We start from the raw sequence: 113,506 nt of genomic DNA, 5'->3' as shown, positions 1-113,506 counted from the left end.
GATATGGCGCCGCTCGCAGCCACCAAAGGGCAATTTGTTGCATTTGGACTATAACTGTCAGGAAGAGATATACCCTCACTTAAATAGCCGCCCATAATCTGCCCCTCTCCCTGTATTATCCTAATTGAACCCATGGGCGGCCAACACCATCAATAGCTGAGCTCATCTGCAAATTAATAAAACATGGGCCTTCACCAACTCTATGTCTGTGATAGAGCTTGGAGCTACTTAGACACACTAAAGGAGAGAGTGTTTGTGATTTTTATTTGGAGAAGAAAAGGAAGTACAATAAAATGTTCTCATTTTGTTTTCCAGTGGTGATGAGCACAACTTCTTATGGCTCCCATGGTCAAACATGCATTTCCTAATGAGATCCTTTATCTTCTTCTCCTTCCAATAATGGAAATGCCTATGAAAACCATTATACACCACTTACCTAAACATAATCGTGGTAGTTACCCTGTCATATAGTGTTGCTAGATCACTGGTTGCAGGTTCCAGCTGATTCAACAGGTGATACGATGTTCTGTGTTTTTTCCTCACTGCTGATGTGAGAACACATATGCCTCAGTCAGGACTGAGACATGCTGGCACCATCAACAAGTGCCACATCAGCGCAAGTACGGGGCGGCGGGGCTTTTGACTAGTGTTTATTTTGACTGTCTGGACCGAAACCCAGCGTGATGTGGGAGACTACGAGAGAGGTGGTCATCATAATAAGACCTGCTTCTTAATAACAACAAATCCTCGAGGACACTAAGAAAACAGCCCGACGTTATTAAAGACATCTATCACATCTCGTGGGCCGTTAATCACTCAGTCACCATCTCTCCCTCCACCTCCTTTCGCCACTGATGATCACTCTTCTACCGAGTGTGCAACCAAGCCCACAGTGACCAAACTTTCCTCTTCTTGCTCTTTTTTCAATCCCATGCAGCTTTCTTCTATGTAGCACAAGGACCTTTGTTTTCACACACACAAAAAACCCACAGCAAAGACTTTCAAAGACTTTGACCTCCCACTGGTCCCCGAAAAGGAAGGCCAGGTCCAAAGTGGCATCACTCTCTGAGGGAAAACAGTGCTCCTCCAATATCAACACAGCGTACCTGGCCTTGAGTGCACCTCAAAGCTTTTGGTCTATTCATGGGTTTATTTTACAGAAGAGTTAGTGTGCACTAAAAAAAGAAGAAGAAAAAAGAAAAAGCCTCTTGGACATAAAGAAAGGAATGCTGTAAAAGCTGCAAGGCCATGACAACTTGATGAGCCATCAAGACCGACGCTGAGCAACCACAAACATGGATAAAAAAGGCTGACATCACAGGGCTTGCTTATATGGAGTCATGGATATATGGACAAAACAGAAAAACAAACTGACTCCCCAAAGAAAACAGAGCGAGTAATCCTTGGACAGAGCATTGTTTGGGCACATTCATGATTGTTGAAACACCTCAATGTTATTGTGAATGATGGGGCATGATTGTCTGTGCTGGACTGGTTACAAGGTGAGGGGGTGTAAAAACATGAGTAACCATTAAACAACGAAGGGTTCCCACAAAAAAATATACACATATATGAGAATGTTTAAAGCTTTTAATTACATGCATAAGAATGAAGAAAAGTATTTCAGAGTATAAGAATCATGTCATAACCTTTGAGTTAACTGAATCATACTAAAAAAGGATGGGTAGAGTTAGAATATAGTAAAGTGCATTTTTTTCTCAACTCTCTGACTTCACTTGCGCTATTCTTGGCGATTTCTGCAATGTTTGACTTTATTCCAGTGAAATTTAAGGGAAAATATAGTGCCTTTAAAAGAGTCTCTAAACCAGCGGTCCCCAACCCCTGGGCCTCGGTCCGGTACCGGTCCGTGAGTCGTTTGGTACCGGGCCGCGAGAGTTGAGGCTCAGGTGTGAAATGTATAGTTTTCAGGGTTTTTATCGGTTTTCAGCGTTATTTTGTTATCGTTTTTATCGTTTACTCGGTTTTCCTTGGTCTTTTCACGTGTGTTATGAATAAATTTTCTTTTTTTCGGGACCTGTACTAGTTTTATTTTGTTGTATTTATCCGCGACACCTTAAAGGCCGGTCCATGAAAATATTGTCGGGCATAAACCGGTCCGTGGCGCAAAAAAGGTTGGGGACCGCTGCTCTAAACCATCCACCGCCTCCTTTGGCTGTGAATCCAATGTGGGAAAAACATACTTGTGACTTTAAAAAAAATCAAAAATCAAATCTAGATTTGAAACAAAAAGCTTACATTACAAACTGGAGGTGAGACGTTTAAAGAAAGTGGATATTCAGAGATGGGAATCTTGGTTGTAAAGGATACTCACTTCAGGCAAATGAAGGTCGGATGTATGGGTGGATGTGGATGCTGGGAGTTATACAACACACTGAAACTCTATACCAAAGGCGAGTTGCTCTCGAGCAGCAACTGAAATGTGGTTAAGTTGTAACTCATTTTATAACTCAAATGCTTTGTTATGTCCATAAAGCGTTTGGACGTAACAAAGCATGTATGGTCAAGCTAGTATGGTCAATTCTGGCTGCAGGAACCCAATGTGCAAGTGGTTTTAAAATGTGGAATCCAAAACAAATGGGTTGCAGGATGGTGGCTGTGTCAGTCTTTTATACAGTCTCTGCTAGCATACAAAGTAATTCAGGAATGTAGTTTGAAATGCACCTTTTCCCCTCGCTGACTTGATTTCAGATTTCTAAATTTTGCTGTGATGTCAGGACTGAAAAGCCAAGCCAAGCCAAACTGCAGTTCCTCTAATGGCCACTTGACTTTCACTAGTTACTTTAACAGCATGAAGAAGTATAATATATGTTTTTAGCCTACATGAGTAGTTTCCTCCATCATAACAGCTGTTCGGTTGGAGAATGTTTTGATTTGTGGACTAAAGGGGACGGTCCCTTGATTGATAGCTTTTCTAACATACCTGCTCTAGCTAACGGCCTAAAATCCACTGAATTGTCCACTGTGTGTTTATGCTCTACCTGCCTTTTGGAGCATTTTTAATTGAATGATCTGATACATAATTTAGCTTTCTGTGTGTTTTTTCATCAAAGAAAACAGTGAGTAATCCTTGGACAAAGTATTTTTTTGGCACTGCACATGATTGCTGAAACGCCTAAATGTCACTGTGAATGATGGTGCATAATTGTCTACAACCTGTTCAATCTTCAGTTGTGGTGAGTGAAATTCTAGTGTTTTGTTAGCATGTAAGCATTCATTAACTGATCTGAATGTATTTGCCTTGCACCCATGCAGATTATGAGTACAGCTAGCTAACATTAGCCGATATCTTGGTGCTTCAAAAAACCCCTAAACAATGCTAAAGTTAAGGCTTTAAAAGGGAAGTCTAAAACCAGTGGGTGACATCACAGTGGCTGTGTTCATCTGTACAAAGTCTGTGATTAATCTCCACAGACTCCCATGTTAAAATGTTTTACAACAAACTCTGCTGTTTACATTGTATTAAGGCTTAAAGTTGTGCACTTTTAGAGGGATGGACAGTTATGTGACAAGTGGCACTGACTAGGCCCAGCTGTCTATGAAGTATTGCCTCAGCATGTTTGATTTTCTTAGCTGGACCTCTCAGACATTCACAATATTATTGTATTCTATGCTCAATATTCCATTCAGTTAAAAATATCATCAATTTTACTGTTTTTTTAACAGCAGGAGATCAAAACATATTGACATATTCACTTTGCTATAGATCAAACAAAAATAAGTTAATCCATAGTGCTAGTAAGTGTACTCTGTTCCTTTTAAACACAGCCAGGTTATCCATTTGACCCTGCTTTGAATCTTCATCCTGAGCAAAGTTGTTAGGTCTAGCTTCATATTTTTCACACAAATGTGACAATATAGATTTTTCACATTTAATACTACACCAAAAAAAAAAGAAAGAAAGAAAGAAAGAAAGAAAGAAAGAAAGAAAGAAAGAAAGAAAGAAAGAAAGAAAGAAAGAAGAAGCACATTTCACAAAATGTTGGGTTCTGTGTGAACAGCACCCCTTCTTTCTGACAATCCCACATTTCCTGAAATGATAATAGGTGTTCAGACTGTCTAACACTGTTTGAAATAGTTTGCACAACTACATTAAAATCCTCCCTACAGCTTTGTGCATTAATAATTTAGCGCTCTGGAAGGGGCCATTCTTCATAAAGATGACTATTACTTTTGATTCCTAAGTAGTAAATTTTACAGCTGATACTTAAGCGCAACTTCTTCTGTAAGGTTGCACGTGTATTGTCGCAGTAAATTAAATTCCTAGGACTCGAATAGGATCTACCAAGAATGCCAGAAAGAGACATAATACCTTTATTTCTTCAAGTGTGGTCTTTAAAACAGCGCAGTGTCATGCAATGAGCTGTCCGGTTTCTATTTAATGATTTACTCCCGCGAAACTTCAGTGGAAACATAATATTTTACATCCCTCTGAATGTCTTGTGTAGTGCAGCAGAACGTAATGTCGACTTTCATTACTGGAATTGGAGTTTTTCAGAGAGTACAAGCTGGAGTTTGTCCAGACAGGGCTGTTGAAATTTGCTGTGTTGATTAACATAAAAAAAAAAGAAGTCACTCACTGTCGCTGTCACTGCCCATAAAAAGTCGAGCCCAAAAGACATTAAGTAGAGGATTTATGGCCCCTATATATTTGAGTGGAGGGCTGCTAAACCTTGTGAAGTCTCTCTTGGCGCGGTAAGGTTTTGCTTTCTCTGTCTCGCTCTGTTGGTTTTTTCCCTGTTGCTTCAGAGTGCCTACAATTTCCCTTTCTTTATTTTCATTGGCATTTAAAGAGCACAGCGCTCTGTTGAATGTACTCATTCAATAGTGAGCTTTTCAACACAGACATACACACAGGAATACATTAGAACACAGACCCGTGTACACACACAAAGAACGAAGCCATGCGCATGCAGAGAGTAGACCCTGACTTTCCTGCTCAATGCCACATGACGTTGGAACCCAGCGAGCATCAAACATGCACCGGCTCTGAAAGCATTTCTACCTGTCTGTGTTCGTTATTGTTGGGGGGGCATTAATTGATTGGCTTGCTCTCTGTTCCCGTTTGTGAAGTGGATTTAGTCCTGGCCTTATGAAGGTTGCTGAAATCTATTCAGACCATTCTCTTTGCCTGGTGGAGCAGAGCACAGCGGTGGAGCAGCCGCTGTCTCCAACTTTATTGGTGGAAATTGCCCTTGCACTTTTTAATCTGCCATCTCCCGGGGTCTCATAACACTTTATGGCTTTATATGTCTCATCGGGTTTTATATTCTACGATCATACAAAAGATGACTTTCTGCTTTTTATGTCTTTGATCTCGTTTTTGGTTTTTCAGTCACATCAATTTCTTTTCTTCGATATTTCCAGCTAAACGAGTGGATGATGTTATGGGGCCCTAAGAGAAGTTGAAGTATTGTTTTTACACTTCAGTACAATAGTTTAAAAAAAAGAGATGTGCATGTACCATTGCGCTAAAATAGAAAGAAACATGCCTTTTATGAATGCTGTACGTGCGTCAGTATGACTGAACTGATGAATAGAAGCAGTCACATGGGGGAGATCAAACTGTGTTTGTACAGCTACAGTTTATGATCTGTTTTTTTATATACACACTTCAAACTATGTTCCAGTAATTAAACATTTAGCTGTTTTTCTCTCCCATAAAACAGCCCACGTGCACCTCGAGGCTATCTGGATCATCCATAATTCTTAGAGGGAATAATTGCAGAGAGAAATTGTCAGGATCAAATCATCAAAAATAGTGACATTACTCAGTTTGACTCATATAAGCTGCAACTTTCTGTGCATGCCTCCCCCCCCCCCCCCCCCTTCTTCTTCTTTTTTTAACACACACACACACATGGTAATAGCTCATGCAGATGGTTCTATAGTCACATCTGGCAACAGCTGGAGTTGTGGGCCCATCTGTTCCATCCTAGGTGGAGACAGAGTGGGATTCTGCTGCTTTCATACTGACCCTCCTTTACATATATTCACTTTTCAATCCACTGCAGCAACACAACAGCCAAAATCCTACACCAGCGGGGCTCTCGTACCTTCCCCCTATTCAGACAGAGCAGTCTATTACGTTGTTGTTTCCTTCTCTTTGTTTTCTTCCTCTTGTGACTTCGCTGATTTTTCTTCCTTTTGTTCTTTTATTTTTCTCATTTCTGTCCCCCTCAGTTTTTCCCCTTCCTTTTCATTTTCCTCCCCCACTTTAATAATATGTCCACATATTATCAAAGTGACTCGTAATTAACTGCGTGGAACACGTACAGCTAGATGTGTGTGGGAGACACAAGATCATTTCTAAAGCAGCGAGGGTTTGTGGTCATTTCGTCACCGCCGTTTGATGACATCTTGCCATCGGAGGCTAACTCTGCATCAAACCCCCAAACAAAATAAAAACACCTAAGTTCTGTGCGGTTTTCAAACTAGACTGAAAAGACGCAAATAATTAGATCTGAATAAAAATGTGGAAACTCAAATACAGTTCAAGACACATGGCCTGTCTCTTACTCGTTTAATTTCACTCCTTTTTTCTGGAGAGATCCATGAGACCCATTTCCTTTCTCTTCCATCACCTCCCACTACTCTACATCTTACTTTTTACTTGCCACATTCTGCAATCAATCTGGTGTTCATTTTATCTAATGAGCTCACTAGGTTGTCTTAAGCAATGGTGATTGATAATAATGGCTTAGAAATGTCTCATTGATTCACTCCTGTATCAGACTAGTGAAGTAAAGGCTCTCTCTTCATTAAAATCATAGGTCATCAACTGAACGGTCTCTCCCACAGTATGTTTTGCCTCTATCGGGTTGGCAGATCCTTTGTTTTTGACTGCCCCTCCCCCACTCCAATGCATGATAAGTGAAGCTGGTTTGTAGTTAACGCATCTGCATCTCTTGTAATATTCCTTTCTGTAAGGCTTCCCAATCTTATGTTATTGCTTCTTTTTTTTTTGAGAACATACCATCCGCCATGTTTTACAATATTTTGCACCTTTAAACAGACTGTTGAGTGTTAGCAAATGTGTGCAGTAGACATCATTTCATTGCAGCCAATCAAAAAAAGCAAACGTGTTACAGTTGGTCAGTTTGCTGGAAGTCTTTAATTTTTATGGCTGGGCTTCTTAACAGCCATGACTGATGGAGCCATTTGACTTTAAAGCTGTAAGAGCTCCTGTTTGTTATGCAGGCAAGATTGTGAGGCCACTGGCAATATGTCTCAAAACATATTACTGCTTTATGCATATACCCTTTGTGTGTTTGCACTCGCATGTGTGAGAGGTTGTGCATGAGAGAGGGGGAGTGACAGCGAGAGAAGGAAAAAGAACTTGAGGGGTGGGGGCTTCTTCTAATGATAATTTAGGAATGGGTGTATGTGACAGAATTTGCACCTACATGAACAGTGCACAGTCAGCATGCGAGCTCAAATCACTTCAGTAGTTTCACATCAACCAATTTAATAGCTCAATCCCGGCCAGTGAAGTTTTTATTCCAAATCCTGTCCATAATCTAATGGCCTTTGAAAGTCTGCCACTTCCCCCTGGCTGACAGGTTGTGCATTTGGATCTAATTGAATCCATTTACATCCTGCACAAATGGAAAGCACATGGAGGCCTTCCCACCTGGTTTTGATCAGCTACTGAGTTGGGAGAACCACACTCTTTGGAGTCCGCCGAGTGCCAGCAGGGGTACGCTGCGGAGTGAAAGATGGAGAGTGAAGGAAGAGAGGACACATTTTGATATTACCCTTGGCTCTAATTAAATTCAGTTTGAGTCCTGTTGCCTCTTTACAATTTTGAGTGTCCCTGCCTGTCTGCCAGACTGTAGTTGTTTACAGTTGTATTATTTTGCCACAAGGGGGAGTCTGGCAATACCCACTCATGTATCACTGCTTCTGTAGACCCAAGAATCTTTCATCCTTCTTTTCTGGTTTGATGTTGGATAGAATATAGATTCAATCTTAGATGTACAAGCCCTCAGGGGGTAGTTGAAATGTTACAGTAGTTTGAAGGATAATTAAAAACCTTTGCTGTAGCCTTTAAATCCACTTAACAATCAACAGGTTTGAGTTTTTAAAGCAACTTAAGGCATCTAAAGACAAACAGAACTCAAAAGAGGTCAAACCATTTGCAGCTGAGGTGCAGGAATCTACGAAATGCCTTTGTTAGGCTCCTCTTTTTTATTTTCGCTTCATTTTACAGTGTTTAAACTAGTATAAAAAAAAGATTTGGGGGCATGCTGGTGTTGTCACTGGGTGCACTTGGTTTTAGGGATGGGTCATAAAAATGTTTAATGTAGTTAGTCAAAAGTTCCATCCGTCTACTTTTTTCCACTAATCCAATTCATGGTTGTGGGGAGGGTGTGCTGGAGCTTATCCCAGCTGTCAGAAGTTAAAACGTTAAATTCATCTCAGGAAGAGTTAGAAGAGAAGCTAAACTTAAAGACCAGACATTAAAAAATATGCTTCATTTTACACATGTTAACCTGTGTACCGCTGTAGTCATCAAGGAGATTTAACAGTCATGCCTTGTTCCCATATAGAACTGCAGTCTTAAAAAATTATGCGTGAAACATATTTTCTCTCTCCCAGGCAGCTCGGTGGTGCAGTGGTTAGCACTGTTGCCTCACAGCATAAAGGTCTTGGGTTGAAATCCAGTCTGGTTCATTTGTGATTCTCACTGTATCAGGACATAGCCTATCTTGGTAGTTGGGATAGGCTCCAGCCTCCCCCATGACCCTGAACTGGATAGACAGATGAAGATGGACGAATATAACGGATGAACAACTGACCTCACAGCTCATTGTTCATTTAGTGGGCAAAGTTCAGTTATTGTGCAAATGTACTGTTTATAAGGTTGGGGAAACCTGCAGTCAGCTGAGACTGAAGAAGTCACTTAGATGAGTGACGAAATGTTTCTTCCACTGAAAGCGCTACATTCAGATGAACAGAATCAACCTTTTTGGGATGGATGACTATATTTTCTCCCAAACCTTCCTTTTTTCAGAGAGAGCATATATAGTTATATATAATTATATTATTTACAAGATAATTTTTTTTCACTTTCTTTCAGGAAATAAATCATACTGGTAACCATAACAAAAACAGTTTAGTCTCTAAAATGAGGCCAATGTTGTGAACCCAACATTGGCCTCATCTCCTGAGTGAAAGATCTGCATTTGACCACCCCACCCTCCTCAAAGTATAAACATCTCTAATACCAGGAGCAGGATTACAGCTATTATTACTGGGGGGGGAAAGTATATATATATTAGCTATCAAGAAGACAATCTATTCAAACACAGGCACACTGATGCTGTCTCTCATTCAAAGCATAATTAAGATTTTGTTTTACTTGTGTGGGAAAATAAGAGGTTGTTTGTGTATCACCAGTTGCCAGCAGTAGTTTTGTGTACTGCATGCAGCATGCAAACGTTAAGATTAGTGTCATTATTTCTATCAAGAGAATTTCCTAATGCTGTTCTTTTAATTTAATGACTATAACTTTTTTGTTTGTAATGCTGATGTATTGCGCACATCATGGCTAAAGTATCCCTGCATGCTGAAGGGAAGCATATGAGTGGAAATTGGCATTTGTGTGTCTTTTTCCACACACATCAGAATTCATAGCACGACTGCTGTGCATGGCCTACATCCATGTAGTTCTGCAAACAGATACGGTTATTGGAGCAATGGGTAACATCATGACCTTCATCGGGTCCTGCTCTGTCCATCCAGCCCCACCTCCTGCCGCATCTGGTTTGACCATCTCAACCCCAAACCCCTGCTAGCCACCCCCACCTGCACCTCATCAATCTTGGGTGTCATCATTGCCACACTTCTGGCTATTGCTAAAGTAAGCCACGACATGAAGACGTGAAAATGATGAATGGACTTTTCCGGACAGGAAGCGGCAATGTTTGAAGAGACACCCCACCCCTCCGTTGTCTTTCCGATCCATTTTTCACTTTCTTGCATCTGCCATGTCTCTCAGTTGTCCGTCATCCTTGCATCAATAGAAACCCAGTTCCACAAAAATAGGCCTCAAAAAGACGTTTTGCGTTTCTTTTTTTTTTTTTCATATTCTCTCTACAAAGTTGAATCCTCAAAAACACGTTTGTCTAAATTTAGTCTGTTGGTCATGAGCCACACTGAGAAAATGTATTTTCTGCAAACTGTGACTGCATAAAGGGAGCTTGAGAAAATCACTAAATACTTGTTATACATTCATCCTTTTTCAATACAGTCACTCAAACCCATGCAGTTCCCCACCATTTTAGCAGTTACTTCGCCATAAACAAGACTTAAAGTGAACTTTGACTGTCTGCATGTCATCCATTGTTGCATCTACATACCTATAGTACAGTCATTCATTGCTGTAAAATGCCATCCATTAACAGTTGTAGAAGTTTCTGTATTTTTATGGTTGTTGATGTGAAAAGAACCACTGTGTGTTCCAAAAGAGCCATTATCAATCCAAATCTTCATAACTCTTCTCCATAAAGCTTCTGTCGAACACTTGCATATTGTCGCTGAATGCCACAGAGGTTTTTATAACTGTTCATGACTGAGATATTCATCGTAAATGTTGGTCAGGCATGGTTATTACAATATGAATGACAGTAGTTTTCTCTGTCATGTGATTTTGAAGTTTATCTCAGGATGTATGTTAAGGCTTTAGGCGCATATTTTGTTGAAAAGAGCCAGCTCCTCAAATTCTTCTATAGTCTTTGCTTGCATTTTGCTCCCATGAACTCTAGCTTCCAATATCAGACCAAAGAAACACTCCCTTGTTCCTATGCTCCCTCAGGGCAAAGTGGCAGTGCTAGATATTTAAGAGATTTAAGCCTCCTTTGTCAAGCGGACTGAAGCCACTCCTTCTTTTTTTCCCCTAAAGCGCAGTATAGCAGCTGGGCTTTAATACAATATCGTCATCATCTGTAGATTAAGACAGGCAAGGTATGTTGTTCCCATCAAAATGAGCAGGGGAATAAAACGTCCACTGAAGTTTTCTTGAACTCATTTGTTTTCCAAGCCTTTCGGAAATGATTCTCTGTGGAATTGCGCAATTTGTCTCACATCAATTATTTCTTATAAGACAAAATGCTCCTGTTAAGTCTGCTATGCACAGCAGGACATATGTGAATATTCAATAAAAGATACAAAACTGCAGGTAAACACTCCAGTAAGGCTTTTTTTATTTGACACATATTCCATCACAGCATTTCATTGTGAATACATTGAGAGATACCCTTTCTTGTAATTTGATTAGTGGACCAGAATTACAGCCAGCCCTCTCTCATTTACTATTACTAAGAAGAAAACAATTAAGCTATACATGTTAGCTATCAAGGAGACAACACGCCTGTGCAGAGACACACTACTAGATAAAACATACACTCACACACACACACAAGTCTCATTTAATCCTTTATGATGCGCCTGGAATTTATAATGATTTTAATTAGAAAAGGTGCGGTAGGAGTCTACTCCATAGCAATGCTGACACTCCAGGGTGCCTCGAGCCAATTAAAAATATGTGCTGATCAAACAGTCTGCCCTCACCGTGTACAACTATCCCCGGAGCCTCTGCTGCAGCAGAGGGATGGACAAGCTCACGGCCTCTTGCTCTCACCGCGCAGGCTACAGAGAAGCCAGCAGCTCCACTCGACACTCTCCACCCTGAGATCTGGTTCAAGGCTCAGTTATTCCCATTAGCCGTATATGACGCAGGGTAACGGAGGCCTAAGCGCTGAGCAGAACCCCCATAAGAGAAATCCATCAGTTCACAATCAAACGTTTGTGAGAAAATGTCACACACCCATTTGATCCCAAAAGAGATCTCCCCCCCTCACAAGGGAACAGGCACAGCCCACTTTGCTCTCACACTCTGAGTGAGAATTATATGACAATTTCGAGTGACAATTAAGCCTGGTATTAATTACATCGTTCTTTTTGTTTCAAGAAATCCCTGTGATGTTGCCAGACCCAGGAGTGCTCAAAATAGATACATTTAAATGAATGTGAAATCTTCTTATATTTTCCAGATGTTAATATTCTTGAGGAATCCTCCATCTCTGTCACATCCTTTTCTCCCCTCTCTCTGTGAAGTCCCTCCTCCCTCTATCATTAGGCATCTCTGTCCCTAGTGATTAATGACACTAATGAGCATGTGCAGCCATTCACTCTGCCACACATTATTCTATTCTCTGGCCTAGGCCATGTGTCATGTCCTCTTGAGGATGAAGAACATAGCTTCCTGGTCATATTCAACTGAACAACAATATTAACCCCTATCTTTTGCAATAAATGCATATCAGGGTTACACTTGATGCACAATCGCACAAACAGAAACAAACAGAGAGACAAATGATCATGCTAAAAGGTTTACATTTAAACCCACCTGAGTATATAATGAAAAATGATTTAGATAGATAATGATTTTCTAGCTCGTGCTCAGGTCAGAAAAATGTGAAAGCACAAACTTTTAAAAAAAGAGGCCAAAGCTTGTAGTGAGATCATCAAAAAAATAAGATAATTTTTCTCTTTGTGTGTTGCTTTGTGTCACTCTGCTGGTTTGGCAGCTCATAAATCCACATTCAAACTTTCTCTTTCTTAAAAATGAAGGGTTATTGATGATATTAGAGGAGATGTTGCTTATTGAACTGACAGTGCCTGATGCCGTTTCTGCTTTTCTCTGCTCCAGCGTTGCTGTGGTGGATCTGGCGCTGTTAAACTTTTATCTTTGGCAGACGTTGCAGGCTTGTCAGGTGAGCAATAGGAAATCATAACTGCATATTTGAAGATCCATAAAGAAGGCCCCCATATCTTTCAAGACATGTATTAGCCAGGACCCTGAAATACAGCTGCTCACTTTTATGTTGGAACCCCAGTTGGCCATTGGGATTTGAAATTAATATGACAGAAGGGCCATCTGCTATAGGAGACCACAATAACATTCAGGAAAACTGGTTTAGGCCTTGCAGAGGACATTTTTAATTGGATGCGTCACACAAAAATATATACATGTCATATAAACTCATTTGTTGGAATGATGGCTGAGCTGGATTTATAGTAGCCTGCAAAGAGACACAGAGACTCAGGACAAGAAGGGGAGATGCTTAGAAGGAAAATAAATCAAAGGCAGACACCCGGCCACTATTATTATATTCTTGTTATTGCTTTACAATCAATGCACCGCATCAGATAGCTGTGAAGGAATGCTTAGTTTTACTCCAATTGTTCTGCTTGTTATCGGAAGTCATGGCATTTTAACATGTCCTGACATCAGTGCCTTTAACTAAAAGCCACATAGTTTCAGTCAGGCCCGCAGCTTGCTGTGCCGCGAGGCTTGAGTCACTGAATCCCTATTGATCATTCATCAGTAACTGGTGGCTCACTCTCAGCATCTTCTTGATTCGGCAGCGGTGTAGTGTTATGCCCTGGTTTCATTTTTTTGCTTTGCTCTGCAGTCTCTGCTACATGTGTTGCAGTAAAGTCACAATACAGCATTGCAGAAGCAGAGCTGTTTTACTATATTCATGAGCAATAAAATGTTTTTTTTTTTTTATAATTATTTATTTGAGGCTGGTTTGTACCTTGCATCTGCCGTTCAAACACATTTACAGCTTTTGCTAATTATTATCTGGTACCTTGATCATATTATGACATACTTTTTTTTTTCCTTTCCAAAGCTGGATTTATCATAAATGTTGCTCATAAATGTTTTGCTCTCCTTTCTTTATACTGAATTTTCAAGACAATCTGGGTTCTTGTCATTTTAAAACTCGTGCAAAGGATTTTAGCAATCATCTTAAAGCAGGATTTGCCACATAATTTCTCTCTGACATTACAAAGCAAGCAGTAAAAGAATTCTTTATTTGAACTATTTCACTGTCAGCAGAAATCCCGCAGTATTGAAACTGGCAATTGAAATCAAAAAATCCTAACAAACCAGTCCTAACAAGGATTCATGGTGTTGTGAGGGGGAGGGAATACACAGTGAGTTGTGTGTTTGAGTGTGTCTGTGTGTGCTCCTGAATGAAAAGCGGAAACCCAAATAGCTGAGCTGATTTGCCACAGACAGACCAGGGTCTGGGGAGACACCAGGCTCGTCTGGGACCCCCCGAACTGATTGTCGTGATCGTTGCCCAGTTTGGTCATGTGACGCTTATGCAATGTTGTCCAACCTGCAGCTGGGGTGGAAATTAGTCACCCAACACACAAACCCTCTTTTCTTTTCCCAGACAAGAGCTTTTTGGTAACAACAGCCATTTTGCTCACATGACCAAAAGAGCATCCTGTCAGTTGAATTCATTACTTGCAACAATTCAGTATGTTTATTTTTTTTTTCAGCACATACATGAGCACGAACACTCACTTAGCCTTTGAGTGCATTTCCTTCATGTTACCGCAGAAGCATGGAATTGTACTAACAACTGGTTATGCACTTTTCACATATTATCATTTCTATTGTGGGCCTGCAGGGCTACAGGCGAAACAATCGCTGCTCCACTATAATCCTCACTGAGGTAATGAGGGTTTTAAAATATGACATGAGGCTCAGTGAACCTAAAGGTAAAGAAGGGCAAACGCAACAGAGCGCTAACTTGGAGAGAAAAAGATTAGATCTTGCATTTAAACAAACAATTGACCTGCGTCATTTAAAACCTTGAGACTTTTAGCTCTGCGATAATTTGACTGAAAAGCTTCATTTTTAAATTTGTACTTATTATTTTTAAAGCAGTCAAAATATACTTCTTTGCCAAACACAGACATTTGATCTACAGCTGATGGATAAGTGTGTGTCTGCGTGGAGGTTTGTGGATGTACATTCTGTGCATTGGCTGTAGACACCTTCAGTAAGCTTTTGTTTACAATCATAGGTAATATGATGGAAATGAGCGTGTTCTTTTGTTTTTTTGCAAGAATAACATCTATATTTTTTATTAGTGTGGTAAAACCAGAGTTCTCTCCTTGAAGTGAAGACAGGACCACATAGAGGGCAGTTTTAAATAGAGTCCAGTCCTAGTAGGCTTCTGGTTTTGCCATATGCCACTACAATTCACAGTTATTAGCACTAGCACCTTACAAGCACACAAGTATGCAGATACACACACGGCCCCACACACACACTCATAGGTCATAGGTCATTTGTTGTCAACCATCTCTGTATTATTTCAGGCTACATGCTGTTTAAAGGCTTAACTTGGCCAAAGTAGAAACATGAAAGCGACCCCCAGTAATAAATTCATTCAGGGATGAATCTCATTGTTTTAGGTTAAACTCAATACACTACGATTTTGGAATATGTGTCTAAATTGTAAGAAAATTGGATTAAAATTGCCCAGATGACTTTTAATCTCTGATTCATGTAAAGTTTTCTTTCTTTCTTTTTTTCCCCTTCGCCAAATTTACCTGGTACAGATATTCTCTAAACGTGGAATCCATATAACGCTCAAAATACCCCGGATGTACGGCTGCTTGGAATATTGCTGGGTATTTTATTGTGGAACTAAAATCATATGGACATTTTTCCCCTTTCCCTAATATCCAAGGGCCCTTTATCCGTGTATAGATGTGGGTGGGAGGCTACAGACTGTCAATCATTAATGCTTCATTGATCAAGGACAATCCCCGTCGTAAAAACGGTCTCTCTCTCTCGCTCTCTTTTTTTTCTGCAGAAATCTCTCACTCCGCATTAATTATCACTATGTCTGTTGTGTGTGGGCGTGCGTGCACACGCGCGTATTAGCGTGTGTGCTCCTGTGTGCAACTAAGCACCCTTTTGAATATTTCGCATTGCACGCACTCACTTGAGAAGGGCTCATGATGAGATGAAATTCCAGCACCTTCTGCTAAAATACAAGTTAGTATTCAAGCAATGTGGCCGAGCGTTTGTGAAATCTCACACAGGGCAGTGCACACAAAACTCGAAAGAAGAAAGAAAGGGGGGGAAATGCATTAGCCAAGTCCATCTTAACGTAGGGCATATTTTGATTTTTAACAATTGAGGGCTGAGGTATACAGGCTCTCTGAAGTGAAGTGACACCAAACCAGCCTGAGATTTTCTTTTTGCTCAAAAATATATAAATTACTCGCTTTTTCTTTTCTTTTTCTTTTTTTGGCTATCCATTTAAAAATAAGATTCTTAGATGGATGTCTAACACACACACGCGCGCACACATAATTTACCATAAACCTTTATTTTTGCCTTGAATAGCTGTCCCTAAATTCCCTTAAGTCTACCTTTTTAAAACCGCACACACACATTAAAAAAAATTCCAATAAATAAAAGAATAATTACAGTTATTAGTCATCATCCATACATTGCCAAATAAGAAAAAAATAAACTAGGGCAGTTCGCTTTTTTATTATTCAAAATAAATACCACATTAAAAAATAAATAAATAAAATAAAACACGTCTTCAGTAATATTTCAACCCACATTTGCAGCGAGGCAGGCAGGATCAAGAGTATTTTCAGTAAATCCTTGAGTCAACAAGCTATTGCTGGAATAGTAACAAGGGACATGCAGGACCGTCGTTTAAAAAAAAAAAAGTCAAATATTTTGGCTGCACCACATTCACGATCGTCTCTCCAGCCTCTCCACATATCCATCCGCTATCTCGCCTCGCTCTCGTATTTTACACCCCGATCTGAATTTACCGAAAGCCAGACAAACAGCATGCGACGCGATCATCCGATTAACTCCAAGTAAATTTCCTGCAAACAAATCACGCTGGACTTCCCCCCATTTTTATATCAGCAGCAGCAGCAGGAGCACGTTGACCGGACTACGACAAACCTCATGCAGCCACACTTTAAAGCGCTGAAAGACTCCATGCAGGATTTCTTCTCCATTAAAGCGGACCTCGGCGGGGTGATCCACAACCGGAGCTTTTTTTCTGTTTGTTTGCTTTTTTTTTTTTTTGGGGGGGGGGGGGTCTTTTTTTTTTCTTTTAACCCCCTTTTCCAGCGCCCTCACGTGCAGCCTATAACCCGAATCGTTTCGTGGCTCGTTTCACTTGTTTTCATTACTTTTCATAAAGCCCCGGCATCGCTAGTCGGCATTTACACGAAAACTAACCTCCATTATTTTAAATATCCAACACATAATTTCCCCCTCTCTGCAGTATTCCCTTTGATTCACGCTTGACTCATATGGCTTCAGGGCCAATAGGGGTCCGCCTTTGGGGCGCCTTAAAACCGTTCCTTTTTATCCCCCCTTTCATCATCTAACCTGGGACGCCTTGAAACTGCAGGGCCAGTTATTGCCTTTTTTCCCCTCCCGGACAGCCCAATGCGGACTGGCCAACAGCCAATCAGAGTCTTGTTTACATTCTGTGACTGACAATGCTCTGTCCTCGTGCCAGCCAATCAGAAGCAAGCATACAATAGGGGATTCATTTGTAAACATTTAAAATAATGCAGTAACCAATCCATAGTAATAGCACTGCGTGGATAAAATTGGGGAATATATCTTATCTCCATGATTCCGCATGGAGATAAGATAAATTCGTCTTGCGAGCATTGGTCAGAAATGCTGTAATGGCTGTAAAGAAGGGGAAAAGTAGAAGTACACGTGTTTATATGTATCCCCATGGATGAACGCCTTGAATTGCTAACAACATTTTAAAAGATATGGGCTATTAATCTATAATCTATAAGTAGTCTGCTTGTACTTGGTGTTGCAATGTTTTGTTTTCAAAACTGCATTTGTGAATAAAAACGGTATTATTTTATTGATTATTTAAACACTATATATTCTAGCGATGAAAAGACTGCTCAGATGGTTTGTAGGCAAAGATCCCTTGTTTAGCTTTAAATAAGTAATTAAAAAAACAAAAACAATTTAATTTAACATCTTCAATAGGGGGTGTCAAACATAAGGCCTGAGGATCAGATTTAGCTCTGCAAAGACTCCAATCCGGCTCCCTGTACAGCTTTAGAAAGTTGTGCAAAAATTTGGAACGTTTAACTGTATTTTTATAGGTTTGATTATTGATTAAGACCCCCACCCCCCACTGCCATCCACACTAGACCAAAGTAAAAGGACGTTTTCTATGAATGAAAGAAAGCTTTGTGTTCTAAATGTACAATTACAAGACAGTCTGAGCAATGAACACGTATATCCTTCATTTTCACTGGCCCAGCCCAATTCACATCAAAGTTGGATGTATATGGCCCAAAAAGTAAAATGAGATTGACATCCATGCTCTACAGTGTACTCTTTTTTTTTTCTTCTTTCTCTCTCTCTCTCTCTTGTTTACACACACACACACACACACACACACACACACACACACACACACACACACACACACACACACACACACACACACACACACACACGTATATTAAGTGTTTATGCTTTTATGTGGATTATTGCTCATTTGTGGCTTTAGAATTTTGGTAAATGGTTAAAACGACTCTTTTTTTTTTATTAGTGTCTCTTCCTTAGAATACTTTGGTGCACTGCTATAAATAATTAAATGCACATGAATGTAATATGTGCCGTTTAATTCTTGATTTTATACTATCATCAAGCCGTTCTCTATCTTAGTTTTATCTGCGATAGATTAAAAGCTGTGCTCGTGGTGCACTGCGCTCTATTGTAGCGATTTGTGCATCCAGTGCTTTTAAATCTGGCGCTTTTCACTCCTTTTATCACTGCCAGTCACCACACTATTGGTCTCTGCTGCCAGCCAATCGGAAACCACCCTGTCCGCGGGCAGGCGGCACGAGCTCATTAACATGCAGGCATCCGACCAATGGAAGGATGTGTTTACCCTGCCCTCGAGACGCGAGGTACGCAGTTGCACCGGGAGAGAAACCGCTGCTCGGAGATCCGAGCCGCAATCCAGCCAGGCCGGAAGCCCCGGTCGCACTGCTTCCATAGAGTGAACCAGCAGGCTACTGCACAGCCTCAGATGGAAATAGTCTACTATAGGATTACACTCTAGCCACATGGTTTATTTCAGATTTTGATTTAAATGGGCGTCGCACTTGGCCTTGCACCTTTCCTCCTTGAATTTTGTGATTTTATAATTTATGGTTATGCAAGGATTTAACATACCAGTAAGTAGTAATTTTATATACCTGATTTTCTTTACTTTTAATAAAACATACCAGGGCCTGTTTCCTCGTTGTAAAATGACAGATGGTGTAGTAAAAATGCAGATTAAAAAAAATGCCAGGCTGTATGTGGCATGCTGTGCATTATAGAGTGCCTTGTTATAATTTCTAAAATAACAAAACAGGATGAGCTGTATCTTCCGAGGAATAAATTGTAATTTTATACCCTACATTTACATTTACATGACATAATCAAGGGCCTATTATTATTATTATTATTATTATTATTATTATGCAATGTAATATTATAAAATGACTACTAATTAACGACTTTACAGCTCTTTTTTATTATCAAGAAGCTTAGCTGTATTATATTTTATGTGTTTTTATATTTTAGTTTAATTATTTTTTGATTAATTTTAATTTCAGCTATTTAAATAATAATAATAAAATAAAAAATAATATCGTTTGATTAATAGTTTAGAATACTGTGCTTTACCTCTTGGTGTGTCTATATTATGGCTGCCAGACTTATAAATTCCTACCGGAAAATTTGCATACAAAGAGAACGGGAGGAATGTCTTCACACACCCCGGCCGATGTGCACTCCTTGCCGGCCAGCTCAGTCGCGGAGGGCCGCTTGTCTCGCAGCACTATCCGACCTATACCGCGTGATTTGATTAACTATCTGCTTTCCTGCCGTCGACTCGATCTTACAATTGTAATTGACATTGGCTTAATCAATTGTATTATGGTGGTCGATCCTTTGATTTTTTTCTCCCGTTATTCGAACGATTGTTTGATGCACGATTTCGCAAATTTTAGGCTAAAATAAAAAACAACAACAACAAATAACCACATGCGATTACACGGCAGCAATTACATGCCCGTGCGTATACTTTCGGAATATTTAGAAAGCTGGTAAATGCTCAGTAGTGTTATTCTTACAGGTCTGTTGGCATACAGGGAAGGCTGAACGTAACAGCATGGCGAGGGGAAGGTAATGGCCGACTGCAAAGCACTTTCTCAGTGTGGAAACAAAGGCAGTCCTCCTGACGGGCGGCCATTCACCTTGGATCGCTTTGCAGCCCAAGAACGCAATCTTCTGCTATCATGAATGCTATAGCAGGGCTTATTTCACGTTTTCGCGTTGAGGATTCACATGCAAGCTCACACATTACCTCAGGAAGGCTCGGTCAATACGATTTTTTTCTTCTTCCCAAGGACCTGCGAATGGAGCGATTTTATTGTTGTTGTGTGTGTGACATTGGATTGGAGGCTGTAACTGGCAACATGGGGAGATAATGGTGCTGAGAATGAAATAGCTTAAATGATAATATGCCTGCTCTCTATTGGACGTTGTAAAAAAAATAGTTTTAATTTAATTACATTTTATTTTAGTTATTACATTTATGAAACAGATATAGATTATTATCTTGGCAATCCATTTGTAAAAGCTATTGATGACCTCAGATGGAGAATCTATAATATAAAATGAATCTTTCACTTATATTTTGGAAATTACTAGAGTTGTTTTTGAATCCCCCCCACCAACAGCCAGTACTGAAGCACAATATAAGCTTTCCCCTTTTGGGAGACCTGTTAAAATTCGTAATATATATATATATTTTTCTCCTTTTTTTTTTTAACAGTAAAATACAGTTTATTTTCATTTTGAGAATGGGCCACTTTCCCATCCAGACTAAATATTTCTATTTTTGTGGCATGGCAGAGGATGTAGCCTGTAATGTATTTACTACTCCATTTGATTACCTGACCTGAAATAGGTCAAGGCAGACGAAGACAGTGAGAGTGCAGTTATTCACGTGCGCACACACATATACTCACGCGCAGACGCGCGCACGTGCACACACTCGCTCACACACACACTCAGGGAGAGAGGGAGAAAGAGAGGGGGGGGGGGGGGGGGGTGAGTCCATGCCTTTCAGGAGCTGATGCATCTCTGTTATAAGGCTGTATTCTAAGTATATTATTATTTATTATTATTACTATTAATATTTTCAATACAATTCTTACGATTTGTGTCGAAACTCTGCGAACTGACAGCTCAGACTTCCTCTTCAAATAGTTTCTTTTATTGTCATATTTATTAAGAACTGGGATTTTTGTAGCTTGAAAATGCTGCATGATATATTCGCGATTTATGCCACTTAATATCGTTATAGAGCAAAACGGTGCCATGCGTAATGAGAGGTGGATGGAGATTACAGAGGCACAAAAAACGCCATGCATCAACCCGAGACAATAGGACGAGCTAGAGAAGGCAGGCAGCGTTGTTCACCTTGAGATAGGCTGAGTAGGCTTCCATCATTTTTAACCCTCCGAAACAGGACGACACGTTTCCTCTCCCTATCAAAACTACAAAGCGGGGGTAGGGGGGATTGTCAGATTGCCGCAGAAATCACAGTTGATCTAAATCATTATATTGCATGTCATTGTGCTTTTAGAGATGGTGACATCTGGTGACTGCTGACATGGATGTTGAATAAAATGTTTAGGCTCGACGTAATCTGAGCATTGTAATGCTTTGCATACAAAAGTGAACATATAGAAACCTAAAATGTGTCACCCTGCTCGACGTGTCTGTGAAATCTGAAGTACTCCCCTCCATATTTAGGCCTGTATCCCAGGCTGATCAATAGAGCCGGAGCTGAACCCGGCTCAGTGGGCTTTCGGGCGCCTCGGTGGTCGTTTGTATCTGCCATGTCTTATTTTCTGTAGTCAGTTATAAGTCGTAAGGTTTATTTTTTTATTAGCAATATTTTAAATATATATCCTTAGTGTGACAGGAAGGATATTTGAGCAGAAATAAATGAAGCGGTACTAATGATGTGTTTTCTCCCATTTATTTTATAGTACTAGACTGCAGTAATGTTTTGCATCGTGTTAGGCTTATCTTAAATGAGCTTTCCATTTTTTCCATTTACTGAACATGTCTCTGAATTTCTCCACTGACAGAAAAGATGATCGGGGGCTACGTTTTTGGCTGGAGAAGCCTGCGATCGACTGAATGCAACACATAGATACGAGGGAAAGGATTATTATATGGGTTGCATTTGATTTTCCTGACCTGCCCTATCCGGATTTCGGATTACTAAACATTCTTCGGAATGGAAGGACGGGATTTCGCTGCTCCGGCGCACCTCCTTTCTGAGCGGGGCGCCTTGGTGCACCGAGCCGCCTCTCGGATCGCTCCCTCGGGCCACAGCTCTGTGCAGCATGCCGGCCACTTCCCGCCGGGGAAATACTACCCCTCACACATACCAATGGCTCCCCACTCAGGTTAGTCAAACGTATAATGTGTGTGTGTCTCCCACACAGCAATACTGTTTTTCTTTTTTCTTTTTTTTCTCATTTTGTTGTGCCATAAAGCCAGCTGTGCATTTATCAGCCCGAATACAAGACGGTGTCGGGCATGTATATGGAGTCGTACCAAGCTGATTATTTTTGCACAAAAGAGAATAATAGAGGGGGTTTTTCTGTTATAAATTATGGGCTGCTCAGGTGTGACTGTTTACAGGAATCCGCTATGCAAATATCAGCTAATAAATCAAGAGAGATTTGATTTACACAAGGCCTTAAACCAGGAATTGTGATTAAGCTGAATCAACATTTATCTTAAAGGTAATGACGACATCTTTGTTAAACAAATAGTCACTTGATAAGATGGGTAAATGCCATGTGTTTAAAAGCTGTTTTAGTTTGCACGTAGGAAGCTGGACAGAGCACAACGACACTGATTTCCTGCTGGCTCGCGAGCTGAATTTAAAATGAGATTTTGTCACTTCACGTTAAATTGTAAAGTGTCACAATGATGCCATCGCTTAACCAAAACCCTTGGCCATACCCAGAGCCATAAGCACGGAATGGATGGATGGATGGATGGATGGATGAGCAGGTCTGCATGGGTTATGGCGTATGAAGGTTATAGGAAGGAAAGCAATACTAATCCTCCTTCTATATTGGGCTTTGAAGTGTCGGGGTGCAAATGTGTTCACAGTGAATGCATCAGGTTTAGCAAGTGACTTGGGTTTCATGTGAACCCAAATGTGAATGTTTTACAAACGGAAGTATGCACATTTGTGTCTGCACAGAAGAGTCCAAAATTTACAACCCTGCAGAATTAACTCCAACAGCTCATATGTTTTTTTTTTTTTTTTTTTTTAAAGGACAATAAAAGAAAATGATGCACAGTCCCTCCACCCCACAAAACCTTGAAAGTGCTCCTCTTTACACATTTACTTGATTTGTGGTCACTTTTTGTGCCCACATTCAGTTTTTTTTAAAATTCTCTTCACACATTATTCTGGATTTAATTAAATATATAATGGCAAGAATTCAGTTCAGACAGGAAAAAAAGGATAATATAATTATATTGCACATCTGTTTTAATGGACTGGATCACAAAATGCGTGTTGGCCCTTTTTAGTTTGTCCACCCATGTAAAACAAAAGAGATTTAAATAAGATAAGTCAAAACAGAGGCGTATTGATTGCATCAAACAGCTCCACTTTTGAAAGAATCTTCTTTGAAAATATGTAAATGCAACCCCTAAAAACACATGTTTATGATGCAGCTGAGCAGTCTTGGGTTACTGGCAAGCAAAAAGGCATATTTAAATATTTAAACCCTTTAAAGTTATTTTATATGCCCAAGCCGCTAAAAGTGTAACAACCCGCTCAGTGTCGGTGGTGAAAATTCAGCATGCATGTCATCCCTGATGATAAAAAAAATCTGAATTGTTATTTTATATACTTGTTTGTTTATTTATGTTTGGGATTTTTTAAATAAAGTGTTCTGCTACAGCAGGGCAGGGTTGTAGTAAGTTAACCAGATCCTAACCAAATTCTGCATTCATTTGCAAAAATCCTACTAAACATGAGGCATAATTAGTCATTCAGGAGAATTCATGGGTGCCGTTCACAATTCATCTCTCATCATTCATGTGTGCTTTTGGCAGTAGTGACACACACACACACACACACACACACACACACACACACACACACACACACACACACACACACACACACACACACACACACAGTGCCTGCATCCATATGTCTTTCATTTTTATTGTTTTATTTTCTTACCATTCATTCTTACAGATGTTTTGCTTGAGAGCACGAAGGCTCAGTGCTGGCTACAGAGCACAGGTGCACCCCTCCACCGCCTGCCCCCCAACCATATTTGGTGTACCTTTCGTAGTATTGTGCTACACACACGAAGGCCTAACCTTCCAAATGTCATCACTGTTCAATGAGCAACACAGGTGGTTTATTGTTCTCCTCAGTCTTGTCAGTAGCGCATGGGCGTGACAGCGGCGCGATCTAATATCCTCGTGATCTGCAAAATGATTTTATTCTTTACATTTCAAGTGTTTGATTGAATTAACATAAAAATAATTTGACATAATTTCCAAATCTTCTCTAGCCTCCACTAGGATGACTTTGTTATTGTGCTCTGCTGACATCCAGCATTTGATTCATTGTTTCAATAATATTTGTAAATGTCAGGCATGCCATGATGCAGATATGTGGATGAGACATGAAGCATAATTTATATATATATATATATATATATATATATATATATATATATATATATATATATATATATATATATATATATATATATAATAGCAGCTTGTAAAAATATTGGATTATTTCTGTCAAGACCGCATGTTGCATTTTTTTAGACATTTAAAAAAAAAGAAATATTTGGTGGCAGAACTAGCTTTTAATACCAGCACCTGGATAGAAAGTTCATTAAAACACAATTTAAATGTAAACTCGTGTTGTAAAAGGAAAAAGAAAAAAAGATTTGTACTTATTCTGAATTCTTTTTTAGAAAGAACATTACTTTGCAATTTAATTGCTTTCATATAGATTTTTTTTCCAGTTTCCCCAAAACATTAAATCAAATCTTACTATGTAAGATTGGTTAAATGCTTGTAGGGTGTCGAACCAAACTGGTTCCAGTTTGTTCATCTTGACAGGGCAGGTCATTAGTGTCCCTTCAAGTGTCCTGTATGCTGGCAACATTAGCACAACTGAGCGTGTTGTTTGCGGAGTGTGTTCAGTTTCTCTTCACTTTACCCCTGGGGACTAACTTGCACACTGGTTCACATGAATACTTTACAAAGAGCATGAATATTTCAGGGTTGATGTAAAAAATGCATTCAAAGGCGGGTTTCTGATGTGGCTCCTTGAAAGGGTTCCTCTGACGTTGCGGAGGTATTTATTGCGAGCGCTCCCTTCACCCATTGCTGCTAAAAAAGAGCGATGGCAGTTGCAGCATTCTCCTCTGGCATTGTTCCTAACAGGCTTTTGGAATTTTGAATTTTTTTTCTGGGAAAAAATTCCTTTGTTTTTGGGGAGGTTTTCGGCATGCCACATTCACACTGCTACCCTCTTGTCCACTGAACCATGTTACTTAGAGCCAGTAGAGACTCTGTCAGTTTGCATTTGCCTCTGTCCATCTTCACCTACTACAAGCCAGTCATTTGTAATGCATGTCAGGTGGTCGATTTATAGTTTACACTTGCACTGTGTTCTGGGAATCTGACATTGGAGCAACTTCTCTCTGCCTGTACTTGCTGATACAGTTCGACACAGACCTGTAAACTCCTCTAATGCGATTTAATTTGGCCAGTTCATTTACAAGGACTTTGAAATAGTAATTTTATCTTCTTCTGGCTCCAATGCAGAGTTGGAGACGGTCCTCGCTTGGCTGTGAGGCCAAGATTCAGATGCTGGATAGTGTCAGAGCAGGAGACACAGTGGAGCTGTCTTTACTGCTGGCATTTATGGCTGTGGGCTCATCTTTCAGCCATATTGTTCTGATCAGTGTGCTCTGACTGAGGTGTGGCTGTGTGAAAGCAGCGGGGGGTTCACAGCCTGTCCATGGCTGAGCTCTGCTCTAAACATCCCATGTAATCAAAGGTCATATTTATGCCATCTCACTTAGTCTCCTCTTCCTTTGCATCTGCCCGGCCTCCCTTTCCATAGGCTGTCCTCTGTCTCTTTTTCCCTTCCATTTTTCAGTCTCCTTTCTTTCCAGCAGGAAGACTCTTGTGTCTGGGAAGTAGTGGTCTTCCTGCCACTTCTGTTTTAGCCACCCTCCCTTGCCCCTGGGCCATTGTTGTAGACCACAGATTTGTGTGTGTTTTACAGCTGCTGTTAAAGATAAAAAACAGCCCCTTCCACCCCCTTTATTGTTTTCTGGTAGGATGTCCCTGTCATTCCCTTGGTTTTTATGTCCTAGTTGGATATCTGAGCAGCGCCCCCCCCTTCAAAGGTTAGCCATGCTGTCTGGCTTCTCCCATTTTTTTTCCAAAGGAGAATAAATAACTTTACTGGGACTTTTATTGAACGTCTCATTGCTGGACTGTCCCATGGGTCTGTGGATGCTGGGAAGAGGCTTCAAACACAAACACAGGTGTTTGGTGGAGTTAGCAAGGGGCTGGTTACAACCAGGGTCTTTAAAACAATAAACTTCAGCGAGTGAGTGAAGGTTGTTTGTGGGAAAAGAGGTTTCTTCTTCTTGGCCTTGTAGTTCTAGTGTTTTGAACACTCACCGGGTTTGTACCCAGCTCCTGTTTGCCTTTGCCCACTCCCCTTCCTTGTTGACCCCAGACAAGAGCAGCGGCTGGAGTGTGTTTCATGGCCAGTGTAATTATTTAGCAGCACAGCTTCCAGCCTCACTCATCCTGCCACTAGTCTTTTCTCTGGAACTCTAAACCTTTTGGGCTATAGTGACATCTGAGCGAACATACATTTTGAATATAGTGAGCATTGTATTAAAAGGCTACTTGTACACAGGGGCAACTATAGTTGATGTGCAGTGACAGAGCATGGGTCTTAAGCCAAGTTCTATTTGGCTTTACGCTACGGCTCTGCAAAACAGAGTGAGAACCATGGCCTGTTGTTGGGCTCGTTTGTGGATTGTTGTGATATAACACAGTTCAGACATGCTGTCAGTGGAGTCCCCCTGAATAGTGGAGGCGTTGCTTGGCATCCTACACCTGGCTGAAATAGCACCTTGCCCTGTGCAGCTGCCATCTGTCACCTTCCCCTGACACTGCGGCCCCCCCTGGAAATCCAACTGACTGGCAAGGGCAGTCAACTGTCTGTGAAAGGGTAAGCCCCTTACATATTTGCAAATACCTTTGCTTGCAAGAGTAACAAGACTTTAGGTGTATCTGTATCATTAAAAAGAATTTTTTTTACTAATGATTTAAGTGATCATGAAAAAATATTAGCATCTAAATCAGCCACTGAGTGTAATAAATTTAAAGTTCTATTATTTAAATTTTGTTGCTTATCAGCAAAACTGTTCACACAAAGTGAACGCCTTGGGTAGAGAAAAAAAAGGATCTGACTTTGCAAGAGGATTTTGGTTAACTGGTGGCCATGTTACCTCAGATACAGGCTCTTGACTCAGTCCGCTACCCAAACCACACCATGTGGCATGATGCCACAGAACCCTTGCCTTGAGCTTGGGGCGTGTACACAGGACAAACACAAAGGAGTCCCATGGGTGACAGTGACTACCAGGGTAGTACCTTCCTGTATTGGATTTCAGGGCATTGGATTTCAAAACCCTCTCATGTATTTTTACACTCAATGTGAGGAAGTGAAAAGTTAATTGACGAATCCAACGAAGCCACGATGAACATGCACGCACATATGCATGCACGCAAAAAATAATGAAAATAAAAGTGTTGTTGCCTGCTTAAATAGACTGATAGGTTTGCCCAAAGCCAACCGCTGCTATTTTGTTTGTGATTCAGATCTCTCTCTGCCCCCTTCATGCTCCCTCCCTCTCTCTTCTAGTATCAGGCAGCCCCAGGCCCACCTCAGCGCATGGCCGTATTGCATGTGACAGCTGTTAGACATTATTAACGGCTCAAGCAGAAAATCCAGATTACTGTTTTTTTTATTTCAATTTTATTATTGTAATCGTTCAGTGAAAAGAACAAAAAAAAAAACAAAATAGGGGGGCCCTTTTGTTGTTAGCAGATTTGCGGTCAGTGACAATACTGCAAGCACACGAGTGTTATGAATGTGTGTGTGGTTATGTTTGGGTTGGTGGGTGGGTTTGCGTGTGTGTTTGTGTGTCTTGGGGTAGTGTTCTCCAGACAAACCACCCCACCCCACTAGAGCTGAGGCACCCCGTGGTTGGCTGTGAGGCCTAGACAGGTGCATTGTTAACCCTCTAACGTCTGAGCCTGTCTCTGCTGGATCTGATGTTAGTTCTCTGGCAGAATTGAATGCCACTTGGTGCGGCATGTGTAGCAGTCCCAGTTTGTGCTGCATTCACAGGAAACAGCATGCTGCTCTAATGGCGTGTTCTGTCTCCGCACAAATTAGGAGTTTTGAAAATGACAGTTTTTCGGGGTAGCTGTGCAGGCTTCACTTTCTGCTTCAGCACTAACATGTTGTAATGTCTGGATTTTTATTTTGAAACAACGATATAATTCAGCAACTGCTATGGTTTTTCTCTAGAGTTTGTCTTTATTTCCTTCACTTTCTATTTTCTGGATTCTGAGCTTCCCTTACTCAAATGACTGTAATCTATAAATGATAGTGTGCGGCAAACTGGTAGAAAAACTTTACCCACGTTTCGAAGTCTGCCAGTGAAGAGAAGCAGGTGTTTGTGATGTACAGTACCATTCAATAAGATGTTCCACTTAGTATATGCAAAAAAGAAAATTGCCATTAAATATACAAGCCGTATGCCTCTGAAGAGTGTGTCAGCCCTTTTGTGAGAAAACAAAGATTAGCATCAGGAATTCCATTTTAATAAGTCTCTTGGGAATATCCAACCAGATGCCAAGTCCTCAATCCAAAAGGGACTTGTTGCACTTTCTGTCTCTCTCGCTCTGTTTTTTCCACCCTCTGTCTTGGTCTCTCTCTCTTGCATGAATATCCTGAGCTCTGCCTGACACTGATCAGAACCCCCCCAAAAACTTCTTCCTCCCCTTCTGCTTTCTGTTCAAATCACTCGTTTTGCACCATAAATTCTCTCATGCCTACACGTTTGTTCTTTGATGATCCATGTCATACCCTTTCTGCTCCTCCCTGAAGCTTCCCCACATCCTCCATTTCCCCCACCCTTTTCATATTGACCCCCCCCACCACCACCACCACCACCAGTTCCTCAAAATGGATTTGTTTTGTTGCCCTCCACCTCTTTCTGCATATTTTCCCCCTGCCCCCTCTGCCTGATGTGACCACTAGGCTACACTGCCTCCTCTCTCTCTGATACAGTATGCATCCCGTGGATCCGGGGTAAATGACTGGCTTTGCAGCAACAGATGTGCGTACGTCTGCTGTCGCTGCTTTGCAGTAAGGTTTTTCCTCTTGCCATGCGTGCCCACTGACCTCCCCTCTGGTGTTAGCGAGTTAAGGTTACTTTGTTTCCTCGAGAAAGAAAGAAAAAACGGACAGAGAGAGGGATGTGACGGCAAGTCTGGATGCACACTTGTCAAATGCTGTCATACACTTGCTGGTGCATTACAAATACATACGCATAAAAAACAGCATGTACACACTTGCGTATGCACACACACACACACACACACACACACACACACACACACACACACACACACACACACACACACACACACACACATCATAAGCACGTCATGCAGACTCACACATCTTCCTTCCCAGGAGGCCATGGGGCCAGTGGGACAGAGCAAGCTTGAGAGTCTGGTTCATCTGTTTACATCTAATTATAGAAACAGGGCTATTTCTGCAACCACTACTCCAGCTTTTTTCATATTCCAGAGTGAGAGAGAGAAGGAGGGAGGGAGGGAGGGAGGGAGGGAGGGAGACAGTTGGGGAGTAGGAATAAAAGGAAGGTGTGAGAGAGAGACGAAGAGAGAGAGAGAAGAAAGAGGAAAAAAAACAAAGCCTTGACAGCCTTTTCTCACAATGGTGAGCGGTTATCTCATCCCCTCAGCACTGCTACAGTCTGCAGTGTCTCAGTACAGTACAACAGGACAGGGAGGGGGAGAGTGTCTTGTATTGTAAGCCCTCTCATCCTCATGTAACATGAATGTGCAAATTTATGAGAAACAAGCAACAGCAAAACAAAGCAATCGCTGTTTTCTGTTTTTTCTTTCTTTCCTTTCCCCCCTTATCCATTAGCCTTGACAGTCACCCCAATAAAAGAGAATAAATTCTGCACCCGTGCCCTGTAGGCTTTTAGTTTGACCCAGTGGAGAGCGCCGTCCATCCAAAACAGTCCAAACAAAACGAAGTAAGAGTTGATGTTTGGGATTAACGTTGTATAAAATGTATCTAGTATTAAAGAGACGGGGCCAGTGCTGTAGTTAATCCTCAAGCTTGGTGGCTGACACCCAGCTGAGTGGCTGCAGTTTGCCGGTGGGGCTGGAGCGGGGGAGGCACTGGGCTTCCTGCCTGGGGATGCCAGGTGAGAGCCAGATCAGGCCAGGGATGTGCCTCTTTTTGTTTTTTTGTTTTTTGTTTTTTTGGGGGGGGGCAGGCAGGCTGCAGCCTCTTGCAGGTGTTTTCATTACAAAAAAGAAAAAGAGGAAGAAGAGGAAAAAGAAAAGAGGCTGAATGCACAGCCTGTGGGATGCAACTTGAGACAGGTTCTTCCCATCCCCCCACCCTAATACATAAACTCCTACATAATGGAAATGCTTGCTTGCATACACCAAACTGCCACCACCCACTCCTTTTCCTTTATTCTCAGACGTGGCAGGTAAATTAATTGACTGCCAGTGTGTAACATATATGCCGAGATAAAGGTGCTCTGTCTGGCCGAGGTGTAGCGTAACGACCGTAATGATAGCTCCATTGTGCTTATGTTTAGGGGGGTAGTTAGCGGCACAGCTAGCAGGGTCGTTGCCGGAGGGCTGGATAGCCTCTGATTAATAGTGGGGAATGCTTTGAAGTGACACCCAAGTGCACCCGCTCACAGGCTAATGGCAATGCCATCGGTATAGGGAGTGCTCCCTCTTCCTCAGTCTTCATTAGCTAAGTTTCCCCAGTACTCTCTCGCCACCCACGCCTTACATGCTTGCCTCTTATATAGACAGCCTTTAGGAACACTTACGTGTTTTATTCTTGCAGTTGTTCCGTGGTTCCGCTGTCATTTCTCATTCACATTTGTGTAAGGAGTTTTTTTTTTAAGGCATCGAACGTCAGCAAAGAAGAGGCCTTTACTCACAGAGTTTCACCACGAAGGTGAACTGTGTCACAGCCTAAAGACTCATGGGATTCATGTGGCACAAGTGGGACATGGCAGGGGACTGTTCCCAGGATCCACTTTGATCTGGCATGCTGACGGACGAGCTACAGCTGTGGATGTGTGTGTGTTGTAGCAGGGAGGCAGGGTTGGGTCTGTCAGCTGTTGCAGTAAAGTAAACTATTAGTGGTGGGAGAAGGCAGCGATTCCAGTGAAGAATTAGAACCAGTTCTAATTGCAGTGAGGTTGGGCTATGATTACATGCTGGCTAATGCACTGACAGACCTCTTACTTGGCTGGCTCTCAGAAAGCTGCTGAAATGGCTCGATGCCTTTTGGTTATACAGCATAATGGGAGGGTGTGTGAACACACTTGTGTGTGTGTGTGTGTTTGGTATGTGTGGGTGGCTGCCTGTGTGTATCTCTGATTAAACTTGCTTTTAAGGAGTGGGGGTTTTTTGTGCTTTTTGCATGTTTTCCCGCAAGTTTTTGCATACTTGTGCGTTTTCTGTTTGATAGCTGTGCTCCGCTTGTTTCTTGAGTGCCTGTCATTATTTGTAGTAGAAGCAACTTTTCTTTCCAAATCAAAACTCAGCTGGCACAACTGTCTCTGAACAGTACAGAAGAAGTGTGTTTTAGTGTGTTTTGAGTTTTTGTGTGTATGCCTCTGTTGTATTTGTGTGTGTGTCTGTGTATGCCCATGGGAAACGGCAATCAAAGGAGCCGTGTGGTGTAGAGATTGTATGAAAGGAGTGAGAGAGGAAACAGAGTGGCAGGCAGCTGAGAGGGCAGCATGTGGGGGTGGACAGGGGGCTGATGCAGGTGCCTAATTCTACCTCATCTCTGGGCATTTTATATTCCATCCATCTCTCTCTTCTCCAGTTCTTTATGGGGCTGCTGGTTGATAAATCCACCTGCTTCAATTACATTGCTGATTAGCGGGTATGTCTGAATAATAGCACACAGATGGATTTATACATTGTAAGCCTGTTGCTGAAGTAATCAGGTAGGACTTTTAAGAAGCTGTGCTTATTTTTCACCTCATAATTTGAATTATAATTAGGATTTTGCGTGTGTGTGTGTGTGTGTGTGTGTGTTTATTCAGGTGTAAAGGCTTCTTTCCCTTCTACAAGAAGCTCAGCAGTAAAGTGCTTAAAATCACATGATATTCCTTGCATATGGCCTGACAGTTATGGGAAATATCTGCTGTTTCTTCTTCAGACCCTTAGGCCTGTGTTGTCTGTTTTTTTATCTAGGCAGAAAAAATACAGACATCATTGTGGTTTCTCTGAGCTCTGGAGGTCAGAGAAAACATTCAACAGAGTCACAGGAATTTTCTAGTGTGTATCTGTGCTGATTACTTACTGGTTTAGTCGTGGCTCTTACATAGACTGGTGTGTTTCAAGGATTACTCACGGGATCACATGAGAGATCTTCAGGAGGCATTTTCATACAGCAGGGACCCCAAATGCAACCCCAACAACAGTCCACTGATGACTACCAGTCATAAATGTGTCATGTGTATGTTTATTCGTGTGTGGTTGTTAGGAAACAAAATGGGATGAGTTTGAGTTTATTAATTCATGTACAAGATCAGTAACGTGTCGGCTAAGCAGTGAGGTATGAGGAGCGAATTGGTCATCCTTGGTAACAGGGTATTGCGAGACTAGAATAATCTGTACACATGGAAACTGGATGGATAAATACCACGTGTGTAGCGGTAAAGTAGGCAGCTGTGTGGGAAGCAGAGGATTGTTGGGAAGAGTGGAACATGTGAGGGTTGTGCAGATGTCTGTTATTTTAGAGAGCAAATTTTCTTTAAGCTATGAGGTCCACAGTGTATTAACTCTATTGTGTGTGTGTGTGTGTGTGTGTGTGTGTGTGTGTGTGTGTGTGTGTGTGTGTGTGTGTGTGTGTGTGTGTGTGTGTGTGTGTGTGTGTGTGTGACTAAATGCGTGTATCCCTGTTTGACAGATCTTATTTCAGAAAGTGGAGCTGCTTTGAGGATCAATACTGACATGCTGACTGCACTCGTGCACATGCACGACGCACATACACACACTTTTTTTGGGCTCAGTGTCTCATCTGTCAGTTGTCAGTTTTCTCCAGCTCCATGGGTTCTCTTTCGAGCTAGGCAGATGGCGAACACTCAGAATGAAAGCAGATCCTAAGTCCTTTTGGATCTCCATCAGTCTCTGGGACCATCCTGCACAGGGCTCAAGTTTCTCAAGCACCGGCTGAGCCTTCCCGGCGCTCCAAACCAGCCATTTCGTCACCTTGCTTTACCCAGCTCACGTATGTCGAGTGTAACGGCGGTTCTTTTAAGTCTCGCATCCAGCAGCAGTCCACATTAACTCACGCAAGCGCTGAAGCTAAAAAGGCTGCTGACAGTTGCTCCCATTGCTTACTCCACCTCCTCCCTACCAGTTCAACAGATACCTAATCCCAGTAGGGTATCTATGCCCCTCTGCTCTTCCAGCTTCTCACCAAGTGTGTAGCCCTACACTGCATGCATTAACCAAGTTCACCAAAGGGCATATTTCCCCACACTGGTCCATGTCTCTTACCTGAAGGAGCAGCTGCACTTCAGGGTCTACCAGCCTGTATGTTTTTATTTGAGAATGAGCAGGGTTCATTACAGCACGCTTGCTTGGACTTGCTTTTGTTTGAAGGCCGCCCTGCACCTAACTGCAAGAGATTTTTATGAGGCACGGTTCTGAGCCAGTCAGCCAGGCTGCTGTGCCACAACCAGATTGGTGGGGAGCAGTGCCATCCCACCACATACACCATCTGGGAGATTGTGCGGAGAGGAAGGGAGAAAGTTTGTGTTCTTTTGATTATGCACATATGTTTGTGTAGGTTTGTATTTGTGAACATGCAAAGGGAGAATGGTGGTTAGAGCTACTTGTGAAAGGATTTTTTTTTTTTTAAAAAGGGTGAAAAAAGTTAGTCTTTTTTTAAAAGAAATTTAAGGTGGACCTTATACTGCCCCTGCCCACATCTTGTGATGTATGGGCTTGTGAAGGAAATCTCTCATTTGCCACTTTTCGTCTTTTTTTCATGTCATTTTTTTCTCTCACTCCGTCTCAGTGGAATTCAGTTTTTCTCCAGATCTTTCACTGTTTCCACAAAGCAGCAATAGAATAAGACAGAATAAGGGAGAAAGGGAAGCGAAAAGGACGGCAGCCAGAAGGAAGCCGTAGTCCTTTTTTGCGATTGGTTTAAAACCATGTTGAATAAAAGCCTTGTCGTAGCGGATATGCTTCAAGTAAATATTCATAGGTGTTGACATGCCAGCGTAACGTATTGTGTTTGTGGCAAGCAGGCATGTCGGTATGCAGTGTATACTTTCTGCTTGTAAATAATTCAAAACACTTGTTATGGTGCTGTTCCCGCTGCATTGTGGTTTGAGCATCATTGTTGACACTAATAAATGAAAAAAAATGTGTTTGCATCTTTTGTGCAACTTTATATGGAGAACACTGCTGGCCACGGGGCTGAATGTAACTGGTTTTTGCTGCTAATATCTGCCGGTGAGCACATTACCACACTGAGGTCGCAGTCGGGTCAACTGAAGTCTGGAGCTTTTAGTGTTGGTGTGCATGTGAATGTACATTTATCATGTCTTTATGTGGACCTTACTCACTCAGGTGCTAGCTATAAATCTAGCTCACCCTTTCCTGGCCTGGTGAGGACACAGCAGGAGCCGATGGGGGTTCACCTTTTTTCTTTTCTTCTCTCTTCTTTTCTTCTCTCTTCTTTTCTTTTCTTTTCTTTTCTTTTACAAACATTGGAGGGGGGGGGGTATAGGAGGCCAAAGGGTTAGACGGGAAGAGAAGAAGAGAAGAGAGATAAATGAGGGAGGGGGCTTAATGAGAGCCCTGACTCACATGATTATGGGACTGGCTGATAGAAATCAGGATCTTTCTCAAAGAAGTCAATTAACCCCCTCCCCCTACTCTAATTATGCATGGATTGCTCCACTGGCTCTTTACTGATAGGGCTGCTCAGCACAGCTCAATATGCAGACTCATGCTGCCTGAGTCTGTGTTGTGAGAAGCATTTGTCAAGCTTTTTTTTTCAGTCTGCTAGCAGCCTGCTTTAAACTCAGGGTTTTTCAAAGCCATTTGTTACCCCCATTCTACTCCTCTTTACTCACCTGCTCACAGTCAGTACCAGGCAGTGCCAGTAGGGGGCTCCACCCTCAGGAGGATTCTGGTTATTAGCGTATTAGTAACTAGATGATGACTGAACTCTGTGGTCAGAGTAAATAAGCAATGTTGTAGAATGTCAACACGACCAGGCGGCTCCTTCACAGCACCCAGTGTTGACATAACTGCTCTCTTATCTGAGGAGAGCAAAGCCCATCGCCACAATAGAAAGCTATGCCAGATCAAATACAGTAAAGGCTAGAAACCACACTCTCCAAAACACAAATCCATACTCACACAGTGGCTGTGAGGGAATGCGGTGCATGTGGTAATACATACAGCACAAAACAATGGATAAAGCTGCGGTCCCAGCACAGGTTATTCGTTCTGCTAGACTGTCTGGTTTTCATGTTAACCCATTAAAATAATGGGGTGTTTAGGGTGCTGGCAGTCTGCGTAAAGAACCTGGACTCTGCTGTTATTGCTCAGCTTGGTAACGAATCAGTCTGACAGTCATAAAACACGCTTTGCCATTAAGCATCAGTGAATGAGCGGTTTAAGGTGAAGTGACAACTAATAGTTGTCTCAAAAAAAAAAGCAGAAGAAAACAAAGGACGCAGGGGAGAGGACGCAAAAAGAAAGATGTCCGTGTTTTGATTTTCAAAATCTGTGTTTAAGCACCTGTGTCACATTTGTGATCTCTGTGTCAAAACATTTCAGGAGACCTTCTTCCCCTCATTGCCTCACAGCACCCTAATAACTCTTCTTTAGTCTGCTTCCTCGCCGCTTCCCCTCCACACGCCCCTCCTCTCCATTATGGCCTCTGCCAGATCTAGACGGCGCTTGGCTCACACTGGCGTTATGATAACCTGCTGAAAGCTGTTGCTCTCCTGTGAGCATGCAGACTCCCAGCCGAGGTTTCCCTGCATCACTTTTCCCTCGTGTTCTCCGGTCAACCCCACCACAGCTATGACTTGCTTCATTTGTTTCATACATTCACCAAATCATTGCATGAGTTCAGACCTTTCATATAAATTTTGGCTTTCTGACCCAGCATAGGTGCTGATATATTTTATGGCCACCAATGTTAAGCATAAATTAAAGAAAAATAAGAATAGGTGCACTGTTCAAAGTAACTTTAATAGTTACTCAGGGATACTGAGTTTTTATTTGAAACCTAAAACACTGCTAGTATAGAACTATTAGACATGGCCAGTTGGAAAACATTTTTTTTAACTTGCAGGTTTATAACTTTTCAGTATTTAGTGGTGTTTTTGTGTGACTTGTCAGTAAGTGTGTGTGATTGGAAGGATCTGCTAAGGCAAACCAAACAAGCAGCTGCAACACATCTGTTGACTTCGATCAGATGCTGCAAGCCTGTTGTAAGCCCACAAGGTCTGTTCCCTTCTTCTCTGCTATTTCTTTTATATATATATGTGTGTGTGTGTGTGTCCCAGACAAATACAGAGGGGAGGATAACACATGATGGCCCATAATGCCCCTCCAACATACTAAATGCGATCACTGTAAAAGTAATGGAGGACTGCAGTGGTAGCTGTTCATCCACACAGACAGGAATGAGCAGCTGATCTAGAAAAAACAATCCCCCTTCCTCCTCCGTGGTTTGACCTTGTATTTTTGCCTCTTCCACAATGAGTCGTTAAAGCCGTCAAGATAACCAGCTGGAGAGCAGAGGAGGCTAAGGTAGGTCATGGCAGGTCAGGGAACAGGAGGGGAGACAAGAGGCATTTAAATTTGTGGGGGGTTTTGTCTTTGCTGCTGCCTTGCTCTGTGTTACACTTCATCTGCTGATGTTTGTGCAATGATGAGCTCCGTTCTTTTGTAATGATGACAGGAAATGCTCTTAATTTTACTCATTTCTGCCTTTGTGGCTGCAGATGTTGAGCAGCACCGGCAGCAGCATTCCATAGATGACCGGTGTCAAGAGTTATCGCAAGATATAACTCATCTTTAAAGGCCAGTTTGGCAGCGTGATTTGGCTAAACTGGTGCATTTGAAAGTGCAGATGGATAAAGTGGGAGAGGAAGTGGTTATCTCCATGAGTCGAGAAGAGTTTTGTCATTATGGCTAAGACGTTTGGTAACAAGAGAAGTCAAGGTTATGCATGTGAGATTATACACTGTGTTCTTTACAAGGTGATACTGTATAATGTTTGGCCTTGGCTACCCAGGTGCCTCGCTTCCCCTTGTCTGTAGGTTATCAGAACAAAACTGCTTGCATTTGTCTTAGCCGAACGCTACAAGAATTAAACATTTTTCCTTTGTTCCCCCTGTGAACCAACAGCAAATTACATTCAGGGCTGCAGAAAGACCTTGGACTGGCTGGTGCAGCGGTTCCCGGCTCTGTTATCTGCACTGTTCTGCTCTGTGCCTCTGACAGGCTACATCAAAAAGAGAGAAGCCAGAGCAGGGAGCTGCCTTCTGTTTCTCTCACAGACATCAGACTTTATCATATTACAGGACAATCCAAGAGAACTTGGAGGACAGCAGCAACGTAGTGACTCCAACCAGACCCCTGATGTCCGGGACTGCTCTGCATGACCTAAATGAGGTGCCAGGCTACAGACGGAGGGAGGGAGAAAAGATGGGAAGACTGGGGAGAACAGGACATTCCGACGAGTCCTCGTTGCCGTTTGAATGCTAGGATGTTGATTTATGGGTGACTCTGATATAGGGAGGGGCTAACCCCATAAAACAAGATGTTCATTACACTTTTGGACCTTGTGAACACTGATGGACAAACAAGAGCAGAGAAACGGAGCGCAAATGGGACAAGAGAGTGGGAGGAAAAGTGATTTTTAAAGAGAAAAAAAACTGAAAATGAAGAGAAAGTGTTTCCATTTTGAAGCATGTGGCTGACGCCAACTGAGGGAAGAGACCGAGGTGATGAGGGAGGACAGAAATATGGAACTGAGCAGCAGGGGGATGGAGGGAGAGTGATGTGGGATGATGGAGAGGGTGTGAGGACGGAAAAGGAAAACTGAGAAGGGGAATGAGTGATGGGGCTCGAAGGAGCAAATGGAGAAGAAGGGATGAAAGTGAAAAAGGGAAGACAGCAGGCAAAATTTGCTCCAATGAATTGAGCTGCTTGCAGATTTATGTGGTGTTGTGGTTATCATTGTGCATGAACCAAAGGAGATGGGGAGACTCGAGCAATGCGACGCCCAAGCGTGAGCGTGCGTTTATCTGTGTATGCATTGCAGCGCACTTTTATTCTCCCTCAGCACGTTGCCCATGTCTCCTCCAAAGCAAACTAACTTCTGAATTTGACAGAACCCTTGCCTGTGGTGAGGTAACATCCACCAACATCCACACTACACTTTTCCAAAGTCTATCTACCTAGCACTGCTGGTTGAGAGAAGAGAGGATTAGACCACCCAGGACTGGGTAGTCAAAGCACCGCTTTGATGTGGCACGAGCATATGTGCAGTGCATGGGTACAATCTCTGCTAAAACACACTCGCAAAACACAGTTTTACTGCCTCCTGTGCGGCATCATTACTCCTCGTCAGTGGAGCGGTGGGATGCTCAAAAAGAGAAGGAGAGCGAGAGCGAGAGAGACGCAGCCACCTCCTGTGCCAGGCACTGCCAGGCTGAAATGCTGGAGCCGTATGGTCACCCTGAGGGAGGGGAAACCTGCCCGGTCTAACCACATCTCAATTAACCAATTAAGTTCAAAAGTTAACAGGGTACTAATTAGAGAATAGTGCTGAATCCTTGTTTTAATCTCTCTTTTTTCCCCACTACGAGGCATGTCTGTGTCCGTGACCTGGCTGGCTGAGCTTTGCCTGCGTCGGCTGAAACATGGCACGCAAGCTGCCGTTAGTCACCCATCCATCCCCATGGCCAGAACATAAAACCAATGGATTTAGAAGGATCAGTTATCAGCTGTAAAACAAACCAGATTCAGAGCATTCCATCTGATCTTTCCAGTGAAACAGGAGGACCATGAAAATCCCATTTTTGGATCTAGAGTTTTCAGAGACCTGTGAGTGAATATTCACAAATGAAGGATAGTTTTTAGTCATAGCTAACGTGGCTGTTTCCTGCTCATCCGGCTTGTATTTGTTCCTGCAGATGGGCTTTAATGGATGCCAAATGGGAGGTTTAGTGCCTCACTATTGGCCTGTTGGAGTCTCTTTTTTAACACCATCATATTAAATGACTTGCGTTTAGGACTCAAGGCAACGGCGTGCTCCTGTCGTTGACAATATGCCTCGGGCAGAAAGTGTTTGTAACACACCGCTAAAAGTATAAATTTTATCCCCGCATTAAAGGAGGAGAAGAGGGGCTGCTATATTGGCTGCTACCACCAATAAAAAGATATGTGGGCTGTATGACACAATTGTAGTAAGGCGGCTTTGAGCCCCGGAGCCAAACATGGTGTGTTTAGAATCAGGCTGACAGCTCGATACAGAGAGAGGTGAGAAAGCCTTCTTTGACTCTGCTCTGCTTTCTAACGGGGAATTATTATTTTTTCTGTCTGTTTGTTTTTTGGGATTTGGGGAGTGTGGTGGTATTTAATGACCCATGCAATTCAAGCTCCTGAATGATTGGTAGGATGATTAGCTGTTTGTATTTCTGAGTGTGTGCGTGTGTGAATGAAGAAGAGGCTGAATAAGTCTTGGATGTCAGAAAGCAGTTTGAGGGGTGAAGGACTCCCTTGTCGTATGCGAGGCCCTGGAGGATTCCTCCCCTCTTCCTCTCTTCCTCCTCCTCCCTTGTTCGCCCCCTGAATCTCATCTCTTCCTCTGTGAGATCCACAATGCTGGGAAGAAATGTGTCATTAACAGGGGAGACCAAAATAATGTTTATGGGCTCAAGCAGCACTGAAATCATTTTCCATATCAGTGCAACTGCATGGGCCCTGTGGGGGAGTAAATCTGATTTTCTCCTCCCTGTGCCAATGGGAAACATCATGGGAAAGAAAACAGATTGGATTGTTAGAGAGATGGCCTGACGCAGCTGTGGGCGGCTCTTTTTGTGTTTGGGTGTGCTGCTGCTGTGTGCGTATATCATAAAGACAGGATCAACCAGAGAAGGGAAGAGAAGGCAAAATAAAAATGTGGATGTTAGCGTGAATCTGTGGATGAGAGAACGAGCCCCACTATGGGAATCGCAATTTCATGCCTCGGGAATAAAGAGCTGGGATGCAACAAATGACCCTCGTGGAACAATGGGTCAGTTAACAAGCACAACCACCAGTTTGGTCTGGACACATCAAATGTCCTGTAGAAGTTACAAGGAGTAAAGTAGTTCCAACTAAATCTGATGCCTTTTATGCCCGTTCCATAAGAAACATTTGCATTTTATCCACGTAGCCAAGAGGGAAAAAAAGGAATAGGTTTAGTAAAGCGTGGAGGGAAGTTTAATAAAGTAAAATGCTGACGGAAATAACTATGTGCTTTGAGAGAAAACACTTCGTAATGAGAAAACTGCTTGAGTAATTTGCACTTCCTGTTACATCATGAACACTTAAGTTCTCACAGAAAGGACAGAAACGAGCAAAAGCAGAATGCGGTGATTTCGTGTTGTGGTTTTCTTGTATGTTCTCTTAAATCTCTGTTGTGGGACTAGGTAAAGAGAGTGTGCATGTGTGGGTGAGTATAAAAGGAAGGTAATGGGCCTTGAGCTCATTTGGCCTGGCCTGGTGCTGTTGCTGTTTCGAATCTGTCCTCCCACCTTCCGAGTCCCGGACCTGGAATGTCTGCTTGTTCTCCACAGATGAGGCCAGTGACTCAGCAAACAACTGCACTTTCACATGGCTCACAGCAAGCGCGCTTAAACAAGGGTCTAAGTGATGAGCCCAAACCTTTGCCTGAGGCTATTAATATTTTAATAGCAATAAACAGTGAGTAGCATTAAACCTTAGCACTGCACTTTACCCTTCATCGCCCCACTCTTACCCCAGTTTTTTACTCCGCTCTAGCTCTCACCTGCAATCTTCACCGCTTAGCACAATCTCACTTTGACAGTCAGATGTCTGATTGTCTCTTAAACAACACTTCCTGGCCCGCTCCCCAGAAAATAGCCATGAAATTTCAGTCTGTCTTCTTTATTTACTTTGCCCATAACACACCTCTTCAGCAGGAACTCTATCAGACATTGATATCTCTTTCTGTTGGCCCCCTCCTGCCCCTCATACCAGTGTTGGCACAGCGGCTATGGAACTGAAGAGGAAGCTCCTTTTTGATAAAAATAAACCTTTCTGAAAAAGAGCTTCATGAATGATTAATTGTGATAAACATGACGTGCTGTACTCCTTGAAATGGCAGCCTGGCCAGGTACCTAGACACATGTGATGCTGGCTTTTGCAGTTTTGCAAACTGCTGTATAAACAGTGAAAAGGTTCGAGGAGTAGAATAGATAAAGAGAGACGCTGGTGGCATGTGTGCACATTTTCTCCCGTTTTCTCTTTAGCGTGGCATGTGTGGCTCCATTGTTATGTTCGGGCTCCCTGCCAAACTTGAGTGAGCCAGTTGGTCTAATTTGTTTAGGATTAGAATCTCTTATCCACATCATGTCGACTTCTATATTGTATAAACAGCTGGGTGAAGTGGCAGGGGTTCTTCAGCTGACCTCTCCAGGCCAATTTTATTTGCATTGTACTCATGCAAAGAATTCCCAGAATCCCTTTTACCCCGTCATCACTTCAGTAGTGAGAGAGTGGCTGACCACGAAGCCACTCAGCAAACACAGGCTGTCAACTTGAGCGAGACGACCACCATACGGATGCACAATCGCACACACAAAGGATCACATATGTTCATAAACGCACACACACATACTCCCACACGCTCTCTGCTGATTTCACTTTGAAAGTTTCTCACAGTTCCTCGGTCTCTTATCTACTCTAAACTCTCACCCCTTTCCCCTCCTCTGGATGTTGCATGTAGTAACGAGGCTTTCTCACTCTCTTTCGCCATCCATTCTTATAACTGGTTCTCTTTCTCCCACCCCCACACTGACCACATCCACTAAACTCACTCCACAGGCACGCAGTGTGGAGAGTGTTGGAGGCGTCCGCTGCTGGCACTTTCCCCCACCCCTGCACTGGGCCCAGGTCCAGGACTGGACTGCCTGCTCGCTCTCTCACTCTTTCTCTCCCTCACTTCAGTATACTTCTGATCCTCCTGCAGTAGCCCACTCCCCCAGTCCCACCATCAAGCCTGACATCGACACAGAAAGAAAAAAGTCAGGGAGGTGGGAGTTTGTAAAGCAGGGGGCAAGTTAAGAAGAGGAAGGGGAAAAAAACTTGCTACAGCCGTTCTGAAGTGAGGAGGAATTTGGCTACCAGTTGCACTAATGTTTTCAAGATGACTTTGACTGTTTGAAGGAAATCCCCCCACTTTAGTAGCCATTTGAAATTCCATCTGTGTTTTATTGTGAGGAAGTAGGTGCTGGGTTAGTCAGCGGCCCTCCAGGGTAGCAGTGCAGTCTGTCTGGGGCTGCTGATGTGTACAGTTGCCCAATCCAGTCTGTGTTACTGGAGGGTCAAAAACTAAGTCCTGTGTTTGAGTGAATGTGTATGTGTGGAAAGTCTGGCTGGCTTCTTCTTGGGCGTCTGAATTCCTGGGCAGAACATGGAACTACATTAGTAGGAAACTCTGATGAAAAAGACACTGAAGTGGGAGTGAAGTTCGCTTACCAACGAGCATCCTGCTCAGTATGTTTTTACTTGGTAAGTAACTCTTCAAATGTCTGTTTCTTCCTTGCTGTTTCCTACTTTCATAGTGGGTTCTTTCGTAAACAAGTGCTAAAGAAACAAGCTGCTACAATTTACAGCTAAACACAGAAATTCTTAAATGTCTGATATAATATAAAACCTAGCTTACCAGTATATGTTCTGTCGCGTTTCTTTCTGTGTTAAAGCAGTGCCAGTAACTAGCAGCTCCTGGAAGAAGTACATTTATATTTATTTTCCCTTGAATCACCAATCTGATGTTAATTTCATTCATTTAAGACAAGAAGGGGAGTGTGTATTTTCTGTCAGAGGACATGACTGAGAGAGTGAGAGAGAGTACAGCTGCCACATGGCACTGACCGTTCACTGAGCGACCTAAACTGCTCACAGACTCTCTGATACGAGCTCTTATAAACTGGTTGTGTGTCTGTGTGTTTTTATTCTCTGGCATTTCTTCTTCTGCTTCTTCCCTCCACTCTGTGGCACTTGGTGATCACTGAGCTGTGGAGAGCAGGTTGATGCAGTCACATCTGCAATTTTCTTTCCGTCTCTCTTCTCCTCGCGTCACCATCACTCTCACTTCTCATTGTGCGTCTGGCTTCTTTGTCTAGACGACACGTCCATCCGTCCCTTCGGGCTGCGGTCTGTGAATAAGACGGAGGGCTTTAGACTGCCTTGGCTTGTTTTTCAAGAGCAGACAGAGAAATATGATCCAAGGTGAAATAAATGTACTTCTTCTTCTTCTTCTTCTTCTTCTTAGAGGCGTAGTTGTAGATCCCCATGTGCTCCCTCACATGCTCATAAACACAAGCGCATGTGGATGGGCGTCTGCCTCTTCAGGAGAAATTTTTGATCTGATTCCCAGCGTTGAAAAGAACAAGATGTTGTGGGTGGGTGCTTGTTGTCTTCCTAGCTTTTTTTTTTCCTTTTACCCCATCACTTTGTGGTCCACATGCAGATGAGATTGTATTATGCTTCGTCAAGGCCCCAAATTACCCCGAGTTGTATGATGACATCACATCCTCCCCTCAACTTGACAATTGAAACCTGTTTAAATTCACTGGACGAGTGTGTGTTTGATTGCAACTGTGACCTAAGTGGGGTTTCAAGGTAGACTGGCTGTTCTTGCTGAGCAGCATGCTGACCAACTGCATCTGCCCACTGCTGTTGTAATGGCTCGTATTCAGCCTCCTTGCCTCGAGCGCTGTTTCTCTTTCGTTCCCATGACAACTGGGCCTTCGTTCTCCTAGCTACGCCTCCCTGCCTGCTGCTCACTCCGTGCCGCCCTCAGGGGCCCATGCCTGGGCCCACATTATTGTGTGTGCATGCATGTATATTTTTGTTGTTGCACGCAAACTGGTCTCCTTCACCCTTGCACACCAACGCCGGAGCAAAACAGTAGCACTAGTTAACACTTCCACCTCCGGAGGTTCTGCGGCATTTGTGTTTGTTTCTCTGGATCTATGTGAACACAACTGTGTGAGTTTGAGTGTTGGGATGTGGTGTTGAGATGTCAGGAAGGGAGGTGGGTTTCCCCTTATCCCGGTGTCCCCTTCTCCTTTAATTCCCTAATAGGATTAATCTTCATCTCTGTCAGGGATCGGTGCCGATTAGGATGCACATGACCCGATTTTCTTAAGAGCGCATACAACTGCACTGCTGGCTCCACTTAGGAACTGGAGAAATAAATAAACACAGTTTAGAGAAAACACACAGGCGAAGAAAACATAACTTTTACAAGGAGGCGGTGGAGCAACAGCTAAGTCACTATTTATTACACCACTAAAACTGTAATAGTAAGTCGAGCAGTGGTGCCGTCATGGCTCAGACTTTTATTCCACTTGTTCTGCACTGCTTTAGTTGGCATCCGAAGTGAAAGAAAGGTGAAAAACCAGCCCACTTTTATAACCTATGTGCTTTCTCACCGACACCTCTGATTCATTAGGATTTAAATGGGTTCAGGGAGGGCATTGTATTAACGCAGCGTGAGTGGAGTTTGTGTTTTCTAAACAAGAGTATGAAAATTTGAAGAAAAAAAAAAGAAGCAGGAATTTGTGTGGCGTCATGCACAGCATACTTTCAGTAGGAGGCAACTATAACACTAAGGGAGAGGTTATTTAGTGTGATTGACAGGTTGAGGAGTCTGCCAACCACTAACTCTCACCTGCTACAGTTTACATCAGTCCTTCACCAAGTGAAGATGCCATGGCCAAACTGGACCACTGGAAGGTCTGATTTGGTTGTGCTGTGGGAAGGGCTTGTGGTTTGATTTGATCCAAGACCCTTCTGAGGTTTTCATTCAATCCCTTTCTCCCTGAACACAGGCTTAAACTTCAAAGATCTCCTTGCCCGACATCTACACATCCCCTTTTTAATGTATTGTCCTTCTCCTTTCCTTGTCTTTCTGGCAGAGGCTCTCTCCTCACTGCGTTAAGAGGGGCTTTGCAGCCTCTCTCTGTCACTCTATGTCTCTCTCACCCTTTCTCCCTCTCTCACTCTGAGGCAAGGCTGTTAATAATGCAGGAGGATTAGCTGATTTATGTGAGCCGGAGGCACTGAGGAAAGCTGGGGTTCCTGGGGGCGACAGGCAGAAGAGGGGAGGGGGGCAATGAGTGTGCAGCATGGAGGGCGGTGACATACAGGAGCCCGACGTGTCTGGATGATGAAGGTTGGATGTGTGCCTGGTGAGCATGCTGGCCATAATCCACCCACCCACCCCCCACCTCCACTGGCCCCCGACACCCACTCTGAACTCCGCAGAACCATGCCAGGAGCCCTCCACAGGGACCAAGTGATAGGAGGTGGCAGCAGAGGGGAATGGGGACTGATACAGAGCAAAAGGAGAACAGCATGGATAGTGTAGCATGTGACCAGGCTACTTGACAGTGTCTCCCATCAACATGTGAAATGTTGCTATAGACAATTGAAATCTGATTAAATAGAAGATTTTTGCTACCATGTGATTTAGGAGATGTAGTCTCATTATTTTGTTCCAATGTTTTGTTATTAGAAGTGGATCTAAATAAAAACCTCCAGCCCAATTTTACAGGCTTAGACTAAGATAACCTGATAATCCAGATAATCTACAGCAAAAGAGAAATGAATCACAACACACTTTGGCTTCATTTCTTTCTGTGATCAAATTTCAGAGACCTCCAAGAGTGTCGCTGCATCCACATGCGCACAAACACACACACACACGCAGGATTGGTTGTAAGGTAGTTTTTCGAGGCAGGGCGCTGTAAGGTTGGGGATCGTGGGGGATTTCCACCTGTCTGGGGCGGTGGTACCAAGTGTGACAGAGGTGCTTTTGTACGTGTTGTGTGTTTGTGCGCGCACGCCTCTGCATGCTTCTGTGCTCTGGCCTATGAGCCATAGGCTATTCGGTGCAAAAGCGAGAAGCAGCCTGATGGGTTTATCCCTGCTGTCTGCCCAGAGGATGTGCTCACTCACTGGCTGGCTGATTAAGGCTCCCACACAATTGTTCTCACACTCCCAGAAAAAGAAAAAAAAAAGGATCGATGCATGTTTGGACTGATTCATGCTCCAAGAAAATCAAATCACTCAGCATTCCTTGGGAGATCAGCTTGTCATAAGAGGCTCATAATGAATTTCTACTGTGTCGCTCTCCCCGTGTTTTGGTGTGCGCGATATACGATACACTAATGTGTGTCTGAGCATGTATCTGCATGTGTGCTCTCATACAGGCAACTTCATACATATGCATGAGACTTCACGGTGGTGTGACTTGGGGGAAATGAATGCGCAAAGAGCTGGGCACCCGGGCCCCTCGCTCAAGTGCACTGGCGGGCGCGTAATGGGAATGCAATTTAAGCAGTGGTTAATCAGTGTGTTTTCTCCAGCTTGCCCAGCAATGCATAATAGACAATCAGCCCCCAGTCATACGGGCGTTGCTACAAATGGTCAATTACTCATCATAGTCTTGTTAAACACACAGTTCAGCCAGCCAGGGACAGATTGCTCTGCTGGTGCCATTATTATGGTAAAGAACAAAGCAAAGCAATGCTAGAAACAGGGAAAGAGGGAGGGAAGGAAGAGACAATGAGGATTTGGAAGAGGCATGGTGTATTTCTGCACATCAAAATGGGACAGAGGAGGGGACGAGAAGAGTGAAGACAGCTTTTGTAACAAAGCAGGAGGAAGGAGAAAGGAGTGAAACACCGAAATGGAACCAGAGAAGAAAGAAGAGCACGGGATTGTCAGCGTCACGCAGAGAAAAAGCAAGACTGAAAGAAAACCAGACAGAGAGGAGGTGAAATGGAGCAAAGCAATAAAAGAGATTGAGGGCATGAAAGTGAGAGATGGAGAGCACAAGATAATGGAGGGAGGGAGAGAAATTGAGAAAGGGACACTGGGGAGCAGGAGCAAAAGTGTGTGAGAGCGAGAGGGAGAGAGCCTGAGAAAGTGTGTACTCAGCTGTGAGATGAGACCTCTGTCTGCCCATGGGGAGAGGTGGTGTGAGGGGAGAGAAGACGAGGGAAGAGGACTCTGCTGACAGTGAGGGGGAGGAGAGTCTCACACTTTCTCTCTGTCACACACATACGCTCTCTCACTCATTCAGCCTCTCCCGAGAGCAGCGATCACATTTGCCTGGCTTAATGATTCTACCAAAAAAAGAGAAGAAAAATATGTATATATGAGTGGGCCTCACACTGAGATGCAAAGCTATTCTTGTTGTTTTTCCTTTTTAGTCACACTCACTGTCCCAGTGTACACACACTCCCAATTCTAACCATTCTTCTCTCTCCTTACCTTTTGTTCCTGTGGGAATGCAGGCAGTGGATTGATGGGCAATTCTTCTGCCTCCTTCATGGGGACCTTTCTGGCCAGTAGTCTGGGTTCCCCTCCTTCCCACCCGTCTCATCCCTCCCGGCCGCCCTCCTCGCCCTCTTCGCCCTCCTTCCGTGGCGGACCCCACTCGAGCGCCTCGCAAATCTGGTTTCCCCATTCGCATGAAGGTACCTCAAATCACACATGTACACAAACACACAGCCCCTCATCTGACCGCACCATCTGGATGAGGTGATATTTATGTCCTGGCATTATTGGAGGCAGCTTTGCACGGTGTATTGTTACTCTGATATTGTATATTTTTGTGTCGCGCTAGGTTTGCACCAAAGTATGGCTTATAATCGTCTGGGCTCCAACCCTTTTATTTATGCACTAAAATAGGCCCACACCCAGCATGTTTGGGATAGAGCACTGTGCCACGGTTTTCTGGATACAGACACAGGGTTAAAAGTTCAGCCACAGAATCTTGCGGTATTCGATTCATGTCAGCAGGAATGTCACTCAGGGCCCTCTGAAGCAGCACATGCGACTGTGTGCCAGTAAAAAAAAAAAAGTTGCAGTGATTGCAGAGCTTTCAGCCGGTGTCTCCATCACAGTCTTAAAAAGGTTCCCACCAATCAGAATTACTAAACCCTTACTCGACACACACGCACATACACTCACAAACCAACTTCAACACCTCATATTCTGTCTCCATACAGCCAGGAAGTCAGATAACGATAAAGCTGAGGGATTAATGAAGTTGGGTGTTTCAGGAATTAATTGGGGTGACAGATAAACACAAGACAAATCATCTTATTAATATATTAACGTAAGGTCAGCTTTTCTGTGTCTTCACCTTCAGATTTACATCTTGCTAATTACGCACTGTGATGGCCACCTAAAATTACCTGGTGAATCACAATCCTGGATGGACTCTTGTTATTTCAGCCCCCGGTTATAATATATTTATTATCTAAGAATAGCCCAGATGTTATTGGTGGGGAGACCAGTGGGAAGTGTTGCTTTTCTCTCTTTTTTTTTTTTGAAATTCGTGGTCACTCATCAGCGGCACCCCACCTGCATGTTATGTGTCCAGGGATGATTAAGTGGATTACAGCTGAGATGCTGTATTGTCATGAAGATTGTTAAGTCATATGATATCTCCCAGCAACTTCCTTGCTCTGATGCCCCGGGCACCAGGCCGCTGACTCAGTGGACAGATGCTACACCAGATTAAACTCTAGACTTCTCCAAAATATTAGCTCCGGCGTCAGCCCAATCTCAGACATTTCCCTCCAAACTCATTTTGTAAGCATCAGTGTTTCCTTTATCTTATACTTTCTAGATTTCATTGTCAAACACTTTCTTCTTGTGGAAAAGTAAAATAATATTAAGAGTGATGAAGATAATGCCAAGCCTAATAAAAGTAATGGAGGTGATTATGACTGGGATTATTACTCAGTTGGCAATGGAGGCCATTATCTCTATTGCAGTTTAATTGCATATAACGCACTAAGAGCATGATTGAATCCAGACTGTTCATCAACCACATTCAGCTGTTCCCTCCTCAAGATAATTGCATATTGTCTTTTTCCTGTTTTGCATAAAAAGCAAGTCATCAAAATGAGCGGCACAATTACCCAGACTCTCGCCTTCTCTCTCCGGGTGTCAGCAGAACCCCACCAGCATCAGAGCAGGCATTGACTTGTGCTTGTGTCGGTGCATTAGTGTTTCGCTTGTAACCTCAAAGAAGTGCTGTGTTTTTATTTTTTTTTCTTCTTCTTCTTTTTCTCTGTTTTTAAAGTGGCTGCTTGCATGCATATCTAAGCAAAGCAGTTCAAATTTGTATTCAAAAACGATTTTACGATTCGCACGTTTCTGGCATATACCTGTCATTGCGCGGAACGTCTTTGTTTCCGCTATTCCTCTGACACATTTTTCTGCAGATTAAAAGCCCGAAATCTAGCACGTAACAAGCAGATGAGAACAATTATCTCCTTTGCTTGCTAACTAGTCACTTAGTGGGGATAAACAATGGACTGTGGCTATATGGAGCAGGCTAATCACATTTATTTTTTATTACTCCTATTTGGTGAGTGAATTAAGAATTAATTCCTCTTTTCAATATAATAAGTTTTGCGGGCATTTGAAATGAGTTGGTGATAAAGAAAAGCCACATAAAATGTAAGATGGATATTATTTTTGCTCCATTAAGCCCGGAGAAAACAGCAAAAATGTTCAGAAATGCAGCATTCTTTCAAGGTTTCAGCACCCAGATGTACCAGCATTACACTTCTTTTACTGATTATGCGGGCTGTTACAAAAATTTGAATATTTTAACCTTATGCATTGACCCTAAACATATCCATGGAAACGCCCCTACTTTGGCTACTAAAGTAACAAAATATCCCATCGCAAACTTTCAACCTCAGTTTCTCAGGTTGGCTAAAATAAGAGGGAAAAAAAGGTCTCTCAACTTCAGCTGCCCTGGCATGGGCAGTAGTCTGGACGTGCTTTCCTGTCAGTTTAGGCTCCTTTAAATGACACTGGCGGTAAGGATAACTTTGGCAAAGGCATTTTTTTTTCTTTTTTAACACAACAGTCTTTTGTTGACTTTTGGTTAAAGATTTATTGTTTTGGGAAAAGGAAAGTGTACAGCCAGTCTAACAAATTCTAGGATATTTCTGTAAGGTCACAGCAACAAGACCCAAATCATTAGTGGCTTTCATGACGTCAGAGGAGTTAACAGAGATTAAAGGAAGTTTTTGTTTCAGAATCTCTTCTTGCCAGCTACAGCAGCAGCCATTGTATGTTACCACAAGGAATTGTCTGTTTTTTTTCCTTTGCTGAGCTGAGCAGTGCTGTGAGCTCACTGTCACAGAGACGGAGTCTTAGTATACGGCTACGGATGCAAGAAGAAGGGTGGGTCGGCGGTGGGGGGACACAAAAATAGGGGCAGATGCAGTGTAGTGAATGTTTCAGTAAATGTAAAATGTTTTCACAACACCTGTTAAAATAAATTAGGCCCACCGAGCTTTTGAAAGATTTATTTTCATATCTGGGACTGTTTGAATAAACCCCACTGAATCGACTGAGTGGAAAAATGAAAAAAATAAATAAATAAATAAAAATGACCAAAAGAGGAGAAAAAAGGGTGGGGAGTGGGTAAAGAATAAAAAGAAAACCTGCCGACTCCTCGCAGTCCCGAGGCCAGCTGGCCAGGGTCCAAATGACTTCTTAAGTTATGCCAAAAATAATCGCAGTCTCATATCTTTGTCCACACATATAAACACACGCGTGCACGCACACACAGAGTTGCCTGCACACACCTGTCTAATCCACTTCTGTTTGATACGCCTTTCCAAGCCTATCTTCAGTTGTCCATCTTTCCTTCTGTGAGCAGTTGCTTGCTTTTCCTTTTGTAGGATTTAAGCTGCACCCCCTGCCTCTCCTCTTCCTTACTCCTGCTTCTTTCATTCTCTCTCTCCCTCTCCCTCTCTCTCTCCTGTGCCAGTCTGCATCCCTTCCTTTCAATTAGTCAAACCTGAAGAGATCCACCACAGCACTGCCCCTCCTCCGCCAAACATCTCTCGTCTCCTCTCCTCTTCTCCTCCCTTTCTGTGTCTTGATGGTTCTGTCACTTTTTTCTCAATTAGCGGACCTGACAGGCAGCTCAGGCTGCTCCTCCTCTCCTCTCGGTCTTCCTGTGGCGTGCTCTCTCTCTCTCCGTCCTTCTATCTCCTCGTCTCTGATGCGTTACAGCCACCTCCCTGGAGAAAATAGAATTTTCATTTATGTTATTTTTTTCTTCTATCAAAAGTGGTGAAAGCCTTATCAGTAACTGAATGTCTTCAGAGAAGGTGTAAGAGGACTGGTATTGTGCTAGTGAGAAACCGCCTCTAAAGCAGCAGGAATAATTCTCCTCTGCCTCTAGGTGCTGTTCTATATCTAACCCCCTTCTTTGTCCTCCCTGTTGGCCTGCTTCTCTCAACCCACCATGTTGCGAGAAATACCTTCAGAACTTCTAGAAATCCCTCCTTGGGATGCAGCTCTGTTTGTTCTGCCTCTCACCCCTGCTCTGCTGGTGGAAAGGAGGGCATGCGCTGTGAACTCCCCTCTGCCATTCACTTGCTGATGCTGGCGTGTTTATGTGTGAGTGTGCGGAGGGAGCGAAGGAGAGCGAGGTTGCTGTGCAGTCAGCAGACTGCACTAAGACCCTGCTCACGTCGCCTGCAGCAGCATCGGCAGCGGCAGCAGAAGTAGCAGCTTCCCTTGTCCTGGCCAGATTAATGGCTGAATGAGCTCCGCCGTGCCCAGCAGTCCCCCTCTTGCTGCCCCAGTGGAGAGCATGCTGAAACTGAGAAGGCTGGCATTATCGGGCACAGCCAGACCACACTGTGAAAAGGGATTACGCCATCAATCGTCACGCTCACAAACAACATGCTGCCGCAGAAAAAAAAAAAAAAAAGACCCTCTCCCAGCTTGGATAAAGACTGGCAAACAGCTCTCTGCTTTTCCCTCTCCTGAAATCAAAGGAAAAAATGACTTGCTTAAACAAAGCTCCCCCCCCCCCCCAAGCTGTAAATGAATTGGCATAATTTTGCGTTCTTATTAATCATGACAGCAAAGGAGGAGACAGAGACAAAAGAGGGGGGATGGGAAGGGAAAAAAAACAAGGTAGAAACATAGGTGAAAAACGGGAAAAGGGAAAAGTGAGGGTATGTAATTATCACCCCTTTGCCCTCCTCAGAAAGCAGCACCTCCTGTGTTATTGCAGGGCTGTTTGCCTCCTCTGTGTATTTCATTAATTAAGATGGGAGGATGCAGAGGCCGCACTGAGAAGAGGTCATTAAGCCCACCACAACACTCCTCCCTCCCCAGAGCTGGGACCGGGCCCCATTGATCCACCGGCAGAAAGTGAGACATTCAACACTCATAGCTGCTGTAAAAACCATGTGTGTACAAAAACACATGGCCGAATAAAGTGCATCTGCGCTTTCTGGGATCAGGTCGCACGTTTTCCAAAAATTTTTTCCTCTCTTTCGGCCCGTATCCTTTTTACGCCATCCATGAGCTGCACTGGAAAGTAAAGCTACAGCGACAGATGGGTCTAATAGTTGAGCTGAAGAGAAATTAATCACTTAAATTTTACTTTATGACAGTGGGCTGATAGACCTGTCTGTCCTATGAATTAAAAAAGAAACAAAAAAGTGTGTCTCTGTCTTTTTTGGTTTTCCATTTCAACAAAAGTGGTTCACTCATGTGACGGTGTGTGTGTGTGTATATAAATATATATATAGTCTTTTTATTTTCCTTAGTTATTTCTTTAACTTGTATGTAGACTGATGACTTGGATTTAATCATGCTTTTTTAAAGTATTAAACTAAAATTACGCTATAGCGCTGCTGTCACTAAGCAACATCATCGCATTATTGGACATTTTTTGTGTGTCCTTTACAGTACCTCGATTTTATTCCGTTGGTTGGGTGAAATGATTAATTACACGGTAGCATAGATAGGCTAATTTAATTCACATTGATGTGTTTAGATGCTATAGTTACTCAAATGCAGTGAAAGTGGGTTGTCATAGAGATGCTTTTTTTTTTTTTTTTTGTATTGATATTGCGATGGGCTTTCATCTCAGTCCATCTTTTCTCTCCTCTACACTCAAAGTCCTTTGTGTTTTCCAGTGTCCCGTTGCAAAATGAGCTTTTTGTTTGGTTGTGGCGTAAACGTCCTCCAGATGGGCTTGGTGTAATAAGCCCAGGTGTACTAGCTTACAGGCCCAACATCCCGATGACCTCTTACCTCTGATGTAGGTCAGTAAAGGTTAGCCGCCCAGCTCTCTGTTCATTGCACACACAAGCTTCAAATCCATCCTTATCACCCCATTCAGATGGTTCAAGGTGCGGCTGCCACTTCTAAGAGTGAGTTAAAGAAAGCACCATATGTTTCAAAGACAAATTTCATATATTACAGAAATCCCCAGGCTTGTCTGTTATTGTTTTCATTCTAAACTCCAGCAGGAAAGGCAAACATGTGAGGCACAGCCAGCACTTATTTGCGTATGAACACCACCAGCTGCATTGGACCTGAAGGATTACACTGGATAACTGCATCTCTGTGGTTGTTATCCTTTCTTATCAACTCTCTCCCTCTCTGATATCTTAGCAGGTCCAGGGTATCCTCGATTCTCAGGGAGTCTGGCCCACACGTTCCTTCCTATGAGCCACTTGGATCACCATGCCAACAGTGGAGTTCTCTATGGGCAACACCGTTTCTATGACACACAAAAAGGTGGGACGTGAGACTATTAAAATTTTATCACACGGAAATAATATGAATTCAAATGGAAGCGGTATAGTCTGGTGCTGTTGTCTGTGCAATACTGAGAGCATGCTTTTTTTTTCTTTCCGTGACTAATTTGTCTTCTTTTTTCTATTTTATAGAGAACTTCTACCTTCGAGGTCTCCCATCCCAGCCACCTCTCATCTCAGCCAATCATAGTCTGCCACCAATGTCTCGGGCAGGTTCAGGACACACTCAGGGGTCCTGCAGCAGAGACAGAGATCAAGGGGTAGGCACAGGCATACATAAGGGTCTTAAAGAGGGGTCTGTGGAAAGAGGAGTGGTAAATGTCAAGGACAAGGACAGATCCAGTGGTAAACAAGAGGCTAAGGAAAGACAGCAGCAGCAGCAACAACAGCAGCAGCACCACGCTCACCAGCCACCCCAGCCAACACACCACCACCATTCTCACACTCATCAGCAGCACCCGCACTATCCTCAGCACCCGCTGCCCCTGGAGGAGGTAAACAGCCGGGCCCTGGAGAGGCATAAGGCGTCGCTCACGATGTACAGTAAAGAGCACCCTCAAAGTATGAGCAAGCCCCTCAGTGCCTGTTTGCACAATAGCAAGATGCAAAATGGAGATCCAGGAACTGGAGCAGGGGCTAAGGTGTCCATGTCCAGCTGTGGCGGTGAGGACACAACCCTTCGGGTTATGGGTGGTGGGGGGAGCAGCCAGAACAGACATTTGGGGACTAGTGGCAGTGGCCGCTGCACCAAAGAGGGGGTAAGTGGGGAAATGAGGATCAGTGAACAACCTTCAGACTGTTTGGAAAGGGGTCAGGCACCACTTCACCACTCTCTGCCCTACTCTGTACCCCCACCCTTACATATGAGTTCTGCTACTGGAGGGGCCCATCCACATCCTCATGCTCACCCCCATACACATCCCCATCCAGGGGGCTTCCACTGTCTTCAGCTCCACCCCAGCCACCCACATCATTCCCACCACACACACCACCATCCAGAGTTTTTCTGCCCACCGCCACCTGCTCCTCTAGCCAACCCTGCCTCGCACGAGAGGGGGCCAGTCAATGTGGGGCGAGAACCTAAAGTCACAGGGCCTACATTTGTGCCATCTGTGGCAGACGTAGGCGATAAATCTAATGGGCCATTCCAGCTTAATAACCCTGACTGCCAGGGTGTGGGTAGTGGAGGAGGAGGCAGCAATGCCAAGGACAAGACAATCGAAAAGAATGGTGGCGGTGGGCACCACAGTAATTGGCACAGAAAACAACAACAGCAACAACAGCAGCAGCAGCAGCACCCATACAGAAAGACAGAGAAGGCTCCAGACTGGATGCAATCCCACCATCAACACCTTCAGTCCTCACAGCTTCCTCCACCTCCCCAGCAACAACCACCACATTCTCAACAGCAGCATCAAGTAGTGCGATCGCGGAGTGCTGAGTGTATCAACAGTGGTGTGGAAATGGATGTGTTCAGACCCTCGCTGCCCCAGGGACCCAAGGCAGGGCACTCGGTCCCTCATTCTGTAAACACTTCTCCTTATCGAGACTGTTCCCATCCCGGACCCCCGCCAAACTCTTCCCCACTTGGAAGTAAAAACATGGGGCAGCACAGTGGAACACAACACAGTGGTCCCGGAGGTAGCTGCTCTTTACAGAGAGACGGCCAAAAGGTAGCCAGGATTCGCCACCAGCAGCATGGCCGACCTGGCCCAGAGACACCCACTGAGTTGAACCAGGGGAATAGTCAGGAGCTTAAAAGAAAGATGGACATGTCTCCTTATGGTTACAGCAACAGCAGTGGGCAGCAGCACCACCACCAGCAGCCCCCAGTGCCACCCTGGAATATGAGGCCTCCTCACCACATGTCGCAACCTGAGGAGGAGCAGAGGAAGTCATATATGGAGTTGGGGAGCACTGGTGGGCAACACTCTCAGCAGCAGCAGCAGCAACAACAGCAGCAGCAGCAGCAACAACAACAACAGCAGCAGCAGCAGCAACAACAACAACAGCAGCAGCAGCAGCAGCCGGGAATAAGCCTCCCTCCTCCACAGCCCCCCACCGCACCTCCCCTCAGCCAGCAACAGCAGCAACCACAGCAGCAACCTGATCCCCAGGGTCCAACTCAGGGAGAGAGCAGTGCAATGAAAAGCTTACTAAAGTACAGCAACCAGCAACAACCACTGCTCGTCTCCCAAAAGAATCCATTTGGGGGGTTAGGAAATCTCAAATCAGGTCCATCTGGGGGGAGCTGTGCCCTGCAGGGCAACAAACAGACTCTGCCTTCCAGGAAGGGTACGGCTAATGACAGTGAGCGTCCTGATTATAACGGGCGGAGCAGGGAAATGGGGGAGCCAGGTCATGGTGAAAGTGAGGTGCGGCAGCCGCCAGTAGGAATAGCGGTGGCGGTGGCCAGACAGAGGGAACCACCTTGTCGTTCAGCTGAAAATCATCCGAACAGCCGACAGGGCAGGGTCCATCCGTCTGTGAAAGGTAAGCAATCCAGGTCACTGGCTTGTGAGAAGGCCTTATATTTCTTTATCTGTAACTTGCCAACAATATCGCTGCAAACAGAGAAACAGCCATATAGAAAATAAACAAACAGGAAAAAGCACATTTTTAAGCGGATAAAAAGCCAGAAAAATATTGATTTTGTGGTGATACCCTTTGCTGAATGCAGTAAAAATCCAGAATGGTATAATTCTCACACTCATTGCCATCAGGTATACGCTCCAGTCCCCATGATCCATTACAGGATAATATAGGCATAGCTAATTCTATGAATGGAGTTTAATACTTATGGGTTTAAATATAAATTTCCTCTGCAGCAGTCCCAAACAATGCCTTGCTGATTTTAACTTGGTTTTCCCCTCTTTAACTTTCTAGTTGCCCTTAATCAAACATTAGTGAGTCAAACAGGCATCAACCATGATGTTTACAGATGTCAAGTCTGAGTCCATTTAGAGTTGCCAAGATAAAAAGTAATTAATATAAGATTTCTAAGCCTCGCTCTGAGAACAACAGTATATAAATGGAAATAAATAGATATACAAAAAAATACAATATTAAAAAAACAAAACAACTTTGGACAAAATTGACCTACATCAAGTTTCAATTTTATTTCATAAATATCTGAATGTGTTATTATATTATGAAGCAAGTTATTTTTCTTTCCAAATAAGACAGTAATATGTCAATACTGTGCACTATATGGTTTTAGCATGAATTCTGCCAATACAAAAGCATTTAATACTCAAAATGTATTCATTTGCAACTTGCGGCACGGTTCTGACAAGTGGCGAGAGACTTGGGATTTTGTTCTCACTGTGATCCACAATGGTGAAAGTTGATGTTTGCCTCACAGGGCAGCCCCGCTCCATGTATCTGTCAGATCCCACCACTGAGGAAGACAGGAAGAGGCTGAGTGAGGAACAAATAGGTCTCACTTGCTTGGACAGGGAGAGGGATGCATATATCAGGTATGTATTTTTAAAGGTGTTGTTCAATACTTAATAAATTAAAATCTTTACAGAAACATTCTAATTTGTATTTCTTTATCTTTATGTCATTCTGATGTCAGGGATAACAAAGAGAGGGTGGAATTTGCAAGGATCCACCCTTCCAGCAGCTGTCACGGAGACCTTGCCTCTCATCTCATGGTCCCGGGCGGGACGTCCCTCCAGTCTGGCCAGTTGGGAGATCCTGCTGCACATTCTGCTCACCATCATTGGATGCCAAGAACTGGAAGCCCATCTCTCTGGATGACGGGACATTCTTATGGTAAGACGCTTTCTGATGGCAGGATTTTATTGTTATGGTTATGTTTATGTTTATTCATGTGTTATAAAGACATATAGTCCAGCTTTTTTTTGTTTATTGAAAAAAAGGCCAAAACAAAGACGTTTAGAATTGATTTGATCAGCTGATACATATATTTAAAGTTCTTTTGTTTATATGGAATTCTGTAATTTAATTTCTTTATAAAGCAGGTATAGGTCATACAACCCTACACCAGAATCTGCCACCAGCTTTCTCTGCAGCCATGCCAGGCCCTCTGCAGCCAGTCCTGCCTCTGCCTCAAGACCCCTCTGCCCAACTGGTGGTCTTGCCCTCCGAGCCTCCCACCCATCCTGCGACCCATCACCTGGGTAAGCCATGGCATTTTATATGTTAATCTAATCGATCTACAAAGCACAGCAAACTCCACTGGTACAGTATCTGTATACAAAGAGTAAAAATAAGAAAAGCTTGTTTGTTATTATGCTTATGTTTTTGTGATTGTTAACTGTGTGTGTATGGATGAATGAGGACTGACAGGAAGAGAAGCTAAGGGCTAAGGCCGATGCTAATGGGAATCCAAATAAATACAACACAAGCAGCAGAAATGCACCAAATTTAGCTTATGTTCTGTGAAACTAAAACGAGTTATTTCACTGTTAATATTACTTTGGGCTAAGATAAGTTTGCAATCTTATGATAATTGCTACATGCCAACTGCTTGGCCTGGCAACAGTGGCACTCTCAGTAGTTCAGGATGCTCATACAAAGCTATTTTGCCCCTACAATACCACAGCAGAGGAAGAGGAAGTGAATGAGGTGAAAATCACTTCACCAGAGTCATTGTAGATGCGTATTCAGTGAACAGACTGTGAAATTTAATTGGCTCCCAGTCTTTGACGATATGTTTCCTTCTGCGCGCCACAGGAGTTTCAGCTGAGAAGGGAAGTGCATCCACAGAAACTTTCCCACAGGAAATATTTTCATATCCGATTTTATGTGGCGAAATTCTTAGTGTGTCTTGCAAAAGGAGCTGAAAGATCAAATTCATTTGGATAATAAAACCGCTAATGTGGAGTGTGTAGCACAGTGCTAATACAGATATTATGAAGACGCTCATTATGTAGTTCTATATAGTGTGGTCTTAGTACTTTCCAAAAGGCACCTCTGTCATTGTAGATCACCCATATGGAGTTGTGCGTGTCCTTAAATCCACATAATGAGACAGGTTGTACACCCACACATATGGGAACCAGGCTTACTGCTGGGCCCTTTTGCAGAACCCCTACTGTGGTTTGGCCGGGAAGGTGGGACTTTTTGGCATAAAGGCCAAGACGAATGCTCTGACGAGAAAAACATGCATTTCCAGCACAGCATTTTGACCTCTAATCAACCTATGACCATTATATTCTGTTCACATTTCATCATTTTCATAACGTCTTTTTCCAGCATTCCAAAATTCTCAAAGCAGTTCTTAAGAGACAGCTTTTTGTTCAGAGCGGAGGAGAGTGTGGGATTGTTTCTGCCTGGGGAGATGTTGTTCTGTGAAGTCAAAAATCTTTTTTTCCTTAAAGGATACATGTTGTTGCTATAAATGTGAATACAATGATTCTTTAAATGATCCATAATGGTTTCAGTGTTTTGAAATAGTTGTGTGGGAGGCACATAATGATAAATATGGAGAACACAACTGTTCTCTGTTTGCTAATGTATTCTAGTGAGTCGTGCCTACTGTCAATGCGTATGAGCCCAAAGAAAAGTGATGTAGAGTGTGTGTGTGTGTGTGTACGTGTATGCATGTGTTTTTGTTCTAAGGTAGCCCCCTCCATCACATTTCTCCTTTTTTTTTTTTTTCTCATTAGATGTGATGGAGCAGCCAGGGCTGTGGCCCCCTGTGTACGGCGCCCGGGGCCCACCCTCCCACATGCAACATCCTGCTGTGTACTCCCGATCCCAGTTTCTACGGCAACAGGAGCTGTACGCTCTCCAGCAGCATCAACAGCTTCAGCATCAGCATCAGAGTCACCAGTCGCAGCAATCACAACTGCAGTCTCAACCTCAGCAGCAGCAGCAGCCACAGCAGCACAGAGCTGCACATGCCATGAACATGCAGCACCAACCCGCTCACAATGCACAGGTGATTGCAGAGTCAAAATACGCAAGGGAGATTAATACATGCAAAAGTGCAGGCAATACAGCGAAGCGTAAGCGAGTCATGGATCCCGTGACTTTTGAGTCTATTTTCAATTTGCATAATATTCTTTGAAGGATATGCCAACTTTCCTACAGGGGAAAAAAAGTGTATTCCCGAATACAGAAAAGCAAGTAGCATTGGCTGTCAACCAGATTGCAATAAATGTACTATTTGGTTAATGCATAAAATCACTTGTTCACTAAATTTAGATATGCAATAATTTTGTATTAATGCCACAGATACAGAAGAGAGCAGACGAGCCCTCAGTTGAACTGGAAGAACTCATTTCAGAGCCAAGAACATCTAAACCTGCCAAAGCTTACTCTTACAACCCACCGCAGAGAAACACCTCACCCCCTGGGACCTGCACCACTCACCTGTCCCCTTGTTGTCAGTCCCCTTCGCTGCGACAACATCCCAAAAGCACTCCTTCAACACCCTGCCCCGCTCCTAGCCCTGTTGCAGCAGTACCTCATTCACCTGCCATTAGCCCTGCTCCACCTCAAATGTTAAAGGCTCCTGAATCCGAAGACAAGACGGGAGAGGGGCAGCCTCCACAGGAATACCCAGGGTCTCTGGAGCCTGGTAAGTGCAAAGAAGTGTCTAGAAAAAAAATGCAAAAACTGTGCGTAAAAGTTTTCAAACTGTCTTTGAAGCAGTGTGCACAGTGGTTTTTGTACAAACAATAATCATCAAATTAGCGCTTGTGAGATAACATACTCACACTAATCAGGTATAATAACAGAGTCATGTAGAAAACCAGAAAGAGAACAGAAAACTGTTCTAACATATAGTCAAATCTTGTGCATCATACCGATTTATAACTGGAGTTGTCACTGTTCAGTGACCCCATTTTTTTCTGCTGGTGTTGCGGTAATATGTGTGGGTAGCTCTTTTGGCAAAGCCTCTGATTGAATAAACGGTGAAGAAAATGGCTGCCGGCTGTGCTGGGACTTTCCAGAACTGTTACCTTGGTAATGATTGAGAAATATCTTAGTAGCGGCCTTTACATCTCCTCCACCCCCACACGCCTGAAACTATCTTCATCATTATTAATGTCTGGCTAACGGCTCCCGCAAGCCAGAGGAATTGTGTCAGTTTCTCTGATAAACTAAAGGTCTTGTCCACTTTAAATAACACGCACACACACAGTTACTTGTGGTAACTTCCTAAGGTTGGGGGATCAAGGGAAAGTGCTTTTTCATTTCCTTGCCCTGCTTTTTCACTCCATGGAACCTAGTTAGCAAGAGAGTTTCGTTTATCATGGGTATGATTGGTCATCTGTAACACATCCGCATCACAAAAACAGTGCTTTCTATTAAGGAATCATAATATGTGGGGTTTTTTGGGAGGATGGTTTATCAGAATTTTTGGAATAAATAGACAATTGTTAAATATTAAATTAATAAATATTCTTTTCATCTATAGACTTGCCTCCTGGATACACATACCCTGCTATTGCGATGGACTACAGGAGCGGACCGTCACCTCAGGGTGTTCAGCTGGCTGAGCCAGCTGACCTGGACGCAGTCCAAGTGGAGCCTGCTGAGCATGCTCCCCAGTCTCTGGCCAGCCTAGGGGATGAGTTAGACTGTCAAGTGGTAGTCAGACCCCTTCCAGAGCCACTCCCACTCAAGGAAGTGGCGCATGAAGAGGAAAACAGAGTGGTTGATGGAGTTCTGGAGCAGAGGGATGAGGTGGAAATAACAGCCGTGACAGAAGCTAACTATGTCCACAGAGAGGAGGAGCAACCAGAGGAGCAGGGACAAACTGCAGGAGAGGTGCTGGTTTGTCCACCTGTTGAGAGTACTGTGTGTGAGGCTCCTTCCTGCCCAGTCTCCATTTCAACAGAAGAACCTGACAGGCAAGACGCTGTCATTACCTTGGAAGAAGAGGAGGATGATGAGATGACGGGTGGGGAGATTCAGGTGGAGTATGCTCAAAAGGTCAGCATGCCTGGAGAGCAAGAGCCAGAGCTGCCCACCATCATCGAGCTTGATCCTGCTTCTCCTGAGTCACAGTCCCCGCCTAATGAGTGCGCAGAGGACAGTGAGCAGCAGCACGACAACAAGATAACCTCTAATGATGCCTCAGTGGATTCTGTGTGTCTTTCCCCGGCCTCAGCTTCTGCCCCTAGCCCAAGCGAGGAATCTTTTGCTGTGGCCCCAAAACCTGTTGTGCCCTGCTACTGGAGTCTGGAGCTGCTGATTGCTGCTGCGTTCTGTACAGATGTGCCTCCATTTCCCTTGTTCTCATATAGTACACCATCAGTTGCCCCATCGCAATGCAACCCACACCAGGGTATCGAGCTTCTGAGTGAACTAGCGGATCTGGAGCTGCAGCAGCAAAAGCGCACTTGTGGAAAAAGCCAGGGTGAGAAACAGTGGCTCCTCCATGACTCTAACACATTCACATTCACACAGCAACACTCACATCAACAGAATGCACTTCTCTCATAGTTTACTCTCCTTTTCCTCTATGTCCATTGAGACAAACTCCCACTCCCCCTCAGGCCTAGCCTCATCGCTCTGTGCTCCCTCCCAGATAGTCCTCTCTTCCTGCCGGTCTCATGAGCCTCTTGTGAATTCTAACACATCCCCAGAGAGGCTGTCTACATGCTTGCTTGCCGTTGCTCTTCTTTGGCATGTTAAAGCCACTTTTATTTCCTAAAAGGCTGTTCTAATGATGCAGGGCCTCAGGAGAGGGAGAAAAAGCAGGAGGACAGGGCTGAACTACTAGTGAAGGGTGTACACCTTCCTCTCTCACTCACGCTCCCTTCGAGCTCTCCTCAGGGAACCGTCTGTGTCTCTCCATCCTGCAGCTGTTTGATACACTCATGCGCGTGCACCCAAACACGCACAACTGCAAATACACAGAGTTAAACTTAAAGGAGAGACACCAGTTTGTTTCATTCTCTCACTAACATAACACTTCATACTGAAAGTTGGTGTGTAATCACAAAAGCAGTCATTGTTTTCAGCACCCTGGAGCATTGCCTGGCTAATTAGACCCCATTGTTTTAAAGTGGCTTTAAAAGCTTCCTTGTTTTTCAAAGTACCATGCGTTTTTGTTTTTTTTTATTCATGCAAAAGGATGTTTTGTGTTTACCACAGCATCCTAATGCATTTAACTGCTCCCAAAAGATGGTTCTTTAAAAAGGGTATCATCTGATTCCAGAGTCAGTGATGTCTTCGATATGCGATATTGTTGACAGCTCAGGCAAGTAGCAAATGTCGATTTAGAGTCACAACTATGGTTAGTAAGACGATTCAGTATATTTTTATTTATTCATGTTAAGATGTAAGACTGTGTTACTCTTACAAACAAAATGTCATTTTCCTTGTGACTAGGCTACAATCTGCTATTCAGCTTGTGGCTCAGACCATTAATGGCAGATAGACTACTCAGTGTCATAAGCAGATAGGCTACATAGGAAAAGCTCAGTCCAGATGGTCTGTGAGATATCAGCATATGGTGAGTCCAAAATAATGTGACCTCTGAAAAGATATGCTGCTGATTTCTCATACTGTCCTAATCTGCTCAAATTTCTGCAGAAAACAAAACAAAAACAAAAAGACCCATCTTTCTCTCTCACTTTGACATGAGTTTCCTTTCACAAATGTTAAGTAAATAAGCTCTGTCCACTGTGGCATCTGAATCGAAAATGTATAGATGCAATATGAACCCTTCCCCCCCCCCTTCTGTAAACAGAGGAGGAACTGCTCATGTTTGACCTCCAAAGCCTTGCTACCCTGGCCACGGCCCGTGCGCTGGAGCTGGGCTCCGAGGAAAGCAGCAGCGCGAGTTCTGAGCGACAATTTCCAGCCCGCAGGATCCTCAATTTACGAAGGAAATGCACCTGGACACCTCGCAATGAACCAGTAAGGCTATAAAAGTGTGCCCTTCTTGACGCTTCAAAATGTTCCCAGAATTCTAACGATGTTTCAAACAAATAGTAACTAATGAAGTTGTACTTAAAATGTTCCTTGATTGCTTTTGTTACATGTTACATAACCACTAATTATGCGTGTTGTTCAGGTGTGCCCAGCTAAAGTTAGCATGGAAACAATGGATGGTCCTGAGCTTGCAATGCGTGTGAAATTGGCTGAGTTACAACGTCGTTATAAAGAGAAGCAGAAGGAGCTTGCCAAACTTCAGAGGAAGCATGATCATCAGTGAGTATGGCGCGGTCCTCCTTTACCTGTGCCGATTCCCAATCGGTCCGTTCCAAAGTAGTAAAAACATAAACGTATTTCATTCACTTATAGTTTCAAAATGGATTTCTTTTAGTGCTTTAGAACCTTCAGAGTTTAGATATAGGTAGCGTCTTAAAGCTCGACCGGCTGCATGTGTGTTTACATCTGCATGTGCCAGCAGGAAGGAAGAAACACCTCGCAGCCCAGCACGGCGAGGACCGGGGCGGCCGAGGAAGCGGAAACCCACCCTCACCACAGGTCCAGTGTCCTCATCCGAGGGCCAAAGAAAAGTCAAGTGAGTATCAGTTAGCCCATCTCCGCTAGCTGGCTGTAGTCCAGTCATGCATGATAAGCCCCTCTGTATCACTGCCATACAGGCGCTGCCTCTCATTGGCATAAGCAGGAAACAGGAGAACCGCTGAACTATTCTAGGAAGTCGAATCAAACCTCTTCTACTCTAATCAACATTGGTGTTATTAATTGCGTAACGGGGCAGTCTGTGTCAGCTGTGTCCTACAGAATACTCATTCAGGGTTAATATATATATAAATAAAAACATTCAACTTTACCGGGCTGAATTGTGCACGTCTGATTCGCAAGGCAATAAGAGTTAAGCTGACTTTTTGAGTCCATGTATATGTTTGTCCGTGTATGTGTTTGAGGAATATGACGAAAGAGGAAAAATTAGCAGAAACGAGCAGGAGAATGTTTTTTTAAATCAACATTGTAAAAATAGGGATGCCTTTCCTGTTTGGAAGTTGTGTTGGAGGGGTTGGTAAAAGGTTTACTCTCAGGCTTCAGTTATCCCCGGCATCTAGGCTCAGAATGCCTTTGGGCACTAAATATTACCTCGCAGCATTCCCTCTCTGTCCATCTTAATCCTTCTTTTCTCACTTCAGTTTCTGGACAACTGTCCACAGCTGCCCCTTTGCAATGTCACTTGCCACTCTTCTTCCACCCGTATCCTCTTGCACCCCCCTCACTAGGGCCCGTGCTGATCAGATGCTAATGCTGAGTGACAATGACACCCAAATATAAGGCCTGGGCCCTCAAGTGAAGTGCAGTGGAGGGAAAGTGGGAGCAGATATGGGGTTACAGTCTCACAGAAGAGTAAACTGAAGTCTGTCTTTTTGTTGTACTTTAAATTGAATCACAGCCAAGACACTTTATTTTTCTTAAAAGCTCCCAGGGTGTACACCCTTTTGTTTGTGATGTGTGCACAACCCAAAAGAGAATGACGTGATACTTGTGAATGAGAAACAAGCAAGCAGACTGAGGACTGTTTAGCCCCATGTTGCGTTATGTGGCAGGGTTCTATAAAAGCGCTGTCCTGCACCTGCCAGTCATGCCGCTACAAAACGCTGATGCTTTTGTGCTGATGGGGGTTAGTGGGTCAGTGGGTCAGTGGATAGCCCACCCAGCCTTTCAGTATCTTTTTCCCTACTTTGCTTTAACCACCGGGGGTGCGTGTGTGTGGTAGTGTTTGAGTGGGAGATACATTCAGGCCTCGTGATCAAGCCTTCCAACTTGCAAATTTTATGCATCTGTTTAGTTAGAGATGGATGCAGCAGTGTGCTTATGAGCACTGAAGCAGGCATTGTTTGTTTCTGTGCACGCTTATGTTATTCCTGTGGGTAGAGCATTGGGGTCCTTTGTGGTGTCGCTTTGATTTGGGGTTGGACGGGGTTGTATGCTAGAGAGAACTCCTGCTTGCCAGCAAACCCTGATAATCAATTCTGTTTAATTAGTCACTGTACACTCAGCTCCACCAGCCCCCTCCACCATAAATGGGAGGGACTCTGTCACATTGTGTTTGTCAGCAGCGGAAAGCAAGCCGTGGTGGGATCTGCCTCACGGGGACAACTCACACTCCACTGGCACCTCTGTCACTCTCCTGTCAGTCAGTGGGCAGAGAGTCCCACTGCCTGACAATTGCTTTCATTCTTCTTGAGTCTTGCAGGTGCATGCTGGAATTATGAGATTTACACACAATCAGCACCTTCATGGGCACTGTGAATTCGCATGCTGCTGATAAATGACATCAAAACAAACATGCAAAAAAAAACAGCACATGGTTCTTTACTTTAAAAACAGTTTCTGCACCAATATGGAAGCAGAACAAATGCGCAGTATTTTACTTATCTACGTCAGATTTAGTCATTGGAATGGAATGGTTTCCGAGGTTGTATGCATGCTAGGAGAGAGGAAGTTAATCTTTTGTTTGAGCATGGTCTGGCTCATTTCGGTGTGGTCTACGGGCAGTCTTCCAGGGGGAAATTCAAGGGCATTTGGAGTGGTTGGCCTGTGATGCTGCTCAGCATAGGGGAAAGTGTGTGCCACAGTGATATGAAAAAGCAACCAGAGAGGCATGATACTCACTGAATACAATATGACCACATTCAAATTCCAGTGCCTTCTAACCATTCACGGTATCCTTCAAAGCTGTGCAGTAGTGCTTTACAGGGGACAAACATTCTCCCTAGAAGAAGCACCAAATTGCCCTCAAACAATCCCAGTTTTCTTGTTAGAGATTAATTTTCAAGTGGGTGTCTCAGACACTGGACTCTTCTTGTCCTTTTTGTCATTCGGCTCACTTGACAGAAAAGGGAAAGTTACCAGATCCCAGAGAGAGGTGACTCAACTCCCTTCTTTTTTTTCCCCTTGCAGATCGATGGGGGCAGGGCTTGGTTTGCCTGACGACCTGGGAGGGGGCGGAGAAAGCCAGCGAAGGAAGAAGAGGCTGTCCAGTCGAGGCTTTGAGCGACTCAGCAGCACACAGGTCAGGGTCCCCTTGTCCTACTCCCTTCTGTCCCACACATAGCCAGAAATAAAAGAAGCCGCTCTTTGTTTCGTTGCATTTGATATATCCCTTTGTTGCATCCCATTTCTAATTAGGCGCTACCCTCAGGAGTTCATCCTGATCCTCTGCTCTCCATATAAATGTCTGTCTTGTTAGAGCTTCTCCAATTGCTTTTTTAATTCTCTATTCTTGAGAAAACAAGGGCTCTCTTCACAATGTCAGAGGAGATGATGATGTCATGATGATGTCATTGTGATGCTTTTGTGGCTTCTGTAAGGAGTGTAACTGGTTTTCACCAGTCTCATCTGTCTTTCTGTTGCAGCAGGTAAAAGCACAGAGCTGCAGAAAAAGCAGTCTTCACAGCATGCTCAACTCCAAGCTGGCTGGAGATGTGGTTCAGCTCAAGCAAAAGGCCCAGGTTAAAAAGAATCTCTCAGGGACAGGCTCGAGGGACAAGGAAATTTCACTCTGCAGCTCCAACCTTAAGCATGGACACAGAAGCCAGGGCACAAGCAAAGCAGACTCCAGGCGAGAGTCTGGGGGACAAAGCGATACAGGTAGATAGTGGCAATCATTTCACTGATTGTGCTTGTTCCTCCTGTTTTTAGTTTTACTGTGCAGAGTATTGTTGTTTTTCCCCCCATCAGCAGTTACCCTTAGAGTTAAGCAGTGATTTATTTCTTAAACTTTTTCAGCAGCCAGTGGGGACAGTGTCCACCAAGAGAGCTGGACCGGACTGGTGCGTTGTGGACGTAAAAAGGGATCGACCACCCTGAGCCAGCACAGAACAAAGGTTCACCGTGGCCAAAGGCACGAAGCAATGGAGGAGGAAGAAAGCTCGCCTGCAGAGAGCGACTCCTCTGATCAAGGTGGGACAGTAAATACTGAGCCTGGAGACGTAGTTAAGTCAAGTTAATGATTAAGGAGACAAACACTCTACTTTTAAGATTAGGATTAAAACTTTCTGTTTTGATGAAGCTGATAGTTAGGGTTGAATCGGGTGACCCTGAAACATCCCTAAAACATAGGCTGCAGTAGACCCAGGTTGCTGGGCACACTGAGCATTTCTTCTTCACTCATCTCTTTTTGCTCTCTCTGTGTTTATACACCACTGCTATATTTAATCATTCATAATTATTCAACTCTGGCTCTTTCTCCCATAGTGTGTCTTTTGTCCTGTCTTTCTCTCACTGCTCGCTTCTCTTTGCCGTCACCCCCCAACCGGTTGCGGTGGATGGCTTCCCCTCCCTTAGGGTGGTTCTGCTAGAGAGTTCTTCCTGTTAAAAGGGAGCTTTTCCTTCCTACCGTCACCAAGTGCTTGCTCATGATTGTTGGGGTTTCTGTCTAATATCACAGGGTCTTTATCTACAATATAAAATGCCTTAAGGCACCGCCAATTGTGAATTTTTGCTATATAGATAAAATTGAATACCAAAATTGAAAGTTACCTTTAGATATCTAAATAGCTAGCTATGAAAATATGACAGGGATTTTTTGAAACATTTCTACAAATTTCTACAAATAAAATAAAAATGCATATCTGACAAGTACAGCTAATGTACTGAGTCAGTCTATGATCCAAAAGCTCCTTTAAATCTATATTGCCTTTTGCTAATTTCTAAAAAAAAAAAAAATTGAAAACCAATCCATTTTGATGGGCGAGTGAAGAAAGATTGGGATGTATGTCTTGGCAGAGATGTGCATTTACATTCAACAGCTCAGTGGTCAGCTCTGTTGGCTGGTCTGGGCTGGACACAGACACACAACTATAGACACCTGGCTGTGAGAGTTTTGCACACCCCTGGAGACCCGCATACCAGGTCAAAGAGCCGCTGCAAAGAAAAAAAACTGCAGTGACAAACATAAAAACTCCCTCATACTCTCCCTAGCACACACATTCTCAGTAGCATGTGGGTTCACACCAGGAAATACCACTGAAGCAAAGCAGTTCATATATCTTTCCTATAAACCGTTAAACTATTTACTTTAATGCTAATGAAGTGTCTGTGGATTGATTGGGAGTGAGTTAAAGAACTTTACTGGTTGGTAATGACGTGGGGAGATGGATTGGATAAGCTAAGTTTTTTTTTCATGCCTTTACTGAATATATGTTTTATTGTTTCCTAAATCTGCTAGAAGATGAAGAAGAGGAAGGCAGTTGTGATACTGATGAAGTTCAAGATTACAAAGTCCAACCCTCTAGAGATGTCACTTTAAGCTCCTCCATGATTGGGCCTAGTCCATCGTCTGTTGTAAAACTGGAAGCCAACCAGAAAGCCTGGAACAAAAAACAAAGGCAGGAGCTTTATGGTAAGACTGCCCTTTGAAAATAATTGATAATTCAAGAAGCATCTGTTTTACATTTGTCCTCCTTTGTATTGTTAGCTCAGTCTAAATGTCCTTCTGTAATCAAACCATACAGGATCCCAGAGTCTGTCTGGTGCAGAGGGGGAAGTCAAAATCAGGAAGAAGTCCAACTCTAGGATGGGCATGACCACAGCAGTTAAAAATCACCAAGACCACCAAGATCGGCAGCCTGAAGTAGCAAGAAAAACATGTGGGCCCAGGTCTAAGGAACCTCGGTGGGGCAGTCTTGGGACCAGAGGCAACCGCTACAGGAGGAGCATGGGACTAGCTACCTTTCCCACCACAAGTGAGAGGCTGAAGCGGGCAACCCGCAAGAGCACCATGTTGAGAGGAGCAATTAACAAGGTAAAAAAAAAAATTTCCAATCGAAATTTTGATCAACCAATTTTATTAAACCACATATACTGAAGATATGACACAACAAAACTGAAGTACAAACTTTGCATATGGTATATCTTCATGTGCCCTTGCTGTGGCAATAATTCCTCTTCTCTCACTTTACCAGAGGAGAAGTTGCTGGCCAATTGGGGGCTCATCTTTGCAGGGCGAAGATGGAAGCAGGGGACAAAGGAGCAAAGACCAACAGGTACCAGCAGGCGAACAGCAAACAAACACTAGCTTTCAATTCTGGTCATATCTTAGGCTACGTTCACACTGCAGGTTTTAATGCTCAATTCCGATTTTTTGATCAAATCCGATTTTTTTGTCTGCTTGTTCACACTACAAATAAAATGTGGAGCGGTGCTTCAAAGGATAGTTGCAGATTTCTGTCAGAATCTGCAGATATTTCAGTACAAATAAAATGTTCACGTTTCTCCAACATTGTCTTCCCAACAGTTTCACTGACATCTACACTGGATGGCCAGGAAGCGTTCGCGATGTCTTCTCCGGCGCTGATAATTGGCGTCTGTCTTGTGTCAGTGACGTAAAAGACGGATTTAATGCGACATGACCGTTCAAACAGCAGTCGCTTTCTAAAACATCGGATATGTATCGGATTCAGTACCACATACGAAAGTGACCCAGATCGGATTTGAAGATATCGAATTTGTGCCGTTCACACTGTCATACCATGATGGGTCACATAGGGTCAAAAAAATGGGATTAGATGCACTTTTGCCTGCAGTGTGAACGTAGCCTTACTTTCCAACACATTATTGTGGAACTACTATACGCATTCAGCATGTTTTGCATAGCTCAGCCTCCTGCTGATTAAACTCTGCGGAGAAGACTATGTGTTATGAGGGAGGGAAAAAACAAGTAAAATGAGTGCAGATAGGTAATGGTACAGGTTTTGTCCCCTGTGGTTAACTGCTAGTTTGAAAAGCATTATAAACAATATCTTATCACACTATCTCCACATTTATTATTTATTCATCTTCACAGTCATTTATGCTTCCTTTCATCCCTTCTGATATGTTCTGTATAGCCAAAGGGACGAGCAGTGAGTCGTTTGTTGGAGAGCTTCGCCGCTGATGAGGGTTTTCAGATGGATGGTAGCAGCTTCTCAGAGGAAGAGGAGCACAGCAGCCATTCGCGCAAAAACCCTGAAGGTCTGAGATAAAATTTTATATCTTTTTTTTAATAGTGTTTTAAGTAGCAGATAGAATGGTTACTTTCACCATTACAAATTTTAACCAGGATACATTGTTTGCTCTTTCTTATGCAGTTCCAAACTGTGTCCTGACCAAAGAGCTGTTAACCGATGGCCTGAAGGTGCTGATTTCCAAGGAGGATGAGCTTCTATATGCTGCCAGGGTCCACACTCTGGAGCTACCAGACATGTAAGTGAACTGTTTTTTTTTTAAATATACACAACACTTTTTTTAATGTTAGTCTTAATTTAACTCAAGGATGTTAGCTTTCAAATTATATCCTAAAAACTTTAGTCTGACCTTTTGGTCAATGTTAACCTGAAGTAAACTTTGTCGAAGTGGCATTTCTAAGCAGAAGCTGAGGTATGGCAAAAAAGGGCGTCTACAGAAGGTTATTATAGCTGTCAGAGCCATGTTGATAATAAAAAGGATTTTTGCATGCTCGTCATAGAAGTTATCAATAATTTCATGCTTCTTACTTAACAAACGTCACATTATTCCATACTAGGCTCTGAGTATCAATACAGCTCCTCTGGTGCAGGCAGCAAAGAGATGCTATAACAACAGTAGAGTGGGAGTAACACATGACATGGGAGCCAGGCAAGCATAATACAAGCATCTGAAAATAGCTTCATCTTATTTCTCTCTGCTGTGCCTCCCTCTAGCTTTAGTGTTGTTATTGACGGTGAAAGAGGAAACCGCCCAAGAATCTATTCATTGGAGCAACTGCTACAAGAAGCTGTAAGTTCACCTTGTTGCACCTAAACACTCTTTGTTAAAAGAAAGCCATGTCTCATCTTTGGCCACGACAATATATTCTTTCTTTGTACTTTTTTCCACATTGCCTTCCAGCTTTTCTTTAGCCTCTTTTAGTCATTTCGCTTTCTCTCTTTCAACTTCCCTTGTTTCCTCTCAGGGGTCATTGAGAGCATCTAAACTTAAGTGAATATGAACAGATGGGCAGGATCTTTAGGTTTATGTGTGTGAGTATCTTTGAATGTCTGTTAAACTAAGCTCTTTGTGTGGGCTGAATAATCCCACCAAAACCAGGATCCATTCACGGTTTGGAGATTAAATAGGACATGATGCGTACATTACGTCCCCTTTACTGCCAAAATAAGAGCTGTTTAAAGGCTGAAATTAACAAATACACTATATGTGTATGAAGACCTGTTGTGAAGCAAATGTTGGGTTACAGAGCTATTGTAATATTGCCATTTCATTTATTTAACCGCTTCAATACCTTGGCTGGTTCTTTACCTTCTCTGTATTCACAATAGCTTCATACTGTTTGCTATAGTGGGACAGATTTGTTCATGCAGGTCTCTTTGTACTAATAACAACTGGGTCACTCAAAGCAGAGCTGTCATACCCACATCTCCTGAAACTGACTTCATTATTGCCAAACAGGGCACAGGACATTATGCTTGCTCAAAAGGAATATTCCTAAGACGAGGAGAGCTGAAAAGTAGAGCAGAGTTTAACTGGCACGATTGTGGTTTGCAGCTGTTAAGAGGCCATTGTAACTTTGCAGTGACTTCATCCTAAATGCTGTTGTGCTCATAGCTCACTTAAAATTCTTTTAGAAATTAAACGATAAAGTTGTGGGTGTTTTTTTAAACTTTGCATGTAACCAAAACTTCCTCATGGTTATGGATACATGCAGCATGCAAACATTTTCAAACACATTCACATTTTAAATGACATAATGCTTTTTATAAAGCTGTTCTAGGTGAATGGATGCAAGAAAAGAGGGTAATTTTAACTCATTGCTATGTGGTTGCTAGGCAACGTGATGACATTATTGTATATAATGTATCATTCAGCTATTGCGGATATAAATGAGATGTTGCTGTTGTGAAATTAAAACGATAAAGATGCTTTCAAAAGGTCTTATAGGTCATTTTCACTTGCTGCTAGCTGGTTGCTAGGCAACATGATGTCATCATAATATCTAGTATAAATAAGAGTCTTCACTCGTGAGCCAAGTTTGGCTGGTGTAACTCTGATTGTGTAGAAGGAGTTGGAGGACAAAGAAACGAACGCAGAGAGATTGTGTGTATTATATTTGGTGTATTTCATGAATTTTTTCTGAAAAACTTTTTCATATTTAGTTATTACGTTTTTTTTAACGATAAACCACTTTTAAATGTTTCTAAATGTACTATAGAAATAAAATGTACTTACTAGCTTTAGTAAGATGACTTTATATATTTATTTACATTATTTATTCATTAATTTTTTTATCTTTTAAAGTTCAAACTTCACACCAAAATCACTGATTTTATACTTAGATTGTTTAGGGTGAGTGGTGTAGGTGACCAGTTTTTTTTATACATATATATGTATCTGCATTCTCTTTAATATAATGGAACTACAACATAAATTGCCTTGTGGCTCTTAATAAACAAAACTAAATACATAAATACATTCATTATAAAATGAAAAAAAAAACCCAAACAGTAGCTATATCTATCTAGAAATCATGACCTAAAATGCTCACAAACAGGTCTCTGATTTTTTTTTATGTCTATGTCAGCCAAACAAGGTGTCCAGCTAACCCACACTGCTGTTCCTTTCATTCATAATTATATATCACATGTTCATATGGTCTCAAAGACAATAATAAAAATAAATCTTACTTTTTAAGTATTCTTTGTATAGTGTAACGCCCTTGCTTTTTTATTCAGGTATAAATGCAGACATAGTCATACAAGAACACAATGTTATTTCAATTATCCTCAAGATGATCTTGCATGCCCATTAGTACACGTTAGCCTACTCTCTACCTTAACACTTACCTCCTCTCATCAATGTCAACTTGTTAATGTGATCAGTTTAGCTTTTTCGTTTCCTTCTTTAACTTTCTTCTCTATTTCCCGCTCGTAGTGTCATTTTCTAACTTTCCTGGCAGTTTTATACCAAGTAGTTCTGGCAAAACTGCTCTTATCTAAACACTCATCACATAGCAGCTGGTTCTAATTGTGCCATACTTCCACTTTGGTGTCTTTAGATTAGTCCAAGAGCCATTCATTTGACTCTGACAGCAGTACCCTGATACCCCCCCCCCCCCCCCCCCCCAACCCCTGACACGCATACACACACAAGCACAAGCACACACACGTTCACATCTACACCTCATCAGTCAAAGGGTCCCTTGCCATAGCAACAGTAAATGAAAGCAACCTGAAAGAGCCCCCAGTGAGTGGCGGATGCTGGGGCTGCCTGCATTGTTGGAGGGAGGATCTGGCAACCTGCAATCACAAGCCCTCTATTCAGGCCCTCTTTAGTATTACTCAGCAAGTCAGGATTTACTGCATCATGGCTTCCGTTCTTTTCAGCCCTGACTGGCACATTGGCATGAGATAAGTGCCGCTTGGAAACGTGGCACAGTGGCTGCCCAAGCACAATGCTCCATTGCTCTCACACTGTTTGTATGTGTGTGTCAGTGTGTGTATGCAAGCATGTCTGTGTGTGCATTGTGTGGAACCTGTAATGAATCTTAATTATGTTTTGGTCTGACTCCAGGTCCTGGATATACGTCCAGAGTCGGAGGCTATGCTCGCTGAAGGAACCAGAGTGTGCGCTTATTGGAGTGAGCGCTCCCGCTGCTTATACCCAGGCTATGTTCGCCGAGGTGAGGCATCAGTTACAAAGAAAACTGTATATGCATATCGTCCGCTTTTATCACAGCTGATAGAGTGAATTTTTACCACTTGCAGGTGGTTCATCTGATGAGAGGAAGCAAGGCGGGGTGATGGTAGAGTTTGATGATGGGGATCGAGGGAAGATTTCACTCCCCAACATCCGCCTCCTGCCTCCAGGATACCAAATTCACTGTGGGTGCCTCCTCTTGGAGTAACATGGAATTAGACCCTTTTTTGTTGGGGTGTGTGGCATACTGTGTTAACTAAATGCTGATAATGTTCTACTTTAGGTGGAGAGCCATCTCCTTCCCTATTGGTTCCCAGTGGTTCAGCAGCCAAGAGAACCTCCAGTCTGGAGCAGGCACCAATCAGTGAGAGACCTTCAGACAGACTGAGCACTATTAACACTGTAAACACCACCCAGAGTCTGACCGTTATTAAAAGAAGACCAGGTGAGAGTTAACCCCTGAAACCATGTTTACCTCCAGTGTTACATGAGCTGTTAGGAGTTTTATAAATGATTTAGATCATTTTATTACAGATTGAAAGACTTTTATAATCATCTAAACAAAGGTACAACAAACAAAATGATAATTAACAGTTCAAAATAATATAATCATTTTAGACAATCATCATTATGGAAAAGCTAAAAGCAAATTTTAGATAACCTATAGTATTAGCTATACTAAAATAAAGAAGATCCAAAATTTTCATTTTGATATTTAATTTGTGCTATAATTTCAAAACGTATTGATTCATATGCACAAAGAAAACAAAAAAAGAACAATTTTTTTAAATTTATCTGTATTTTATATGAATTTATAAGTTGACGATTTGAGAAAGAATTACTGTAGTTTTAGTAACACTGCAAATAGATACATACTCAGGCTAAAGATCGAAAAGTTGCCAGCAACACAAAGTTTCACCCACTGACCGGTCGCACCCCTAGGCGTGAGTGGCCCATGCTGAGGTTTTTCCATCGTAGCCAAAAGGTTTGCTGGACGAGGATTTGGGCAAAACAGTGCACCGTTTATTTGCAGTTTATTATCAGAAACTGTTCAATAAACAACATTTTCTTCCGACATAGTTTTAAGAAATATTTGCAGACAGTGAAGTTAACATAACAAATATTGGATGTTGGAGGTTCTTCACTGCGTCATTGTTTGGCTATATTTCTGCACAGCTGGGATTCTTAGTCTGCGTCTTCGCTCTGCTTTTGTCGTGTTCCATTGCATGTCTATATTTATCCATCAGTCATGACGACAGCCTGCATATCAAAATGTGTGCAAACAATATGTGCTGCTAGGCAACCAGGCATGCTTCGATTCTATGGAGGTCAAAATGGCCTCTTTGGCGATTCTAGGTATAATTATTTTTTCTTTTTTGTCTCTCATCAAACCCCAGAATTCACTATGTAATAATGAAATTTATTTTAGGAAAAGTCATGAAATAAGAGATAATGGGGTTTTATTTTAAGCGAGGAGTCTAAATGAACCCTTTGGCAATTCTAATGTTAAAGATGAAGACATGTCTTATCTCATAACAAAACATTGTTGATTTTAACAAGAAATTTAGGAGTTCTTGACAATAATTCAATAAATAGACTGCAATGCAATCTAATACAACAGCCTTGACAAAAATACTTTGTAAAGTGTTTATTTTTCAGCTTTGGTTCGCTGTTAGAACAGCTTATTGTTGTGTTTATATTTAGTTATTTTCAGTATCATTCTAGACATATTTTATTGAAAGGTGTTTCCACTGTATGAAAGGTATATCTAATATATATACACGGGTGTGTACAAATACACACCCGTGTTTGCTCATTTGTGATTTATTGTTAAAGCATATTATGTTTTTTTCATTCTAGGGAGACCAAAGGGTTCTGGGAAAAAACAAAAGCAGCAGCAAATTGAGAATGCCAATAAAAATCCTTCGCCTTTCCTGGGCTGGAGCTCATTGACCAACACCAGAAAGAGGACGTCTGATAATCTCTTTCAGTTCAACGGTGCACCCAAGAGGACCTTGAAAGGAAAGGAGGATGACCTGTTCTCTATGACTCATTCCCAGTCACAGGCTTCCGTCCCAACCAAAGGCCTTTTCAGCAGCAGCTCGTTTGAGGTGGATTCCTTTAGAAGCATTGCAAATGGTTACTCTTCCTTCTGTACCCAGTCTACAGGACCAGGTTCGGCTTTATCTTTGGGTTCCAGAAGTGGGCTGTATGGTGAAAAGCGCAAACAAGATGAACAGGTTATGCCAAGGAGCAAAAGGTCTGGACAAGAGTTCCTCATCAAGTTGGATCATGAAGGAGTGACATCCCCCAAGACAAAGAACAGCAAGGCTCTGCTGCTGCGAGGGGCATCTTCCAGTGTAAGTGGCTTACCCAGGACAGAAGCATACTCTCATCCAGTCCTGCTGGTAAAGGATAACAAGAAGGGAGCCTCCAGAGTAGAACTTCTTCTAAAAGGGACCACACCTCAAAGAAAGCCCTCTACTTCTATGCGTCTCGGGGAATATGGTGACTTGGGCTTCAGCTCTCACAGAGACTGTCACAGCTCCTACTCTGATCTGGATGATGAAGAGGAAGAAGAAGAGGAAGAGAGGAGGGCTGCACTGGCTGCAGCCTCAGGAGGACTAAGGACTGCTGGTCGCTTCCTTTCTCGTCTCTCGGTCTCCTCCTCTTCTTCAGGTTCTTCAAGCTCCTCCTCTTCAGGCTCTCTTTCAAGTTCCAGCCTCTGTTCCTCTGAAAATGATTCCTCGTACAGCTCAGAGGATGAGGATAGTTCAACACTGATGCTGCAGAGTTGTCTTTCCTCCCATCGGGGGCTCCTACAACCATCAGAACCCTCTACATCTTCAAGGCCTCGCCAGCATGCCTTTGTGGCCAAAGCTATGGCTGTTTCCAGTGCCAAAGGTGCCACCCTTAACCAGGTCTCTCACAGCAAGTCCTTGAAGAGGAAAGAATGTGCAGGCTCCCTATCTAAACCAACTAAGGATTTTGTCAAGAAACCTAGGATGCTTCCAGATGAGGCTACATTTATTCCAAGGCCCAAGATGTCCGCATTCCTTTCAGGAAGACAAATGTGGAGGTGGTCAGGAAGCCCTACACAGGTGAGAATAGGCTATCAATCGGTTTAGGTTTTCTCTTGCAATATTAGCTCAAATAGTTTACAATACGTGCCCCTTGAGGTCAACAAACATCAGTAATAATCGTCATTATCAAAGAGGATTGGTCAAAGTGTCTGGTTTTTCACAGAGGCGAGGACTTAAGGGCAAGGCCAAGAAGCTTTTCTATAAGGCCATTGTGCGAGGCAGAGAAACGGTGAAAGTGGGAGATTGTGCTGTGTTCCTCTCAGCTGGACGACCTAACCTCCCATATGTGGGTCAAATTGAGAACTTCTGGGAATCATGGACTTCTAGAATGGTAGTCAAAGTCAAATGGTTCTACCACCCTGAAGAGACAAAGCTAGGGAAAAGGCATCGAGATGGCAAGGTAAGCTGGGTTGTTATACGGGATACAGTGCAGACAAATATGCAAAAAAAATGAAGAAGCAGGCAAATACATTTCATAACACTGTTTTCGTAGCTATATTTGTAACGTTTTGCTTTGTGAATATCCTGTAACTAATCCCTTGTTTCTGTCCAGCATGCCCTTTATCAGTCGTGCCACGAGGATGAGAATGATGTCCAGACAATCTCTCACAAGTGCCAGGTGGTGAGCAGAGAGGAGTATGAGTGTCTGACTCGCAATCAGAAGCCGAACAGTACCTCTCCAGATCTGTACTACCTGGCTGGGACGTACGATCCGACCACTGGTCAGTTGGTCACTGCTGAAGGCGTTTCCATCATGTGCTGATCCACTAAGGGGACACACTACTGAAGAACTTCTTCGGAGGAAGAATATAACGTCATGATTTCTCCTATTCAACCATTCAGTCCGGCAGAATGGCTAATGTTATTTGGGTTTGCCTCCAGGACCCACAGACAAGATGTCAGCACCAAAACTGGACTGACTGACATTACACACTGGAGTCTGTTGGTGTCTAACATTTGTGAGGCCGTGAGCATAGCTGGTTGATCCAGTCATTAAGAATAGCAGAAAGTCTGTGTCTTTCTGAGCAGAGCAAAATTCAATAAGTGACATTTCAACCATCTAACTAATCTCTTTTAAAAAGGTCCTTTGACAGCTTCACAACTCCTTTTTAAAAACTCACGCTTCCAGCTCCTATCAAAAGGAGAGCTGAAATTGTAGTTGACTGTAAAAAATAACATTAGGCTCAAGAGTCAATGTGGACCAATTCTTTAAAAGGTAGCCTTAGGGAATGGAAACAAAAGTGAGGCACGGGGCTCGACCCAAGCCTCTTCATTCCAGGGAAGTTGAAAACATGTAAAGGATGTAAAGTTGATGTCTGTAAATATTTTTAAATGTTCCTAATGAAGCCATACACTTCAGTACCTCTCACCTGTCTTAACTGTTCAGGTGTATATTGTATAGTTCAATTATTGTATTGTTGTCTGTTGTCTATATGTACATAAAAGCTATTTTATATAGGAGTTTATTATGTATATATGAAATGTATCTTTCCATGTTTGCAATTGATTTATTTTTATATATGTGTAGAATACATTACATTGTGTGTGCTTTTTCTTTTTTCGTTTGCTGCAGGAAGTTAAGGTTGAAGATGTTAGTGTTGCACTGCATATGCCCTGCTGAGAGAGACTGAGACAGAGCACAGACAAAGACAGAAGGATTTAGTCTACAACAGGACAAGACTCCCTTTCTAAGAGAAAGGTGTCATTCTGTTTAAAAAGAAAAAAAACCCCACATAGGTCAAGTGGCTTTTTGCGTAGTTGTCTGTTCCTTCACATTTTCGTTTGGCTATTTTTTATTTATTTACCTCTCTGATGGTCATCATCACAAAGTCAGATCAGACTTAACCGCAGCCACGGGTCGAAAGTGATTTAAGATGTGATACGAGCGTACCGTTACAGCGCGACGTTTGTGTGCGATGAGTGTCCCGACAATATAATCGTGTCCACACAAATCAATGTTACACAATACTGGATCTTCTAATGAAAATGTGTTAAATGTGCAATGCACTCATCAGTGCATAGTTTAGCATAATATGGCCTACAAAATACCAAAGTGTCTTTAATATCTTAATTTCCTTTATTTAAAAAACAAGCACCTGTACTGAACACAGAAATCACTGGTAACTTATAAAATAATTGTCCTCCACTATGTGCAAATTTACTGGCTTTGCATTGTGACAATGGTTTCTTGCACACGTACCTGCAGTTTTGGTTAGTACATAAATATGTACCAAAATGCCACCTGGAGGTGTGACTGTGAAGGTCAAGGTACTGATAAGGAAAGAAGATGAGTACTGACAATTTGTTGAAATGAGTCCATTTTTAGTTTCATTAGCCGTCTGTGTCTATTTTGTACAGAACACATACATCCTTGATGCTAACTGTGAAGGACAATCAGATTCACAAAGCAATGGACATAGAGCAGGTTTACTCGATCTGGAAATTACTTATGTTATTTAATTTGTGCCAAGTACATTTTCTCTATTTTTGTCTTGTTTGATATGCAATCCTGAGTATTTTTTTGCTCACAAAGTTTTATTTTGTTTGCCAACATTTTATTTATTGTCAATGTTGCTGTTCATGCCAAGAGCGCTTTATGAGAATGTGACATTGTTTTTTTTTCTTGGTGTGATGTCGCATTTGCATTTCTTAAATAAAACTGGTCTTATAGAGGCCATTTAGTGAAAAAAAAGATTAAAAAATAAAGCAACACTGGATTCTTCTCATCCAAAAACCTCTGTGATTTAATTCTGTTATTTTGACTGTTTCCCACTCATCTTACTGTTCATTTCCTATTACCAAACATTATATCATTATATGGACAAAAGCATTGCCCACACCTCTTAATCTTTAAATTTCACTGTTTTCAATCAAGCAAAAAAAAAAAAAAAAAAAGTCAAGCAACTGGCCACACAGTCTGCTTTTATCTGTAATAGGATGCCACTGTTGTAACAGGTCAGTTTGTGAAATTTCTTGCCCCTAGATATTTCCAAATCTCTGATTGCATTAACATCAGCACGAAAACTGTGCTCCCAGAGCTTCGGGGCATGAGCTCCCATGGCTGAGCGGCTCCTGTGGGTGTAATGTGTCGGTGGCCCAGTACTTTTGTCCATATAGAGTATGTTTAACCCTGTTCTTTTTTTAATATACAGTATATTAGTTAATTTTGTGAAGCAAAAATAAACACTTATTTTATTTCATTTAAGCAGAAAGTTAGAAAACTGCACTCTCTATGCGTGCACACTATACATCTGTGATTCTTTAACAAATGTATTAAACCACCAGTCATAAAAACAAGAAAAGATAAAAAAAATCTGTCAAAAAAATGGTTAAAAAACAAATTTATATAGTTATTTATTAGGCATTTTATTAGGCAAATAATAACCAAATTCATGTTTTTATACCCAAATTTGAGCCGGCACACTGGACTACTCTAACAAGTCAGAAATTCATTAATCAAGGATAACACTCAGTCACTAAAGCTACCTTTTTCTGTTCATGAATGCAAGTACATTACCTGTGATTTGTCATCTTTATTAAAAAAAAAATGTTTTAAAACATAACATGCTTTTTTTTAAAACAGTAAATTTGAAAATTCACAGAAAACAGCAATAATATTTTATCATTAAAAATATAATTTTGATTAAAGAGATGGTGAATTAACAGTCATTACAGAAACATAAAAATGTCTCTGGTAATTACCAATACTGTTAATTTAGGGCAGCTGTCACACAAACCTTACACTGGGTGGTGGTCTAATAAATTTATCAAGCACTGAATATCAGCAAGACAGAGTGATATAATTCTAGAAAAATGAGTGTGTCAAATGGACACAAAATTGAAGGCAGAAAAAGAAATAATAAAAAGTAAGGCTGTTAATGCAAATGGAGTAACTAGTTCAGGCAAAGCACAGCACACTCTGTATCGTTTGAACTTAACAGTCACCAAAACAGAAATTCGTGAAGTCGGCACACTATCGTCACGGCAAGCTCGTGCTTGCTGCACATTACACTCTTTACTTTTTACTCAACTCACATGACTTATTTCTACTTATCTACCTTCTAATTACAAATTCCCCAGCCTCCACCACTTCTAGATGTTGGAGGGACCTCTTGTCATGTTGCACATTATGTATATCACATGCACCATTTACATGTCTGTGTTGGCTCTTTTCTTTATACCCCTTAGGGAGCTTTAACATGCTCCCCTTAGAATACTGAGGCTACTTGGATTCATTTGCAAAGCACCATCAAGCACAAAGCCCCCTTTTCTGCCAAATTCTTTTATTTGTTCCAATAAATCCTTTGATGTAAGTGTCTCTGGCTGAACTAAGTTTATGTGAGCTTTGTGTTCCTTAGTAAATAGAGACAGATCTGTCACAGCATCAAATAAAGCCTAGTGGGTTTAGCTGCCAAGCTCTGTAAATATTGTTACCGCGCCAGATCCGCGGCCCCGAACCGTAGTAAGGAAACTTCTGGCAGTTACTTGACTCGCAGCCGGCAACAGCTTACTATACAGGTCAACTCCGCTAGCAAGAAGATCGAGGGAGGCGTAGGAAACTGCTTTACCGAACCTTTATTTCTCCTCCAAGGCACGAACACCGCGTACAGTGGGCTGAAACAGTTTACTCACAGCGGGCATCGCCGATACAACTTTGGCTGCCGAGGGAGTTATTATATTCCTTTTATTTACTTTCTCTTCGTCTCTTCTGTAGTTAACCGTTACTTTTCTTTTCCTTCTCCGCTCACCCTCACACACCCGACAGGCAATTCCGCTACACACACCCGCATACATTTCCCATCAGGCTTCACCCTTAAAGGACCATGCCTGTAACACTACCCCCACTCTGGATGATAATTAAACCCTTAACATCATTCCAGCACATGAACCCCCCCATTAACAAGGAAACATACAGCATTCGTGCCCCCAGTCCAAAAATGGCGATCCTTAGGATGGAACAATCTTGAAGTAGACAACTGTCCATATTTTAAGCACAAGAAAACATAGGATGTACAGGGTTCACTTTGAGGAGGGTGCAAGTCAATGTCCATATCCCGCCCTTCACATAGACAGTATTCATAAAGAAAGACATTAAGGCACTACAGCTGAACGTTTACCCCTATATCCAGCTTTACCTCATTAGTATAAACAGTTCAAACAATAACTTGCAGCCCGTCGACAGCCATGTTGCCAGGAAACAGCAAGACAAACAAGCCCAACAGTACACGTAAGAATAGCCCCCTGTAACAACTCAATTTACAACAGTCATATCACTTAACATATGTAACATGAACAATTTTTTTTCTTTTTTTTTTTTAACTACTGAGCAGGGCAGCGATCCGCCTACACCCCGACTCAGTTAGGACATACTAGCCTAGTGACTGACCCAGTCACCAAACATGTCCGGCGCCCGCCGCACACGCTGTGGTCTGGAACGGGGTGTGGACCTGAAGGAAGGGTGCTGTTCTGGTCCTTCAGCCCCATCCACGTAAGGCTGAACAGGGCTGGCTGGCAACCCACTACCATCTCCTTGAGCGGGTGGCGGAGAGCCAGCTCTCAGGGAAGCACCAGTATCTGGTTGATCTGCCCCAGCTGGGGTCTCCCACAAGTCGAAGGGGCCGAAATCAATGTCAGAATCGCTTTCGTCGAGCGCTGGAGGAGGCACCTCGGTGGGTGCTGCCTGGTCGGAGTCTTGGAAGACCCAGCTGTTGTCCAGCGGCGTTCTTGAGTGATAAGGCTTGAGTCTGTCGTGATGAACCACTTTAGCCTTTGCTCGGGGCCCCTTTTTAATGCAGTAGACTAAATCATCCAACAGGCCCACTACGAAGTAGGGGCCCTCATAGGAAGGCAGAAACTTGCGAACCTTGTGCTGCACTCTCTTGGTCCCTTTGATCAGATGCCACACTGCAGCGCCGACTGGATACTGAACTTGGCAGATATTCTTATCGTACTGTTTCTTAGCGCGCTCAACAGATTTCCCGAGAGCCTCCCGTGCCAGTTGGTGGGAAAGCTCCAGCCTTTCCCTGAGTTGCACCACATACTGTGGTGTAGTGCAGTTGGGGGTGTCGTCGGCCGGCAGACCCGCGACCAGGTCAATAGGCTCGGTTATCTCTCGGCCCAGAAGCATCATGTTTGGGGTCAATCCTGTGGAACTGTGCTTAGTTGCCCGATAAGCCATGACAGCATAGGGGATCATTATATCCCAGTCCCAGTGGCAGCGCTCCGCGGTGGTGGCTAAGGCCTTCTGCAGGGTAGCATTAAAACGCTCTACCTGGCCATCGGACTGTGGATGAAAGGGCGTGGTGCGTGTCTTTTTGATTCCGAACAGTTCACACATCCCCTGGAACACAGCCGACTCAAAGTTGGTGCCCTGGTCGCTATGCAGAGACTGTGGGGCTCCATATCTACATACCCACTCCGCAACAACCTTTCCTGCCACCGTGGGCGCTTGTGCATCGGGGACTGGATAAGCCTCCACCCACTTGCTGAAGTAGTCTTGTACCACCAATATGAATCGGTTATGCCTTTCTGTTTCGTTCAACGGTCCCATCAGATCGACTGCAATCCTCTCCATGGGGGCGCCAACACGTACCGTGCCCATCGCTGCCTGGGGGGTTTTTGGGGGCCGCGCCCTTTCAGCACAACTGGTGCAAGTGCGGCACCACAGGGTCACATCATCTTTCATGTTGTACCAGTAGTACCTATTCTTCAAGCGTGCCAGGGTCCTTTCTGCCCCAAAGTGGCCACCCACTGGGCCATCGTGCATCTGCTGCATTACGGAGTGACGATAGGCGTGAGGCAGAAGGATTTGGGGGAAAAACACATTACTTTCTGTACAGTGGAATTTCCTCACCAGCACTCCATCTTTTAGGTACAGTCTCTTCCACTGCGCCCAGTAGGCTTTGGTTGCGGGGCTGCATGCCGCTACATCGGCCCAGACGGGCCGACCTTCCCCTTTTTCCTTCCATTCCCAAACTGGGCCTATATCCACATCGTTCTTCTGGCTAGCCAAGAGCTGTTCTGGGGTCCAGCCACTGAACAAGCTAGTGTGATGGGACTCATCCACCCGGTGGATATTTGGGCAGGCGTCGTGGCTACTACTGGAACAACAGTCCACTGCTGCTACGGGTGCACACTCTGGTTCTGCTACCCGGCTTTTCCCATTGGTACCATCAGGCCCCACTACCCCCACTGGGGGCTGCCCTGGGGGGGTCATGCTGGTACCACAGTCCTCTAAGTTACACTGCACACCTTTATGCTCGAACCGGTCGCTGTTGATGGTGGGCTCTGGGAGTGTGCACGGGCATGAAGCGCGGCAGGGTCTCCTGGAAAGTGCATCCGCATTCTGGTGGTTTTTCCCAGGTCGGTGCAGCACCTGGAAGTTATACTCTGCCAGCTTCTCCAACCAGCGGGCCAGCTGGCCCTCGGGCTCCCTCAGCCTGGTCAGCCAGCGGAGGCTGCTATGGTCAGTCCGGACAGTGAACGGCCTACCCAGCAGGTACTGTCTGAAGTGGGAAGTGAACGCCACAACCGCCAGAAGCTCTCGCCTGGTCGTACAATAGTTTTGTTCGGTAGCCGACAGCCGCCTGCTCCCATAGGCCAAGACCCGCTCTTCGCCCCCTTGCACTTGGGAGAGAATCGCTCCAATCCCACAATTGCTGGCATCAGTGTCGAGGAAGAAGTCACCCTGGTCCAGTGGGTAACCCAGGACAGGGGCTGCCGTAAGCCGTCTTTTTAATTCCTGGAATGCTCCCTGGCAGTCGGCAGTCCAGTTAAAACGGGCATACTTCTTAGTGAGTTCGTGGAGGGGTTTAGCCACTGTGGCAAAGTCCTCCACGAACCGGCGGTAGTATGAGGCTAAGCCAACAAACTGACGCACTTCTGTGACGGTCCGCGGTGCAGGCCAGTCCGTCACCTGCTGGACTTTCTGGGGGTCCGTGGAAATACCTCCAGCAGAGATGATATGGCCCAGATAGGCCACCTGCTCCCGAAACAGGCAGCATTTAGATGGCTTCAGTTTTAGGTTGGCTCCACGCAATCTGATGAACACTTGCTCGAGCCGCTCCAGCATCTGGGTGCTATCCTGGCCCAGGACAATGATGTCATCTAGGTACACTAGGCATGTCTCCCACTGCAGCCCAGCCAGGACTCTGTCCATAAGCCTTTGGAATGTGGCCGGTGCGTTGCACAGTCCAAACGGCATCACATTCCACTCAAACAATCCCTTACGGGTACAAAATGCAGCTGCTTTTCGGGCTCTGGGGGTCATCTCTACCTGCCAGTACCCTGAAGTCAGGTCTAGTGTACTGAAGTACTTGGCAGTAGAAAGCGTGTCAAGTGTGTCCTGGATGCGTGGCAGGGGATAAGCGTCTTTAAGGGTTCGCTCATTTAGTGGTCTATAGTCCACGCATAGTCTGGGACTCTGGTCCTTCTTCTTCACCATCACAATTGGAGCAGCCCAGCTGCTATTGCTAGGTTGAGCTAGCCCAGCCTCCAAGCTCTGCTGTACTTGCTGGTCGGCCGCTATTTGTTTGTCCCCTGCCATCCTGCGCGGCGGGTGCTTAACTGGTGGCCCTGGCGTGGTCAGGATGTCATGCTGGACAACACCAGTGCGACCAAGGTCATTCGGGCCAGTGGAGAAGACATCACTGTAGGACCTCAGCAGGCCTGCCAGATCGTAGCGGGCAACGTGAGTCAAACCGGGGCTGCTCTCGGCGTAAAGGGCCTGCAAATGGCTTGGTACAGAAGCAGGGGGAGTACCATTAAGTTCAAGGGCTGCCAGGACCCTTGGTGGGCGACCCCCCGACCCCTCCAGGACCTGCACGGGCTGAAGAACCCCTGCCACGGCACCACGCTTTAAGGTGACAGCTGCGGCCCCAGGGTTAAAGACTCTGATTGGGATGCTAGAGGGTTTACTAGGTTGCACAACTGCGTGAGCTACCAGTACTTGGTGCTTCTCCACAAAGCCCTTTGTAGGGCTTAGCATCATGTCTCTATGGGCGGCACAGTGGGAGCTGGAAAACCCGGGGACCACATACTCGCAGCCTGGTTCCAAAACCGTAGTGCGTGCCACCCTAACAACAAGCACCTGGGGTCGAGGGCCCACGCCAGAACATGGTATCTTTTCATTAAACAGGGTTATCTCTTGGCGGCCGTAGTCTAAGAAAGCGCACGATTGTTGCAGGAAAGGGTGCCCCAGAATAACTTCAGTGCCTTCAGCCATGTCGGCCAAAAGAAAGTCTACATTTTCAACACCGCTCCCCACCTGTACAGGCAGGATGACCTCGCCCAGAACGGCCAATCCCTCTGGACCAATGCCTTGTAGAGTCTGAGCAATGGATGCCTGCACCTGAGGTCTTGACTCTGCGGGGATGGTGTTAAAATAGTGGAGGGGCAGCACATTCCGCCGTGCACCAGAATCCAGCAAGGCCCGTATTTCCCGTCCCTGTATTGCTATCTGGACACACATCACATCTTGGCCTCCGTTGTGGAACACTGTGCCTGGGTCAGGGGCTGGGCCTCTAGCAGCTTTTACAGGCTTTTGGGCAGGTGAGCGAGGAGAGGGGCAGTTCCTCTGTAGATGTCCTATGCCGGAGCAGTTATGGCAAACAGCCTCCTTCCTGCTTGACCTGTTAGATGTGCTCCAGCTTTGGCGCCCACGCTGGATAGGTCTTTGGGCCCTCTCCGGTGGTTCATAACTTAGCATATGAACACTCTCCCGTAATGCAGCTGTTCGGGTCCCCTGTGCTGTAGAGACTCGTGGCCCTGGCTGCATAAGCTGTGTGACTGCCCTGGCGGCCCTTTTCGTTGTCTCGAACCTGTGGGCGATTTCATAGGCTCTTGCCAGGGTGCGTGGTTGTTCTTCCAACAATTTCTGGACCATTTCAGCATCTGCCAAAGCATTAGTGAAGATCTCTACAGCAATGCAGTCCTGCTCCAGCTCGGAGCGGTTGGCATACACAATGGAAACCTTCTCGTATATATCATCTCTGAGGGTGTGCAGGGCCTCACCTGGTTTCCGGATTCTCTGCCGTAGCTCAATGCCAATGGCTGCTGCATGCTCTGAACACGGCCCATAGGCAGCCTCCACCTCCTCCACAATCCTCTGGTAACTCCAGCGAGCAGATTTGGGGTTTTTGTGGATTATGGCTCCAGCTGCGCCCCTCAGGCTGAATCTCAGTTGGACAGCCATGGTGTTCTCCGTCCAGCAGTTGGCCTTTGCACAGGTCTCGAACTGATAGAGAAAGTCTTTCCATGACCCTGACCCATCGAAATGGTCTGGTTGTAATGTGGGAATTTTCTCCTTGCCCCTCGTCTGTCCATCAGCACTACAATCTGCAAAACCCCCGTCTTGCACTACACCAGGAAAACAGCCGCGTGGCCCTGGCATGGCTTGTTTTGAACTGTGACCCTGGTCATGCTTGCAAAGCCCACACCCCCCATCTGGTGCTGGTATTGCCATGCGAGTTGTTGGGGAAAAATAGCCCTGAGCTGGCATTTCATAGCTGTACTGCGCAGGTTGGGGTATACCCGGCATAATGTGTAGCTTCGCTGGCTCAGTAAACGGCGTTTTTCTAGGGACACTGCAGGTACAGTTCATGGCGGTGAATGGCTGGCTGCATGGCCGAGATGTAACAATCCGAGGTGGGTGATCATGCAAGCCATGCTGTCCCACTGTGAGCGGTGTAGATGCAGTGTTACCAGGGCCTCCGCAGTCTGAGCACTGCAACTGCTTAAACTCACTGCACACTGCATTCTGCTTCGCTATTGGTGTTAAGAAAGGGTTGGTGTGAGCTGAAGGTGGCGGGGTGAGATGCCATGCAGCCTCAAACTCCGTCGTATAGACTGCTGCTATGCTCGCCGCTGGCGTTAACTCTATGTCCGTGATGAAGGGGTTGCTGCTGTGGATTCTATTGTTTACATAAGTGGCATGGTCCACATTAGCTGTGCCACTCTCTGGGGTTTCTGGCAAAAATGGGTTGCTGCTCTTACTGAAGTACATTCCCATGCCATCCCCTTCAGCATCTCTCGGAGCCGCCATTTTCTCTGTCGTCCGAGGGAAAAGAGAAAAAGAAAGTTCGCTCCCTCTCTCTCGGTGCTTTGCGGAGTTTTATCCCGGAAAAGAGCCCCCAGTGTTACCGCGCCAGATCCGCGGCCCCGAACCGTAGTAAGGAAACCTCTGGCAGTTACTTGACTCGCAGCCGGCAACAGCTTACTATACAGGTCAACTCCGCTAGCAAGAAGATCGAGGGAGGCGTAGGAAACTGCTTTACCGAACCTTTATTTCTCCTCCAAGGCACGAACACCGCGTACAGTGGGCTGAAACAGTTTACTCACAGCGGGCATCGCCGATACAACTTTGGCTGCCGAGGGAGTTATTATATTCCTTTTATTTACTTTCTCTTCGTCTCTTCTGTAGTTAACCGTTACTTTTCTTTTCCTTCTCCGCTCACCCTCACACACCCGACAGGCAGTTCCGCTACACACACCCGCATACATTTCCCATCAGGCTTCACCCTTAAAGGACCATGCCTGTAACAATATGATGTTGACTGATTCAGAGATAGATGTGAATTTGAATTTCTGTGATTCAAGATAGAGTATATTTGTCTATTTTCTTTTAAAAATGAAACGGTTCTTTGACGGTGTGTGTTTGGTGGGGGTGGTGGACAGGCATATGATCACCCCGAAAGGTGAACAAAACTACAATTTTCTCCACCCTCCTCCCAAAAGATCCAAGTCTAGAGTGCTAATCACATCAAAATGTCTGAATGTGTAAATTCAATGTGTAAGTCCTGTGATGTTTATATATAATTCAGTGATATAGATTCTCAAAATAAGAGAAATAACAGAAATGTACAACTGATATTCATATTTGGTTATTTTTTTTTATCAAAATAAAGGGATTTCTTCAAACATTTTTCCATATAGGACATGTCAAATAAAGGATATAAGTAAAGAAGAGTGCTCTCTAGTGGAACACAAAGCACGCTGCATATAAAATAAGTTTAAAAATACTTTTTTCTTCACAAGATTTAATCTCAAAACACAGTCTAGTATCATGAATTTTAAATAGAGCATGAAATGCCTGCAGCAATATAAACCCATGCTCATTCAGTGCCTGAAGCAGCAGGTACATTCCTCTGTACACCCACACGATCCGTAACCTACAGCATCTGTCCATTTGCATATATGCATAGCGGCTTTGACAAAGCCAATTTCTGTAACCTGAAACCCGGGAAACAACTACTGACGAGGCCTGAAGGAGACACAATATGGGTCAGTGACCTTTCTCTGCAGGCCCAGGGGTCTTTTTGTCCTGCATGGAGCCTGGGCGCCGCAACCCCGCCCCCTAATGCCCGGGCAGGGACTAATGGGTACATCAGTCATCTCCAACAGCGTCCCAGTGAACACAAACAGTTCTATTTACCACCACAACCTTTTGTGTTGACTATGGCCACTGCCCCGTGTCCAAGCTGTTGCCTTTCCTGCGTCAGCAGGACTCAACTGAAGCAGAGGGTTAAGAGTGGGTGTGCGCACATGTTAAGGTCATTATTATGTTTCGAGATAGTTTTGCTTCATTACTTCTTAGTACACATAAGACTCATTAGAGATCTAATAGGATAATTTGGGGTTTAATTAAAATACTTTTGACAAATTATACTCTCTGAATTAAGCCAACTAAACAACTTGTTTCTATGAGGAAGATAAATACCACTAAAACACTTTGGTACATCGGACCGCATTCCTCAAAGACTGCCTCAACTCTTCAGCTGCACCCCAACCTAAGTGTGAGATCTCACTCAGACTGGTCTGCCTGCCTTACATTTCAGTGCCTGTCTGGTTCAGCTTGGTGAGCATCCAGACCATGTTGCTCAGTGTCAACAGGAGGAATGCTTTCCTGCACAAATATCTACACCTCATAAATGTCTCGCCTTCTGCTTGACCCTGTCTGGCCTCTGACTGTGACGAGGTTGAACAGGGGACAGACAGCCTGGTTTTCTGTGCGCGCATGCGAGAGAAGGGTTGAGGTGAGGTCTCGGGTCTTAACGAGGTGCTGGGAGAAGAGAGCAGGGCAAACAGATCACTCGGGCTCTAACTGCTTATTTTTAAACGACACCCTGATCATTCTTCTAGAGCAAATCGGTTATGGAGCAGCTAAAGCCATCGTGGAAAAACCTCGACCATATTGTACTGGGGAATTACCATAAATTACATTCGTCAATGGTGAGAAGCAAAAGTCCAGCCACAGTGTGAGAAATAAAAAACATATTTGATATCAAATGACTCATGTTGCAGGGTGCCGGATATATAAAAATGTAAATGCTCAATAAAATGAGTGTTTTGGTGTCTAATCGCAAAGAAACTGTTAATATGTTAGCAGATAAAGTTTAAATATCAGTGGGGATCTGAATGCTTTTAGCAAATGCCCATAGTTCTTCAAAGGGATATGCTGGAATAAAGATATTAGCATATACAGACGAGTGACAAACTAAAGAAAAGAACAGTAAAAAGTTTCCAAATAAGCGACTACGTCACTATGTGCTATCACAACACCTTCAGAGCACCTTAGCATTGATTATAAAAGTCTTTTATAAAAGTCTAAAGGAGGGAAGAATCCCATTTCTTCTAAAGCTTTCCCCTCAGTTGTTGTTCAGTAATTGCATGTGAAGGCCAAAGAACGTGATTCATATAATTTCAAAATCCATCAAACCACTCAGTGACCTCTCTGTCCCTACACGTGGGGAATTTGTCATCCTTGAAAAGACTCCCTCCCACGAGCAGAAAAATATTTCATCATGGGATAAAGGTGATCACAAAGAACACCTTTGTATTGATTTCCTTTCATCTAAAAAAGGGGCAAATGAACTCAATCCAGGTCATGCAACCATGCAAAATGCAAGTAGGTATCCTGGAGGAGATCCAGGGGCTCCTCCTGGAAGGGTCAAGAGTTCAGAGTTTTTCCTTTATTTTGTCACCTGTCTGTATGCCAACATGCAGTAAACTCACTAGCTGTGCTGTGTATTGCCTCCTGTGGCTCAGTTCCAGCCTCGCCGCCCCTAATCCATTTCTCTGTTGCTCATTATTAGTGGCTTGTAAAGATTCTGTATCAGCTATGCTAAAAGAGCTTTTCACAGTATTACATGGGATTACTGTGTCTCCTCACCAAATATGTTGTGTACAAACTCTGCTGTAATATTACCAACATGTTTACATGGTAGAGACAAAATAACTGCTTGACTCATTCCCAGGGTCTCCCCCTCTTTTCGTTTCTGATTTGGGCTGTGTTTTATCTCACATTCATCTCTCTCTTCCTTTTCTTTTCTTCTGCAGCATACGTTTGCGTGTTCATAACGAAGTGAACGATGGTAATGAAAAGAGAACAAATCTCAGGAAAAGGGGGATTTGTATAAGTATATGATGGCTGTCTCACGGGGTTAAGAAAAAAAAGCAAATGCTTAACTACATGGTACGAAACACCATCATGTGTTTCAAACTGCTCAATCATAGTGCAGTAACCCAGCGTGGCAGCAATTGTTTCGGATTTTAAATGTGTGTCTGAATCTAAAATACCAAATCTTTTTCTGACTCTGTTTTTTTGCACATGACCGAGCTATGAAAAAAAGATATAAAAAAATATGTCAGTAATTCTGCTTTCGGCTGAGCTCCCCTGCATAGTCACAGGAACTACAACAGTGGTCACTTGTCACCCCTAAGTCAACCTCCGCACCAGAATCAGCTCTCTCACATGTATAGATTGCCTTAGAGTGTCCCTTTTGTCACATTATGAAACAATACTGTGCCAAGAGCCGCAGTTGTTCTCTCACTGTCCGCAGTGCTCTGCTGACCTAACAATAGCAGGAAAAATTACAGCCTGTCATGAAAAAAGGGGCCAGGCGCCTTCTTGTGCTATCCTACTTGCAAATGCAGGACAGCTGGAAAAGCTCTATATCCCATAAATAACAAAGGAAGGCCTTTGACCACCTTAAGAGGGAAAAGAGATATACATTTAATGAGCTGCATATTCAGCCCACAGGTTGTTAGTGTTTAGAGTTCAGATTTGGGAAGATCACAGACCAGCAACTGAATGCATTTAGGTATGCAGACATGGTCAAGATGACCTGCTGAAGTTCAAACCAAGCCTCAGAACGGGGGTGAAAGGTGATTTAAATGACTTTGAAGATGACATGGTTGTTGGTGCCAGATAGGCCGGTCCAAGTATTTCCGAAACTGCTGATCTGCTGGGATTTTCCCACGCAACCCTCTTTTGGATTTACAAAGAATGGTCCTAAATTGAGAAAATATCCAGTGAGCAGCAGTTGTCTGGGTGAAAATGCCAGAGGTTTGGAGTGAATGAACAAATTACTTTGAGATGTTAGAAAGGTAACGGTAAGTCAAATAACCACTTGTTACAACCAAGGTATGTAGAAGAGCATCTCTGAACACAGATACATCAAACCTTGAAGCAGATGAGCTACAACAGCAGAAGACCACACCTACCTACCTTTCACAGTCATCAGAGCTCAATCCAAAAGAGCACCTTTGGAATGCGGTGGAACAGGAGATTCATATCACAGTTGTGCAGCCGACAAATCTGCAGCAACTGTGTGATGCTATCATGTCAATATGAACCAGGAATGTTTCCAGCACGTCGCTGAATCTGTGCCATGAAGAAACAAAGCAGTTTTAAGGCAAATGGTCACGGTGTCCCTAAATAAGTGGTTGGTGAATGTATGTCTTGCCTTAAACTCTTATAATTAATCCTTTCCATCAAAATGAAAACATACAGGTCAGAAATGGTATGGGACCTGAGGCCACAATAGAGCATTATGGTTTACTTCTTTCACAATACACGCCTCCTCTCTTTCCACACCTTCTTTTGTAGTGGTGTTTGTGCATTCCTGTGATGACAACCCCTCCATCTAGTTCTCTTGGGTGTTTACCCTCTTTCACGGTAGCAGAGAAGCAGCTCCCACCATCCCTCCTCTGTTTACTTTGCTCTTCTCCTCTATTTACTCTGTGCTCCAGCGCCCTGGCGCACCGCGCTCCAAACAGCTGTTCCATTATGGAGAGAGCAGGCGCTTCAACCGCACAGTGCTGCCACACAGCTCTCTTTGACAGCCCACCCTGGTCGCTACCACGATGACTGCCTGGCTCCGCTGGCACGCCCGCCATTGTTGCCATAAAGCTCAGTCTCCCTCAATGCCAGAGTGGCTTCTGGGCATAGAGTCAGGTGGGGCAACTGTCAGAGATTGTCTTCAAACCGCAAGACAAAATTTGCCAAGTTCAGCTCTTGATTAAGTGTCTCCGTATGGATGCAGTTCTGTGGTGGTTCAAACAAGCAGAAATCATATCCAGATGATCTAGAATAAACTGGCACAGGCACCTCCAAAGTGAAACAGGGGGTTTTATTCGCGTGACATTACAATAAGATAACTCCTCTGCATTTTCATAATTTTGGCACATTTTCTTCAGATAACCTAAATATAGCATATTCCTACATGATCCACATTATCTATAGTGACCATTCTCCCATATAGTGGACAACAATCCTTCCCTCTGTACACTTTGCCTGGGTTGCTATCAGGTAAAAAGGAAGACCATTGTCTATCTGACTGCCTTAGGGTCATTATAACAGGAATCTCAAGTGAATTATTTTTACCCTTCGCATGTTCGTTTTCCTGCTGATGTGCACAGCTGGTGCTGAATCAGGAGACAGGAAACCTAGGAGAAAGGCCACCAAGCACCCACAGGATCCCAGTGGACCACTGCAGTGCCCCGTGGCTGCAGCGACAGGAGACACTCCATTCATCACAATACAATAGCATCTGTCCAGGGGAATACGAGCTTACCTAGTCTAGCAAGTCTAGTATATACCATCACATGTACAGTAAGGCAGTGGGTGTGTTGATCTCATCTTCTCATGTTGCGTTTATGTTTTCTGGGGGTACAAAAAAAAATGGAGACGAAATAGGAAAGAAGGCAAAACAGAAAGGAAAACCTCCCCTATACTGGGATGCAGGTGGTCACGGCAACTGTTACCCTCCTCCACATTCACCACAGATTTCTCAGGGTGACGATGACACATGGGTGCATCAGTTTAAGCTGCTGAACACACACTCCCCTTTTCTCCCACCTAGTCCAGCTCGATAATAGCCTCTACTACGATGAAAAGGGATATCAGTGTGTATAATAGCACAAGTGGTGAGTGAGCATATTAAAGAGAAAGAGAGCCTTGCATGCATGCCTATGTGTATGTATAAAAATGCCTGTCATAGCAGGATATAAAAGAATTCTGCCCAGCTGCCAGGCCTCCAGTGCCGATTGCCAGAGCCCTTAAACACATCCATGTCCTTCACTGGATGGCTCTGCTCCTCTCTCCTCCTCGTTTATATCTAGCACTTTAAAAATATACAATCTGCTTAGATACTACGCACTCATAAGCTCCATGACTGGCACTTGGACATCTTCTCAACATGAGTTGAAGCCCCTGGGCAACTAAGCCAGGCTTTGATCAGACATTTTGGAGACATCTCTCGTTTTCTTCAAACAAATCCAGCGGGGTTGATGTGCTAAATTCGAAACAAACCCTAAGCACTAAATGTACCTTGCGATGGAGGAAACAGAGACATAAGCCATATATGGTCTGTTTAATGAAGAGCAAAAACAATCAGTATGCACATGCGTGAGTGAGGAATGAAAATCAGGAAAAGAAAATGTGTCAAAGAGAGGTAAGAACAAAAAAAAGGGTGAAAAGAAATTCTGTCAGAAAGAAAAGAGAGAAGAACACAGCATGCATGGACCGCAATATGAGATCAGCTGACAAACATCTCTGCAACCTTAGCAGGGGCAAATCAGCATCTATCACCTGAATGACCTGAGACAGTTGTTATGTATAAAGACTCAATTTTATCTTTTTTCTTGAATTTTAGCCACGCTGCATGTCAGTGGGAGAGACACAGAAAGTGGGTGAATGAAAGAAGACGGCAGTGAAGTCGGGTTAGGGTCCGCGGCTGAACGGTGGGAGTGAAGGTGAAAGAAAGGGAGAAAAAGAAAGATGTGGACAAGAAAGAAAATGAAACCTAAATGGACCAATTCAGCTGGCGGAGCCACACAGAGAATTCACCTGAGGGTAGTCTCATGCCCTGTTTGTGTCTCCATGGAGACAGCCCTCCTGAGTGTGTGCTTCTGTACAGACTGACAGTATTTCCACACAATTTCCTCATTAAAATCAGTGACAAAAAAAAGCTAGCCTATCTTCAAGTCTTCTGCACGTGGGGCTGGTTTTGATAACTGCGGAGAACAGCTGTGAGTTTGCTTCAATGTTGAGATTAATTTCTTTATGTATTTTGCATTGATCATTAGAAGCAAACTTGCTTTTTTTCTTTGTTTGTGTGTGTGTGTGTTTTGTAAGAGCCATTATATATGGGTGTGGGTAGCTCTGATCATATAAACAGTGGTGAAATGTAACTATGTGCACTTGTGAGGTACTTGCACTGAGTCTTTTCTCCATGTCACTTTCTACTTCTGTTCTACACCATCTAAGAGGGAAATATTTACTTATTTATATTGATTTGAACTTTTCAGGTCTAAGTGATTTATTAATTAAAACTTTATGATGAACTCAACGAATAAGCACGACTATAAAAGTAGAAGTTTTGGCAGTCGCTGGCTTGGAGCAATCATGTGTGTTAACGCGCTGTCAACAAGGAAACCCAGAGCAATGATGTAAAAGAAGCAATTCTTGCTGCCTATCAATCTGCGAAGGGTTATGAGGCCATTTCCAAACAGTTTTAAGTCCATCATTCTATAGTAAGAAAGATTATTCGCAAGTGGAAAACACTGAAGACAGCTGCCAATTTTCCCAGGAATGGACGTCCCAGCAAATTCGTCCGAATGTCAAACCAAGCATTGCTCAGAGAAACTGCAAAAATCAAACAAGTAAAGCAAAAACCATCAGCTTGATTTCAGACTCAGGTTACATCCACACGTACATGGGTATTTTTGAAAACGCAGCTTTTTCTATGCGTTTGGGCCTTTCGTCCACACGTAAACTCAGTTTTGAGTAGTGAGATTTTTAAAAACTCCTGCCGAGGTGGAGATGTTCAAAAACATCAAAGGTGTGCGCCTTTTTTGACCTCACGCATTATTGTTTACATGAGATGAATTTCTACAATGGCACATATAGACAAAATACTGTTGCTGTTAATCTTGCTCTCTGCAGTCTTACATATACACACGCAGTTATTTTGTTTACTCTTTCCCTCCCAGGCTTCTAGACTTCTGATTGGCCGACATTTCTACACGGTTAGGATTATATCGCCACCTGTTACTTTGGCATGTTCTTGACAGCGTTTTACTTTGTTTTTGCGGTTACATGTGGACGGGATTTTTCTTTAAACAAAAATGGAAAATCTCCATTTACAAAAATACCCATGTATGTGTGGACGTAACCTCAGTTAGGCCTAAGTTAGCATGCTAAGTGCTACATGACGGAGAACAAAGACCGAAGAGGAGATGATTGGCCACAGTGCACAATACCATGTTTGGCGAAAACCAAACACAGCACAAACGCCTCAGACCAACTGTTAAGCATGACGGTGCGATTACAACATTTTAGTAGTCATTAAGTCATAAAAATGTGGATGAAGTTATTGGTGTGAAACACAGATTTTTCTTTTTTGTGTAATAAACCACTCACTGGTAGAATGCAAATACTTAAAGAAGGAAGAAGGAGGCGGTAACGCAACGACAAGGGTTAGGGTTTGCCAACTACTAATAAACAACCATAGAAGAAGAAGCGCCACTTGCTACCAGAGGTCAGAGCATCTGAGTCGCTCTATTTAAAAGATTAAAAGATCCAGAGCAAACTGTACCAGCTAAAGCTAGCATGCGTCATATGCTCCATACCTAGGCAGTCATTTGAGAGTATTCTTTGAAGATCACCGTCTGCGTTGAACCAAGGAAACTCAAAGAAACCTTACCTAAAGTTTGCATATTTTTACTTCATAACATTTTTTAATGTAGGATTCTTAATTGAAAAATCAAATATAAAGATTTCCTCCAGTGCCACTACATAAAAACAAACAAACAAAGCACTATTTTTTCTGGCCTGTGAAATCTACAGCTTTGGATATAGGGTTCAAAGTCCTTTATCATCTTATATTCTGGTGCCTTAAGATATAAATCCATTTATAATATATGACATATCCATTTCTTCTCCTGTATAGTTACAGGCTCTAAGAGGTCATAAAGCACTGGACAAAAATGCCACAAAAACCTTTCAGCATATTTCAATTTAGTTGAGAGGGAGCTAGACTCCTGTACCTCCTCTGGGCTCTGCTTTCAGACCTTAGAGAATCCAAACCCCTGTTGGGAGACTTTGGCCAATCACATGATCCTTTAAGAGCATATCAGGTGTATTGAATAATGAGCAAAAAAATCCTCCTAGGAAGTAAGCTGCAGTGGCACAATCGGTTAAGCGGAGCACTGTAACTTGTAAAAGTGGGATCTGAATCCAGGTGGAGGTCTGTCAGTCTCTTTTCAGGCTACGCCCTTTATTTTTCTGCCAACTGGAGCTTTAATAACAAAGCTTTTTCTGTCATCCCCACCCAGCTTTCCTTCGTTTGCCATCGAGATGCGAAGCAGATCAGAGGTTCAATATGGCCTTTATCTTGGGTCTGTTGGCCAGTGTCAGCTTACAGGCCCCACTCTGTACACACCGCACATTATGGAAGTTTTAATAGGTGATCAGCGCAGCTGTTGCTGGCACAGCGTTGATTTACTGTGGCTAAGAGAGGGCTTAATGACTATAGAGGCAGACAGCTCTTAACCCTTTGATGTGCGGTGGATAATGTAGTTGGATCAGGTAGCCCCCCCTGGGAAAGTTGCATGTACACTCTTGCACTGACATAAGAATGCACTAGCAGAAAACGCTTTAGGAATATAATTACACCGTCTAAAAGCTCCCTAATAAGAGACTGCTAACCTCTCACTGTTAGTAGCTTATTCCTTCTGAAAAGTTAAAACAACACATGAATTAAACTTGTGCTACCAGTTTGGGCGCGCTAAATGGTTTATGAACATATAAATGCACAGAAAAAACCAAACCAAACAGATACGATGGTGGTGCTTGCTTATAGGTGGTCCACACTTGAGGAAATTCAAGCTTACCCAGCACACACAGCTCCGACAGAGAGCAGCTAAAGGACTTACGCAGAAGCTCGTGCTATTCAGAGCATGCACATCCATCTCAAGGGTCAAACGGCACAAATTCTGTTTACACCTCCAAGACACCAATATCCTGTCTTTTATAGTGTTTAATATCACAGCTGGATAAACAACAGGGACTGGGCTTGTCAAACAGTCATGAGATGGATTAAACATCTGGTGACTTATAGCCAAGAGCCTGAAGTAATGCTTTTTAGTTCTCTGAGAATGAACTTAAAATGCAAATGTCACAAGCGGCACAATCAATAGCTATGTCGTTGGCAAGTAAGACTTATGACTGCCTCACAGGGGAGACTTAACTGTCCACACACCTTCTCATATTTTAAAGTAATGACATCACAAGTGCAAAAAGAAGTTTGTCAATTTAAATAAAAAAATTTTTTTAAATTGTATTATATCTATTGGCAAATAATTTACTGATGTTTGAGCAAATATTTGTTAATATAAAAACTGCTAACATATAGTACTGAGCATCACTGCGACTCTTTGGACACCACGTGAAACATGTGATCTGTACTGCCAGGTTAATTGATTGTGCAATATACTGAAGTAGAATTTCTGCACATCAATTATGCTGGGGTTTGTTTTTTTTTACAAAATTAAAAAAAGAAGAAACATGAAGGGAAATTTTGCTTTTGTGCCACACTGCTCTCACAATCTGAGCCAAAATACTTTACATCATGTTTTGTAGCCGAGAGGGACAGACCATGGCCTTGTACCACAAAGCAAGTTCAGCATACCATCTTTTCATTACCTGGATTCACTCATCCTAACATACACAATCAGGTTAAGCAATCACATGGAGCTATCAACTCTGCAAGTTAACTCGGGGTTTCCTCTGCACAGCATTTGTGGCAATGACCAATCACACACTTAGATAAGTCTACTGGCAGCAGAGGGTTTGATTTTACAAAGGAAGATAAAAGACGGAATATCAGAAAATTTTGAAAAAGGTTACACACATTTAAATAAATCAGCCCTGAGAGAGGAAAAACTCTGTACAGTAGTTCTGCTGTTGAAAGTCAGCATGAATATGTGTGTGCTTTAAAGCTTTTGTGTCAGTAAGACTGGAAAAAAGCTACTATATTTATACAGTAAATGTAGTAGGTATTGCTTATTTAATAGTGTGAAGGAAAACCAGCAAAAAAGCCAACAGTGTAAGTGTAAGACTCATTAATATCACAGTTCTATCATTAAGACACATGAGAATCAGATGAATTAAAGTATTCCATTAACACATCTGGGCGAATAGCAACATTAATGCTTAAGTTTGACTCAGAACGTTATAGTTTTTATTCTTTTTATCCTTCAAACCCTCCAACAAACTGCGCACAGATGCCTGAAGGCTCTTCCAGCAATAGTTACACTATTTTCTGGAGAATTGATTGGTCAGCAGGCGGTCATTTCATCCCTGTTGATCTCTAATCTGAAGCAGGTTAGGATTCCAGCAGAAGTCATCATGTTGATACACTTGGGTAAGAAGTGAAGCACCTTCATAGCACAGAAAACTGAGGGTTAACCTGGATAAGTTCAAAGCCTTCTTTGTAGTAGAGACCTCATATCACGAAGTAGAATGTTTTCTTGGTCCCTCCCCAAGCTGGATTTCAGCAGATTCACTGCTAGAAGTCTTTGTTAGTGAAATTGTCAAAAAGCAAATTTAAAGTTAAAGCCAAATGCCCCTTAAGTCCAGGGATCAACAGACTTAATGTCTTTACAAAACGTTGGAAAATTTGGAGGAAATCAGTGGACTGACTAGCTGACATTCCCATTCTTAAGCCATGTTGCTAGCTTAGCTAGATACACATGTGTACTGCCACACAAACTAACACTTTCACACACTAACCGCATCGCTGTAACAAGTGAAAATCTGTGCCAACCTACTGTTTTGAACCACAACATAAGCCTTCAGCCATTAACCCATCTAGGAATGATAGCTAAATTGTCCAGTAGCTGTCAGAGGAAGGCCAGGATGTAATCAAAAACAGACGGAATAATCAACAAAAATGCTCTCTATTCCGGTAAAGATGTCTCCCAAAAGCACATGAATTACACTGAAGCAGGCTTTGGGGCTGTGAATGATGTTGGGTTACCAGCAGCAGCCAAGTTGCTGTCTCCCAATGCCAAGTGAGAGGATGCCAGGCACTTCCTGCTGTAAACAATCTACCCGCAGACTGAGAAAGAGGGGAGGAAACCTCTGAATGAGAAACAACAGGAGACACAGAGAAGACCCAGTTGCTCAATGAAAATTTCTCCAGTGAACAAATGTGCTCAATTTGTCAGACAAGCTACGGAAGTCTGTTTGAGGGGGAACGTGTGTGTTTGCGTGTGTGTCTGCTAGGGACAAATGGCATCGCTGTGTGCAGATGAACACATAGCAAGTGCTCAGGGCTTACGGAGACAGACGTTGGATATACAGCTTGGCTGAGTTCACGCTACATAATAAGGGCTCTCTCTCCTTTCTTTATCAACCTCTCTCCTCCCACGTTGTCACATCTATTCCCACTGCTGACCTAAACTGCTATATTTTAGCCAGTTTGACTGGCTACTAGGGCCAATACTCACGTCACATGTCACCATGACTAGCCATTGCAGCATTTTTTTAAATCTACACCTGTAATTTGTATGCACACTGGTGTATGCTGGGAATCTAAACAAACGGGCTCCTCTGACCTGCTTAACGTAGGACTAACTAAAGCTTTCAAATCAGCACAGGAGGGGTATAGCGCATGGTATCACCAAGTCATGGCATTCACTCTTGTATAAAACCCTCTCTTTTACAGTCTATGCATGCGAGAATGCAGTAAAAAAAAAAAAAATGAGGGAAAATGACAAGTACAATGTATGTCTGGGTCTTGTGAAAGGCAGAGCTTGTTTATAAACGTGCGAGTGAACCGACCAGCATGTGGGGACGCTGAAACATATGTGTTTGCACATAAATTACAGCGTATGCATGAGCATGCATATGCAGGCATAAACAAAAAATGCACACAAGCAAAATGAACAGCATTCACTACGCATGCAAGCTCACATCCACCTAGACTGATTCACACACACAGGCATGTTTTTACAGACAGACACGCATACCTGCCTTTCTAATTCACACGATCACTCACGTTCTATGAAAGACACATTGAATTGTCAGAATGGCAGCAGCTGTGGCCTCATATTCGACCTGATGTCAAAGCCAGTGAGCCAAGGATAACATTAACACGAGCCCACTCCTGTCCCTTAAAGCGCACCCAGCCTGCGTCGCAGCGAGAGCCAAGTCTGCGCACAGCTGAACAAAGTCCAACAGTTTAATTAATCAGAAACTTCATTTATTGTTTACCTATTTACAGGCTGCTCTGGCTGAAAGATGAGCCATCTTTGCCAATGATGGTACACGCTGACAGTAAAGTAAGCTCAAGTTTTCATTTTACCACCTATTCTTAAAGCTATAGGCTGCTTCTCTGTCTTTAGGCTTCTACTTTGAGATTTGCGGTAAGGGGTAGGAGATTGGGTGCGTGTGTTTGGGGGATGGGGAGGTGTCACCATAAAAGAAAATGACAGCTTTCAAAACAAGTGCGGAGTTACAGCTAAGTAGTAAAAGGCTTTAAATTCAAGTCTCATTTATATGGCTGTTCGTATTAAATTTAAAAGGCAGTCCCAATTACACTGATCTAGGACCAGAACCTCTTACAGCGGGCAGCAGTGTGAGTGAGAAGCCCATGACAGAGCTGGTTTGGGCTGGGCAAACGCAGTAGGGTGAGCCGTAACGGCCTTTGGAAGGATCTTCCTGTAGATGAATGAATGGATTAATGGGGTCAGTGAGTACCAAGCTGCTGAGAAAGGAGAATCCCAGCCAAGGCAGCCATTTTACATTTTACTTTTACTGCATGTGGACCATTTTCCTCTGCTGGTTTTACAGAAGGCCGGAGGAGGGTCCAAAGGGAGCGCGGGAGAAAAAAGAGAGGACATTTTTGACTGCTTGTATATAGGACATAAAAAGTGGGGCTACAAGTTATACGGTTATGATTTTATGAACTCTCAGCCACTTCAACGACTACACTGTAAAGGAAATTACCAGTGATAGATTTGACGATCACCAGCTGATTCAGATGAATTGGTGAAAGAACCTTCCTCGTGACATTTAACTTTAAAGTTATATCCTGTCTTAACATCCAAAGTGTAGTTTTTCAGATAATTTGAAACATTTTGCACTTTAGTATTTTGGGATGTGACATGTCTAAATTTGCCACAAGGAAAGCTCGACTCATAGCGCTTTACAGTGCAAGCTAAACAGGCAGGGTTCTGGCCCTTTAAATGGAGCTCTGAGTGCTTGGCAGGCTAATAGATGCAGTCTTAAGGTGCTAATGGATGGCAACCTGAAAAATGGTCTTATCTGAAAAGGTCCAGGACAGTTATAAATTAAATAATCATGCTGGCCACATTAATCCATGTTCATGCCCCAGGGCCAGACCTCAACTCCTCATTTGATGTGTGTGAGCTGCATATATGTATATTTGTGGATGTTTGCACTAGCCAGCTGCTTTCATTCACCCCCTTGTTTGATTAATATTTCTTTCTCACTAACGTTTAATTGCAAATTCGAACACATGTTATGGTTAAAGGAGAAGTCAAAGACAACTAAAAGAGACATTTTTGTCTCTTATTGGGGATGTCCACCACACCACCACAATTTAAATGATGTACAGTTATGGCTCATAAGTTTCCTTGAATACCAGGCAACCACGACTTGCCAGGGGGTAGGGGCATCTGAAGGGCAGGAGACAGACAGTCCTCATTAGTTAAACATTATTCCTATCATCAGAGACTCACGGCACATCACTGACAGCATTGCTTCATAGCACACTGCTTTTCTGGATTCTTGTGTGCAAGCGGAAACAGGAGCGGACAGCTTAAAAACCTCAGTTCATCACTTCTTATACCTAAAATCAATTTGAGGCACTTTGCCATGAATTAATTCAGCTTCTGCTTTGTGTTCAACCAGCCAAGCGACTCATTTCTATTTCACAGTATAACCAAGTGAGCACTAGAATCCAAATTTGGAAGGCATGGGAAACATCTAGCCAACACTGCCATCTACTGGGCATCGATCAATTGAACTTCTCTAGCCAGCGTGTGAAGATAATATACCTATTTTTAAGCATATTTTTCAACCATATTTTTCAGATTATCTAAAATCAAAGGTTTAGTGTTAAAATATTTTTTCCTAATAGCCAGACTGAGTTTGTTGTGTTACTGCATTCATTTACATTTGATATCATATCATCACACAAATGGGACAATGCAGGTTGATATAAATAAATAAAATCAATATCAACAAACCGGTGTGCTTTTGACCCTCGCCGGCCTTTTATGAAGTTTGAAAAATTTTAGCCTATTTTCATTTGAATCATTTATTGTTTCATAAATATTAAACATCAATGAAATACACACAAGAGGCTACATTGTGGTGTCTGTTAACTTAACAAAAAGGAAAAAAAAAACAATGACATGTACAATGTAAATTAAAAACAAAGTAACAAACAAAAAAAACCCCATTAATTTAAAAGACGTTTACTCAAGCGACATGACTGTGGGGATTTTCCTAAATGTAAAGCTGTAGAGTCACTGAATTAAACAGCTGTTTTCACTTTCTAGCATCTTTACTCCACGACCAGTAAACGGATTTTGACATGAGAAATTTGTGCTTTGTCTGCGTCTCTCCTTTAAAATAAACTCTGCAATTGCATCTCCTCTGATGCTATTAATATGTAATCTATTGTTAAAAAGTAAACAACTATGTGCCGGGTGAGGTTATGCTGCCACCCAGTGACCAGAGGGCAAAAACACATGGAAAATTATGTACAGTGAATACATGTGTGTGAATATGGGGATAGACTGAGTGTGAATGTGTGACTGCACAGTTCAAGGCAACTGAGAGCAGAGCAGTCAATATTTTGTCAAGTCTGAAGAATGAAATTCTCAATACAGACAACTGTTTGGTTGTTGTTCTGTGTGTGTGTGTGTGTGTGTGTGTGTGTGTGTGTGTGTGTGTGTGTGTGTGTGTGTGTGTGTGTGTGTGTGTGTGTGTGTGGAGATAGGACTTTTCCAGAAAACTCATCAAATAATTAAAATAATTAATTATCAATCAGTAATAATTGCTCCTTTGTGGTTCCACAGGGAATATTGTCCTTTCAACAAATAGGCGTAACATTCAGTGAAAGCATAGCCTTGCTTCTAACAGCCACCAGGAGGTAAAAATTAAGTCCAGTTGTCTACGGGAAAGCAATTTCCTGATAAGTTTACAGTCTCAATCACTAGTTTATTTGGAAATTGTGATCCTGATCACAATCCAAGACAAATAATAGGAAAGGCTTTATTTTTGGGTGTACATACCTTTTGACAATGACCATGTGAGCATGCAGTGAGCATGGAGTGGCTCAGAATCCATGCATTTGACACGACTCTAACATGGTTAGCTGTAGACTGTCTGGTCTTAGCATACCATTGGCAATGTGCAAGTGTGCACCCCAAAAACTGAAATGCAGCCTCTGTATGACTCTGCCAGTCTCTCACGTCATTGTGAAGACATTCTGTCCCACTCTTCTTTACAATACTGCTTCAGTTTATTAAAGTTTGTGGACACTGTTTTTTTTTTCACAAGTCTTTTAAGGTCCCACTGCAGCATTTAAGGCAGGTTGAGGCCTGGACTTTGACTGAGGTCAATGCAATACCTTGATTGTTTTGTTTTTCAGTCATTCTGTTATCAATTTCCTGCTGTGTTTGGGTCATCGTCTTGTGGCATGACCCAGTTTTGGCCAAGCTTTAACTGTTGGACAAGTGGTCTCACATTAGAGTCTACCAGATGAGTTCATGGCAGACTCAATGACTGCAAGGTGCCTTGTTTGTCTGGCTGTAAAACAAACCCAAATCATCACCCGCTCCACCACCGCTTGACAGTTGGTATACGCCGTTTGTGCTGTGCATTATAACCAAATATCCTTACTTTGGTCACATCTGTCCACGGCACTTTGTTCAGAGGCTTTGTGGTTAGCTCAGGCGCAATTTGGAAAACCTAAGCCATGCTGCCATGTTTTTTACCGAGGGAAGAGGATTTCTCCTGGCATGTATTTGCTGAGACATCCGCTCCTGGGAAGATTGAGTCATTGTGTTAACACACACCGAACCGTCCAAAGGAGCGAACTACCAAAACCTTTGCTTTTATAGAGATGATTACAATTGTTGATGATCAGTTAACCAAGATGTTTGATTCTCAGCATGTTTTGACAGGACAGCATAGAGCCCTGTAAATCAATCATTTTCACATGACTGTAAACCTAAATGTTTTAAATACAACCTTTCACAAATTCTACATAGTTTATATATTTTTCCAAAATGCCTACACTGGAAGGGAGAGTAAAAAGGCAGAGAGGGGAAAGACAGTATGATTTACATATGGATAATGTGTACATTTTTTACACTCTGTTTCTGAGAATGTTTTCATAGTGTTGCACTCAGGATCATTCCTACCACTCATCTTCTCAGTGATTCAATTACTGTAACCCTGTGTGACACTGATTTAATTGCCGAGAATTTAGCTCCAGCAATAAAAAATTATTACTGGAATCACCGTAGCATATTTGTTTGCTCTCTAGGTGCAGTTTCTGTCTAGGTTTGGGCTATTGCCAACCTTTGTCCTAGATTAACATTATACTGGTAACTCCCTAAGGTGGTCTGGGATCACCATGCTAATCACTCTTAATAATAGATGAGAGCAATTACCATTAAAGGTTATTAAGTCGAAATAATACCCTCAGAATTTAGCTTTGCAAAACAATCCTAATCACATAGTTTTGTGGATTTGCAATATTACAGTTCTTTTTGGTATTACCCACAACATCCTTAAAAGAGGGTAAAAGAGGGCGGTAATGCTCTTACTAAAGTAGATATTAGCACGCACTGTTACAAAGGTCACAGTGCGTGCCAGTATATTGAGCTGCGTCCTCTATTATTAATTGTCTGGCGGGATAACAGCGAAGGGTTCAGCAGGATCAAAAAGAAGAAGGTTAAAACACAGCCAATATGAGAGTGAAGAAAAAGGCAAATGTGCATTCAAATGTGTGCTATTCAAATCCCTCTTGGGTGAGCTTACAGACTTTGACTCAGATATTTGAATTTGTGAAGGAAACAAAGGTTCCAAGAAAGTCTCTAGGGACCTGTGTGTAGCAAACTGTTGCTATAAAGATAACATTTACAACTTTACTTTCATTATAGTTCTCTAGGCATTGGGATTCTAAATTAGCCATATACATAAATGCTGGCCCATTGCAATGGAAAAGAGACGCTTCATGAGGAGAATGCTCCTCATAGATAAGTAGTGTTTTTAAAACTGTCAATGCAAAAGTTGCACTTTTAAAACCTGCTTAATCATTGAAAAAAATCTATTTGTAAGGGGACTCAAAGGAGAAGGAAAAAGTGGGGAACATCCAAAAGCACCTTTACTCTCTGGACATTTTGCAATTAGACTGAGGTTCGCCAGCAGATCAACGCTAGGATAATCCTGGGACTGGATAGCGTGGCTACTAGTATATGGACCTAAACAAGGAGAGGTAAGAACCAATAGGAGTCAGGCTGACAAATGAGTGTGTCAATGTGAGTTACAGGGAAGCAAGACAAGAAGGAAAAGAAGGAGGAGATGGCAGAACAGGAGATACAGAAGAGAGGGGGAACGAAGCTGCGCAGACAACATGCTGGAGAAGAATAGGGAGGAGGGGTGGCTTGTGGTTGGTGCACTGGTTTGTGACGTCAGCAGCTTGTTGGATTGAGGAGCTGTGTCCTGCTGATTTTAATCCTAACTCATTAGGGAACCAAGAGCAAGTGCCTGAGCAAGCCCTCTGGGGAAACAGAGAAAGTGACAAGAGAAGCAAGGACTTCCATCAAGGGAGATAAGTGGAGCTACTTCACAGCTTGAGAGACAGAAGAGGAGAGAAATCAAGTATTTTACTTGTTACTGCTCAGTCTCATGCCTGAGTTTCTTCATTTCTCATTACTCTGTCTGTCCTAACCTTCTCCACACGCAATCTGTAACGTGCGTCCTGTCCAAGCATGTCTACAAACGGAATTAACAAAGCTTTGAAGCTGCAGTTTGGCCTCATCAACTATGAGAACCGCTACCTGACGGCTGAGGCTTTTGGATTCAAGGTAAACGCCTCGGCTACTAGCATGAAGAAGAAACAGATCTGGACCTTAGAGCAGGATGAGCAAGATGGGCAAGTAGTCTTCCTCCGCAGCCACCTGGGACGCTATCTGGCCTCTGATAAAGATGGTAAGATCATATGTGGGGCAGAGATGCGTGATCCTGAATGCCGTTTTCTTATCGTGCCCCAAGCTGACGGACGCTGGGCTCTGCAATCAGAACCTTTTCAACGTTACTTTGGAGGCTCGGCAGACTATTTGTCCTGCTTTGCCCAAATCATTGGGGAACAAGAGCTGTGGGCCGTCCATTTGGCTTTACATCCACAGGCCAGCCTTCTCAGTGTGGCACGTAAGCGCTATGCTCATCTCTCTGCTTCAGATGGAGAGATATCTGTGGACAGCAACATTCCCTGGGGAGTGGACTCCCTCGTCACCTTGGTATACCTCGATGGCAAGTACAGCCTGAAGACCTGTGACAGCCGTTTCCTCAGCAACGACGGCAAACTTGTGAAGGAGAATACCAATGCAACTAGCTTCACTCTAGAGCTAAAATCTGGCAAGCTGGCCTTTAAGGACTGTGACGGGAAATACCTGGCCCCGGTGGGACCCACAGGAACGTTGCGGTCAGGCCGATGCTCCAAGCCTGGAAAAGACGAGCTGTTCGATCTGGAAGAGAGTCATCCACAAGTAGTTTTTCAAGCTGCAAATAAAAGATTTGTTTCAGTCAAGCAAGGTAATTTGGATCCAATGCAGTGTAATACAAATAAGTATGTTCTTCGTGTCATTACAGCTCTGCTTTTTTAAATGATGAACGGAAGGCTATACTTACAGTATACTATTCTTAACTGAGTATCAGATTCAAAATCATTAAAGAGGGGATAGCTTTAATGAGCGACAGTCTGAGAGGGTAAACAATTCGATTTAAGCATTTGCAAAGACATAAAATCTTTAGGTAAACATTCATGCATTAATTGTAACAAGCAGACACCAAAAAGAGCATAAACATGTGAGATAAACAGCTAGAATAACTACACGCCAAAGGAAAGAACAAGTTCTATTTCTGATTATATGCAATAATATTTTTATCCAAGTACATTTGATTTCTGATAAGTAGTCTCTTTGCAGCATTATGCGTCTCTTTAAATCAGCAGGGACTTTGCAAAGTAATTCAAGAACTGAGCTATAATGGCTACGTTGATTGTTTTCTAGGTGTAGCTATTGGGGTTATCTGAGAGTTCAGCCAAAGCAAAACAGTTCAAACCAGCAGAATTGAGGTCATGACTTGTCTTCTGAGTAGAACATTGCCTCTGTCTATGATAATGAACTTCACATGGTCTAGGTTTACAAAAATACATCTTTATAGCTATATTGTAGTAACCAGAAAAAAAGCAATGAGTTATCTTTTATCAGTTAGGAATATAAAGCTCTGCCACTTTTGCCTGGATGTTGGAATGGTTGATGGCAACTGTGAAGGCAGTTGCAGTAATGGGCTTTGTCATTTCCACTGTGTCCATTGAAGATTAAGTAGTGTGCAAATGACTCCAGGAGAGATCTGTGCCCCAGTGGTGTCAATTACCATCAATGGACTTTAAGCCTTACAGCTACACGCTCTTTACCTTTTACCTTTCTCCACATTATGTGGATCTATAGTTAACTACTGTGACAGTGAGGTGTTAGCAGCTATAGCCAGGCCTTAGCAGACAGCTCAAGCACATGATCTTCTTTCAGGTTGGTTGATGTGATCTGCTCTGCCCAGTAATATTATGCAGATGAAGCAGGACAAGGAGAAGATAGTTTTTTCTTCTTCCAAGTTTTTCTCAAGCTTTAAGAGTCAATTAAAACAATAATTCAAACAACTATCACTGTAGGACAACTCTGTTGTTAAATTACCTCTATAGTGAAAAGTGGGAAGGGGATTCTCAGACTAATGTTGGGCTGCAGACATTATGCAAGAATAATATTCTGCATTAAAAGAGATTACTATGAGGGAAATCTTTCAGCAATCTGACAGTTCATCTACATAACAGAAGGTTAAGACTAATTTTCGCCAGTACTGGTTTGCCTTGTGGCAGCTCCACGTTTCTTTAAGGAACAAGGCTCTGAAAGCTGCTTACTGGACCCTGCCGTGCAGATTTGCATTTCACCACTCAGGGAATTACAGCAAGCGAATGAACAGGAAGGGTGGAGGGGTGACTGAGGGGGATTAGGGTTGTAACGGGATTAAGAGAGAGGTTAAAGGATATTTCTGTGGCATCTAATTTGAACTACAGCAGACACAGTTCAGTTATACCTGTCTGTGTTACCACCAGAGTTTATGTGACATGCGGATTAGGGGCTGAAACAATAGACTCACTGCAAGTGAGGCGCCTGTGGTTAGAGAACAGGAGAAAAACAGGTCACGTGAGATGAGGTCATGAAATTTGTTTAAGAAAGCAAATGCTGGATATTGGCTGAATAGCTGCAGTGCCGGGAAACTGATTTCTTAGTCAAACCGTATTGAGACCTTAGGGTCTGAAAGACTGATAGATGGATTATATGGTTCACTGGTAGGGAAGAAAGGCAAAAGCATGCAACTTACCTTAGAAATTCAACAAATGCAAATCTTAAAAATTCTGCAGTGGCAGGGGTACCCGGACCTGGGATATAGAGTATGTTTGGGGAGTGTGAATGTGTGTACAGTGTCTATTTGTGTCTGTCTCCATGTCGGGTGAGTGCTGAGTATTTATTTATGTATATGGGGGTGGGCATGCACGTTTGCGTCTGCGTGCGCCTGTTCGTCTGTGTCTATATGTCAGCTTGGGTCTTAGACTCTACCTCTCTGGGAACATCTCAGGCTCTCCGAGGTATGGAGGCCTATCTCCCCTCACCACACTCCCTGCCAGTGGCTGATGCCCTCAGACGTTGGTGTGTTGGTGGTTCTTGGTGTCTGGGGCTGGGTGCTCATGTATGTGCCGACTCACTCCTGGTGGCCGATTGGCGGGGCCTGGCACCTGTGGCCCAGCTGGGCCCCTTCCGGAGGGTGGGGTGCCCTCAGGCCTCTGGGCCTGAGGCCCGGTCCTCTCTGGCACAGCTGGCTGCCGGCAGAGCCTGCAGGCACATCACTGCAACCCCCTCTGGCCTCTGCTCCGTGGCTACTGGGTGACCTCTCGTTTGGGGCTCTACATCTTTCTTGGCTGCTACCTCAAAGCACATTGTGCGCTGTCAATCTTGCATACTGCACAATAACATGTAATACTTAGTATGTACTGTTATCTACTGTTAGCTAGTTTATTGTGATGGTGTTGTATTTATTATGTTGCTCTTTTTTGTTTGTTTTCCCTTCTGTGTTTTCTTATCTCCATACAGGTGATCCAGGTGTTTTGTTTGTTTTTCTTTTTTTTTTCTTCCCCCCTTTCTCACCATCTCTTCTCCCCTCTATTTTTCTTTGTCTCTCTTTCTTTCATTCTTTCTCCCTGTCCTATCCCCCAGTCATGTCTGTCCCCTCTGTAACAACCGAAAATCAAATCAAATAAATACATAATTATAATAAAGGTCAATCAAATGGACCAATATGGCAAGGCCATGATGATCCAATTGGTAAAGGGAATCCGCTTGGCATGTTTCTTGGCCTGCAGACAACAATTCTGATGGCTAAAGATCCAAACGGGACAGGGAAAAAAATTAATTAAAAAAAATAATTCTGCAGTGTACCTATTACTCAAAACCAACCAGGCATCAAAAAGACTACAAGGCACATAAGATTCATACTTGAGACTTGTTGTGAGTGTAACATTTAGAATAGGGTAAATGCAAATGTAATATTCATTTTAGCACATATTATTCAACTTGTCCTGTTATCACACATACCTTGGTTAGCAGAGCTGATATATAACAGACTAGAGCAAGCTGGAGTCTTGAAGCAGATGGTAGCATGCACTGGAGTCAACAGCAACAGAAACACTTTTGTTGCTAAAACCTTTGGAGCAACTAAAACGATTGTGGATTACCGTTATGCACAAACAATCTGTTTGGCAATGCTATAGCTTGAGTATCTATCACTCAATAAAAAGCAAAGGGCATTCCGACCAGTAAACCATATAAACCAATAAAAAAAATGATAATAAAAAATCCATTTAACCAAGACACACTTATCAATGTTATCTCTTCCTCCCTTTATTACTAGGAGTGAGTATTTCAGCCAATCAGGACGTGGAGACAGACATGGAGACCTTTCAGATGGAGATAGATAAGGAAAGCAAAAAGTCTATGTTCAGAACCAATGGCGGATCCTACTGGACATTAGTGACTCATGGAGAGATCCAATCCACTGCCACAGAGGTGTAAGTAGCTATTAAAGCTGTGCAGGAGCTATGTATAACCTGTATACTAACGTGAAGAAACAATAAACAGTATCCATGTTACGCTAGACACGTCTTTGCACTGTGTGCTGCAGACATATCTACTGAAATTAGCATGCTAACTACACTGTTTCATCCAATTAAATCATAGCCTCACAGGCCACTGTGAGGTGCTATCGCTTCAAGTTTAACAAACTAGTCTATACATAAGATGGAACATGTGACTTGATATATACGCCTCTCAGTAATTTTAGAACATATGAAGTCTGATTAATGACAATCTGTTCTTTTTGAGTAGTATGGTGTGAAGTCTGCTGTAACTGGCTGGGGTTGAGTGGAGGAAAAAAGGATACAGAAACACAGTTGTTGTGCAAGTCACAACTAAAGTGTGTTCTTCGAGTTACTAAATTCAAGAGTTCTCAAGTGTGCACTTTGTGTGTTTAAGAATTGAATTTAACTCTAAAATGTTACCATTCCTGATGAGTTGTTATTTTAATTAGATTGGGTTTGTTCACAATTGTAACTTAGTTGTAGACACAGGTTATCCTCCCACTGGTTTGGTTGTTAGTGCAGTTGTTATTATTGGTATTATCAATCCAAACTGTTGCCTTTTATAAATCCTGACCAAGTGGTTTTTGTCCTTAAATCTAAGCACATGAAAATCACAGTTAACGGTGAAACTTAACTGCTCCAAGGAAGATTTGCCTCTAGTTGTGGAAAACACTCCAGTGTGTCATTTCAGAACTTCTTGTGGTTTTCAAAAGGCATTTCATA

At 43.2% G+C, this 113,506-nt stretch overlaps 2 protein-coding genes across 14 annotated transcripts in view; both read left to right on the top strand.

The window, feature by feature from the left end:
* Nucleotides 1-18,812: 18,812 nt before the first annotated feature.
* bahcc1a (BAH domain and coiled-coil containing 1a) lies at nucleotides 18,813-79,817 on the top strand. 13 transcript variants are annotated; one of them, XM_085404072.1, is made up of 29 exons: nucleotides 18,813-19,107; nucleotides 22,084-22,407; nucleotides 48,004-48,186; nucleotides 54,176-54,298; nucleotides 54,451-56,811; nucleotides 57,683-57,797; nucleotides 57,899-58,098; nucleotides 58,308-58,466; nucleotides 59,958-60,232; nucleotides 60,529-60,874; nucleotides 61,718-62,662; nucleotides 64,001-64,170; nucleotides 64,328-64,464; nucleotides 64,664-64,780; nucleotides 67,153-67,264; nucleotides 67,611-67,842; nucleotides 67,981-68,154; nucleotides 69,422-69,595; nucleotides 69,708-69,997; nucleotides 70,158-70,238; nucleotides 71,082-71,205; nucleotides 71,322-71,436; nucleotides 71,913-71,988; nucleotides 74,776-74,884; nucleotides 74,970-75,086; nucleotides 75,185-75,346; nucleotides 76,762-78,002; nucleotides 78,148-78,384; nucleotides 78,538-79,817. In XM_085404072.1, the coding sequence occupies exons 2-29, from the start codon at nucleotides 22,236-22,238 to the stop codon at nucleotides 78,745-78,747; spliced, it is 8,757 nt and encodes a 2,918-aa protein (XP_085260198.1). In that variant the 5' UTR covers nucleotides 18,813-19,107; nucleotides 22,084-22,235; the 3' UTR covers nucleotides 78,748-79,817. The 13 variants fall into 13 exon arrangements, with proteins under 13 accessions (XP_085260198.1, XP_085260193.1, XP_085260195.1 ...); XM_085404067.1 differs by having other exon boundaries at nucleotides 58,305-58,466; nucleotides 67,608-67,842; XM_085404069.1 differs by having other exon boundaries at nucleotides 54,173-54,298.
* Nucleotides 79,818-108,066: 28,249 nt separating this feature from the next.
* The window catches only part of fscn2a (fascin actin-bundling protein 2a, retinal), an 8,283-nt gene continuing 2,843 nt past the window's right edge, over nucleotides 108,067-113,506 (top strand). The window contains exons 1-2 of the mRNA XM_085405214.1: nucleotides 108,067-109,128; nucleotides 112,558-112,714. Coding sequence (XP_085261340.1) covers nucleotides 108,306-109,128; nucleotides 112,558-112,714 — 980 coding nt within the window. The 5' untranslated portion in view covers nucleotides 108,067-108,305. The remainder of the gene's footprint in view (nucleotides 109,129-112,557; nucleotides 112,715-113,506) is intronic.

This window comes from Rhamphochromis longiceps, linkage group LG4 (assembly GCF_057381845.1).
Source record: "Rhamphochromis longiceps isolate RC_006_pf linkage group LG4, R_longiceps_female_GT1.1, whole genome shotgun sequence".
In the NCBI taxonomy this organism is placed as follows: Eukaryota; Metazoa; Chordata; class Actinopteri; order Cichliformes; family Cichlidae; genus Rhamphochromis; species Rhamphochromis longiceps.
The sequence above is the reverse complement of the archived record's forward strand: the minus strand, read 5'-3'. Positions and strand labels throughout refer to the sequence as shown.

Coding starts and splice junctions, on each gene's coding strand:
- bahcc1a (XM_085404060.1), top strand. CDS start 22,236: ATGGAAGGACGGGATTTCGCTGCTCCGGCGCACCTCCTTTCTGAGCGG. Junction 64,465..64,663: donor CAGAGGAAGCATGATCATCA/GTGAGTATGGCG, acceptor TGCATGTGCCAG/CAGGAAGGAAGAAACACCTC. Junction 64,781..67,152: donor GAGGGCCAAAGAAAAGTCAA/GTGAGTATCAGT, acceptor TTCCCCTTGCAG/ATCGATGGGGGCAGGGCTTG.